We start from the raw sequence: 144,179 nt of genomic DNA, 5'->3' as shown, positions 1-144,179 counted from the left end.
CAGGGAAGCATGCCAGCACTAGTGCCTGATGAATTTCCAGATGAAGCATCATTTTCCATTTCTACTATTACACGTTAGTTCGCTGATGTCGCCAATTATCTAGTATCAGGGAAAGTACCTCAAAAATGTCGGCCTGAGAAAAACATACTATAGTACAACACAGTGATAATTTCTCTTGGATTGAGGGGGATCTATTTTATTTTAGGCTAGACTTGATTATGAGACAATGTGTGCAGGAAGATGAAATGTATGATGTGCTGAGAATCAGTCACAACAAGCCTTGTGGTGGCCATTTTGCTGATAAAATGACTGCATACAAAGTTCTTCGTACTGGATACTATTGGCCTACACTTTTTAAGGATGCCAAGAAGTTTGTTTTAAGTTGTGATGCTTGCCAATAGATGGGGAGACCCATTGCCTCCGATGAAATGCCTCTTCAATCACAATTCGCCATTGAACCTTTTGAGAAGTGAGCATTGGACTTCGTAGGGCCCATCCTCAATGTTAAGGAAGAAAAAATATATCTTGGTGTGCACTGACTACATCACCAAGTGGGTGGAGGCTAAAGCATTGTATGCTTCCATTGAAAAGGCAGTAGTAGAATTTTTGTTTAAGGACATCTTTACAAGATTCGGTGTGCCTCGTGAAATCGTCATAGACTAGGGTACACAATTTACAACAAAGTTGGTCAAGGCACTCATGGAGAAGTATCAAATTAAGCATCACAAATTGACTCATTACCATCCCCAGGCTAACGGGAAAGTGGAGTCCATGAACAAATTTTTAGAATCCATCCTCACAAAAACTATCCAATTGCATCATATGGATTGGGCGGATAAGTTACTGGAGGCAATATGAGCTTACTAGATCACTTGGAGAAATGTGACAGGACACACCTTATGAGTTATTCTATGGTAAACAAGTGCTCTTGCCCATTGAGTTCCAAGTAAAAACATTCTAGACTGCCACCCAGTTGGGCATGAATCTAAATGAAGCTCAAGAGAAGAGGCTGATGCAATTGAATGAACTTGACGAAATCTGACAAGACGCCTACCACAGAACTGCATTGGTGTAGAACCAAAGAGCTGAATGGCATGAAAAATTTATCAAGAAGAAATTCTTTCACCCATGTGACTAGGCCTTGTTATATGATAGTAAGTTTAAGCATTTTAAAGGTAAATTTTCTACCAGATGGTTAGGACCGTATGAAGTAAATGAATTTTTTTATAACGGTTCAGTTCGTATTTGTAATATCGATGATGATAAGACTTACTTTGTATTAAATGGTCATCGATTTAAATTTTATCACAAACCACTTTCACATGATCAGTTTTTGCAAGAAGTATGAAAGGATCCAGGGTTGGAGTTGATTCTTGCAAATTACCAGCACCTTGCTGGATCAGTTGATTAATTTCTTTATATATATATATATATATATATATATATATATATATAAACCAGTGGGCTATTATTTTTCATATCTACAGGTGATTCTCCCCACAGACCATGTAGAATAAGAGAAGAAATTCACCAAGAGAAATTTTATTCCTTAATAAATGCTTGGCGGATTACTTATGGAAACGGAACTTGTGGAGTCTTCTTTGGAGGCCTTCAAAGTTTCTAAACATGAAGCTCATGTGCATTGACTGATCTAGGCTTGCAAAATGATATGGACCAGTACTAGTCTATGGATTCCTTGAATATATAATTTTTCTTTTCCGGGCTAAAGGAAATGTTTACGGAAAGGAAACCATCTGGAGTCTACTATGGGAAATTCAGACTCTCTAAACATGAATGCCTTGAGCACAAACTACTTTAGGCTCGCTAAAACAATAAAGTAGTGATAGCTTAGGGATCCTTTGGGCATTGAGTTATTATTTTTTGAGCCCAAGGGAATAATTACAGAAAATAAGCCCCCTTGGAGCTCTCTTTCTGGACATTTCCAGCTCCCTAAAAAAGAAATGCCTCAGGCAATTATTATTCCAGGCTTGGTTAAAAGTCCATGGGATGATGAACAAGTTTTTCTAAAGTTACAATAATCATCATGTTATATGGAATCAAGTAAGAGGATCTCAATATTATGTATTCCATAATCTGCATTTAAGCAGTCTTTGTACCATACTCTGTAAAATTGCAAACCTAGTATCACAGTTGTGTTCTGAAAAAAGCCTTTTTGGAATCATAAAGGGATTATATTTTCCTTATGTGAGAATATTTCACAATCAGTACTCATCTCTACCATCAATTAAGGATGATTGTATCTACTAATTGATATGCACAAAGACTGATCCACAGGATCTGTAATTAACCTGTAAAAATCAAAGGTCCTATCATTTGAACTTCATTTCCATAATATTGGTTGCAGAGCACAGTTACGGCTTCAACATTATTCTTGTCAGCATCGTTTTCATTCAAATACTTGGGTGCTACATCAAAACAAGGAAATCTCCATGAAATCACTATTATCTTAAGTGGCTCAGGTATGCACTTTTATTTTCTTGAATTTGATTAATGAATAGTTAAAATGCATGTTGTGAAATGCGCCTCTAAACATAACCCTCATTCTAAATTCCGCTTATAATCCTATTCTATATCTCCCTAACATTTCCATTCCCTAATCCCACATCGACTACATTCTGGCATGCTCAGTGGGACATGAACCCATAATCACCTACATTCCTACCACGCTGTGTAATGATACGCACCCTTGTCCTCGCTTTGTCATCACCTCATGACAGCTCCCAGCAATCATGAGTATGTGTGTGTTGACTCTCGTTCAGCCATGATGTTAGCACTCTACACTAGGTACATATGGGTTGATCATCATTATGTTATCAGTATCACACTCCCAATTCATCGTGATGATTATGCGATCATTTATCTAAGTTCTGAAATATGAGGGACATATAAGACCAAGATTATAGAGTCGATAAGCGATTGAGAGGAAACAAAGAGTTGGTAGGAGAAAAATTGCAATTGAACGTAGGTGCTGAGAAAAATGGGATTTGATCACCATGAACCCACCTTCGGCCAGTTCGTGCATAGTTCAGAGTATCAGCAGTGTCGCAACGTTGTGGAAGAGAAAGGATGGACGACCTTTCTACAGAAATTCCAAGATTACAATGATCAGGTCACCTTGGCGTTTGCACGAATTTTTGATGGGGAGCATGTCCAAGTGGGCAATTTAAGTTTCGGAGTTACAAAGGAGTCAGTAAGTAGAGCCATCGGGCTACCAACAGAAGGCAAACTATTATTTAAAGGAGGGCAGTTGGACATTCCAAACTGTGCCATGTTTTTGAAGCCCTCTTACAAGTCTCTCAACTGGGTGAAAGGAGTGTTATGGAGTTGCATAGAGGAACAATGTCACTCACTACTCACAATGTTGCAACATTTTACAACTTGCGAGGGAAAGTATCCAGTCGTATTCCTTTATCACATTCGGTTGATGACTCATTTTATAGAAGAAAAACAGTTAAAAATTCCCCACTTCTTGAAAGTAAGTTTGCATAAAATGGCTTGAGGGGTGCAGTCTCAAAGTAGGAAACCTGAGACTGCGTTGTATCACCATAGCCTCATTAAAATTCTGTTGGTCACTAAGCTTCGAAAGAGAAAGATATCATGGGAATATTTCTTATTTTGGGAGTTTCCTGGGTAGGATACTCAAACAAAAGGATCACAACAAACAATGGGCTGATCACTGAAGCAAAATGACGCTACCTATGTCTAAATCCCAATCAACACCTGCCTCTCCTACCCATTCGCCCATTCCTATTCATGAAACCCCCCAGGCAGCTGATAAAACCTTGAAGGAAAGAGAAGAAGAAATTTTTTTGGAAACCTAGGTGGGCATGAAACAAAAAAGGAAAAGAGATAAGGCTGAGTTGGACCAACCTGAGTTGTGCCCCATGACAAAATACGAAGCATTAGAACCCTAGTCGGAACCATCCCAAATTCCTGAAAGTGACAAGCCCAGGCTAAAATTCAAATGAGCCCTTTTCCCCATCAATAAACCCCTAACTTCTCTAATCGAGACCTCTTCTCAGGGCCGATGACGAACTCGTAGTATGGCTCAAGCCCAGCGATCCATGGCTAAGGGCACAAGTTCTGATCGTGTCCACATTTCTTCATCTCCTGATTTTGATGCACAGAAGTTCAAATTGTCCTTTAAGAGAACCACCATGACCACATCAGAAGAAAATATCCCTACGGACATTACACGGGACTTAGAAACCTTATCTCTCATTCGGCCATCAGTAAGCAAGAGTGCTACTAAGGAAAGTCAACATCTTTCTTTGCCAAGAGGACGTAGAGGGGAATCACCTAAAGGCAGTGCATCTCAGTAGTCGACGACACCTACCAGGGCTCCCACTTTTGATGCAAAGGAAAATATGAAGATCTGACTTGTCAAACTATAGAAGACTATTATTAAACTCAGAGAGCAAGCTAATAAGTATAAGGTCTTATTTCATTATGTCAGGGAGGTCGATCACCAGTTGAGAGACTCCAATCTGAGGCTGTATGCTTACAATGATGAACTGAAGAGGAATAACAAGCAGTTTCTACGTTAGAAAGCATCAAGGTATAGGCCCATTAAAAAGTTGAGTGCACAAGGGTTAGCCCTCCAGTTCAAGAAATGTTCCCCACCGGTTAAACATGGGATATAAGTGTTGATTAAGACTATTGGTCTTTGACCACAGTTCCTTTTGTTTGGCACATTTTTCCTTTTTGGCGAATGTAATAGATGCATGAGGACATGCATCCAAATAGGTGTGGGAGGATGTTGGTGCCCAGCTTTGTCCCCAATTCCACTATTCCCCACCTCCATTTTTGTCATTTTTGTACTCCTATACCTACTCTCTTATCACTTTCATTGCCCTAAAACTGTCAAAATCCTGCCATGAGGTAAAGCATTTCATTTGTGTCATTTTACTATTTATTGGTTAAGTTTAAGTGAATTTAAGTTGTTCCTAACAAGCTAACTAATTGATATGATTGAGTGTGAGTATTGCAACAACATGAGCAGGTTAAGATCAAAAGAGTGCTTGTTCATGAGCCATGTTCCACCATTTTTTCACTTAACAACCATTTCAAGATCGGTACTCAACAATATAAAGGATGAATAGGCCACATGCTTCTAGATGATCGAGCCACCCACAACTGTGATCGAACAAGTTCAATATCTACCATGATGAAGATCTTCACCATCCTCATTGGACTAAGCCTATGCCAATATTGGGATTATTTGAGGATTTGTTATGCCAAATAGAATAAGGTCGTTCCAGCAATTTAATCTAAAAGATTGATTTAGCCAAGTCGATGGACTTGCTATGTATGGTCCAGCATTGTTTTGAACTAAGGTCAATTCCTATAAAGCCCTGATCTGTAATAACTAGGAAGTTAGTGAGCAAAAGAGAATACTATTATTGTATCTTTGAAGTATTATTTCCAGACATATTATTTTTAATTGAAGACTGTTATTATGGCCATGCATTAAGTTCAGATCAATTCACTTGATTGTTTTCTGTGAGTTCATGAATTAGATGTGTTAAGCTTTCCATTTTTCTATAAGTAAGTAAGCTTCCCCAGGTGTGGTTGGGCCCACCATCATCTGGGAATAGCTCTGTATTGATCTTTATGAATCATAATTGTGTGTTAATTATAGCTACTTTTCATTTGTTTCTGGTTTGTCTATTAAATCATTTATATGTTTCATGGAGACTTTCATTGATTTGGAATGATTTCAATGTGTTATACATTGTACGAATTTTTAGACCTCTCAATCTAGCGATCTGAATGTGTAGTTCTTGTGTGCATCATAGATATTTGTGTGCCTATCTTCGATACAGAGTCATACTCTGTTTTCCAAAGCAATGAGTTGTATTGTTCTAACTGTGTTGTAGCAGTCATATGAAAAATTGCTTCAATTGCATTATGAATCGAATGCTTGTGGCGAGATGGTCCCTTTGTTGAAAACGCAGAACAAACCCTCGAATGTTGAAGTTAATATAATTCATTGTGTAGCAAGATTGATATGGTGTTGGTTTAGTTGGGTAGAGTAAGAAGCTGGATTGGTAATATGCATTGAGTGGATTTTAGTTAATTCCGAATACAAATCGCTTGCTTGTTTCTTTTCATTATCAAATTGATTGGTTTTCCTTTAAGTTATTTTCATGAATTTGTGTTTCATAGGAGTATTTCTTTCCAGATTGTTGATTGGAATAGCTTAACTTATCATAGTTTAATCTAGTCTTGTTTCTCGATAGATTCTTAGTTTCTTAATAAAGTTTGCAGATTGATTTTTGAAGTTCAATTGAGTGATTCATCTTTTAGTGTTATTCCTTTTGCTTTGTTTTGAGTGCTTAAGTGCAGTACTAGAATTTGATAGTGTTGGTTGAAATCATATTTTCCAGCTTGAGGTAATTTTCGTTAGCATTGCCTTAGTATAATGTGTGCTTGATTAGATTTCAATTTAGTTAAGGTTGCCATTAGCTGTGTGATTTAACTTTTTCATTGAGAAGACAGACTGTTAGTTTCCCGAAATCTTAAGTAAGTTTTCTTGAGCTTAGTTTGAGATTTGATTCATGTTAAATGCAACTGTAGGATAGCCTCTCAAGTAATATTTTGTGTCTTATAGCAATTTGTAGTTGTATTATTTTATTTTCATTTTTGAAAATAGAATTAGGGTTTTATATTTGAGCTTGTTCCTAAGGTTATTACAGCTTAGGTAATATGTATGCAAATTAGTTGGGTATGAGAGATCAAGTTGTTTGGTCAAGTATATGAGACAAAGTATTCAAATTAGTTCCTAACATAAAGATCTTTTACTTGTTGTCAAGACAGTGGAATTAATGTGAAGCCTTTCTCATTTTAGGGATTGAATCAAGAACAATTATTGAGTGAAAGATTGATTGCTTAGTTCAAAATTGAATTACCATCGCAAGTAGATTAGATCTTTTAATTCTTTCAAGTGTAAATTGTAAGAGCTAGAAATTAGGATTTCGATTTCAAATGTAACTTTAAATTGTTGAGTTGATTTGTAGAGTTTGTTTAATTAGGAATTTTCTTTCATAAGATGTCAAATTGGAATATGTGGTAAAGAATTAAATCTTCACTTGAGTCCATATTTTAGTTCAAGAATAGAATATGTTAAGTTTATAGAGATTTCAAAGTCTTTAAGTTGAATTTGATTATCGAATATGCTTGTGTTAGCAAGATGGATTTATTTCTTTTTTGATTTGTGTGTTTACAAGCATTTGTGTGTTCCATTACTTAGCAGATCATTATAAAGTAAACATTAAAGCCCTGACCAAGAACAGAATGTAGAAAGCGTAGTACAACTCGTGTTTACAATCCCAGATTGACATATAGATGAAGGAGAATTAATACACCTATTAAATCTCTCAACACTCCTCAATGTTTCCCTCACTAGGTCCTATTTCTTCCTATTTGCTTGGTGACTCATCAATTATCATAGGAAACCTTGTAGGAGTTTGTGGCTTTCCTTGTCTAATTCTAGTGCTCTTCCTAGTTCTAAAATACATTTGACTTGGCTTTGATTGCTTCCTTTCTGGCTTGACAGGAGTGTCGAATGTAGCTAAGGTTGCAACCACTTCCTATTCAGTGTCTTCTATTCCTTGGGGTGGAGAAGTATTCTTGGGGATTATTCTTTATTCTCCTTTCTTTTTTGCTTCTCCTTCCCCTGTATCTTCCACCTATTTCTCTTCTACCTTTGTTTCTTCTCCTTATGTTCTTGTTGCCCCATCCTCTTCTATCTCTCTTTCTTCTCCTTTTGACCTTTCTTCCTCTTCCTCTTTTGTATTTTCCCCTTCTTCTCCCCCCCTCCCACCCCGTCGCCTTCCTCCAATACTAGAAGTTGGGGTTTCTCATGGTGTTATTGTTTGTGTTTCTATGAAAGTATCCCTATCCATTTCTACAAATTTGTTCCATAGGACATGGCCTCTCAAATGGTTCAAAGAATCTACCACTATCAATTGGATGAGGCCATGGTGGGATAAATGTTGATGTTTTCATTCCCTTATCTTCTAACTCATCTCCATGACTGAATACATAAGAAAATCAGGGACACTAAGTCTTTGAGAAAGGGGTAAGTTTGCCTTGAATCTCAACTCTTGGAGCAACCTGAAGTGGTAGACATAAACCACACTTAATCTCCCTTCATAAGATATGTATGTAAGGATATGGTAGGCTACCTCATCCCAAGGGTAAGACATAATTTCTCTCCTCATTCCATTCTTGTCTTCTACATGATTCTCTTTTGAAAGGAATAAGTTTTTCTTAACTGTGACACTTACCTGCTTGTCTTCTTTGTTCCATATCATTCCTAGAGGAAATGTTGTTATTCTACCAATATTTTATAGATTAAGAGAAATGTCCAACCCTCTGACAATAGTTTTGGCATTGTCTTTCCCTTGAGAGTGTAATGTTATGGAAAATTCATGGGCAAGATCATCATCATACCCCTTTAGTAGCTCAGCCCAACCACTGGTGGTTTATGAAAATGTCAACTACAAGAGGGTGTTAGTGAATTCTCCAAGTATCTGAGGGTTCCCTTCTGTGAAATCCTCCCCCATTTATTTTTTATTACTCGATGCTATGTAGGTATGAAATTTAAAAAGTTCAGGTAGTCTTAGTGGTGAAACAATGGCATAAATAATGGTGAAACAATGGCACAATGATTGGTGATAGTGAGGAAGAAGGATGCTCAAATCTATATTCACCAACATATTTCTTGTATCGTAACCACATCAACCTCCACAAGGATCCCCTACCGATCAATTGACTACTATATGATATTAATTTGAAGCAGAATATTCATTAAATTGGGTGTAGAAACAAAGGAGGAGGGTATCACTTACTTCTTATTAGAGAAATCCTGGGTGTGTATGAAGTTTTTGAGAGAGTATCGAGCCATTGTGACTCCTTTTTCTCCTCTCAATTCCTCATGTAGCAATTGTAGGCCTTCCTATAGCTTTCTCTTGTAACACTCTGCAGGTAGGGTTCAAAACTCCTCTGTGGCACTCTAGCTACTTGATGCACTAGCTCGTCCTTCCTCCATTGGTTTTTCAAATGATTGATGGTGTAAATGGAGTCGAGCCAATACATAATATCCTTTTTGGTTAAAATATTGGAGAGTTGTTCTGACTTGGCATTAAAACAAGTTTCTTATTTTAGACCATTGTCCCCGCTAACTGTCATCATCTCCCCCTCCTCATGATTATCAACCTACTCTTTAATAACATCAGTTTTTTTTTAGTTGAAATTTCCATGCTACATGGCTAACTTAACTCACACTTGAGTTGACTAGTCGAGGGTGGCCAAGTTCACTTTCCACCTCCAGCGTATTAAAACATATTTTCTCGCTTAAAACCACATTTTTTTCATTTTTATGCAGAGAGAGGAGGTTAGGGTCCTGATACCTGAGCCTACATGTGGACAGATCTACTGCAGAGGCTTACAACCTAGATTTGGACCATACATCACGATGAAAAATGGAGTTGATCTCTTTGACTTATTTCTTGTGCATGTCTTAATTTTTTATGTTTCATTGATTATTTTTGTTGTTGTGTGTTTGCAGGTGTTTCTTCTAATATTCAACTTGTTTCTATTAGTGGAAATATTCATTGAGAACGAGTTGTCTCTTGATGGCTACAAATTGAGCGTCATCATCCCTTTTGGTGGTGAAAAAACATAATATCATTGTTTTCTATGTGGTTGTACAAGCTGCTACAGGAGGAGTTTCTTCCCTTTAAGTATTTAGTTGGCATGAGGGAGATGAGGGGGATGATAATGAGTGATGAGGATATGGTTATAATAATGGAGGAGCAGTGTAGGCACTATAGAGATAGACAATGATAGATTCTGTGGTTTTTTTAAAGGAAGGATAGAGTCAAGAAGATTGAGCAAAATTTTAGTGAAATGAGCGGATGGATGATGGATGAGTGATGGAAACATCATAGTAGGAATCTCTTTAACTTTTCTCATAGTCAGGATGGTCTTTTGGATCACTTTCCTCCTCATATCTCCCTCCTATAGCTCCACAGACTCCTCATGTAGCATTACAGGACCTTCCTGTAGCAACATTAGTCCTTCATGTAGCAACTCAAAGAGGAGGTGAATTTCAAATTTCTTGATGATAGGATGGTGGAGGGAGATATAAATGTGAATGGAGAGGATGAATATGGGGTGTGTGGGTAGAGGAATGGGTGTCAGCCTATAGTTCTTGAACTATAACCATGAAATATGCCACTGTGTACAACTCTACAAAACAAAAGAAAGGTTAGAAAATAGGATATAAGCTTCTTCATTTTCCTCTTTTATTTTCTCTCTTTTTTTATTTTTCTTTTTTTCTTGAGACACATAGGTTGCCTCAAAGGAGGTTTACAACCTTCATGTCTATCGTAGGTTACTCAAGAGATGTTTTCACCTAGGGATCTTTTTTACTTTTTCTTCTATTTTTTTTCTCCTGGGCTGCCTTAGGGAGGTTTTCAACCCAAGAGTTGGTCTCATATGCCTCATAGAGGTTTTCATCCAGGCCTTTTATTTTTCTCTTTTTTTTTTTTAACAAAAATATCTAAAAGTGTTATGGAATGGAAGCTATGAAACTCCTAATAACATTCAATTCCTTGCTATCTAAATTAATAAATTCCTCCTTGGATAGAGGTCTTCTATATAACTTCAACCTGTAACCATTTACAAGCAAGGGGACGCCTTCTTCATCAATGGTTATGATCTGGACAGATCCATTTTCATGACATTTTTCCACTAGGTATGGGCCCAACCATCTTGTCATTAGCTTCCCTTTAAAATATTTGAACCTAGAATCAAATAATAGGGCCCAATCCCATTCTTGAAAAGTATTTTCCTTGATATTCTTGTCATGTCGAACCTTCCTTTGTAGTTTTATGACTTCAATGTGTAAGAGAACTTACATCTAAGCCATTTAGTTGAAGAAGAATTTCTTGTTGTGATGTGGTGACATCTAAGTCCAACTGAGCTACCATTCTCAAAGTGTTATATTCAAACTCAATAGAAAGAAGATCTTTCTTCACATAAACCAAATCATATGGAGTGAATCCAGAGGTGGTTTTCCAAGAGGCATTGTAGGCCCAAGTGGCCCTTATTAGTCTCTTTACCTAGTCTTTCCTACTATTGTTAACAAATTTGGTGAGGATACTCTCTAGTGCTCTATTTGTAACCTCCACTTGCACATTTTCTTGAGGATGATAGGAATTGGATGTCTTGTGCTTGATTTGGTGTTGCATCATGAGATCCTCAATCAAATTGGATGTGAACTGTGCTCCTTAATTAGTGACTACCTCCCTTTTATACTCAAACTTATAGAAGGTGTTCTCTCTTAAATTAACTGGCCCAATGAAATCCATGCCTTACTTTTCAGATGGATCTAATGCCACTTAAGTTTGTAGGGGAATTTCATCCCTAGGTGTGGGTTTTCCCATTCTTTGGCAATGATCACATCTAGTGGTATATCTCCTTGCATCTTCATGTAAGGTGGGCCAATAGTAACCAAACTGTAAAACTTTAAAGGTTGTCCTTTTTGTAGCAAAATGACCTCCACAAGGACCATCGTGAAATGCTAAGAGGATGTCAAAGACCTCCTCCTCTCTTACACATATCCTCAAGATTTTATCTGGTCTCAATATAAAAATATTGCCCCAAATGCAGGTGAAATGGGAGCTTTTCCTTACGATATTTCTTTTCTTCCTGGGTGATAGATTAGGAAGGAATCTCCTAGTAACCAAGTAGTTTTCTATATCAGAAAACCAGGGAGAAAGCACCAAGATAGAAAATAGGTGCTCATATGGAAATTTATTATCCACCATATCTTCATTACCTATAGGCAAGGTTAACCTGGAAAAAAATATGCAACCACATTTTCTTTTCTGGGTTTGTCAATGACAACCACCTAAGTATCCTAGCATTAACATCAGGATTGTTCATCAAATATTTAATAGCTGCATAATCAGTTTGAATTTTTTTTGTTACCCAGTAATATAGTACCTAAATTTGTTTAAGGAATGTACTACAATTAAGAGCTCTTTTTCAGTGAGAGTGTAATTCAGCTCGACTTTGGACAAATTCTTACTAATAAAGTAAATGACATAAGGCAACATATCCTCTAATTGTCTCAAGTCTTCCCCCATAGATTTGTATTATGCATCAATATGGATATGGAAAGGTAATGCCCAGTTGGGACCTCTTAGGATGGATGCAGTAGTCAAATCTTCTTTCAACACTTCAAGGGCCTCTTGACAACAGTTGGTCCAACATAAATCTGCATCTTTAACGAGTAAACCAAACGAAGGTGCAACCATTTTACTAAAGTCTTGGATGAATCTCCTATAATACCCATATAGTCCCAAGAAGATCCTGTCATCCCTTTTCTTTTGTGGGGTAGGGACCTTTTTGATGATAACAATTTTTTCTGGGTCCACTTGTATTCCTTCCTTGGAGATGGAATGGCCAAGGACGGTCCCCTCATTCATCAAGAATTCACATTTCTCAAGGCTTAGAGAGAGATTAATTTCAACACATTTTTCAAAACCTTGCACAGATTAAAGAGAGATTTATGGAAGTCACATCCATAAGGAGTGAAATCATCACTGTAGATTTCCACAAAATCATGAACCAATTTAGTAAATATACTCAAAAATCCCCTCTGGAAAGTAGAAGGAGCATTGCATAAACAAAATGGAAAGAATCTATAAGAAAAATTACCCCAAGGACATGTGAATGTGGTCTTGTATTGGTCCTCAGGGCTAATCTGGATTTGACTATATCCACTAAATCCATCTAGGAAAGAGAATAATTTCTTCCCTGCAAGGCCATCCAGGACTTGGTCAATGAAGGGTAAGGGAAAATGGTCCTTCTATGTGGCATTTTTGAGCTCCCTACAACCCACACAGATCATTCACTTCCCATTCTTCTTGGGAACTAACACAAGAGGTGATACCTACTCACTATCTGAAATAAGGTATATGAACCCTGAATCCAATAGTTTTTGTAGTTCTTCCTTTACAATATCCTTAAGGGATAGGTTCATCCTCCTCTAGGGTTGGTGTATAGGCTTGCATCTCTCCTTTATGTAAATATGGTGGGTACAAACCGAGGGATTCACACCTTTTAATCCCTTACATTCCCAAGCAAAAGCATCTAGGTGTTTCCTCAACAATTTGCACAATTTCTCTTCCTATTTGGCCAAGAGAGAAGTGTTGATATTTAAGGTTTTGTATGGGCCAAAATCTACAATATTGACATGGTATGAACTTGATTCAATAGGGCATAAGTCAGCTCAAGGATCACTCTTAGATCCTTTCATCAACTCATCAACGGGTATGGGAGTAGGAGGTTGATTCTAAAGGATGTGGTAAATGAGATCATCTTTATCAGGTTTCCCCCCTTCTGTAATGATGTCCAAAGCATGGAAAATTTTAGGGGCTAGTATTCACAGGTGGGCTAATTTTCCATGATTTTTACAACAAAAAAATAATTAGCCAATTTCAATTTTTTTTTTAAATTATTCGCCCAAATTTTACAATATAAAATCATTTTACCTTAAAAATATCCAACATTATATAAAGAGTATATATAAAATCATTATAAATTTGAATAATTTTATAAATACATTAATAGACATTTTGTATTTTACATACTAGGGACTAATGAGATTCGCAAATGTTTTTAAACTTCAAGATAATTTTCCATCCTTAAAATTTTCCCTAGTCCAGAGTCTATATTTGGTGAGGAGTGGTGTGATATAGTTCATATTCATCCTCCTCTTCTAAACACAAGGGTAAGTCATGCTCAAAGGATGGATGAGCAGGAGGACACAATACCAATTGTTTAAACAAATGTCCATTCTTAATGGTCATGTTCCCAGCCCTACAACTAATGTAAGCATCAACAGTGGCTAACCATGGCCTTCCCAAGATGAGAGGATAGCCATTGAAATTGGTTTTGGGCTGGAGAACCAAGAAATTAGTAGGATACTCCCAAGATTCAATTGAGACCATAACATATTCAACAACTCCCTCAAGAGCTACTATGGATCTGTCTACAAGTTGCAGCATTGTGGTGGTCTTTCTCAAAGCTCCTTGGAGGTTTAGCTTTAGCATGGTTTCCTTAGTCATCACATTGATGGCAGCCCCAAGATCAATCAGGGTGTTAGGGACTATAAGGCCACCAACGTGCACATCTACTATAGGGCTTCTAGGGTCAAGATATTTCGAGAATATCACCCTCCCAAGCATCAAACTAGATCATTTCCCAACAACATTTATGGTGGGGGTGTCTCTTTTTCTTCTCCCAGGATGTTTGAAACATTTCTCCTTGATGAGATTATTATAGATGGGAATATCTTTAATAGCTTAGAGAAGGGGTATTTTAACACACAAATTCTTCAATTCTCCCAAAATTTCAACCTTTTTGGCTTCGTGTTGGCTAGGGTGGATCGGCCTCTCAAGAAAAGGAGCTAGATTGACTTAAGGAACACTCTCTTACTTCTCTCCTTCAAGCTCTTTAGGTGGAGAAGGTGGGTGGTTATATGGAAGCATTGTCCCATACCAAAGGTTTATCTCCTGGATTTCCATAAGCAAGGTAAGATGTCTCTCCACTTTAGACTTGTTGGGTTTTCTTGTTGTTTTCGTTCATATTTGGTTGAGCATGAATTTGAGGGTTCTTAGGTGGAGTAGGATGAGTGAGTTGGGGCTAAGGTTGGGGTGGAGGTAGTAAATCACGAGGCTGGTTAACTTGAGTCCTCCACCCTTGTGATGGGTTTCCCCATTGAGAAGATTGGGGTGGATATGGCTGAAAATGATGGTTGACAAGTTGAGGAGGATGTGGAGGAGCATAAGGCCAAGAAGGGGGTGTGGACCAGGATGGGTGAGTGGAAGAGTACCAAGGTTGCAAGGGTGTAGTCTGATTTGGATTATAATAAGAGTAGTGTGCACCTTGAATGCCTTGTTGATATGGCCTAGGTCCTTTAGGTCTCCTTTTATTGATGAAAAAAATTTGCTTTGACCCCCCTTCTACTCCTTGATATTCACCTTTTAGTCCTAGCAATAAAGGGCACTTGCTTGTTGCATGATTTTCTTCATAGAATAGGAAGACCTTTATGTCACTTAAGGGGCGCTCATTCCTAAGATATCTTTTGGTGCATCTTGGGTAGAAAATAGATAGTGACCTTTCTTCTTCCTCTTGTTTTATTTTGATTTGCATGGTATCCATTAGCAGTGCAAAGGTATTCAAAATTTCTCTCTCGAAATCCTACAACATGTTTCCTATCTCATTCTTGATGGAAATTGTGGAAGGAGAGGAACTGACCAAGCCTTGATTGGCCCTACCCTTCTTTCTAGCAGCCCTAGAGTGATTATTCAACACATTTTTAATGTCATCATAGGACAACTGATAGATATCTCACTAAGACATCATGTTGAGGGTCTCCAACATGTACTCCCTAATCCCTCAGAGAAGAACTAGTTTGAGTGATTAAGGATCAAGAGTGCAGTTGGCCCTCCTACAACTAAGTTGAAATCTCTCCTCATAGTCTTCTAGGGATTAATCAAGTCCAAGAGTCATTCTAAATATTTCTTCATTGGTTTCTTTGGACCTACAGTAGTCTTTGTACTTGTTATTAAAGGTTTGTTTCATTTGATCCCAGGTAGTCATGCTACCCCCAGGAAGACCCATCAACCAGTATAAGGCTACATCCTTACAGGTAGAGGGGAACATATTTAGCTTCTGGTCATCAGAGGCATAGTCATAGATTCTATAGACAATAACAAATTCAAACATGAAGGTATCAGGATCCTCAAAGGTTAAACCATCGAAGTGTGGAAGGGAAGTAGGGCTTATATTCTTCATTACAGCCTCTCCATTAGTCTCTCTAATAGGGAAAACCTAATTGTGCCTGTTTTCAGCCATAGTTTGGGTAGGTGAAGTGGGTTCTTATTCTTCCCCAATAGGTTCTTCAAATATTTCAGCTTGCTCACCTAAAGGGTCTTCTAACACCCTTGTAGTCAGAGAGGGAAGTTGATAGTCACCAAAGAAGAGTGAAGGTTGATTTATTCAGGATGTAGGGGTTTTTGGTAAGAATTTTCCTTGAATATCTCTACTCCTATGAGGCATGAAAGAAATTTGTTCTCTTTTATTTTATGTTACTTCTTCAAAATTGTATGCAAAACATAAAACAATGCTCAAAGCAGAAACAAAATCTACCTAGACACCTCCCTAACAACGGCGCCAAAAGGTGTTGAGCCCTAGTATTGCACCAAGAATGTTGCAACTCCCAGGGGATGCTCAACTCAAATTATCAACCCGGGGTTCATACAGACTTCAAGGTGACAGTGCTATATTCACAAAAAGTAGGGTTCCACTCATGCTACCCTCAGTTATGACATTAGATCAAAAAGTGCTCAAAGACCCTTCCTTCTACTAAATTAGAATGAAATCTTGATAAAAGGAATAATTGGAAATTTCTTCTTAGTATGCGTATATAAATGCCATTGACTCAACTTGTAAAACCCTAATTACTCATTTCACGAAAAGATAAAGGCTAACCTAATTGCAAAAATGAATCTATGTTATCTTGCAGAATTCATCACACTACCTCATTTAATTGCAGAAAAGAAACTAATCTATCGTGCATAATTCATCAAATTACCAATCAGAATCACAAGTACCATCCACCTAGTTCATACTTTCTCATAAATCAATAACCTATTTGCATGATAAAGAAACTAATTGTACTCTATTTTTGCAATGAAGACAAGGAAGGTTTGGAGTGGAGTAGGAGCTTTTCCTCATCATATCATCATATTTGGACATCATTATGCATCTATGCTAGGTAAAAGTTGTAGTGTGGGTCGAAACAAATGAAGAAAAAGGCTGCTACAAGTTTTCTACATGTAATTGCTATATGCAAGCCTGTAATGCTACAGGAAGGCATCCGAGTGGCGTTTGAAGGTGGGAACGTTGACTTGAAGGTATGGAGAGGTGAACAATAGTTGCAGCAAATGAAAGAGGGTTTGTTTGAGCCCCTATCCAAGCTTAGGACCTCTTATAGGTCTATCTTGCACTAGGATGAGTGCTCTCGGTGACCTAGACAGAATAGCTTAGAAAGCATGGTTTTTGGGACAGAGCTTGGAGGTGGAAGGAGAAGGTGAAAGAGCTCATGATGGAAGTGATGAAGGTGCCCTTCCCTAAAAATCAATCAACCCTGCAATCAATCACATGCATGCATCCATTTATCATTTTCAAAATGAAATAACTTATGATGGAAAAGATGAGTTGAATTTAAATTACATCAAATTCATGCAAACCACTTATCTACTCACTGAACTAAATTCTAAACTATAGGAAGAAAATGTAAAATAGGAAAACAAATACTAATCTATTTCCAAGAAATCATAAACACAATATTTTTTAGTTGTGGTTGTGAATCCTTCCACTCATTCTCCGACAAGAGAGGTGATGTAAAGGCTGCAACCACGCGATTTTATAGCTTAACTTGTACTGAAAGTAAATAAACTATGAACCACATAAAATCAAGAAGAAACATGAGTACAAGAAGAGGGACCAAATCCTTTGGGTTGGGCCCAAACTCAAGGGTCTCAACCCTCTGAATATAACTCAGATGCAACTTAAAATCCAATTTCTCATTATCAAAAAGTGCAAGTCTAATACATCACCTAAAGTTGAAAATAACAGTGTCAATGCTTGGAGCTCAATAGCTACACCTAGCTAAACAAAAACTTTGAATCCTAATGAGCTCTTCCTCTAGCTTATTTATACAAAAGGGCAGTTGAAGCAGTGCCCTTGAAAATAGTAATGGTTCTGATCCAGGTGGATGTTGGTTGCCACCCACCTATCCCATCTGGACCCCCGCAACTGTCCCTTTCAGTTTTTCAGTTTCCTTAATTATAGCACAGTTTACTATTTTTAGCAGTTTTTCGGGTCCTAAACTTCCGGAGCCGTTTTGAGGCCCTAAATGATGTTTTTTGGGAAATCTACCGCCAACGATTTGTCTTCCAAATATTCATCTTTTTCGTTGTAGTCCTCAGAGAGATCTTTCCAACGGGCTATCATGCGCGTCAAACGGAGATAATATGACCAATTCGCGACCCCAGGATGTTGATGTACCAACTTACCCAAAAATGGGGCCCACAATTTGGCATTTCATCTTCTAGGGTTAGGTTTTGGAATGTGAAGGGCTTTACATTGTTTCTCAACAATAAATAGGCCTTCGAGCCTCATTGTAACATAGTTCATAACAGTTCAGAGGCATGTAGCCACCACATCTCTTCTCAGAGATAAGCTACCATCGCCCTAGCTAGTTTATTTACATTACTGTTTGTAACCATATTTCAGTATTTTACATTAATGAAATGAAGTATTAGTTCCGCTGCATATCTGTGTTTATGGTTATCTCTGTAATTTGTTGTGTTCCTATTTAAGTCCGGATCAGTGGTATCAGAGGCGGTTTCCTTTTTCTCTATTTTTTCTTTGCATGTCCCCAATGAGGTCGGGATATAAGGAGTTAGGGCTTGAACTGGTCGAACCTTTGCAAGACCAGCCTCGCAAATCCCGACGGCCTCCCATGGCGGATGAGAATAAAGATGAGGGAGCAGGAGATCCTATCAAAATATTTCTCGAAGAAGCCCTCGAGCGACAATGGAACGCGATGATGGACAACTTTGCCCAGATCCTTCAGCGGCTACCCAGAGGCGACACATCGACTTCCAACAGCTACTCTGGAAATGCCACACCCTTTAAGGTACAAGTTAATTTTGAAATCCCCATCTTCGAGGGTCAAATAGATGAGGATGCCATAGATAGATGGTTAAATCTGCTAGATAGGTATTTTTCTGTTCATGAATTTTCAAGTCGGGAAAAGATTGTTTTCGCTCTTCTCAAAGCAGCCCCCCACGTCAAGGACTGGTGGGAAACCTACTGCGAGCGGAAGGATGAAAGTACAAGCTCACTAATTACAGCCACACCAACTTGGAATGACTTTCGGATTCCATCAAGGAGCAGTACTACCCTGTCAAAAGCTATGAGGACAAATACATCAAATGGACCACACTGCGGCAGGGACGAGACCAAGATGTGCCAGAGTTCACAAAAATTTTCCATACCCTTTGCACACAGTTGGGTATCAAAGATTCTGAGCTGCATCTAGTACTCAAATACCGCGACTGCCTACACAGATACATCCAGGAAGAGATGGATTTCTTGAACATCTCCTCACTCGGCACAGCATACCGATACGCTGTCAAAATCGAGCAAAAGTTCAAACAGAAGAAGCGAGACTTTGGATCTGCAAATCCAAAGTCCAAAGGACAAATCCAAGGCGGGGTGACCCAAGACAACCCCTCGAAGCCACAAGAAAAGAACACCACCACGAAGCCGAAGAAGGACACAGGAAAGTGGTGTGAGTTCCACAAGAGTCCCACTCATAACACAAGTGGGTGTCGGACCAAGCAGTCACTGGTGGCCGAGTTGAAGGCTTCCGAATCAGATGCATGTTCCGACCCTAAGCTAGAACCTAACAAGGGGAATGGCAAAGGGAAGCAAATCATTGATGCGGATCCTAGTGCCACTGTTGCCACTGCCAAGATCCAGAAGAATGAGCCCGAAGACCCAGAGGAGGGGGAGCATCTTTTCCACTCATAGCTGTGGGTGAAGGGTTCGCCACTACAATTCATTGTCGACAGTGGCAGCCAAAAGAACCTTATTCCAGCAGAGGTCGTGAAGCGGTTGGGCCTACCGACTACACCACACCCACAGCCGTACAGTATCGGGTGGCTTCATGAAGGACGAGATCTGAAAGTTCTCCAGCAGTGCCACCTTCCCTACAACATCAATCCCTTCACAGATGAGGTATTGTGTGATGTTACAACTCTGGATGTTTGCGATGTACTATTAGGCCAGCCATACTTGTGGAGGCGACATGTTGTGTATGAGTCAAGGCCTCGCGCTGTCATTATTTCTTTGGATAATTCATTATACAGGATACCGGAGGTAGCCCCACCTACTGCCACCTCTTTGATCACTACCAAGAAAGGAAGAAAGCTCATCTCCTAAACTAGGAAATTCATTTTCTGTCTGGTTCACTCCCAAAGTAAGGGGAAGATCGTTGCTACATCCATGACCCCCGCAAAGGATTCCTCCACACAGCAGCAGCAGCAAGGGAATACAGTCATAATAGAACACAGGAACAACTTCTCCTCACCCACAGGGGTACCACACAAGTTTCAAGTGGGCAACAAAGTTTGGTTACATCTGCAGAAAGAACGCCTTACCAGAACCCATCAGAAACTTAGACCACTCCGACATGGTTCTTACACTAGTACCAAGGCTATGGGAAACAATGCTTGGAAGCACAGTATTCCTCCATTCCTTTGCTTGCACCGAGTGTTCAATGTGGACCATTGTCGACCATGCTTCCTACCATTTCTGGACACATCAAAGATTGCAGAATAACTCACCAGAGACCCAGCTCAGCAGAAGCTTCCTTATCTCAAGGAGGAACTCAATGCAATGGGGACCATTACTTCCTAAGGGGCGAGGAATGATCCAGGTGGATGTTGGTGGCCACCCACCTATCCCATCTGGACCCCCACAACTGTCCCTTCAAGTTTTTCAGTTTCCTTAATTATAGCGCAGTTTACTATTTTTAGCAGTTTTTCGGGTCCTAAACTTCCTTAGCTGTTTTGAGGCCCTAAACGACATTTTTTGGGAAATCTTCCGTTTTTTGTCAAAAAATCATCTTTTCCGTCGTAGTCCTCGGAGAGATCTTTCCAACAGGCTATCATGCACGTCAAACGGAGATAATACGACCAATTCGCGACCCCGAGAAGTTGATGTACCAACTTACCCAAAAACGGGGCCCATAATTTGGCGTTTCATCTTCTAGGGTTAGGTTTTGGAATGTGAAGGGTTTTACATTGTTTCTCAACAATAAATAGGCCTTCAAGCCTCATTGTAACACAGTTCAAAACAATTCAAATGCATGTAGCCACCACATCTCTTCTCAGAGATAAGCTACCATCGCCCTAGCTAGTTTATTTCCATTACTGTTTGTAAGCATATTTCAGTATTTTACATTAATGAAATGAAGTATTAGTTCCACTGCATATCTGTGTTTATGGTTATCTCTGTAATTTGTTGTGTTCCTGTTTAAGTCCGAATCAGGTTCCCTCCTTGATCTTGAAAATGGTGAATCTTGTCCTCCCTAATCTTCACTTGGTCTAGGAGTAACTTGACTACCAATGAACTCGAACTAGTAAGATAGGATATGGTGATCCCAAGTCGAGTTTAGGGAGTTAAGGAGGTGTAAAATCCCTTAGATTCTCTCCTAGTTGTCTCCATTGAGGACCTTCATAATAATATCCTTAAAAATTCCTCATTTTCCTACAAGTAAACCACATTAGGCCACATACTATGAAAAATACCTTCTACTCCTCTTACTAAGCATAATATAGAGAAAAATGTTAATTAATGCAAAATAAGGGTAGTTTTAACGCTGTAGGATGGAATATTAATCTTCAAAATGTACCTATTGATGGGACTCATCAAATACCATCACTCAAACCCCATGGCTTCCCCATGTTTCCAAAGGATTCAACCTAAGCCTTCTTCAGGATCTATTGCAATCTCTTTTTCCACGCAATTCCTTGCATCATACTACCAAAAACACACAATTGTCAATGCATAAATAAATATAACAATATACTAGTTACCTTACTTTTTATACCCAACAAGTTTACCTGCAACTGAACACATGCACATACTATCTCTCAAGGGACTCTGATTCCCTTGATGAATGCAACCATAATTGGGAACCAAATTTTATGCTTGCATCTAATCAACCATCCTCCATGTAGGTTCCTAGGCCCAAAGTGATTCCATGCACTTTAATTTCTCTATTACTCAATTATGGAGCATGAGCTTATTCTGCTATAGGATGCATTGAGGCTCTACCTAGAACTCTCCCTCTAGTTCCACCTTCCATCTTGCTAATGGGTTCCCTGTGATCTGCTTGTCAATTATCTGATGTTTCATAGATCTAGGGAATTCTCTAACCAACATCCCCAAATGTTCACGCATCCTACACACTATAGGTCTGAGGTATATCACACATCCATTATGCACTTTGATACAAAGGGTGATCCTTCCTATGATGCTATCCATCATAGGTTCAACACCACAATGATTATACATATTCTAACATCAAAATAATCCAAAATCATCTCCTCACCTCTAGTGCCTCGTACATGCTTGAAACCTTCCCACTAGATGTCTTCTTTTCCTTTGAGACAAAAGGTATCTATCTTGGCTTTCATGTACTCTACTGGAAAATATCCCTTCTGACTCCTCCTATAAGGATGTTGACGGCAATGGTGATGATTTCTTTCGAAACCTATGCTAGAATAAAATCCATAAGGACTACCCCTCTTGTCAGGTGTATCCAAAGATCTACCACCTCTAAATGTATCATCCTTGTCCAATATATATCCTGATTGAGATCATCTACCATATGCCCCACTAGTCCTTTCCTCATGTCCGTGTTTGATTCTTGGTTGTCCCTGTCTCTATAAATATTAAATGTGTTGAAGGATCACCACAATAACTTCTTCTTTCTTTTTGTGAGCTTTGGAAAGTATTTCTTGTGCCTCAAACAACCTACTATTATCTTTCTTGAAAATTTTGATATCATCCTTTAATCTTCTCAATGTGTCTATCAAACCAGGAGAATACTCTTATCCTTGTTGCTCAACTGACCTTTCCCATTCTACTGAGTTAAGATCAGGCCTGTAAGGGGATTCATGTGAAATATAGTCTACTACTCTCCTTTGCATCTCTTATCTTCTATTGTCATACAACATACCTTGTTAGATAAACCAAATATAAACATAATCAGAACCATACATTAATGTATCTCAGTGGAGGCTATCACATCTGCGTAGTTTAGTCCAGATTAGTACGACACCATATCACAAGTATATTGACTCATACATGAATATCATAACCATATCCATCTACACATGCCAATCCAGATTAGCATGATACATAATATTATCAAGTTCTTAACCACATTGACAATAATCATCATGCATATGACTGCAATGCATATAACAACACGTTAACTGACACGCATGACTAACTAATGTACATGCATATGACCACACCAATCAACTATCATATATCATGCATGTAACCACAACAACAATAGAATGACAGACATGCATATAATTGAAATGCATATAACAACCACCATCATACATGCATGCCAAACATACAAACATGTATGACGATCCACTTTTACCCCCGAGGTTCAGTGCTACAACTGTTAGGGTCCTATAATTTATAGGATCTCAAGGTAATTGAGTATTCTATCTCAAGAATTTTATTTTGTAAATACTTGTCAATCTGCCAATGATTTCCAAATAAAAAGAAACAGAATTAAAAAATTAAAAGAGGGTATAAAGAAGAAAAATAAAGAGAAAAATAAGAAAAGATTGAACCCCACCAAAAGAAAGAAAAGTAAAAAAGAATAATACTGAAAGTGTTGCAAGTCTAAATTTCACTACTCATAGATAATTTTTGCTTCAATACTGTAAAATAAAATTTGTGTGCGGCTTGTTCAAAATGCCACAATCACTAGCTTTAGCTTAATCATGTAGTGTAATCATGATTAAACTCCTTTAAATTTCTGTAAATTAAGATAGAAAATAAAGATTTACCCAACATTTTAATCTGGGTAAATCATTAGTTAGGTAGAAAATAACATTGATCCAACTATTTAATCTGGATGAACAAGAGAAATAAGGGATAAGTTAGATAGTTTTTTCATTATGCATAAAAGTAAATAAAAATGGGTTTTCCAGTCTAAGTGCACCCTAGAGACAAAAATAAAAAATTCTAGTTGAGCTAAGGGTAGGTAGATTAGGTGATTTGGTAAATATTTCCTTATGTAAATTTTATCCTAAGCTTTGAGGATGTGATGGAAAAGCCATAATATGTACATGGGATAAAATCTTTTATATGTTTCATTATTTATCCCTTATCCTAAGTTCAAAAGGGAAATGTGCACGCTATGGATAAAGTATCTCAAAATATTTCATCATTCATCCTTATGCTAAGTTCGAAAAGCAAATATTAAAAGTGCATGAGGACAGATCTTGTTTGTCACTTATGATTAAAGTTCAGCAACATTGAGTGCCTCAGGATCCACTCCCTTTCTTAATCCATGACCCTTAGCCATTTTCGACCCCCCCCTCATTGTTTTACCTTTACTGTCAGGGAAGGGATCTGGAAATCATTTTTCCTCGCGTGGCCCCATCCCTTATGTGTGACCCTTTGGTCATTTCACACCCCCCCCCACTAAAACCGTTAACCACCTACTACCCCCTCCGAAATCCTCTTTCCCTCATCCATCCTGTCGCGCCCCACCACTTTTCCTCCACCACTCTCCGCCCGCCACATCGCATGACCGTTGAACCAATTAATGTTTTCCCGGCCAAACAACCATTCTCCATTTAATTCAATTTCTCCCTGGTAACCGTTCAACCTAATGGTCTCTTGCCATTTCCAATGGGAAATTCGTTGCAGTGTTTAAATGACTTTGAGCTTGTCATTCTCACCCCTTTTCACTCTTGTTGTTTCTATTATTCACAGTTTCCCACAGTGATTTCTATTAGTGAATTTGCGTGGCCAAATTATGATATACACTGATATTTCCTCTCATTTTCACTTGAAAAAAGATCATTCTTCAGTGCTCGGTAAGCCTCGTCTGCAATTTCATCCTATGCACAAAGTTCCTACAGTCATGCCTCCTAAGACTAAAGCTCAAGATAAGCCCATTAATCCTTTAACTCCCCATTCTGTAGATTTAGATCATATACCTTCAGCTTATAGAGATTACAGGATAAATGAAACTTAGTGTGACTGTGATTTTCTGGAATTGTATTGATGGTTAGGGGATAAACACACAGACAAGACCGATGAAATTGGGCTCTCGGAGTCCAACCTCCCCCATTAAATTTTCCCCTCGTCATTCCAAGCTCCAGAATTTACCAAAATATGTCAAGCTTGTTATGTCCCTACCCAAAGAGCCATTATTTCTCCTACACGTGACATTCTTTTCACTACCGCAACCCAATCCATTGACCAAATGATGCTGGCCCCCACTATGGAAAATGCTTCCCCTTTCTCCCTAGAATCCCTCACCTAGCTTTATCAAAAGTTGGACTATGCCACCATAGCTAGAATTTTTGAGATTTTCTAGTTAGAGAATGCCCAATTACCCAAAAAGAATCCTCCATATCATTCTTCTATTTTCCGTTATCAGGCCAAGAAGATTATTTCCATGATTTCTTACATTTTACGATATCATTCTGATCAGTGGGTAGATGATCCTCTTTTAGGATTGTTGGCTTAGTGGGTCCTGACCTAGGTTCAAAGTTAAGTTTTCCAAACAAATCCCTACACTAATAGCCCTTTCGGTATCAACCCGTAGAGCGTGGACTGAAGTCTCACCCGAAGAAATATGGGGGGATGTTGGAACCAAGTTTCCACACCCAGAGATGAGTGTGATGTCATTTTATGCCCTAAACTTGCCTTCACACAGATCGATAAGCCCGAGGGCTTATCGATATAAATTCTCTTAATCAGATTCTATACCTCCACGAAGGTCTACGACTGTCTTTCGCGGACCCTAAAAAGGTGAATCAACCCTTTACGTGCCTCTGTCACTACCCTTAAGTCTATATTTTCCTAGACCACTTAAGTGTTTGATAATATTAACATGCAATAAGATATTCTTCGCATAAACAATTATTATTACTTGCATTCATATGACAATGAAAACCATGTAAAATTCCACATCAATACAATGTTAATTCATAAACCCGTCATTCATCATAGCGTAAAAGTGCATTCATTCATAGCATAAATAGATAGACAAAACACAAATATTTCCAGAATAATCTCTTTATTGATACTTTAGTTCTTCTTACAGACTCAAGACTTCCCTGCGCACTCAACTACAGGGGTCTGCGCACTTAGTTGAGGACTCTACTCTAGGCCTCTGTACACACAACTGCAAAGCCCCTTTTCTACTCTAAGACTTCTTTGCTCTTACTTCTAATGACCCATTACGTCTTCATTCTTCATTACTTCTCTCATGAACTATCTTATACTCTCTAAGACTCTCCTTTTTATACAATCCCATGGTCCGCGGACCATGGGTAGATCTACTAAATTCGACACAATTTACATAAAAGAAGGGTAAAACACTTTATGACACTTTACCATCTATGTGCTCCTGCGACCACATTTTGCGGAGACTTTACACTTTTTACAATAAAACTTGGGCTTTTTCCCCCAAAACTAACCCTAGGGGACCCTATCCCAACAGTCCCCTAACAAAAATATCATGACTCACCCCCGAATCACCCTGCTTGCATGAAGATCTTACTATGGAGAGCTCCCAGTTTGACCTATGCCACTACTACCTCAGTCGCACTCTGTGTGGATGCCTACTTGATCTGCTCTATCATTGGTCCTGCACTATCTTCCTTTACCTTATGTTGTGTCTTATGTAGGCTTTCCAGCTTCTCCTCAATGGTGGCAGAGATAACATAGGCCTCATCTAGCTAAGGCCCCAATCTGGCCTTAAGGACCACCTCTTTTCGTTACGCTGCCTCCACCTGTTCGAGAAACTGCCTTGCCTCATGTAGCTTAGCCAATCGTTGTGATATAGCAACAGTGCGCGTCATCGCTCTTGCTTCAGCATACTACTGCTGTAATTCACAGGCTTCTGTACTCAACCTCTGCATGTTAGGATCCTCTTGGAGCGCCATGACTACTTCCATGGACTTCTCAAAGAGTGCGGTGTAATTCTTAAGTCCAAAAGGCATTACGATATACTAAAAGCATCCCCACTCAGTCGTGAAGGTTGTCTTGCTCCTGTCTTCAGGCATGATATTTATCTGATGGTATCCAGAGAACCCATCAATGAATGAATATGCTTCCTATCCTCCAGCGTTATCCAATACCTCATCTATGAAAGATGTTGGGAAAGGATCATGAATGCAGGAATCGTTCAACTTCCTGAGATCTACACAAATCCTTATCTCATCCTTCTTCTTATTTTCCTAAACTACCGTAGGACTTACCCAATCAGAATCCTCCACTAATTCAATAATTCCTGCTACCAACATCTTGTCCGACTCCAAGTGGACCTTTTCCTTATACTTAGGATTAAGGCAATATGGCCTATACTTCATAGGCTTCGCATCTGGTTTCAACATTATTTCCATCACTCCTAAATCGCCTATTATCCCCTTCAAGTCCAAAAATTTTATAGGGAACCAATCCTAGTACTCACAGAGCAACTCAACAACCTTATCAACCATAGCATCATCCTACTAGTCCCTTATCTTCGCAAACTTTGGCTTCGCTTCTATGCCAATGTTCACTTGTCTAGTTTTTAGTAGCGCAGTGATATCTAGATTCTCTATCTGCGGCCCCTCAAATTCGCAATAACCTTCTGCCTCTAGGATATTAATGTTCCTTGGATCCTCCTCTTCTTCTTTAGTAGTCACATTGTAGCACTCCAACACATGGCATAGATGGGTGGTCCAAATTGGTTGAATCAAATCCAAGGGATCCTACGATATTTTGAAGATCGTTGCCTTGACCTCCTGCAATACTTCATCGATGCATTCGAATCCATCCTCAAAGCTAAATGTCATCACAAATCCCTGTCTCAAAATATCCCATTCGTCCATGTCAAGGCAGAGCTCAGTTTCCAGGTACCAATTCATTGGTATTACATCTAAAGTATGACAGAATATATGCACCCACTCTAGTTGCAGCTCTGCTCCATAAGCATTAGTCCATTTTGCTAATTGATTGCGCGGGTCACTCCTCCCATCATATTTATCTATCAATTGTACTTTTGGGCGACCAAACCACACCCTTATCATTCTTCTATATTCGCACCATCCATCAAAATTGTCTTTATGCATACCCCACCATCTTGCAGGCATACCACGGAGCACCAAATCTAGTGCTTAGAAGCGATGCTTCTCAGGCACTTCCATTTCAAATGCATCCAAAACTTTATTTACATCAATTAGACCATCATAGTAAGGAAAACTTCTTACCTCCTATGATACACAACATAGCGATTTAGTCATCATGTTAGAGCGCAGCGTAGATACTTCATGCAACCTATTCTGCTAATGTTCCAACTCTTCATCCGAATCCAATGTGCAGGAACTTTCGCAGTCCCATGAAATGCATCCATCTATTGTTAGATTCACCCAATCTTGGTATCACATTGTTATTTTGTAAATATGGTCCAAATCATCTTCACTTTCATAATCGCAGACCGGTTTAGTATAGCGTGGTCCTTCTACAGGGTCCAAAGGTACTACTACGTGGAGTGATTTCCTCTCAAATGACATTGTCTGCTTCTTCAAGTTGATCACCCCATTCATGTCACTAGACTAGTCGATCCCAAGGAGTGAGTGGTAGGGATTGTTGTCATCAACAATCTCTATCACTTTGAAATCAGCGAACGCGCTCGCGCCTTCAATATCTACTATCACTCCCTACAATCTTCCCATGGGGTGTTGATCAACCATTCTCAATTGAATCAAAGACCATTGCAGTGTAGGTCTCTCCATTCCCTCCCATGTTTGTTTAGGAAAAGCATTTGCATTTGATCCAAGATCCAAAATAACTTGGTCCATTTCATACTCTCTTATTTGTGCGGTGAGCCTCATCTCACGCCCTGTTCTTGCCTTATGTTTACCAATTTTCCTGACCAGGCGCAGTCCCTCAGGAACATTTTCTTTAACAGCACATTTATTTATCAACTCTTGTAATCCTTTCATGGCCTTGCTATCACATAGCAGCTTCATATAGGTCTCCAAAAAGGTAGTAAGCATAGATGGGTCCATTTCTCCAGACTGGTTGTCCTGGCTTCCTGAGGCAGAAGCCTCAAAGAAGCTTTTGTTCACTTCCATGAAGGTTTCTTTCACGCACTCCAAATCAAAGCCAACCTACTTCTCTGGAGCTTTACAGACCCATTCACTTTCTTCAGGTTGCTTCCCCTTATCTTCACCAGTCATCATTCCACTTTGCAACACAATATTCACATTAGGATCCTCTTCGCGGGGTTCAGTCCTCACCATCTGCAGGTTTTGGGTAGGCTACTACAGCTACGTCCCATTTTCATGCATCTTAGCTATTAATACAAAGCAGTATTCTGTCACATGGTCAAACTGAGTACAGTATCGGCACGAAAAATGCATCGGGTTCGTACACTCTCATGCGTAGTGTCCTGGCCCTCCACAATTGTAGAAAATACCTTGTCCCCGACCTCTTGCAGGTCCTCATCCACCTCGACCTTTTCTGCACCCATGATATCCTCCTCATGCTCCCCCAGCGCCTTGATCTAGAGGCCGAGTTTCTATCTGCATCCAATATGTGGGGGTTCTCTCCATCATTAACTCATAACTATGACAATTGCACTCATCGTGACCTACTGATTTGCAGAAGTTGTAGAAGAGATGTTGCGGTGTCTGTACAAATTTCTGCAATAAATGATAATTATCTGTCACATGTTTTCTAGCTACCTGACATATATCACACCATAGCGTGGGCCTCATACTTAGCCCTGCTTGAGCTTTCAGCCTCAAAGGCATCGACCCTCCTCCTGCAACATAATTCACGAAGACATGGCAGTGATCATTATCATGCCCCTAGATCTTACATTTTAGACACAAAACTTCTTCGTGAAACTCTAGCCGAGCCACTCTATCCTTCTTTAGACTTTGGAATTTTAGGCAAAGACTCTACAACTATGCTTGAATTGCTAAACTCCCAAAGTAGAATATTGAATCGGTGTCTCGTGCAGTCTCATGGAAATCTCCAGGGCTTCCACCTGGGTCCCAATTTTTTGCTATGATAAAGCAACCTTTAAATGAGGCAAGAGTGAAGCCACGAACCATTCACGGTGTTCCCCATCCATAAGATTCATGTTAGCTTCACAGATCTTGCATTTTAATCTCTAATCCAACTCCCAGGGTGTCTCACCCAGCTTCATCATGATTTCCTTGAATCCAACGATTGATTGTGCTTCAAACTTGGGCCTATTGAATTCCTTATTCAGCGCAGTTTGAATGTCTGCCAATGCAGCTATTGCATTATCGATGCAGTACTTAATGTACCACATTAGCGCACGATCCTGTAAAGCAATAACCAATGTTGCTTTCTTCATTTGATCATCTGTAATATTATAGGTTTTCCATATGGCCTTCAAAATGAACCAAAACTAGTCTAGGTCCTCATTTCCAAAGCCCTTGAAAATGGGCAACTTCACTGCATTCGCCATATTGAATGGTGGCAGAGGTGGTGGCGACGTGGGCAAAGGTGTATGATGTGGAGGTGAAGATGGAGGTGGTGTGGGCGGATGGGGTATTCATGTGAACCCTTGCCTTATTAACTGAACAGTGCTCTGCGAAGAAGCTTGTGTTGCTCCTTTGTCATCACTCAGAGGAGGCTCAATCAGCGGGCTATATTAAGGACCTGCTCTCCTTCTATCCCTGAATAGATTTCCACTTCGCATAGCTCCAAACATCAAGGTAATCGCATAACCCAATTTTAACACAAGAGAATTTTAATCGAAGTATTCAAATATCTTAAATACTCGCCTTGTGATCCCTTGAAGAAGCGTCGCTCTGATTCGCTATAGCTGACCGAGGTATCGACCGTGAACGCTATCAAAAACCCTCTAATGACATGATCAAGCTAGTGATCGACAATGTGCATGATCTTATCTTCAAAGGCTCCCAATCTCTGCACTAACTCTGGGGTCCACACTATTGGACCTTCAAGCCTCCACCTTCCCTTCCCGTCTGCTAATTTAGTGACCCACTCCTATAGATCAATTGGGAAGGAACAGAAGAAAAATTTGTGTATCTCTGTGTACATATAGATGTCCATCCACTGTTCTTTCATCAATCGCGAAGTCATGTTTTCTTGCGCCGCAAATTCGTGGAATTTTCTATCCAACCACTCCTCAATTTCTTTCTTTGTTGGATTCCAGTGATGCGGCATCACACATCTCTTTATGCTGATCCTAGTCCTAACAACGAAACCATTTGTTGGCTTAGTGAGTCCTGACCCAAGTTCAAAGTTAAGTTTTCCAAACAAATCCCTACACTACTAGCCATTTTGGCATCAACCCGCAGAGCGCGCACTGAAGTCTCACCGGAAGTAATATTGGGGGATGTTGGAACCAAGTTTCTACACCCAAAGAAGAGCATGATGATGTTTTATGCCCTAAACCTACCTTTGCATAGATCGATAAGCCCCGAGGGCTTATCGGTATAACTTCTCTGAATCAGATTCTATACCTCCGCGAAGGTCTACGACTGTCTTTTGTGGACCCTAAATAGGTGAATCAACCCTTTATGTGCCTCTGTAACTACCCTTAAGTTTTTATTTGTCTAGACTATCTTAAGTATTTGATAATATTAACATGCAATAAGATATTCTTCACATAAAAAATTATTATTACTTGCATTCATATGACAATGAAAATCATGTAAAATCACGCATTAATACAATGTTAATTCATAAACCCATCATTCATCATAGTGTAAAAGCACATTCATTCATAGCATAAATAGATAGAAAAAATACAGATAATATCTTTATTGATACTTTAGTTCTTCTTACAGACTCAAGACTTCCCTGGGCACTGAGCTGCAAGGGTGCGCGCACTTAGTCGCGAACTCTACTCTAGGCCTTTGTGCACACAACTACAGAGCCTCTCTTCTACTCTAAGACTTCTTCACTCTTACTTCTAATGACCCATTACGTATTCATTCTTCATTACTTCTCTCGTGAACTGTCTTAGACTCTCTAAGACTCTCCTTTTTATATAATCCCATGGTCTGCGAACCATGGGTAGATCTACTAAAGCTTAAACAAATTACATAAAAGAAGGGTAAAACCATTTATGACACTCTACCATCTACGCGCTCCACGACCACATTTTGTGGAGACTTTACGCTTTTTACAATAAAACTTGGTCTTTTTCCCCCAAAGCTGACCCTAGGGGACCCTGTCCCAACAAGGATTCCTTTCCATATTTTCCACAAACAACAAGCCCTCCTTGGTGTTCAACTTCAGTCAATTTTTGGCTGATAATATCCATGAACAGTTCATAAAATTTCCAACATAACAGGTGTTCAATTACACCTTTATTTTGATTTATCTGTTCCTCTATTATCAAGCAAACAATTTCAATTTTTCATTTCAGAAGCTTAATGATGTAAGGAACCAACAACCGGTAATTTTTTGGAGCTCATTGGTCATGAGTGAATAAAAAAAATTCAGTTATAAGCAGTTTATTGAAGACTTTGTTCATCCAACCATGAACATTCTGAACAATGCAACACAATACAGGATCAGTGAGGAGATGAAGATAATTTTACATTTTTTAGATCAGGAAAATACCAGTGATTGGTATCTATATCAAAATTACACAAAAATTAGGGTGTACGGATGTCTGAGCTTTACATGGTCTTATGACCCCTGTGGCATCATATCAAAGCTCAGAGTGGAGAACAAAAGCACTCCTTACATTTATATTTCAAGACCAGACATAGAACAATATGCCAATCCGTTGGAGTGGGTATAAAATATCTTGCAGGAAGCTGAATAACAACTTGTTTCTACTTCTAGTTTGCAGACTCCTATTCCTCAAGAAAAATCAATTAAAAGACAGATGGAGGAAGGATCATCTTCTACAACTGGGAGTGAAGCTAAATAATTCAAAATCAGCTATAGGAAGAGAGCAAAGGTAACCCCCAGAGTAGAATTGGACAAAGAAATAGAAGTGCATGCAACAATCATCATCATAGATTCACCACCTGCAACTACCAAATTCACAACATCTCCTTCTAAACCTTCATCTTCACAAGGTCACAAGGAAACTAAGCTAGAATCACAAACTGTCCAAACAGAAAAAGAGAAGATATTTTTTTACAGGTACAGGGATATAAAGCTCATGAATGAAATTCTAAAAAACAACACTTATAACCAATTTTGGAAGCAGACCTCCAGCTCACAGAGTAGGTTGATGTCAGTCTTTGACACAGAGCATGATAAAATGCAGAAGGCCTTTCTTGAGGCCAAGATTCCACAATCAAAATCAGCAACAAACGACAAGAGCACCACCTTTAAATTTAGCACAAAGGACATACATCCCATTGATCTAATGGAGATGCACAAGAAAACTGGTGAAGTTTTATCCTCCACTCTAACTAACACTACAATGTCACTATCTAAATTGCAGGTTTCCTTGCCAAATATCCAGGCACAACTGAAGATGGAGAAAGTGCCCTCCTTGGCCAAAGATAATAGGATCAAGTCTTTAGAAGACTTGGTGATAAGATAGGGTATGACCCTAAAGACGTCAATGCTGCTAAGGAGATTGTTAAAAAGAAGAACCTGGACATTATAACATTGAGGAAGCAACTCAAGCTTCTAGCCACAGAAGATCCAATGACCAAGGATATTGAAGAAGGTGAAACACAAAAAGAAGATATGATGAAATTGATCATAGAACAGAATATACAGATTAGGCAGATGGAGGTAGAGATGAAGGAATGGATAAAGGAAAAGGAAGACAATCTGAAGATGGCCATTGTCCCCCTGGATTCCATACCTATTTCTCAGCTTCCATCAGCAGGAGCAACCACTGCAACTACTTCTTCCATTAGAATCCAAGTGTTGAACGTGTAACATAGACACTACAAAACATGTCACTATATTCAAAGTAACTTTCTACTTTGTAGGGCCAACTCAAAGCTTTGAAAGTGCAAAAGGCAAAAACTGAAGCTGCTCGGGTTATTGAATTGGAGAAATCTTAGAAATTGTTGGAGAAGTTGAGCCAGGTAGAGAGATACACTTCAATTGGTCAAGCCTTGGCCCAAGCCAACGAAACTATTTGGATGAACATATTAGACTCTATGAATGATATTTTTCCTTCTATCCAAATCATATTTGAGAAAAAAGAGCTCACAGAGAAGGCTACATAAACTATTGTGCAAGGAAGAGAAATTTTGGGAGAGATGCCAACAAAAGCTGCTAATATAATCAAGTTAAACTCAAAGTCCAAGTATGAGTTGGAGGAAGTAGGAATCAATGATAGAACTACCACCATTAAGTAACGAAAGTATTGACAAAGAGAAATCTCATTGATCAGTTAGAAGAAAGGTGTGAAACCCTAGAGCTGCAGGTAAACAGGTTTACAATTAGAATTGAAACCTTAATCCAAAAGGGACTACCCAATATCTATGTTATAAATGAAAAGTTGATCACTTAGGAAGACTATATCTTGAAGATGAAAGAAGTGGCCAAAAGCAACATTAAGCTCAGTGGAATTAAGAGAAGTATGACAACAAAGGCATTTCTGGAAACCATGTCAAACAATTTCCATGTGTAGAATGAGGGAAAACACATTTTTACCGTAAAACCAACTTTTGCCAAATACACAAAGGTAGATGAAATTTACCCGAGGGTAACAAAATTGACAGTGCCAGATGAAAAGAGATGGGAATAATTGGTTGATTTACTAGATTGAAGGATCACTCAGGAGAAGTGAAAAGACTTGCCAACACAACAACCATCACGACGATCAGTTCAACGTCGCAACACTGTTTTAGGTTGACTCAGCAACCAAAACCATCAAAATTGGGTCACATTTCTTTTCAACAGCCTATGTGGCCTATTCTTCTTCCCAAGATTAGATGATATTGTTTATAATTAGGCTAATAATACAATGTTGGTTTGACAATGATTTTGTAAAACATTTTTTTAATTATTAGTATAAATACTTCACTGTTTGAAGTATTACAAGTTGATGTCTAAATGTAATTTCCTTCTACATATTGTAATTTTCAAAGCACTGGAGCATCAATAATATGAGGACCTTTCACAAGATTCATGTGGTGTACTTAATGGTGATGTGTCTCTTCTATCTATTTGTTTAAGCACTGTTTTTCCTTTCTCTATTATTTCATATATCTGAATTAATCAACAGAAACTATGATAAATAGGATTCGTTATTTAGAGCGCCCTATTTTAGTTGTTGTTAATTTTAATGTTTTCCATTGAATTCAGATCAAGGAATTCTTAATTTCTCCTTTATTTCTACTGAACCTTACATTTCTTTATTCCACCATTCATCTAATTTCTAAAAATATCCAGCTAGTGCTACCTAGCTTACTGTGTGAGAACTCCTATAAAAATTGATGCAAAACTCCAGTTTAGTTTATAGACTCCATATCCCAATGGAATTATTACACTCAAATCAACCAAACCTTTAAAACGAAACAAACAAGTACATTCATAACTAGCCTGAAACTTACACTAAAAAACAAATCTAAATACAGAACCTCCAAAGTGGTTTTGATGTTGTCCAATGTGTTTACTCCCTCAATCTCAAAAATACAGAACGGCAACATAGTGGTGACCATACTGGGGAAAAATAGTTTTTAATCTAAAACATTGTTATTCCCTAGTTTTCAATCAGTATTTCTATAAACAAATTGTTATATCATTATGAAATACATGATCTGAGGTTGTTATTTTGTAAATATTTAGTCTGTCATTGATTTCAATTTTTTTTTGTGTGACAATTTTTAATAGACCTCACTCCCAAAAGAATCTTCACTAGATCTCACCCTGACCCCAACCTTGCTAAAATTGTAGACAACCCTGAGAAATTGGTTGGAAAGAAAAATTTTACAGAGAGTCAAGGTATTAATAGCTCATCATCTAGATTCAATTCTCTTCTTGAGAATATTCCTTTGTCAAGGTCTAATTCTCTCCCAGAGAAGTTTGATACTATACAAGATATAGAGTTTGATTTTCCTTTCCATCATAGTTTGTTTAGATCAAAATATGAGGCTTTTGTAGATCAGATTGTCATTGATAAAGCCCTATTGCAACCATACATACCCCATACCCAGCTTCTTGAAACAGATCCTAATCTTGAATCCTTACAACAATTTGACAAATTACAAGGTCTATTTTCACTATTGGACCAAGCTATTAAATAATATTTTATTCAACAATCTATTGAATTTTCTTCTTTAACAGTTGCAACAGCCTCTTTGTCTAGTCAGTCTTCCCAGTCTGTTCATCTACAACCTCCCAATCCTACTCATTCTATAGTTTCAACTTCCTCACCTATGGTCTATCAAACTATTATCCCTACTATCCCTTTAGTTATCAAAGCTACACCTCCATTTGGTCCATCTTCAAGTTAATCTTCTAAAACAATTATGGCAAGTAGGTATGCACCTTCGGTGTTACCAGACCAACTAAATTCTATGCCTGGAGATTACCAATCTAAAATTGTGACCTTTGATAACACTGGTGCTTATATTTCTCAACAGGATGTGGATAAGATGAATGATTTGTTTGACCTCCAAGAAGTAGATGAAGCTAATGTTAAAATGAGATCTTTTGCTCAAAGTTTAGGAGGTGATGTCAAGAAATGGTTTAGGAGTTTACCTGCAGGAAGTGTAGCCAACCTTGATGCTTTCCATCAAGCATTTTTAGATAGATGGGAGATCAAGAAAGAACCACTTCAACTCCTAAATGAATATACAAGACTGAAAACAAAACCAAATGAAAGTGTTGAAGAATATTGTGAATGGTTTAATAATTTTTACAATGCCATTCCACAAGACATCAAGCCCTCCCTTGGCCTAGCTCTGATTGATTTTCGAGACAAGTAGCTGCAATGATGTGTAGACTTTTTGCTCATCCTAATACTCAAAAGTTTATTGATCAATGGAAACCATTTATTGATGGGGCTTCATAGGGTTTTATATTTTATTTGGGTAATATACTCTTAGATAAACTAGCCACCCACATCTTGTCTTTTAGGAGCAAGCACAAGTCCTCTGAGAATATAATTCCCCCCTTTTACATGAGCGCTTATATCATGGATTCCCTGTGTTTCACCATGGACTTTTCCTCTATGGGTTGGAAGTGGAATTTGGAAGACCCAACCCCTATTCACATCTACCATGATATTATTTGGGGTTCCAAATATCTGCCACATTTCTACAAAAATTTTCATGGAGTCATGCTACCCATCTACCAAATTGTCTTTGATAAAAGGACCCCACGGATATCTCCAAAAGTCGACACTGACTTTCTCTAGGTATGAATCTAGTTTGGTGAAGAATTATTTACCTATGTTCGAGTATTCTATCTCACCCTCATGTGTTACCTATATTTATTCCTAACAAGCTTATTTCCAAAGAAATAGCCTATCAGACCATAGCAAATGGTATTTCAAGATTTTTAAAGGAGTCGAATGAAAAGGTATGGCCCGTTTTTTCCTATCCAGTGTGGTATATATACTTTGGACAATTTCAAGCATGTAGGCATTGAAATTAATGTTATTCAACTACTAAGTTTCCCCATTATTCCCAATGAATAGAGTGCCCCTCATCAAATTGTTAAAAAGATTATTGTAGCATCGAGCATGAGGCAATTTTCCCATGAGAGAGATAAGTTTGATGATTTATTTGAGAGGGCTTCTACTTATTCAATGGTTGTGAAACAGGCAGAGCAACAGTTAAATCCATAAGAAATGATTCAGTTCACCCAGTACAAGGCCTCAAGGCTAGTAAATTTTCCTATGGATTCACTACAAATTCCTCAAGAAAGGACATTACTTGATGATGTTGTAGTTGTTGGTTCTACACAATTTTTTGATGTTTCTCAATCAAGAGAAACAATCACCTCTTCTTCTTCCCAAGAAGAGGGTCTTATGCCTAATTCTAGGCTAGAAGAAATATGGGCACAATATAATCAGGCTCTAAATTTTAAGGTCAATGAATGTCAAGTTTTTAAAACTCCTCTATAAGAGAAGGTCCAAGACACTTCCAAAATCCCTGAACAGACTCGAATAACAACAAAGGCCCCTAAGAAACCTTTGGAGGATGAATATATTGAAATTATATTGGATTTAACTTCATATTAGGTTGTGTTAAGAGTTGAAGAAAATCCTTCGCTTGACATCTTTTACAACCCTCAACACAAGGTTGTGGTCAAAAAGGGAGTGGAAGAAAAGGAAAAATGATCATTCTGAGGATTTGGTCCCTGGAAATGCATCTTTTGAGATGTTGTGGAAAGGCTCTTTGGAAACTCCTTCAAAGGAGCTGTGTAGGATTACCCAAATCATATGTGCCTATGCTTCGGCTACAATGGACAAAGCTACAGAAGTGCAGCAGTTGTTAAAGGAGAAAGAAGAAAGGATTGTGCTTTTAGAACAAAGTATTTAAGTTGAGAAAAAAAAGATCGTTGAACAATGGCAAGGATAGGTCACAAAACTCCAGAAAACCTTTAACTCCCTTAGAGTTCAATATGATATTAATTTACAGGCCAAAGACTCTCAATTCTAGGAGCTATAGGGAAAGATTGAATAGTTGGGTGTTAATATTAAATTAACTGAGTTTAAGAAGGAGGCAAAAGATTTGACTCTCATCTTGCTCAACAGGAAATTGTACAGAAATTGGCAGCTATTCATGATCTATGCAACACATCTAGTTCCTTTGTAGACTAGCGGTCAGATGTCAAGACTTACTTTGAGGACATAGAGGAGAAAATTGTTGATTTCCTGACATGGCAAGAAAGCACAGATGGAATATTGGCCAATCTTTCTAGAATTGAAGAATCACACAAAGAATTGTTTTTAGAGAATGGGAAGTTTGCCTCAAGAAAATGGAAGCAACAATATTTCATGCAAGGAACATTTCAAATAATCTCATTGAAGCAGTTAGTGATAACTTGTTTCAAGTGAATCTCATATCAATTTTCCCCGAAGCAGAATTTCCATATATCAAACCACTTACTAAAATGTGGCAAAAATCCTCCAAGAAACGAGTTGAAGTTATCTATCAGTTAATGAAGGTAAACTTGGAGATTCATCGGAAATTTTTGGTCAAACCACATAGCTAGTGGTTGATGCTCTGATGTTTATTCAATACCACCAAACAAATGATGCCAACATTGAGGGACACAATCTTCATCGGCCAAATGCAAATACAACCAAGGTCTCTAGCCAAGTTAAATAACATGGTAGATATCTACGAGATGCAACAACGAATCGGAGGACAATCCTCCTCCCATGCTTAGAAAAATTTTTGCAACAGATTCTATGTTGTTATTATATTTGTTATATTTGAATTTTATCATGAAGTTATAAATCCCCTCCATTTGTCATGAGAAGAGGTTCTGAATTTTGAAAGAAGGCTTATGATTGCACTATTGTAACTCAAGTTTTTTCTTAATATGTAGCTAAACCATTGCCATTTTTCTCATGAGCGGAGCAATGATATATTGGGTACTACTATCCTTTTGTTATTATTTTGTTTAGAGTTGAATAGAAATTTAATTTTCTTTGTTATATATGTGTTGTAACAATCATTCCTTGTTATTATTTTGTTTAGAGTTGAATAGAAATTTAATTTTCTTTGTTATATATGTGTTGTAACAATCATTCCTTATCACTATTTCTATGTTGGATTTGAATCATAAATTACATGTATGAATAGTGAGATCTCATATATGTGACGAATTTATAAGCTAATTTAATTAACTATTTAATTAAATTAGTTATATTTCTTTGTTTTAACTTCATAGTTACAAGATATTCTACATTTTCATGTTAATTATGAAGTCTCTATAATCACATATACAAAATTTCATTCACGGGATAGATTCTAAGTTTATTAATCTTTATTTTCTAGTTTATTATATAAGAGATTATACTTTTATTCAATCTATTTCTTATAATTTCATGTAAAAGAGAAACAGGTCCCATAATTTCAGTTGAAGCCATCATCCCAAACGGAAAAGGATTTTCTCTAAGGTCTCGACCGGGTGGTTTCCTCCAATGTTGATGCTAACATTTCAGGCCATCAAAAGAGTGTTGCACTTTAGAGGGTCAAGTTTGACTACTACAAGGCCTGTGCAGCAGTTTACTGGATTCTTTTTTGCACTTGATGAGACTCATAGTTTGGGGAGAATTCGAGTTGGGATCTGCTTGGTGATTGAGGGGAGAAATTTAGAGGAGTTAGGAAACACATGCTCTTATGTTTATATATAATGCTCTTAAGAGCATGTGTTTCCTCCTAAGAGGTCATAAGTTCAAAACCAGAAGGGGGTAGAGTATGTATGCCTTCATAGACTTAGCAGTCAAATTGTTGTGCGGAGGTGGGTCCCTTGTCCCACAAACAAGGGGGTCTCATACACCAATTTGGTGTCTAGCTTGGTTGTGACCTTAAAAATTGATATTATTATTATTATTATTAGAATTGGGCTAACTATCATTTAAGTCTTAAAGGACTCTGAATAAGGAAAGATGAATATATATTTACCTTTAAAGGCCATAATGATTTGGCTAGGTCATAAAGGACTTTGACCAAAAATGTAAATGGCCCAAGAACAATACAATTAGGGTGAGTTATAGAATACATTCACCTTTGAAGCCAAAAGGATTTGGCTAGGTCGACCAAAGATGAATGTCCCAGGAAAATTATAAGATTGGATAGATCTTCTCCTTAGAATCCAAAAGGACTTAGCTACTAGAAGGAATTGGCTATGTCGACCAAAGGAGATAGATCAAATTCACCTTCAAAAGCCAGATGGACTTGACTTCGTCATAAAGGACTTTGACTTGAAAGGTGGATGGTCCAAAAGCAAATGATATGTAAGATACTAGAAAATTTTCATACCTAGGCTAGGTCATGACCAAAAGGAGTACAGTTTCCTAAGGATCCATAATAGACTTTGGGCAACCTTAGTCATATAAGGAGTTACATTTCCCACTCCAGGATGGAGTTGTATATAGTCCCATATCTATGTAGCGTGCTCGAAAACATTTTTTATAGAGAAATTGTCAGTTAAGGAAATTATGTTGAAAACCAAGAAGAATAAATCCCTTGCTAAGAGGGGGTGTTGATTTTTGGGTAGCATCAGGAGGTATTCCCTGCATGCCAATGAGCTTCCAAAATTGGGCAAGTGAAACTGTGCAAAATAGAAAATTAAATTTATTAATTTTTGGCCTTATGTAGGCCCCAAAAGTCAAGTTGGCCCCACTAGTGAATAGGTTTGACCCTTGGTAAAAACCCACCTCATTTGACTCATATATATATAAGGAATTTAATCTCCTCGAGTTGAAAAATTCTGGTCTCTCATCATTATCTACAAATTTGTTCACATATGCAAGTTAAGAAGAAGAATTTTTGAGGTTTGACCAAGGATTGAAGCAACCTATTTACCAACATTGACCAAGTCTAATATGCCATTAATTGACAAATATTATTTTTGTTGTTTAACCAAGTTTTGACAGAGAAAAAAGACAATTTTTTACTATTGTATTAGCCACTAAAATTCAAACCTTTTTTTACCGCAGTTTTTGGCACTTTGACCAAAATTGATATTAGGAGATTTGACCATAGGTCCAAGCTAATCTCAGATTGAATTTCAGCCCTTCAACCAAATAACTTGAGGCCAAATTTCAACCTCTTTGACTAGAGTTGAATTTCATGCATTTTTTGGAGGATTTGGCCAATTTTGACTAGCTCTGACTGGTAATTTTTATTGGGGTTTTGTCACAAAAATGGACCATATTTAACTAGTGTTTTGGCACTGATTTCTAGAAAGATTTTGGACTTTAAATTATAGTTGAAGAACAATTTCTCTTTAGTAGAAAATTTTTTGGGTTTTCCCAAGGTAAACTTGTCTCCATAGTTCTTGGATGTCTCTTTGGATCCTGTTGACTTTATTGTATTATTGTTGATATTTTCTTTGTATAATTGTTCAATGATATAAGTGGCATAAATATTATTGGTTTGAAATCATTAGGAATAAATAAAAATCACTAGATCAACTTCTATATTAGAAAAATAATGTACCTTTACTTATTGAGGGTTTTATGACCAATGTTTTAGCTTGGAAAGTCATTCCCATGCCTCATGGAAGTTCCCTAGCTTATAGTATAGACACGGGCCTTCATTTAATGCATACCTTGAAGGATAATAAGCATTATTTGACCCTTTATTGGGGTTTTTTTAGGAGTCGTCCACCTTTTCCTAGTTGTTGGAGGGTCAAAAGAAGGTCAAAGAAAGTCGTTGGACCACCAACAGAGAGTTGATTTTATAAGCAAGATAGTCATGTAATTACAAGTGGAATGTTTCGCCATTAGAGTCATAGTGACCCATATTAACCTCATTCATGTAGAATTTTGCCTTGTTTTTGGGTTTATTCAATGTAAACTTTAAAAAAAATCGTTAACTTAGCCTCCAAGCATTTTGTGAATGGAAAGTTATTTTGTGGGAGATAAAGGAGGAAATTTTCAAGAGCCTCATATATAAACATATGATATCTCCTCCTTGGCAAATCATTGTGAAATTGTTGAATTATTTAATACAATGTGATTTTTTTCATTAGACAAAATGGTTTACATGTGAATTCTCTTATTTTGTTTGCTTGATTAAATATGTTTAAAAGACAATTTTTTGGAGCAACACAATGTTACTACAAGGCTAAGTTTATTGATCCAAGAAGTATTGGAAGAGGAGGTCTAGGGCTCATCTCATACTTTCTCTTAATTCATAAAAGTTATTTTTATTCTCTTTTGAGACATTATTCACTATCCACTCTAGATATAAATAACCTTATCTTCTATAATTCTTGGTTGTTTGGTTGGACGATTTATATCTTGAAAGGAAATCCTAGGAGGGTTTTAGTTCTATTACTTTTCTTGTTTTGATGTTATGGTTGCATCCTTGGTGTTCCACCTAGAATTCCAAAACCTCAAGAATTGAGATACCAAATGAATAGAGGATATAATTCCATGTCCTTGACTCTTATGGAAGAAAGATCGTATCCTTGTTCCAACCATTATAAATTTCTCTCCAAAAACTATTTCTAAAATTTTATTGTATTTTGTAAATTTGTAGTTAGCATTAAATATATAAAAATCCTAAAAAAATTATATTCCAAAAAAATCAAATTACTTCTTATAAAAAATCTTTAAAAAATCAATAGTGAATGCCTTCACTAATTGTGGTTTATATTTCATTTATTGGGTATTTTATTGAAAAATACAACAATAATTGTATTTGGGGAAGCCCTAAAGCCCTAAGGTAGTATTCCCCCAAAAATGTATTTCATATTGTTGTGCTAATATTATTTCCATGTGTTTAAAGCCTGATTACAGGTTTTGGAAACAATCTACAACAATTAGGAGTGAGTGGAGGCAAACTCTTGCCTCAGGGTACATGAAATCTAAGATAAAATATTGTGTATCCATTATAATTGATCTAAAGAGGTTATTAATTGATTATTTATTACTTTAATATTACATATTGGATGCCCATAATCATTTACAAGTCTGATCATTTTTTTGGGCTTTTAATTTTCAGCCCTCACGGTTGTAGGTTATTTTATGGGTAGTTGAGTTCCAGATTGAATATATCTCAAAATTCTTACCCAAATTTAGTGTTCTCAAGCTCATTAGAAATATATTTTATATTTCCAACATCTCCAATCAAGTCCTTTGAGTTTCAGGTCCACAAAAATCCATTTTTAGGCCTTTGAAGGGCCTTCTCCTTGTTGGCCTAATGCACTCTTCAGAAATCCAAAAGTTACATAGTTGAAAAATAAGTATATTTTGTTCTTAAAGCCATATATAATAGGTATAATAGCTCCATTTTATATTGTATGGTGGTAAGAAAATATCATACTCGATTTGTGGCATTTTCAAGCTTGTTTCATTGGCATATTGAGTATTTTCTTTTGTTGTTTTGCAATAAAAGTATGTTATTACATCACTAATCAGATCATATTTTTATTATCATATTAACTCCTACATATTCCATATAATTTTATTTAGGCACTGGTCTATGGGATTTGGCCTAAAACGAGGAATATGTTTAGGTGACATTGGGTGTATTCCTAAAAGTTCTTAATGCGTAAAAATATTGGTTTAACTTTGTCGACCCTGCTAGTTTTAGCGGTAACACACTCCACAATATGCTCTAACAACTCGTGTGGATGTTGAATGGTCAAAATGTGGCAATAATTTTCACATGACATATTTCAACATCATAAATAAGCCATTTTTTTCTCAAGTTTCTATTATAATCCCATTTCAAAATCCACACAACCATTTTGCATCTAATGGTCCTAATCTAACTTTTTTTATAACATTCTATCTCGGATAGACACTAGCCAACATCAACATATATACCATGACCACCTCAACATCCTGAAAAAATAGTCCATGTGGCATATAATGATGATGAGAAGTCCCCATCATCATCCAATACAATCATGGATCCTAATGTAGTGTTAAGAATCCCACTGTAAGAGCCATCATACTTGTAATTTTCAGAGACAATAATGTAATATCCCTTTGTAATTTATATAGATAAATTATTCAAAAATTTATTTTCAAGAAATGAACCACATATATTTTCCCAAAAATTCACAGATACATTGCACCATAGAAATTTTCCAACATTTCAATTAAATTGAAAAAAAACCCAAAAATAAGAGAATATTGCAAAACTATTACTTCTTTCATTAGTGGATTATGGAGGGATTTTACATAAAAATTTGAGATCAAGACTTTGTATTGAGCTCTTGAATTTATTACACCTGATTCCCTTGCTAATTTTCATTCTTGCAATAGAGTGATTCAATTATTATAATCAAATAATTCATCCCTCTTCTAACTATAGGATCAACTTGCAAGAACACAATAATTGGTTTGGGTGGCTTTGCAACCACCGAAACCAATGCCACTAGCTAGTTTGTATATCTCAATACAAAAATTGGGAACCAAACGAGGGTTTCCACCTCTCTCAGCAAGCTACTTGCACTCCTTAACAACTTCAATGTTAATTCTTTACATCTCTATTGAGTCTTCTTCTCCATTCAATAATATTTTCCCTCCCTGAAAACCATGGGTGGTAAACAAAAACCATGGGTCAATTTTTTTTCCCTAAAGGGACTTTTACCATCTATTTATTATTTATTTTATTCTGGTGACACCTTTATTTTTTTGTCAATAGTCCATGGGATATAGTTAAGTTATGACCCAAACACTTTCATGCTTCTATGGATTGAAAAGGATCATCGCAGTCCTCGCTTCCCGAGTTTTTTGTCCTCAAGCATTGCACCACCTACTCACCTTCCCATGTAGCATTTTCTACTAGAAATCCCTTCCATTGAATTAAATACTCCCAAATGACTCTACTCCTCAACTTATTCTCCCTCGTGTCCATGACCCCCTCTGTCATGAGGACCAATTTTCCTTCCTCATCTAGTGGTGGAAGTTATGTTGTCAGTTTAACTTATTGTCCAAGTACCTTTTTAAGAAAATATGCATAGAAAACATTGTGGATCTTATTGTCTTTCGAGAATTATAATTTGTAAGAAACCTCCCTATTGAGAACTCAATGTGGATGGAAATTATGGTTTTGATTCCTCCTTTCTTTATAATTACATGTGATTATGTGTTGGCCTTTAATTCTTTATTGTTTCTCCTTTCATCAAGAAGTTACCAATTCAAAAATGTATGAAGATCATAAGAACAGAAATCACAAGATATAAGCTCTCAATTAGGGAAAAACCCAGTAAAACTCTTCTCTAAGTAGAACCAAGTAGAAAATGAGACATCCAAGACCCCAAAACAAGGCCAAGAACTTCCACCAAGCACCAAGTCGTCCCTCCAAAGTATCCCCACCAAAATAGTCAGATTCTAGCCAAGTTAACGAGAGTCAAAGTTTCTTTCTTCTGTGACTTTCAGGGTCACAACCTATGACTTCAGCCCTAAAAGCCTCGTCCTATCATTTCAGTCTATAGCAACAACATAAAAATTAGAAATTATCGCATGTGTGAGATGAATTAGGTCAAAAACAATCTTTCTCCCTTCACTTGGGTTCTCTTCCTTCCTTCTTACCTTTGCTTGTCATTTTCTTCTAATTTGGGTGCATATTTAACTTACCTCACATTGCTAACAAAATAGGTCAAAGTATCTTCCTATGTATACCATCTTCAAGGGTCGAATGGGCCTCTTCTACCCCGACTTGATTGACAGGGCTGACTTGGTCTTGGGAGTCCAAAAAATGACACTTTAAAATTAAATTTAAATTTTATTTCTTGATACAACATGCCCATAATGGTCTTATACATATAACAAGAAATTTCTTGACTTAATAAGCCATATGAGCATGAAGAACAAACAACTTATTTTCTAGTCTCACAAGCTGCAACATATTCAACTTTAACACTACTTAAAGAAACAAAGTCTTGTTCTCGACTCATTCATGAGATCATAGCAAATCCCAAAATAAAGAAACAATCGGTAGTGCTTCTTCCATCTTTCTCACTGTCACCACATTCAAAGTCTATAAATATTTATAATATACTTTCATTTCCACCATATTTAGGCAGTGATGAATTGTCCCACGTAGGTATCTCATGATATGTTTGGCAACTACCCAACGATCATGATTTGGCTCCAATTGAAACTGACTGAGGACATTTACTGCATAACATATGTCAGGTCTAGACTTCACCGGGTACATTAGGGAGCCAACCAACTAACGATAGCTTGTGGGATAAAAAAGGCTAGAATATCAATTATTCAACTTCTTCAAATTTGTGATCTTTGGAGTTGTGATGGGCTTACTATCCATCATGCCAATCTTTTGCAAGATCTTGATCATATGTTTTCCTTGACCAAGATACATTTTGCCTAGTTTTTTCCAAATTTCCAAGCCCAAATAATAATGCATAAGTCCAAGGTCCTTTGTTTTGAACTCAACAAGCCAACATATTCTTACATTCTTGAATTTGATGTTCTACACCTGTAATAAGTAGGACATCCACATATAATAGTATGATGATAGGTTCATTCTTGACTACCTTGAGATAGAGATGTGAATCTGCAGATCTTTTGACACACTAATTCTTAATAAATATGTGTCCATTCTTGCATACCAAGCTCTAGGAGCTTGTTTCAAGCCATATAATGCCTTCTTCAATCTGCAAGTGTGAGTTTCCCTGCGATAGATCTCAAATCCTTGAGGTTTCTCAATGTGTACTTCTTTGTATATAGTCCCATTCAATAATGCTTTTTTGACATCCATCTGATGGATATTCCATCCCATAGTGGCAGCTAAAGAAAAAAAAGATCTAATAGTAGTATACCTGGTGGTAGGAACAAAAGTTTCTTCATAGTAAATACATTCCTTTTAAGAGAAGCCTCTAGCTACAAATCTTGCTTTGTATTTATCAGTGCTCCCATATACTGCATGTTTGATTTTATAAATCCATTTGGAAGTGACAATTGATTTTCCACTAAGTCTATGAACAATTTTCCAAAATCCATTCTTCATAATAGATAGGTGTGCTTCCTGCATTTCTTTCTTCCATTCTACATGTTCATTTCCTTGTTCATAGGTGGAGGGTTTTGCTTCAATAAGCTTCATCATATATGTTTCATACCCAAAATATATTTTAGGCATTTTACTTTCTCTGAAGGTCCCTTTTGTTGTGTTAGGATATTCCAATTCATAGGAAGTAGTTAAGTATAACTTGGTCTAGTGTAGAGTTAGGTAAAGTGTGTTTCTTTACTATGTACTTTTGTAACTTACAATCTGACGATCACATTATGTAGTGATCTGACGGTTCATTCTCTCCTCGGTATTACCAACACTTGATCCGTGGCTTAACACCCGATTGGTCCATGATCTCTATTTAAATAGCATGGAGGGTCATTTGTAGGGTAACCGTTCATGAGAGAAGCTTATGTAAATTTTCATTCTTTTATTAATAAATTGCCCGAAGTGGCCACATTGGCTCAGGCCGTGGATTTTTTCCCTCTTTGAGGGTTTTAACCACGTCAACAATACTGGTGTATTGATCTGTGATCTATTTGTGAGCAGTGTCCTTTGGTGTTCTATGTGAGGAACTTACCCTGTATATTCCTACATGGTATCGGATCTATTTGAGGGCCGCATCCGTTGTGATCCAAATCTAAAGCTGGTAGAACTGCATCCGGATTTCGTTTCCTATATCTATTGTCCTACTTTCGGGCCAAGAGAACTGATCTATTGTGTTAGGAGCATATGTTCCAGTGAGGAACCCCTTTCGTTTCACGCGAAAAGGTTTCTAGTAGCCCTAGCTACGTCATCTTTAAGATCTGGAGGTATACAGTGTTTATTTGCAGTTTTTAGTTATTTTCTCTCTGTTTTTATTTAGCTCTTTGTCTGTTATTATGTTGGGTCCCTATAATACTAATGATTACCCCATTACTATTGTAGTTATACCCCTTATTTATATTGATGTACCCATGTAGTGCCCATATTGTTACTATTGTGCCACATCGAAGCCCACTATTGTTATTGTTGTGCCCTACAATATTATTGTTATGTAGGCTTTGATTGTATTGGGACCACTTAGACTCCTATATATAGAAAGGAGGTATTTTCATTTGTATCATCCAAGAATTGTTCATTTATGTAATGTAAAGGAGGTTGCCCCCTCGAAGAGGCTGAATTCTAAGGCGTGGATCTCTCTTTTCTATCTTTTTGTGAGCTGGTTTCATAACATTTGGTATCAGAGCTTTGGATTCTAGGGTTTCGCTGCTCCAAACAGGTCATCGTGGCATTTTCGCTATAACTTGTTTTCTGTGACGTTTCAGAAGTCGCAAAAAAAACCCATTTGAGAAGAATTGGCGCTGAACCTTGGGTCCGAATTTCAGAGCTTTTCTCACGATATTTTCGGAGATATGATCTAAGGAAGTTGGTCTTTTTGCAGACTCCTGAATTACATTCAAAACAGGTGACCTGGGGAAAATCGTCATAACTCTCTCTCTGAGGATCGGATTGAAATTTCATAAAAAGGTACAGAAAGAGGACGGAATGTAGTTTCTTGTGCGTGTGTTTCAGATTCAAAGGTTGAAACAGTGACTCGTGGCACGTCGTACAAGTTCGCTCTACTGAACCAGTCTAAAAGCAAGTCACTGTGGGAGATTTCACATAACTCTTCCTTGGAGAATCCAATTTGGCTCAGACTTGTGGCATTGGAAAGAGGACGCAGAAGGCTACTACAGGTAGCAATTTTAGAATTGGAGGATCCGAAATTACAGAGATACATCAGATTCAATATCAGGCTTCTATAAAGTGAAAAAAGGTGTGTAGTTTTTTTTAAGTTTTGTGTAAGCTTGGTTTAACGGAATTCAAAGGGCATAGTAAAACTTTATTATCGGTAACTGATGCCCCGAGGAAAGAAAATGCAAACACCTAGTAAGGAACCTGAAAGCTCTAGCATGACTCATGAAGAAGAGGAAGAAATGCTACATGATATATCAAAATTACAAGAACAAGTGCAACAAATGTCACGCTCACAAAAGCTAACAGAAGCTAAGATAAGTGGCGTGGAATCTAAGGTAAATGGCGTGGAATCTAAGATAAAGGGAATGGAAGCTAAGATGGATGGCATGGAAGCTAAGATTGACGCTAAAATTGATGGCATGGAAGCTAAGATTGACGCTAAAATTGATGGCATGGACGCTAAAATTGATGGCATGGATGATAAGATGGATGAATTGAAGAAGTTGCTACAAGAAAGGGTCACTAATGGTGAAAAGGTAGTAAAGGAAACTCATGATGAGAACAAAAGAAATGTTAATCATGATTCCATAGACTCTAATGTTGGATCGAAGACTCACCATGTTCCAAAAATCGATATGAGGAAGTTTGATGGCAAGGATCCCGCCACATGGATATTACAGATGGAGCAATTCTTCGATCTCAATAATGTGCAAAACACACAAAAGGTACGTATTGCAACTTTATATTTGGAACCAAATCAGTTTGTATGGTATCAATGGCTTTGTTCTCGTAAACAATTTATCACTTGGGCAATTTTTACGGAAGAATTGATAGCACATTATGAGGATACAAAAAGCAACACTTTTTTTAGCCAATTGATAAGTCTCAAACAAAAGGGTTCAATAATGGAGCACATTGAGGAGTTCCAAAAATTGAACATAAGGGTAAAAGATATTCCAGAGGAGCATAGGATTGATGTGTTCATAGGGTCTTTAAAGGATAATATCCAACATGATGTGCGCCTTTGGGAACCTGATTCATTAGAGAAGGCATTCAGGTTAGCAAGAAAAATGGAAAGCAAAATTATGGCAACTAGGAAGCATACCATTCACAACTATAAAGATGGAAGTGTTGTTGCCCATAGTCTTCCACAACCTACAAGGTTGACACCACAACAATTGGAAGAAAAAAGAGCAAAAGGGCTTTGTTACAATTGTGATAGCAAATACACAAAAGGTCATAAGTGTGCTGAGAAGAAATTATTCTACATAGATTGTGAAGAGGAAGAAGAAAAGGAGCAAGAAAGGTCAAAAGAAGAGGATATATTCCAGGAACAAAGCCTAGATGAAGAACAAATAAATCCGACCATATCTTGTAATGCATTGGCAGGAATTACCACTCCTCAAACCATCAAGATAGAAGGACAAATCAAGAAGAAAAAGGTAATAGTGTTGATTGATTCAGGAAGCACCCACAATTTTATTCATTGTAGGGTAGCAAAAGAATTGAATTGCTTCCTATATCCAGCACCAGAGTGTCAAGTGATGATTGCAAATGGAGGAACAATAAATTGCTCTGGAAAGTGCCATAATATCAAGCTATCCATGGGAGAATATGTATTGACTAGCCCAATGCTTTCCATTCCAATGGGAGGTGCTGATGTTGTACTAGGAGTCCAATGGCTACAATCCTTGGGTACAATAGCTTTTAATTTTCAAGAACTTTTCATGAAATTTTCTGTGGAAGGAAAGGAAGTTGAATTAAGGGGTATTGCAGGGAAACCAGGAAAGATAATCAGCTCTAATGGTATGACAAAGCTTCTAAAAAAGGAGCAAAGGGTGTAATTGCACAATTATGTTCGCTAGATGTTTCCACATTAGAATCATCTATTTCTCCAGATCTCCAAAAAGTCCTGGACAATCATTCCAAGGTATTTGAGACTCCCAAAGGTCTCCCACCTATGCGTGATCATGATCATGCTATTCATCTGATTCCAGGAAGTGTTCCTCCAAACATCAGGCCGTACAGATATCCCTATGTCCAAAAAAGTGAAATTGAACGTATGGTTGCAGAAATGCTAGAGGCTGGTATAATTCAACCGAGTCAAAGTTCTTTCTCTGCTCCAGTAGTATTGGTGCACAAGAAGGATGGATCATGGCGCATGTGTCCGGATTATAGGGAGCTCAACAAGCTCACTATTAAAGATAAGTTCCCCATTCCTGTCATTGATGAATTACTGGATGAATTGCATGGATCAATTTACTTCACCAAGTTGGATCTTCGTTCAGGATATCATCAAATCAGAATGAAGATTGAAGACATTCCGAAAACGGCATTTAGAACTCATGAGGGTCATTATGAATTTTTGGTCATGCCTTTTGGCCTTACCAATGCACCTTCAACATTTCAAGGTTTGATGAATTCAATTTTCAAACCATTCCTTAGAAAATTTGTGTTAGTATTTTTTGATGATATACTAATCTACAGCAAGTCTTGGAAGGATCATGTTGAACATGTTGACAGGGTGCTACAACTATTGGAGGAGAAACAATTATATGCCAAAAGATCCAAATGTTTCTTTGGAGTCCAGGAGGTGGAATATTTGGGTCATATTGTATCTCATGAAGGAGTTAAGGTAGACCCTAGCAAAATTAAAGCCATTAAGGAATGGAAAATCCCCACATCCATAAAGCATTTGCGAGGATTTCTTGGGTTGACAGGGTATTATCGCAAGTTTGTTAAGAATTATGGGAGAATAGCAGCACCTCTAACAACATTATTGAAGAAAGATGCATTTTCATGGACTCCGGAAGCAACAAAGGCCTTTGAACATCTTAAAGAGGCAATGTGCCAAGCACCGGTCTTAGCTACACCGGACTTCACAAAAACCTTTATTGTGGAATGTGATGCTTCAGGAAATGGAATTGGTGCTGTTCTAATGCAAGATGAAAGACCCATTGCTTTTGAAAGTCGTCCAATCAAGGGAAAGTTTTTAAGAAAGCTATTTATGAGAAGGAAATGTTGGCAATACTCCATGCACTTAAGAAATGGCGACCCTACCTAATGGGAAGACACTTCAAGGTAAAAACAGATCATGATAGCCTTAAATACTTTTTAGAACAAAGATTATCCTCTGAAGAGCAACAAAAGTGGGTCACAAAGATGTTGGGTTATGACTTTGAAATCATCTACAAAAAGGGGAAGCAAAATGTGGTGGCAGATGCACTCTCAAGAAAGGATGAGGATGTGGAAGCATTGTTGTGCGCTATTTCTATTATCCAACCAGATTGGATAAATGAAGCAAGGGAGGAATGGAAGAATGACGAAGAAGTGTGGGCACTTATTCGAAAGCTACAACAAGATTCCAGTACGTCTGATACATTTAGCTGGAAAAATGATTCGTTATGGTACAAAGATCGCTTATACCTCTGTAAGAATTCCCAGCTAAAACAAAAGATTCTTATGGAATTGCACACTTCTCCCTTAGGAGGGCACTCAGGATTTTTAAAAACTTACCACAGGGTTAAGAAGGAATTTTTTTGGGATGGCCTTAAATCAGATATTCAAAAGTTTGTGGCAGAATGTTTGGTTTGCCAGCAAAATAAAGTTGAAACAATTAAGACACCGGGTCTATTACAACCTTTATCCATTCCAAGCCAACGTTGGGAGGAGGTTTCAATGGATTTTATCACAGGTTTACCCAAGTCTGAGGGAAAGAGTGTCATCATGGTGGTAGTTGACAGACTTACCAAGTATGCACACTTTTGTGCATTATCACATCCATTTAAAGCCAGTACAGTTTCTACTGCATTTATGGAAACAATTCAAAAGCTACATGGAAACCCAAAGATTATTGTAAGTGACAGAGATCCCATTTTCACTGGAAATTTTTGGACAGAATTATTTTCTTGTCTTGGTACTCAGTTAGCTCATAGCTCATCTTATCATCCTCAATCTGATGGGAAAACTGAGATAGTAAACAAATGTTTGGAAGGATATCTTCGTTGCTTTGTATCTGATAAACAGACACAATGGGTCAAATGGTTGCCTCTGGCTGAATGGTGGTATAACACTTCCTTTCATACAGCAACAAAAATGACCCCATTTATGGCACTTTATGGGTATCAACCACCATCCATCACATCATATTTAAGAGAAAATTCTAAGGTTCAGGCAGTGGAACATCACATCGAACATCAACAACAAGTCCTCCAACTCTTAAAGGATAACCTTGTGTTGGCACAGAATAGAATGAAACAACAGGCAGATCAACATCGCAGTGAAAGAAGTTTTGATGTAGGTGATTGGGTATTCCTACGGCTACAACCATATAAGCAAATGTCCCTCAAGCAAGCTAAGAAGGATAATAAATTATCACCAAAGTATTATGGTCCGTACAAGGTGTTGCAAAAGATTGGTACTATGGCATACAAATTGGAGCTTCCTGCAGCTTCTCGATTGCACCCAGTTTTCCATGTTTCATGCTTAAAGAAGGTTATAGGCGACAAGCTCCCAGTTCAAACAATATTGCCAGAACTTGACGAAGAAGGAAAAATTATATTGGAACCGGAAGCAGTTATAGAAACAAGAACTCGACAGCTACGAAATCGATCAATTTCAGAGTACCTTATCAAGTGGAAGAACTTATCCGCTGAAGATTCCACATGGGAGGATGAGAATTTTATGCAGAAGTATCATGAACTACTCAAGCGTTGAGGACAACACTTTTTTGAAGGAGAGGGGCATGTTGGGTCCCTATAATACTAGTGATTACCCCATTACTATTGTAGTTATACCCCTTATTTATATTGATGTACCCATGTAGTGCCCATATTGTTACTATTGTGCCACATAGAAGCCCACTATTGTTATTGTTGTGCCCTACAATATTATTGTTATGTAGGCTTTGATTGTATTGGGACCACTTAGACTCCTATATATAGAAAGGAGGTATTTTCATTTGTATCATCCAAGAATTGTTCATTTATGTAATGTAAAGGAGGTTGCCCCCTCGAAGAGGCTGAATTCTAAGGCGTGGATCTCTCTTTTCTATCTTTTTGTGAGCTGGTTTCATAACATATTACCAGATCTATACCTTTCATTTCTACATATGCACTTTTCCCCACGACTATGTGCGATCTGGGCAAATCAGAAACAAAAAGGAAGGATTTTTCTCATGCGTATGTTCTTTTCCGCCGCGCCATAGTGTGATCTCGGAAAATCATAAACATTGAGGAAAATATTTAGTTTTCGGTTAAAGATAACTTCAAGTCGTAAGGTTTGTTTTTTTTTGTATGTCCATGTTGGGTTTTGTGTTTTTTGTTTTGTAGGCAAAAAATAACTTTCTCAAGTAATCACACACCCCAAGCTTCAATGACAAAAAAAAAACACTTCCTCTTTTCCAAAAATTACTTACCTTTTAGTCTAGCTCACTTGGTCAAAAGCTACTTTATCAGAGTAGAGGTCTTGAGTTCAAGTCTTTCTCTTTGTTGAGCTAATTAGATTAAGTTTGGAAAGGGGGCGGATTTTTTTAATATAACATTATCATTCATTTCCGCACATTCTCGCACTTCGTCGACATCTTCAACAACTTTTCTTCAAAAAGCCATAACTTCTTCATCCAGAAGCCGTTTTCTGAGCCGTTTTTTTTTTAATCAGCCTAATTTTTCAAGATCTTTCCATTGGAACACTGTTATGAAACCAGCTCAAGAAAAGATAGAAAATATAGATCAACGCCTTAGAATTCACCCTCTTCAAGGGGGAAACCTCCTTTACATTACATAAATGAACAATTCTTGGATGATTCAAATGACAAAACCTCCTTTCTATATATAGGAGTCTATGGAGTCACAATATAATCCAGCCGACCTAACAATAATAATCTAAAGCCACAAAAATAAAAATAGAGGGATTCTATGGGCACATTAATAACAATATGGGGGCAATGGGGGCACAATAATATAAATAAGGGGTATAACTACAATAGTAATGGGGTAATTACTAGTATTATAGGGACCCAACATGCCCCTCTCCTTCAAAAAAGTGTTGTCCTCAACGCTTGAGTAGTTCTGGATACTTCTGCATAAAATTCTCATCCTCCCATGTGGAATCTTAAGCGGATAAGTTCTTCAACTTGATAAGGTACTCTGAAATTGATCGATTTCGTAGCTGTCGAGTTCTTGTTTCTATAACTGCTTCCGGTTCCAATATAATTTTTCCTTCCTCGTCAAGTTCTGGCAATATTTTTTGAACTGGGAGCTTGTCGCCTATAACCTTCTTTAAGCATGAAACATGGAAAACTGGGTGCAATCGAGAAGCTGCAGGAAGCTCCAATTTGTATGCCATAGTACCAATCTTTTGCAACACCTTGTATGGACCATAATACTTTGGTGATAATTTATTATCCTTCTTAGCTTGCTTGAGGGACATTTGCTTATATGGTTGTAGCCGTAGGAATACCCAATCACCTACATCAAAACTTCTTTCACTGCGATGTTGATCTGCCTGTTGTTTCATTCTATTCTGTGCCAACACGAGGTTATCCTTTAAGAGTTGGAGGACTTGTTGTTGATGTTCGATGTGATGTTCCACTGCCTGAACCTTAGAATTTTCTCTTAAATATGATGTGATGGATGGTGGTTGATACCCATAAAGTGCCATAAATGGGGTCATTTTTGTTATTGTATGAAAGGAAGTGTTATACCACCATTCAGCCAGAGGCAACCATTTGACCCATTGTGTCTGTTTATCAGATACAAAGCAACGAAGATATCCTTCCAAACATTTGTTTACTATCTCAGTTTGCCCATCAGATTGAGGATGATAAGATGAGCTATGAGCTAACTGAGTACCAAGACAAGAAAATAATTGTGTCCAAAAATTTCCAGTGAAAATGGGATCTCTGTCACTTACAATAATCTTTGGGTTTCCATGTAGCTTTTGAATTGTTTCCATAAATGCAGTAGAAACTGTACTGGCTTTAAATGGATGTGATAATGCACAAAAGTGTGCATACTTGGTAAGTCTGTCAACTACCACCATGATGACACTCTTTCCCTCAGACTTGGGTAAACCTGTGATAAAATCCATTGAAACCTCCTCCCAACGTTGGCTTGGAATGGATAAAGGTTGTAATAGACCCGGTGTCTTAATTGTTTCAACTTTATTTTGTTGGCAAACCAAACATTCTGCCACAAACTTTTGAATATCTGATTTAAGGCCATCCCAAAAAAATTCCTTCTTAACCCTGTGGTAAAAATCCTGAGTGCCCTCCTAAGGGAGAAGTGTGCAATTCCATAAGAATCTTTTGTTTTAGCTGGGAATTCTTACAGAGGTATAAGCGATCTTTGTACCATAACGAATCATATTTCCAGCTAAATGTATCAGACGTACTGGAATCTTGTTGTAGCTTTCGAATAAGTGCCCACACTTCTTCGTCATTCTTCCATTCCTCCCTTGCTTCATTTATCCAATCTGGTTGGATGATAGAAATAGCGCACAACAATGCTTCCACATCCTCATCCTTCCTTGAGAGTGCATCTGCCACCACATTTTGCTTCCCTTTTTTGTAGATGATTTCAAAGTCATAACCCAACATCTTTGTGACCCACTTTTGTTGCTCTTCAGAGGATAATCTTTGTTCTAAAAAGTATTTAAGGCTATCATGATCCGTTTTTACCTTGAAGTGTCTTCCCATTAGGTAGGGTCGCCATTTCTTAAGTGCATGGAGTATTGCCAACATTTCCTTCTCATAAATAGCTTTGCTTAAAAACTTTCCCTTGATTGGACGACTTTCAAAAGCAATGGGTCTTTCATCTTGCATTAGAACAACACCAATTCCATTTCCTGAAGCATCACATTCCACAATAAAGGTTTGTGAAGTCCGGTGTAGCTAAGACCGGTGCTTGGCACATTGCCTCTTTAAGATGTTCAAAGGCCTTTGTTGCTTCCAGAGTCCATGAAAATGTATCTTTCTTTAATAATGTTGTTAGAGGTGCTGCTATTCTCCCATAATTCTTAACAAACTTGCGATAATACCCTGTCAACCCAAGAAATCTACGCAAATGCTTTATGGATGTGGGGATTTTCCATTCCTTAATGGCTTTAATTTTGCTAGGGTCTACCTTAACTCCTTCATGAGATACAATATGACCCAAATATTCCACCTCCTGGACTCCAAAGAAACATTTGGATCTTTTGGCATATAATTGTTTCTCCTCCAATAGTTGTAGCACCCTGTCAACATGTTCAACATGATCCTTCCAAGACTTGTTGTAGATAAGTATATCATCAAAAAATACTAACACAAATTTTCTAAGGAATGGTTTGAAAATTGAATTCATCAAACCTTGAAATGTTGAAGGTGCATTGGTAAGGCCAAAAGGCATGACCAAAAATTCATAATGACCCTCATGAGTTCTAAATGTCGTTTTCGGAATGTCTTCAATCTTCATTCTGATTTGATGATATCCTGAACGAAGATCCAACTTGGTGAAGTAAATTGATCCATGCAATTCATCCAGTAATTCATCAATGACAGGAATGGGGAACTTATCTTTAATAGTGAGCTTGTTGAGCTCCCTATAATCTGGACACATGCGCCATGATCCATCCTTCTTGTGCACCAATACTACTGGAGCAGAGAAAGAACTTTGACTTGGTTGAATTATACCAGCCTCTAGCATTTCTGCAACCATACGTTCAATTTCACTTTTTTGGACATAGGGATATCTGTACGGCCTGATGTTTGGAGGAACACTTCCTGGAATCAGATGAATAGCATGATCATGATCACGCATAGGTGGGAGACCTTTGGGAGTCTCAAATACCTTGGAATGATTGTCCAGGACTTTTTGGAGATCTGGAGAAATAGATGATTCTAATGTGGAAACATCTAGCGAACATAATTGTGCAATTACACCCCTTTGTTCCTTTTTTAGAAGCTTTGTCATACCATTAGAGCTGATTATCTTTCCTGGTTTCCCTGCAATACCCCTTAATTCAACTTCCTTTCCTTCCACAGAAAATTTGATGAAAAGTTCTTGAAAATTAAAAGCTATTGTACCCAAGGATTGTAGCCATTGGACTCCTAGTACAACATCAGCACCTCCCATTGGAATGGAAAGCATTGGGCTAGTCAATACATATTCTCCCATGGATAGCTTGATATTATGGCACTTTCCAGAGCAATTTATTGTTCCTCCATTTGCAATCATCACTTGACACTCTGGTGCTGGATATAGGAAGCAATTCAATTCTTTTGCTACCCTACAATGAATAAAATTGTGGGTGCTTCCTGAATCAATCAACACTATTACCTTTTTCTTCTTGATTTGTCCTTCTATCTTGATGGTTTGAGGAGTGGTAATTCCCGCCAATGCATTACAAGATATGGTCGGATTTATTTGTTCTTCATCTAGGCTTTGTTCCTGGAGCATATCCTCTTCTTTTGACCTTTCTTGCTCCTTTTCTTCTTCCTCTTCACAATCTATGTAGAATAATTTCTTCTCAGCACACTTATGACCTTTAGTGTATTTGCTATCAAAACTATAACAAAGCCCTTTTGCTCTTTTTTCTTCCAATTGTTGTGGTGTCAACCTTATAGGTTGTGGAAGACTAAGGGCAACAACACTTCCGTCTTTATAGTTGTGAGTGGTATGCTTCCTGGTTGCCATAATTTTGCTTTCCATTTTTCTTGCTAACCTGAATGCCTTCTCTAATGAATCAGGTTCCCAAAGTCGAACATCATGTTGGATATTATCTTTTAAAGACCCTATGAACACATCAATCCTATGCTCCTCTGGAATATCTTTTACCCTTATGTTCAATTTTTGGAACTCCTCAATGTGCTCCATTATTGAACCCTTTTGTTTGAGACTTATCAATTGGCTAAAAAAAGTGTTGCTTTTTGTATCCTCATAATGTGCTATCAATTCTTCCGTAAAAATTGCCCAAGTGATAAATTGTTTACGAGAACAAAGCCATACCATACAAATTGATTTGGTTCCAAATATAAAGTTGCCATACGTACCTTTTGTGTGTTTTGCACATTATTGAGATCGAAGAACTGCTCCATCTGTAATATCCATGTGGCGGGATCCTTGCCATCAAACTTCCTCATATCGATTTTTGGAATATGGTGGGTCTTCGATCCAACATTAGAGTCTATGGAATCATGATTAACATTTCTTTTGTTCACATCATGAGTTTCCTTTACAACCTTTTCACCATTAGTAAGTATTTCTTGTAGAAAATTTGTCAAATCTGTCTTCAAATCTGCCATGTCTGTCTTCAAATCTATCCTCAAATCTGTCTTCAGATCATCCATCTTAGCTTCCATGCCCTTTATCTTAGATTCCACGCCATTTATCTTAGCATCTGTTAGCTTTTGTGAGCGTGACATTTGTTGCACTTGTTCTTGTAATTTTGATATATCATGTAGCATTTCTTCCTCTTCTTCATGAGTCATGCTAGAGCTTTCAGGTTCCTTACTAGGTGTTTTCATTTTCTTTCCTCGGGGCATCAGTTACCGATAATAATGCTTTACTATGCCTTTTGAATTCCTTCAAACCAAGCTTATGCAAAAATAAAAAATAAAAACTACACACCTTTTTTTACTTTGTAGAAGCCTGATATTGAATCTGATGTATCTCTGTAATTTCGAATCATCCAGTTCTGAAATTGTGACCTGTAGTAGCCTTCTATGTCATCTTTCCAATGCCACTAGTCTGATCCAAATTGGATTCTCCAAGAAAGAGTTATGCACAATCTCCCGCAGTGACCTGATTATAGACTAGTTCAGTAGAGCGAACTTGTATGAATTGCCACGTGTCACTGTTTCAACCTTTGACTCTGAAAAATATATAAACGAAAACTACAGTCTATCCTATTTCTATACCTTCTTACGAAATTTCAATCCGATGCTCAGAAAGAAAGTTATGACGATTTTCCCCAGGTCACCTGTTTTGAGTGTAATTCAGGAGTCTGCAAAAAGACCAACTTCCTGAGATCATATCTCCGAACATATCACGCGAAAAGCTCTGAAATTTGGACCCAAGGTTCAGTGAGATTTTTTCTCAAATGGGTTTTTTTTTCGACTTCTGAAACGCCACAGAACAAAATTTATAGCGAAAATGCCACGATGACCTGTTTGGAGCAGTGAAACCCTAGAATCCAAAGCTCTGATACCAAATGTTATGAAACTAGCTCAAGAAAAGATAAAAAAGATAGATCAACGCCTTAGAATTCAGCCTCTTCGAGGGGGTAACCTCCTTTACATTACATAAATGAACAATTCTTGGATGATTCAAATGACAAAACCTCCTTTCTATATATAGGAGTCTATGGAGTCACAATATAATCCAGCCGACCTAACAATAATAATATAAAGCCACAAAAATAACAATAGAGGGATTCTATGGGCACATTAATAACAATATGGGGCAATGGAGGCACAATAATATAAATAAGGGGTATAACTACAATAGTAATGGGGTAATTACTAGTATTATAGGGACCCAACAAACACTTAGTTTTAGCATATATAACTTCAATTTCTGTTAAAATGGAAAGTCCATTCCAAGTTATTCTTGACAACACCAACTACTTCCAATGGTGGTTCTACATTGTTGATTTACTTAGAAGTAAAGGTCTTTACAGAATAGCCTCCAGCCAAGAAACCAAACTGAAAGATGAAGATAAGGTAGCCAAATGGGACAATAGGCAAGATCAAGCATGTGGGTTGATAGGGATGTCTATTTCTCCAGACCTTAGATTCCATATCGCAGAACTTGATACTTATAATGAAGCAATGAAACAGATCACTAAAGTTTTTGGAATTAAAAATGAACTTAGAGCCCATCAACTCAAAAATGAGTTGCTTACATTGGACCCCAATAATTTCTCTTCCATTGAAGATTTTTTGTCCAAGTTCAAGACCCTTAGACTTCTCTTGGAAGGTGTTAAGGTTATGAAAGAGGATAGTAACCTTATCTATTCCATTCTTACTAAGTTGGGACTAGCCTACTCTGTGTTTGTTTCCACCTTCCATTCTACAAGAGAAGCCTTCATTTCTCAAGGACAAGACTACAAGTCCCCTTCCTTTGATGCCTTTTGTGATTCTTTAATAAGAGAACAAGAAAAACTCTTACATCTTGGTCTTCTTAATCTTGGAAACTCTTCTAAGAAAGCCTTAGCCGCTCAGCAACAACCAAATTCAAAGAATCCTAAGAAGTCGTATCTTAAAAAGAATGGTCCTAAACCAAACAAGGGTCCTAAGCAATTCCAGTCTCAAAATGAAAAATCATTTCAACAAAATGATAAGGCAAATAAAAACAAAGGGAAGAAGACTAATAGACATTGCCACTTTTGTAATCGAGATGGCCACTTAGAATCCAAATGCTTTAAGAAGATGGAAGCCTTGGAAGCAGCAATGAAGAAGCGTAACATCCATTTGGAGCACTCTTCAACTTCAACTTCATATTCAAGAATAGCACTTTCTGCATGTGGTTGTCAAGCATCTCAGTCTAGATATGCACTAAATGTATCTTATTCTTCTCATTCTCATGAGTGGCTCATTGATTATGGAGCTTCTTATCACATGGCCAAAAACAAAGCCATGTTTTCTCCTTTAACTGATTGTAACACCAAAAATATATATGTTGGTGATGATAGATCTCTTAGTGTTATAGGGACTGGAACTATTCATATAGACAATGGTCAATTTAATGATGTATTATGTGTTCCAACCTTATCCTACAACCTTCTATCTGTATATTATATAACTCATTCATGTGAAGGTAAAATCGTTGAATTTTCACCTCACAATGTTGTAATTAAGGACCTAAGAGATCCTAGATAGATTTTATCTACTGGCATTGCGGATGATTCTACAAGGTTGTATAAGTTTAACAACTTTGGGTCATAAAATCTTCCCTCTGTATTTGTTGCTCATAATGATGAAGTGAGAAAACTTTGCCATGAGCAATTTGGTCACTTAAACTATTGCTCCCTTCAGAATTTATGTAAAGAAAATATGGTGATAGGTATTCCAATGGTATCTTGCAGAGATGGTGTTTGTTCTGGATGTGTACTCGGAAAACATCATCGGGATAGTTTTGAAAAACGTGCCTCTTGGCACGCCTCAACCCCTTTACAGCTTGTGCATAGTGATTTATGTGGTCCACTTCCAGTTTTTTCATTCTCTAGCTACAAGTATTCCTTAACTTTCATTGATGATTTCTCCAGACGCACTTGGGTATACTTCTTAAAACTCAAGAGTGAAGTATTTAACATGTTCTTGGCCTTTAAGGCCTTTGTTGAAAAAAAATACGGACATCAAATTCTTAAGCTAAAATCTAATAATGGCAGAGAATATGTTAACAACAAATTGATCAACTTTTGCACTGAGAATGGAATTAAAATGCAACATACTATTCCATATACTCCACAACAAAATGGTGTAGCTGAAAGGAAGAATCACACCTTAAAGGAGATGGCTAGTTGTATGTTCAATCGAAAGGACTTAGTCTTAATTTTTGGGCAGATGCAATTAACTGTGCAACTTACATAATAAATCACACTCCTACTAAGGTTTTAAAGAATATCACTCCATAAGAAGCATGGAGCTCAATTAAACCAAATGTAAGTCACTTTCATGTTTTTGGAAGTGAAGCATGGGCCCATATTCTAGATGAGAAACATAAAACTTTAGAACCTAAGAGTGAAAAATGTATTTTTGTTGGATATTCTGAAGACGTCAAAGGATATAGACTTATTCCACTTAAGTCCAAAACTGTTATCATTAGAAGAGATGTAAATTTTGTTGAAAATATATCGACCTACGAGCCTAATTTGAAGGATGTGCCACTTCTCTCTATCTCTTCTACTTTTGAAAATATTTCTTCTTCAGATGATGAAAGCAAGGATGAAAATCCTCCCCCACATTCTCAGGATCCTCCTTCGGCTCCTCAGCTTCCAAAATGGGTTCGTGCTACTTGGGATGCGGCAAGTGATCTTGCTGGTGATCCTACAGATCAGCAACGTACATGTTCTCAGTTCAATAGCGCCTCTTCTTTACTGGTTCAAGCTTCAACGAATTATGATCCTGACACCTTTATAGAAGCTTCAGGCCATCCAGATTGGGACGCAGCTATGAATGAAGAATATTGTTCATTATTGGCAAATGATACATGAGACCTTGTTCCTCTACCAAAGGGACGAGAACTTGTTAGATGCAAATGGGTTTACAGAACCAAGTATGGACTAGATAGAAAAGTTGATAAACATAAAGCTCGTCTTGTTGCTAAGGGTTTTTCATAAGTTGAAGGCATTGAATATACTAACACCTTCTCCCCTGTTGCCAAAATGAACTCTATCCTCCTTGTTCTTTCCCTTGCTACCTCTTTTGAATGGGAAGTCCATCAGATGGATGTTAAATCTGCCTTCTTGCATGGGAACTTGCATGAAGAAATCTATATGGAAAAACCTACTAGCTTTATACAAACAAAATCCAACCTTGTATGTCGGCTTAAGAAATCCCTTTATGGTCTCAAGCAAGTTCCTCGGGCTTGGTATGCTAAAATGGATAACTTTCTTTTAGAAATTGTCTTTTTTAGGTGTCATTCTGACAATACTGTCTACACCAAGAAAGTGGGAAAGTCTCTTATCATTCTTGTTCTTTATGTTGATGATCTTATCCTTACTGGTAGTGATCCCAAACTTATAAACCATGTGAATTCTAGCCTTAAAAAGAATTTTGAAATGATAGACTTAGGACATTTGCATTATTTTCTTTGTCTTCAAGTCTTGCAATCCAAGGAAGGTATTTCCCTTTCCTAGCCCAAGTATGCATGTGATCTTCTACGCCATTTTCACATGGAAGACTGTAAGCCAACCCCTTCTCCCTTTCAGTCTGGAGCCAAAATTTCAGTCACTTGTACTTCCCCTGAAGTTGATGCTACCTTATACCGTCAACTTGTAGGAAAACTTTTGTATCTGACCCATACTCGTCCTGACCTTTCCTTTGTTGTTGGCCTTATTGCTCAATTTATGCAAAAAACACATGAAATTCATTGCAAAGTAGCTAAAAGAATACTTCATTATGTTCGAGGCACAATTTAGTTTGGGATTCATTACAGTGCAGAAGCATCTTCTCTATTGGTTGGTTTGATTGATTCTGATTGGGCTAGTAACCGTGATGATCGAAAGTCTATTGCAGGTTATGTGTTCACTCTTGGTTTAGGACCTATTACATGGGATTACAAGAAACAAAGTGCCATTTCTCTTTCTTCAGCAGAAGCAATGTATCGTGGTGTCGTAGAAGCTAGTAAGGAAGCCCTGTGGCTTCATCAGATCCTATCAAAATTTGGCTTTCAGTAGTAGCATCTGACTAGACTTTGGTGTGATAATCAAAGTGCCATTCAACTATGCAATGATCCATTCCAACATCAGCACAACAAACACATTAAAATGCACATGCACTTCATCAAAAATCTCATTCATGACCATGTTCTTGAAGTGCAATATCTTTCAATAGATGATCAAGTTGCAGACATCTTTACAAATGATCTCACAGAGGCGAAGTTTACTAAACTTCAATTTATGGTTGGAGTTCAGGAAGTTGTCACTAAGGGGGGATAGGCTCTAATGCCTCCTTCCTTCTCCTATTGTGTCATATTTGTACATCCTTCAATCCTACTCCAAGTTGTTCTTAAGGGGGGATGTTAGGATATTCCGACACATAGGAAGTAGTTAAGTATAACTTGGTCTAGTGTAGAGTTAGGTAAAGTGTGTTTCTTTACTATGTACTTTTGTAACTTACAATCCGATGGTCATGATATGTAGTGATCCTACAGTTCATTCTCTCCTCGGTATTACCGACACTTGATCTGTGGCTTAACACCTGATTGGTCCATGATCTCTATTTAAAAAGCATGGAGGGTCATTTGTAGGGTAATCGTTCATGAGAGAATCTTAGGTAAATTTTCATTCTTTTATTAATAAATTTCCTGAAGTGGTTGCATTGGCTCAGGCCGTGGATTGTTTCCCTCTTTGAGGGTTTTAACCACGTCAACAATATTGGTGTATTGATCTCTGATCTGTTTGTGAGCGGTGTCCTTTGGTGTTCTGTCTGAGGAACTTACCCTGTAAATTCCTACATGTTGCTCCATGACCTTTAGCTTCCTATAAAGTTTCTCTTAACCATGCTGTCCTTTTTATGATTTTCGGGAATGACAGTTTGTTGAATAGGTTCACTTGGTCCTTCAACTTCTTAATTGATTGTAGGTACTTAATTGTTTTCATGATATTCTTCCCATTCAAATAAGGGAACTTCTTCTTCATCATAGTCAACTAGAATGTCCTTGGAACTTTTGTATGCAATTGTTTCATCGAAAATGACATCTTTCCTAACTTCAACACAACGGTCTTCCTTAATATATATTTTTTAGGCCTTATATGATAAGATATATCTAAAAAATATTCCTTTCATTATGGTGGAGTTCCACTTCTTCCTCTTGTCTTTTGGAATGTGAATGTAAACGAGACATACAAAGATTCTAACATGATCTACATTAGGATTTCTTCCTGAAAATGATTCTTCTGGAGTCATATTTTCAAAAATTCTATGAGGACTTCTATTTTGGATGTAAATTGTTGTCATTGTTGCTTCTCCCCATAAAAATTTAGTAATATCTTAATCACGGATCATGGCTCTAACACACTATTCAATTTTTCTGTTATTTCTTTTAGCCACTCCATTTTGTTGACAGTTATAGAGAACTATGAGCTCCCTCTTAATACATGCTTCCTTGAAAAAAGATATAAGTTCCTTGGAAGTGTATTCCCCACCATTGTCAGATATTAGGGTATTTATCTTTGTTTTTTCAAGATCTCCACTTTTACCTTGAATTCTTATAATTTCTCAGAAACTTTATCCTTAGATTTGAGGACATAAATCCATATTTTCCTTAAATGATCATCAATGAATGTCACATAATATTGATGAAATTCAACATATTTTTCTACCATAGGTCCACATACATAAAAATGAATGGGGTCTAATATTTCTTTGGACCTAGTGTCACTACTTGTCAAAGGATTCTTCACATTCTTACCTAAAGCACATCCCTTGCATCCTTCTCCATGGTATTCTCTCAAATTGGGGATGCCTTTTACCATCTTACTTAAAGAGGGCAATATTTTATAGTGGAGGTGGTCATACATTCTATGCCAAAGCTCAGAAGGGGTAATATCCAAGGGTATAAGAGCTTGAGGAACATGTGTTAGTATCCTATAAAAACTCCCCTCATGAATCCCAACAACCTTAGCAGTATCAATGCTAGAATCCTTTCCCCTTACAAGAACCTTTCCATATATGAAAGCAATTATATCTCCTTTATCTTCTAGACAAGAAATAGAAAGTAAGTTTTTCTTCAAAACTTGAACAAAGAGTATGTTCTTAACAAGAATATTTCCACCATATTCTAGCTTCAAATATGTAGACCTGATGCCCTTGACTGAATAGCTCTTTTTATCTCCAAGCTCCAATGAATGAGAGGTGTTTCCCTTTGATATATTTTGTAGTTGACCACATTCTCCTACCATGTATCTTGAGGCTCCAATGTAAATTATCCATACGCATGCATCATCAAAATTACTTGTGAGAGCAGAAAAAAGTCCTTTATCCATGATACCCTTAGATAGCCTTGAGATGAACTCGACGACACAATATTTGTTAAATATCAAGAAGCTTCCAATAGTCTTGATTCCTTGCTTCATATACCTAGCCATTGTATATAATTGTTTCAAGGTATTTTTCAAAGAGGTGGCCAACAAGGTGATATTCAAAGTGTCCTTCGTTAACCTTAGATTTGAAACCATGTTGAGAAATCAATGTGGATCGAAATTAGGGTTTTGATTCGTCTTTTCTTTAAAATTACTTGCTATTATGTGTTGGCATTTAATTCTTTATTATTTCTTCTTTCATCAAGCAATTACCAATTCAAAAATGTATGAAGATCACAAGAACAAAAGACACAATATATAGGCTCTTAACTAGGGAAAAACCTCTCTCCTAGGGGAAGCCCCAGTCAAACTCTTCTATATATAGAACTAAGTTGAAAATGAGACATCCAAGACCATAAAACAAGACCAAGAACTTCCACCAAGCACCAAGCTGGACCTCCAAAGTAACTCCTCCAAAGGAGTCAAAGTCTATCCAATTCAATGAGTCAAAGTGTCTTTCTTCTATAACTTTTAAGGTATCGACCTATGAATTTAGTGCTGCAACCCTCTACCTGCAATTTTGATCTGTAGCAGCAACATAAACCCTGGAAAATATTGCATATGTGAGCCGAATTAGGTCAAAAAAATCTTTCTCTCTTTCGCTTGGGTTCTCTTCCTTCCCTTTTGCCTTTGCTTGTATTTTTCTTCTAATTTGGGTGCAAATCAAACTTACTTCAAATTGGTGACCAAATAGGTCGAAGTCTCTTCCTATGTATACCTTCTTCAAGGGTCGAATGGGCCTCTTCTAGGCCGGCTTCACTAGCAGGACCAACTTGGTATTGGGAGTCCAAAAATAAAAATTTAAAATTAAATTTAATATTTATTTCTTGATACAACATGCCCATAAGGGTCTTATACATATGACAAGGACTTTATTGACTTAATAACCTCTAGGATCATGAAGAACATGCTTGACCTAATTGACAAATAAAAGGAGAATGAAACCCATGCTTCAAAAAATAATTTTCATTTTTAGTTTTTCACTTTTACAATAAATATATAATGATACAAATAAAATAACAATTATGAAGACCAAGAATAGTTACATTTCTCAACACTCCCAAATATTCCTAATCACCTTGTAGGGACCATATAATCATGGTTTCAATTTCTCAAAACCACTCTTCTTCAAGGATGATTACCTATATAGTTGAAGTCTTAGGAAAACAATATCACCCTCCTGGAAATTGTGTTCCCTATTGTCTCCTAGTGCCATCTTTAATAATGTGGAAGTATCATACCTATACAATGCCTTGAAAGGAGTCATATCAATATACATATGGTAGGTGGTGTTATAACAGTACTCACCTAAGTGAAACCGCCTGATCCAAGTTTAATATTGACCTACCACATAGTTCCTTAAGTATCCTTCCACCCACTTATTGACTATTTTTGTCAGACCAATTTCCTGTAGGTGATAATTGGTGCTCAGGGTTAGCTCTGTGCCAGCTAATCTAAATAGTTCCTACCAAAATTCACTGAGAAATTTGTTATGTTTGTCACTAACAATGTGCTTGGGGACCCTATGCAATATGAAAACCTCCTAAAAGAAAGTCTCTACCACCTATGTTTTTGAGTAGTTGGAAAACATGGCCATGAAATGGGAAAATTGTGTTAATCTATCCACTACCACAAAGATTAAATCCTTCCCTTACACCTTTGGAAGCCCTATGATGAAATACATAGAAATTCTCTCCCTTTTTTTTATCTAGAATCAATAGTGTCCACAATAGTCTCGCTGGATGGATCTTCTTTGTTTTCTTCTGCTAGAAAATGGCACATTTAGCTACATATCTCTAAAAGTCCCTTTTCAAGAATTTCCACACAAATATCTCTCATGTATTGCCTATATGTTTTGAATAACCCTTGGTGTTCAACTAGGGAAAATTCATGGATGGCCCTCATGATCATCTCCTCAAGTTGTGACTTAGGGACCAAGAATATCCTTCCTTTGTAATAGATGATGTCATGGATGCCCTATACTTGTCATTATATATGACTCCCTCCATCAGCTTACATGCAAACTTATTCTTTGAATATTCCACTAGTAGAAGTTCCCTTCAATCATTGTTGATCTCAATGAGAGAGTAGGCCATTGGCATCCTATAGAGAACATTGTGTTAGTTTAAGTGGCTCAGATAGGTGTTCTAGTCTCAGATTATGTCTATGAGGCTAGGGAATACATCTTCTCTAATACCTAGAATAGGTTTCACAAGAAAAGGACTTGATTATAATTAATTAAGAAATTAATTCAATTCTCTAAGTTAGGAAAATGGCTTAATTAATCATTATTAATTCGGGTAAATCAAATTTTTATCTAGTGACTTCTAGGAAAGTTATGAGAAGAGGTCAAGATGATCTTAGCCATCGATTGAGATTAAATCATGGTCATTGATTCATCAACAAGAGATTATAAGAGGCAATTAATGGGAATTTGGAGAACAAATCAAGACACAATATTGTAGTGATAGAAAGGGCACCAAGGTAGAATAGGGGCATCAATAGAGAGAGATCAACAATGTTTGGATATATAATTGCTGAAGGATTTTATCACAATAATTTCTAGGAGAATTGGAGATCGATTTTTTTGCAGAAGGAGACCAATTTTCTAATGGTGTGAATTACCCTAGTAGGCAGATTGAATTTCTCTAGGAGGACGAGTTTCAAGAGAAAATAAAGATTGCAAGAGAGATCAATTTACACAGGGATATCGATTTTCCAGCTAAATTCGAATTCCAATGGAGACTAAATTAATTTCCAACTACTGTGAGTTTTCAAGGGAGGGTCGAGTTTCCATGGCCACATATGTGGCTAGATTCAACAAGTTATAGAGAGGTCGAGTTGTCTCCAGGAAACAAAATCAACTAGCAGAAGTGATCAAAATATTTTTTTTAAGTTTTTCTAAATTTTGGCAAACTATTTTGTAACTTTCTCCATCACAAATTTGCTGAAGAATAATAAAAAACTCATCTATAGAACTGTTTTTCCCCACACTTGGGTTTTTTTCAAGGAACTTTTCCCAAAAATATTGGTAATTATTTGTGTGTGTGTGTGTGTGCATAATTTTCTCAATTATTGTGGTTATTTATTTTTTTGTGAAGTTGTAGTTGTGTTTTATTTAGTGTTTTCCGCAAATAATTTGCAGGAGACAAATAATCTAAATCGATAGGAGAATAACAACTAGTAACTAAAACAATAATTAAAAATTTCACATGGCATCAAAGTGGATCTGAGGACAAAAGGAAGATTTTTGTAGAACACTGGAAGAGAAAAGTCGATGGTTTTAACCCAGTTCAAATTCATTAGTTAATTCTCTAGTTCATTTGGGTTCACTATAATTCCAAATTTGCAAAGATGGTCATAGTAGGTTTGAGAGATCCTGACAGGTTGGATGGATCCTCCAACTTTGGCATGCAGAATGCTAGAATGTCATTCCTATTGGATGAGTATGGACTGAAGAAGTATGAGGAGAATGTTATTTTCGTACCAGAAGATCCGCGACAACTAACAACCTACAAGAAATAAAATTCCAAAGAAAATAGGATTATCCTTAATGGAGTCAAGGACCATATTGTCCCGCATATCAAAAAGATGGACACAACAAAGATGATGTGGGACATTGTTATAAACCTATACCAATATCTTACAGAGAAAAAAAAAATTGATTCTCAGAGAGAAGTTGTGGACCATTAGGATGTAGCATGGTGAAGACATTACTTCATTTCTCACCATAATTTGACTTTCCATAGATGAGCTAGTTGCAGTTGGTGATGAGCCCAATGATAATGAGCTAGTGTGAATAGTACTAAATGGATTTTCCAAGGAGTGGAGTGTGTTCGTTCAAGTGAACAATGGGTGAGATACACTTATAGGATGGTATCGCCTTTGGAGAGACTTCACTTAGGAAACATTTAGGATCAACTTGATTAATGGTAGCAGTAGAAGCGACAAGACTTTGAAGGTTGAGATGAAGCAGGAAAACATGGCCTTAGCAAGGAAAGGGAAGGAAAAGAAGGGTTTCAACAAGGGATTCAGCTCAAAAGGAGAGAATAAGAAGGACCTATCAAAGGTCAAGCATTATGGCTATCACAATCTTGGCCAATATGTCCACGGTTGTATGCAAAGAAAGAAGAAGGGAAAGAAGAAAGTAATAGCTTCAACAGATGCAAATGAGCTTACTAGCAGGATGGAACAAGAATTCAATTTAATTTATTTCCCGTCTATATCAACTTCAGAGGGTGTCTGGTGTATAGAAAATAGAGCATCATTTCATGTGATAGGATTTAGAGTGTACTTATCCAGTTACAAGGAGGAGGACGTCAAATTCCATATTTAGATTGGGAAAAATTCCAAGTGCAACCCAATTGCAAGAGGAATTTTTCTATTTCAGAGGGAGAATGGCAAGACAATTCTTATCCATTATCTATTTCATGTGTCAGGATTGGGGATGAATTTGATATTCGTATCCATCCTTTAGGACAAAGTATACAATGTTACGTTTATATAGGCAAAGGTTTTGTTGAAGCACAAGGATTGGAGATCACCTATAGCAATTAAGGTGATGAGTGACCGATTCTATAGGTTGCAGATAGACACCATTAAGGAACTAGTTAACAGTAGTTTTCCAAGGGATCAGGGGGATATAAGAATATGATGGGCCATATTCATCATGGAGAACTTAGATTGCTTCAATATATGGTGATAAGTGTTCCAGAGGTGAGCATAGAGCACAATGATGTTTGTAGAGGATGTGCTTTGGGGAAGTTTCCAAAAGAAGTTCTTCCAAGAAGTGACAGTAAAATGCAGGGGATACTTAACCTTGTGCATTCAAATATTTGTGGGGCGATGTCAATGAAGTCTCTCAAGGGATACAATTACTTCTCTACTTTTATAAATTATTTCTCTAGGAAGATCTGGATCTATTTCTTAAAGACCAAGGATGAGGTCTTCAGTCGCTTTCAGGAGTTTAAGGCTCTAGTGGATAATGTGACAAGAAGAAATATCTAGACTCTTACATCATATAATGGTGGTGAGTACACCAATAAATAATTCTAGGAGTTTTGTACCAAGGCAGGAATCAGGAGAGAGTGGACAGTTCCTTACAACCCACAATAGAATGGGGTTGCTAAGAGGAAGAACTAGTCTGTTTCGTAGGTAGCGAGAGCGATGTTGTATGACTAGGATCTACCATGTTATTTATGGGTAGAGGCATGTAGTATGACAATTTATATTTAGAACAGGGTCCCACATAAAGTTCTCGGCAAGATGACACCCAAGGATGCATTCACTAAGAAGAATATAGATGTCAGTCACTTCATAATTTTTGGTTGCCTAACATATTGTTACATTCCAGGGGATACATGTTTGAAGTTGGATCAGATTACAGAGCGAGGTTACTTTTTTGGGTACAATGAAACATATAAGGCTTATAGGATCTTCATCCCAGGAGCCATGAGGATTGTAGTCAGGTAGAATGTCAAGTTCATGGAGGAAAAAGCGTATAGGAGATTCAGATAATTTCCAATAATTGATGATCAAATTAAGTAGCTAGCAGAAGCTCCTAGAGTTGAGCAGCAGGATTAGGCACAGTAAAGCACGAGTACATTCATAAGTGCGAGCACCATCTCAGGTGAAGGTGTTCCTGAGACCTTGTAGAGCATGGATCAGTAGATGCAATAAATTAGGGAGATGCATCAAGAGGATACGAAGGTGGATATTCCTAACTCCATTGTTTGAAAGAGGAACCTTGAGGTTCAAAAAACACTCAGAGATGCTCAGGATTTTTTGGGGATCCTAGGATGGGCAAGTGAGAGCAGAGACAACCAAAGTGGTACACTAGCTACATGGAGTTGTTCAATTAGTTGATAGATGGCGAGCCTTCCAATGATCAAGAAGTGACACAACAACTTGTGTGGTAGGATGTTATGGTTGATGAGTACTCCTCAATCATTCAGAACAATTTATGGAAAGTTGTACCCATATCGATAGATTGGGTGGTGGTTGGATCACATTAGATCTATAAGCTCTAGCATGGTGCAGATGGAAGAATCAAGAAATACAAAGCTAGATTCATGGCCAAGGGGTTCTCCCATAATGAGGGAATATATTATGAGGATACATTTTCTCCCATGGCCAGGTACATTTCTATATGAGTTGTCATCTCATTAGCATTACAAATGGGATGGTGTATCCATCAGACGAATGTCAAGAAGACATTACTGAATGGTGAATTGAAGGAGGAAGTGTACATTGAACAACTAGAGGGATTTTTGGCACACGACAGAGAGACCCATATGTGCAGATTGAAGAGATATTTGTATGGGCTCAAGAAATCTCCTAGGGCATGGTATGATTGCATCGATAGATGCTTGTAAGGCATGGGCTTTATGAAGAGTGAGGCGAATGCAAACCTCTACTACTTGGTGGTTGTGAGTGATGTGCTCATTATTTTCCTATATGTGGACAAATTTTTCTTGACAGGTTCACTATGGATCATAGAGGAGTGCAATAGGGATCTTGCAACTAAGTTAGAGATGAAATATATGGGGCTCATGCACTATTTTCTAGGCATGGATGTATGGCAGACAAATGGAGATATTTTCCTTGGTTAAGCGAAATACTGCATCACGATCTCGAGGAGATTCACGATGGAGGATTGAAGAGACATGTCTACTCCCATGATCACTAATTGGAGGAATATAGATGTTGATAAATCTAGGGAATGAATAGTTAAAATATTTCTCTGCTTGATAATTGCTTGTGATATACTTTTACTTCTTCGCTTATATTTTTTTCTTCGTTATGTTATTATTGTGTTCTTTTCATGAAGACAGTTACCAATATGCACAATAAAAGACAAGTGAAGCAATATGTAGGCTTCTCAGCCAGGGTGAAAACCTCTCACCTCTTAAGAGGAAAACCTGATCAAAATTCTTCTTCTAGATCTTCAATTGATGAGTACCAAGACCATGACAAAGACCGTTGACTCTAGTATCCTCTCTAGAACCTTGTCACTAACCTTGATGCTTTTCCTCTTCCCTTTCTCGACTTTCTTCTTGATCTTGAACTGCTCTCCTCGGCTCCTTCTAGAGAAACTTAGTCTCTATACTTCACACTGCTTCTTCTCAACTTATTCTAGAGAAACTCGGTATCTATGATCTCACTAGCTTCCTCTAGGGAATTTCGGTCTCTAGATCTCTATCTAGGCAATCCAGAACAAGTATCCCAAAAGAAAACTCTCCTTCGCTGCCCCAAAAGAAACCTCCTTCAATACCCTAGAAGAAACCTCCTTCGCTGCCCCAGAAGAAACCTCCTTCATTTCCCCATAAGAAACCTCCTTCGTTTCCCTAGAAGAGACCTCCTTTTCTCTTCTCTTAATAGCCTCTTCTTCGCATTTCTTCTTCAACGAATGTGTTGGGCAATAAACAGGGTCTTTTTCACCTCTATTTACCCTACATTAATTATCAATCCAAGTACGATTTGTTATCTCAAAGAGTGTACTCAGTTTGAGGTGGTCAATTGTCAAGAGTAATGCTAGTAGTATAGTGCTTTTGCAAAAGTAAATAAATGCTAGAAACAAACTCTAAATGTAATGGAAAGAACTTGGAATGCTTGTAACTAAATCATTCATCTAAGAAACTACAACACTTCATCAGTCAAGGGTGCAGTAATGATAACTCTTCCCTTTGTAAACTGATGTAATTGAAAAGCAATCAAGGAAAATATCGTCAATTTGGGAACTGGACAACAATAGTCAATGTTCACTATAGTTTTAGATCGTTATGTTCACACCAAAGCAATGATGATTCAAATAACAAGAAAAGGAACATCACTAAACATTTTAACAAGATTGAATAGCAAATCTTTGATCTACAAAAATGAATGAAGCAGTAAGTGTAATCTATAGGAATTAAGCAACAAACTTTATCTCGGAAACGATTTGGAAAGCAAACAGAAATGGAACGGCAAACTAAAGTGAAGTATGAAATATTGAACAACAACCTGAATCAAATGTAAACACACAACAAATAAATCGAATATTAGACACAACACATCTATATTGAGGGAAGCAGTAATCCGAGTTTTGGCATAACAATTATTGATTACGGTTATGAAGGAACAGCAACTGAGGTTACCATGGAACAACAATCCCAATAAACAGCAATTACTCTTAGAGGTAAACCATAGATAAATAAGCAATAGTACCGATCTATAAATACACAGCACTGTTACTCTGTCAATGAACAGTAATGGTAATCTATAAGGAACAACAATTTTATACAATAATATTAATCTGTAAAGGAACGACAATGCGATATAAATTCAGAATGAACAACATAACATTCCAGTTGCAGAGGATAACCTTACTATTCAAATATGAGTGAAATATAATAGAACCAATACATGAAATAATAAGGAACAATAGATTACTGAACAAAGCAAATAAAAGAAATAAAATCACATGCGACTTGGAATTGAAAAGTAATGATACAGGAAGCGAGTGATCCACCAGAGCCGGGCCCTTAGCCTCTAGGGACACACTGCTACAGTTACTCTAGAATCAAAGATGGAACAGAAACGAAGTTTATATATTAATCATAAAAACAGAGTATAGTAATCGCTCCTTAAAGAGATTCGATGATCAAAATTTAAGTTACAACAGTGAATTTCATAAAAACAACAATAGTCCCCCTTCGGCTAGCAACACTGTCCCTTTTTATAGCAGCCAAGCGGAGATACCAAAGATACAGATATTCTTTAGGGTATTGATCCCTCAAGATCAAAGGATCCTGAGGGATTCACCAAATCGTTATTTCTCAGTTATCTCTTCGTTCTCTTGCACCGATTTGGTATCTCCTCTTCCTTTTCCTGGCTTGTACGCTCCAATTTGGATTGCCTCGTTTGGATGCAGTTCCCTGTCAAAGGGACAACGGTTAATTTTGTCTTGTCTTTTCCTTTGGAGTGGCGATCTTCCATTTTTCTCTTTTTCTGCATAGGAAAAGGTAATTATTAGTCATTTTACGTTGCTCACAAATCTTCTAAACTTTATCATAATCTTTCACCATATACCCATTTCATAATGTAAAGAAGTTATGAATTTAAGGAAAATATGACAAAATAAGTGGCAATTTACATACCTTCTCTAATGCTCAACACACCCCTCTTCTTACCCTTTTTCATGCCCTCATGAAAACATTGTAATTGACATGCAAAGTAGTTAGGGAATAGGCTGGAGAAGGGATCTCATTGGGTGCTCTACAACCATGATGCCTAGCTAAGAATTCAAAAAGATGTCCTGTCTGACCTTCAGGCATTTCATATAAGGATTGATATCCTAGTGCAGGTTGCCCTACACGCTAGGATGTCAGTATAAAGAGAACATAAGGTATCCATTTGTTTGATGACTATGTCTAGTCTATGGGTTACTTTTTTTACTCTTTCTTTTGCCTTTCGCCATCCTTCAAAGGCCTGGCTTTCTGATGCGTTAATGTTCTTCAGTTGCTATTGTAATTTCTAGTTTTTTTATTGAGGGGCTTTGCCTGGGCAGTTGCATGCTTTGCCACAGAGGTTCTTGTTGATTTCTTCCCCATTTTCAAGACTCTTATCTGTTGTCAGAGTTGTTTAATCACGTTAAGAAATATCTGTTGTTCCTTTCGCAATCTTTTAATTTCCTCTATTTTCTTGGAAGGAACAGTCGTTTGTTTACTCAGGATTGGGCTTTATACCTTAAGTATTGTACCTTTTTCTTGGCCAATGTCCTTGCTTTCTTCTTGGGGTGTTTCTTCAGTGTTATGCTGATCAGGTTGTTCAGGGGTAGAAACCCTAGTTTGTTCTGCTATTTCCTGGGCAGCTTATTCTTCTACCTCCTCTTCATCGTGGAATTCTTCAGGTGTATTCTCTTAAGAATAGATTGTTCGTCTTCTTCATTCTCATCACTCTTCTCCCCAGATACGCTCTCGTTATGAGTGGAGTGGTCCTCTTCTCCCTCCTCCTCATCACATAGTTCCTCAGATGCACTTTTGTCATGAGCAGAGTGCTCCTGTGGTCCTTCTTCCTCATCACACAGTTCCTTGGATGCACTTTTATCATGAGCAGAGCGCTCTTGTGGTCCTTCTTCGGTGTGGGGGTTAAGTGGGCTGTGAGGTTGGACATATTCACCCGTATTGGCCATAATTTGGGCCAATTCATCTTCTTGCAGAGGGTTTTGCAATGGACTTTCACTATGTTGCTCTGCTTCCTCTTCTTCTTCCTGACCAGATTGTTCAGTCTCCTCCTCCGGTTCTCCTTCATCGTTTTCCTCCAATTATTTTTCATTCTCCCCTTCTTCCAATTGTGGGGGTTGCTCGTCTCCTGAATCATGTATTTCCACCGGTTGACTAATGTTCCCATGGGAATTTCCCAGCATTCCTCTGATCCATGCCAATCTAACAGATTTTCTTCATTTTAGTGGTCTGCTCAATGTACTGGTAACATGTTTTCGTTTTGGAGCTGGCAAAGCCAGTCCCCTGTGTATCGTGAAAATCAGTTCTTCCCAATTGCTCTATTGTTGAGCAAGACTATAGCTGACTATCAGCCGTATTAACCCGTGGTGGCTTACTACTGACTCTACATGGCGAGATTTCTTCATGCTTCGGGCAACATCGTGTAATAAAAAATTTAAAAATGTAGGTAAATTCACTGTGCATTTTTGCTTTAACACATCTAAAAGTTTAAGATGGCGTGGTCTCACCACGTCTTTCCTGCTGTCACAAGTGATGTAGCTCTGGATAATTCTCGACAACTCTGCCCACGGCTCTCCCAAGGCTGTCGGCAGAACTCCTTTTCCTTTTACAGTCAGGTTCTGCCCTTCGTCCTGGAAGATTTTCATGGCGTCTCGCAGTCTCACCTTTTTCAGAGTCCACACAGGTCCAACAACTAGCAGTCCCGAAACTTCTGCAATTATGTCATCAGTAACTGCTATCTGTCTCCCTCTCACCATAGAATGATGTTCTTGCAAATTTTGCAAAAACTCAATTGTCATTGTCTCACTAGATTGTTGTAGATGGTTAAGGTAAGTTATCCATCCTGCCCTTGCTAGGATTTCTCGTGCAGCATTGGAGACCATCAACACCTGTGGCTCACTGCGAATTGATCTTCCTCCCATCTTATTTCACACTTAGCACACACTGTAAAAAACACAGATACAATAATGGAATAGTAGGTTGTTCAAATTTTTAGTTCACTATTGGAAAACACAGAGAAGATGACAAAACAACAAGTTGTTCAAATTTCAAACTTAATGCTAATTTTTGCAGAGCAAAACACAGAAATGGCTTCAGAACAACAAGCCATGCATATTGGGAAACAAAATACTGTTAAGTCTTGTTATTCCCGAGTCATAATTCTTCTGAATGATGAGCTGACATGTATGTCAACGAATTATGAAGATCACCTGTGCCCCCCTGCAATGTGATAGGTCATCCTCAACCGTCAAATAAAGGAGCAGCATGCTGAACTGCCATAGTACGGAGTCATAAAGGAATAGTGTATAGAGAAATTCCATTTTTACAACAACGAGTGGATTACCGAAATCGAGGCATATGACAGAATCACTAATAAATCAGGAAATGTCGTGATATGATGCGAGAATTGGAGGATAGGATAGCTGACATGAATAAAAGGTCCTATGCAGTCATTAAATACTTTTGACCATCATAATTGATTTGTAAATGATTTTCATGTATCAAAGGTTCAAAATGGTTACATACATAATTTCATTTGAACCACTTATAAAGATATAATAAGAAGGGTTTTATAATTACTATTGGTGTATAAGAAATATGACTTCAATACCATCAATAGAGCTCTGTTGCCCACAAGTGTCCATAACCTTGACAAAGTTGTTTATTTCACTCTTGGAACCATAATCCTTTGTGTATTCCTAGGAAAGTGTTGTGCAATGTCAGAATGGAGGCCATTGTGCTGGCTTGGTAACCAATTGAATCACAATGGCATTCACTAGGAAGGAGTGAAAGGTGGGCAGGCCGGTTCGTGATGAGACCTCCTGTTCCAAGGACTTTTTATTTTTCTGATTTTCCTCTTGGATCATATCCCTAGTGTGGTGGCCATAATGGGAATGCCACTTCAATTTCTTCCTTATGATCATGGTAGGCTGGCTCTTGATGAGACCCCCTATCCTTCATTTGAAAAATCATGTTATCAATCATATAAACATTTTTCTTTTTCTTCTTTTTCTTTTATATAGCACTTTTCCTATTTATATACAGAGGGTGGTTCAACACTCCTTAAGAGTAGGGATGGTGGAAGAAGTCTGAACATCTCAATAGAGAAAAATATGCCCTTATTGTTATTCAATAATAATGATCAAAGAGAATTATGGGGATTTAGAAAGAACTATCATGATAAAAATAATCAATAATATTGGTATTAGTAAAATAATGACAGCAAGGTGATAAATAGTTGTGTCCTTTCATATTTTCTCTTATCAATTCAAAGCAATTTCTTCTAAAGATGACGATTTTTATGATTTGTTGATTTCAGTATCTCTATTTTTTGTATTCTTGCATAAATGTATAGTTGTGCCTTAAATGACCATCACTCAAAAAATGCTCTAAATGGTAAAACACACATAAAGAAGAAAAATGCACTCCAGAAAATGTTTTTCTTAAGATGGAACATCTGTTGTCGCTTTAGAGGGACGACAAAAGAATATGTGTGCACAAAAACCGCAAGCAAAAAGGAAGAGAACATGATCGAAACTGTTGTTCCTTCGGAGAAACAACAAAGAAAGCAAGCACAAACAAAAAATGCGAAAATGTTGTTCCTTTGGAAAGGAACAACAAAAAATAAAGTGTTGTTCCTTCGGAAAGGAACAGTAGAAAACAAAAGTGTTATTCCTTCGGAAAGGAACAACAAAAACCAAAAGTGTTGATCCTTCAGAAAGAAACAACATAAAATGCAAGTGTTGTTGCTTCGGAAAGGAACAACAAAAAACAAAAGTGTTGTTCCTTCGGAAAAGAACAACAAAAAACAAAATTGTTGTTCCTTCGGAAAGGAACAACAGAAAATGCAAGTGTTGTTCCTTCAGAAAGGAACAACAGAAACCGAAAGTGTTGTTCCTTTGGAAAGGAACAGTGAAAAGCGAAAGTGTTGTTCCTTCGGAAAGGAACAGTAGAAAACGAAAGTGTTGTTCCTTTGGAAAGAAACAGCAAAAAATGCAGATGTGTTGTTCCTTCGGAAAGGAACAGCAAAAAGGCAGAAATGATGTTCCTTCAGAAAGGAACAACAAAATGCAAAAGTGTTTTTCCTTTGAAAAGGAACAACAAACGACAAAAATGTTGTTCCTTCGGAAAGGAACATCAAAATGCAAAAGTGTTGTTCCTTTGAAAAGGAACAGCAAAGCGGTCAGAATGTTATTCCTTCCGAAAGGAACAACAAAATGCAACAATGCTGTCCCTTTGAAAAGGAACGACAAAGCAGTGAAAATGTCATTCCTTTGAAAAGGAACAATAGAATGAAAAAATTTGGAGAAATGCAGTAATCTGTAGAAAAAGCAATTTACACAAACAGAACAGAAAAAGTTATGTACAAAATTTAAAAGCAATCAAATTTCTTAGTGAAACAAATGTGAGAAAGAGTTCTCTTCCTCAACCAAAATCTGCATGTCGAAGTCTTCTCGAAGTTGCTGGTAGAAGGATTCTTGAGTAAGTGGTTTGCGATACAATCGAACTCGATGGTCATTTGCTTTGAAGGTGTGTCCAGATCCGTCAATGGTGGTTAAAGTAATGGTGCCATTATCATGCACCTTCTGGATTTCATATAGTCCCAACCAACGAGTTTGAAGTTTCCCCGGAAAATCCTGAAACCTTGAATCGTATAGGAGCACCCAATCTCCTTCGCGGAAGACTTTCTTTTTTATGAGGGCATCGTGCCATTTTTCTCTCTATTATTGGATTAATGCGGTATGTTGAAGAGCAAAGAGCTTAATTTCATCCAGCTCGTTGATTTGCTGTAGTCTATTAATCCGGGCCTCGTTTAGATCTAGACCGATTTCTTGTGTTGTTCTCAAGGTTTGTATTTCAAATTCTATTGGAAAGATAGGTTCCTTTCCAAATACTAACTGATATGGTGAATAACCGGTAGTGTTTCTCCATGTTGTTCTGTATGCCCATAAGGCTTCCGGCAATCTCGTAGCCCAATCATGTCTTTGTGACACAATGGTTTTTGTTAGTATCGCTTCTATTACTTTATTCATGCTTTCTACCTGGCCATTTTCCTGTGGGTGGTATGGAGAGGTAATTCTATGCTAAATATGATAGTTTTTTAGTTTTGCAGCAATTTTATTACCAGCAAATTGCGGTCCCCCATCCGCGATTATTTCTCTTGGGAGGCCATATCGCACAAATATCTGGAACAAGAAATGAATGACAGAATCCTTTGTAGCTCTTGGCAGTGCCTCTGCTTCAACCCATTTGGTCACATATTCTGTTGCTACCAAAATATATGTTTTCTGGTTTGATGATGGGTTGATCGGACCAACAAAATCGAGCGCCCAACGCTCAAATGGTCCAATGACTCGCTGTGGGTTCAAAGGAATTTCATCGGACTGTCCAGGGCGTCCTACTCTTCGGCAACTGTCACAAGCTTGAACAAATTTCTTTGCATCTTTGAAGATTGTGGGCCAATAATACCGTGTTTGCAGAACTTTGTGACCAGTTCTTCACTCTGCGAAATTTTCGCCACACGGTCCGTCGTGACAGGGTTTCAGAATGTCAAAAATTTCATCTTCACGAACACATCTTCTAATGTGCATATTTTCTCCTATATGAAATAGGTAGACCCCAATTCAAGAAAATTGGGTACTACGCTACACAATCTATTTTCGTTCATTAGGAGTCAGAGGTTTTGGTAATTTTCCTACTGCTAAATAATTCACAACATCAGCATACCAGGGTGTTTTGACAGTAACAGCGAACAAATGTTCATCTGGGAATTGATCTTCAACTGCTTTTGCATCCATTGGGTTTGGCATTCGTGAGAGAAAGTCAGCTACAGGATTTTCCTTCCCAAGTCGGTCTTTTATTGTGATGTCGAATTCCTACAATAAAATCAGCCATCTTGTTACTCTACCATTTGTAATTGGTTTATTTGCTAAATATTTTATGGTAGAGTGATTTGTATATAAAACAATAGGATATACAATGATATAATGCCTGAATTTATTTAGAGCATGTATTATAGCTAAAAATTATTTTTTTACTAATAGTATAGTTTAACATAGCAGGAGGAAAATTCTTGCTAATATAATAAATTACATATGGTTTTTTGTCTTCTTCCTGTCCTAGGACTGCTCCAATAGTTGTGTCTGAAGCATCTGATGAAATTTGAAATGGCAAGTCCCAATTTGGACCTCTGAGCACTGGGGCCGTTGACACAAGCTTTTTCATATTCTCAAAAGCACAATCAAATTTATCTGTCCAAACAAAATCAACATTCCCTGTTAGTGCATATAGAGGTGCAGCTATTTGAGAAAAGTGTTCTATAAATCTCCTATAATAACCAGAAAATCCAAGAACACTGCGTACATCTATCTGTGTGGTAGGAGTAGGTATTAACAAAATTATCTAAATTTTGGCCGAATCTACCTATATTCTAGCTGTTGAGATATAATGACCTAGGATGAGCCCTTCGGTCATCATCATATAGCACTTTTCATGGCTCAAGCAGAGCCTGGTAGCAATACATTGTTGCAGCACCTTTTCCAATGTGTCTAGAGCTGGGTCGAAATTATCTCCGTATGGTGTAAAATCATCCATGTATACTTCGAACCCTTCATTTATTAAGTCTGAAAAGATGTTGAGGATAGCCCTTTGAAATGTGGCAGGGGCATTGCATAGGCCAAAGGGTAAAACTCTATAGGAAAACTTTCCCCAAGGATAGGTAAAAGTTGTTTTGTCTTGGTCTTTAGGGGCAATCTGAATCTAATTGTATCCACTGAAGCCATCCAAGAAAGAAAAGAATTTATTTCCTGCTAATGTATCTAATACCTGATCAATGAATGGAAGGGGAAAGTGGTCTTTCTCGGTGGCTTTATTTAATTCTCTGTAATCTACACAAATCCTCAACTTTTCATTCTTCTTTGGCACCACTACAAGTGGAGAGACCCATTTGCTATCGGAGATAGGATAAATAAAGTTTACATCCAAAAGTTTTTGTAATTCATCTTTCACAATGTCTTTCAGGAGAGGGTTGAGTCTCCGTTGGGGTTGGCGAACAGGTCTCACATCTTTTTCTATATAAATGTGGTGTGTACGTAGCTGGGGATCGATTCTCTTCATGTCCGAATAATCCCATGAAAATGCTTCCTTGTATTTTCTCAATAGTTTGATCAGTTTCTCTTCTTGTTCAGGAGTCAGGTTATTATTAATGTTTAAAGTTTTTCCTGGCTTAATCTCTATAGTTTTGCTATTTGAAACAGAGGTAGTAGGTATTGCTTGATCATGAGTGTCTTTGAGAGGATCTTCTTCTAATTCATTATTAAATGCTGCCTCTATCTGTGGCATTGTATGTGGGATCTGGTTTCAGCTTGGTTAATAAAGTTGTTAATAACATCATCCTCTATTTGATCTTCGAAATCAATGGCATCTTCTATAGTTAATGCGGATCTAATGTTTTCGGTAAGGTATAATACAAGATGTTTGTTAGTTTTTATTATCATCACACTTGGCTAGGTGGGAGGGTATTGTTGAGTCCCAAACCTGCACTTCCCTATATACCCTTTCAGCCTTCTTTTTCCATTTACTTCATCTACCAAGCTGTCAAATCGTTGCATATTAGTCTAAAAAGAGCTTATGAAATGGTTTCCTAACTATGTTTATGACTGTTGTTTGATTTAGATTTTTGTTCAAGCAACTGCGGAAACTTGTCACTTTCCGCAGCCAGCCCAAGTTTCTGTAGCCATTTTGTTAAAGGCTATGCTACAGGTGTCCAATGGAGAAACCGGCCACATGGGTAAGCTGCAAGTGACGTGTACATGGAGTGTGTCCCCTCAGTTTAGCCAAATCATTAATAAACGATCGTGGTCAACGACGGTCAAAGGAAGGTCCAAATGAGGAGTTTTGCTGTGGCACGGATCTGTTTTGCCCATGTGAAGGTTTGCGTGGCATGATCCTTAGTTTCCGGAGGTACTGGCACACCTGTAGAGCAGCACATGAACTGAATCGAGTAGCCACCACTCCATGGATTCAACTGTCATGATGACCATCACGCTAGATCTCAAGTCAAGGAGATTTACGTGTCTCTTGGCAACATAAAAGCTAGGAATTAGTTGTAGCACCTTTACTTATAAATAACGCGTCGATATACGCTGGATATTTAGTTTTTGAAATGTAATTTTGACTGTTGTCATCAGCCCACTGTACTGTGTTTCACTTTGTTTTATTACTGCACTTTAAATACATGAGAAGACAACTTTCCTGAATCTAATTTGTGACTAAGTGATTTACTAGCCGAGGTTGCGGAGGGCCCCTGTACACCAAAGCTTTGTATAGTTTCTTACTTGCTTTCATTTACTGTTTTTTAAATCATTGCTTGTATATATATTGCGTTGTTCTGATGTTCATTGTTGTCCATATTTCCTTTATGTTTTCTTTTATAACTGTTAGCTGATCAGTGCTTCTTTTACAGGTTTTTTGTAGGTAGCCCAAGCAGATTTACATATTTTTGATAACTACTGAAATGAGATCATCTTGTCCTTTCTGCTGATTTTCATTTCCTGAGTTTAATTCCATCACTGTCATTTTTCAAGTTGTGTTTTGCTTATTTACTTTTCTGCTACTTAGACATCATATTACTCATCTGTTTATGATTTCCTTTCTATAGTCAACCGACTCTATTAGTAAGGAATTAGAATATTACTTATTGTAGTATGATTTAGTTTGCTTTCCTGCAAGTTAGAGATTGGATTACTTATGTCATTTTCAAGAGTTGAAATATGAATAAGTAGTTAAATCTTAGTTTCCTTTTTATGCAATTTAATTTCCTGCAATTTAGATATCATATTACTCAACTTGTTTATGATTACTTCCTATAGACGAAGTGAGTCGAAAGGTGAAGGGTCAGAACGGGGGTTGAAGTAGTGTGATTTAGTTTGCTTTACTTTCAGTCTTTGAGTTGCTTTAAGTACAGTTTTTTACTTTCTTTTTCATACAGCAGTAAGGATACTGGGTCATTGTCACTAGTTCACTGTTTTGATACATTTACTTCCTTTTGAGAATTGATTTCATTACAGTCAGTTTGGAACTTTCTTTTTGAAAACTTTTAAGTTTGGAAAATCACTGTAGAAATCACCCTTACCATCCATACTTAACTTTCAATTTCGCCATCACACACTAGGGAATCCATAGAAGATAAACCCAAAAAAAAACTAAAAACTCAAAAACGACAAAAGACTAAGAAAATGGTTATCTTGTACATATAGTACACCTCACTTCATCAGTTTACGAATCCCAGATTGAAATTTTAATTAGCAATTTAGGACACACTAAATTGACCAAACATTTTGGTGTCGTTGCCGTGGAAGTGAAACTAGGTAGCCAATTTCTTAAAAAAAATAATAAAAAAAAAAAATCAAGGAAGGAAAATTGATAACCTCTCAAAGTATGCTCTCCTCTTGCACTTAGCATGATCTGGAGGATCAGAAAAGAGAAAGTTATTGGTTTAATAGTTTCTTGAGTATGCTCTCTTCTTGCACCTAGAGTGACCTGGAAGATCAGAAAGAGAATTATTAGCCTGACTTAAAGAAAAATAAAAATGACATGCATAGAGCAAGAGATTCTAGGGGAAGGTTTTTAGCTAGAGCCAAGAGTTCGATTTTCACAAGTCCATCTACTTCAAGGAATAGACAAGAGACACCTCCATCATCTCCAACCCACACTCCTAGCCCTAGAATTCCTGGAATTCAAGAGGCAGTAGTTGAATTAGGAGACTCTTCCACACCATCCATCGAATCTGAATTAGGAAAAGATCCTTTCTTTTGTTCTACAGGGAGACACATTGTAATTGAAGAAGTAGAATCACCTGAGGAAGAAGAGGGAGAAATTCCTCCTCGTTCGCCATTAGTAGAGGATCCAGAGGACTCTGAAATCTCTGAGGAAGCTATCATGACAGAGGAGGTAGTTAACGGATTTGGTAGAGGTAGAGGTAGAGGAGGGGGAGGAGGAAACAATGGAGGAGGTAGAGGTAAAAATGGGGGAAATAGGGATGGAGATAACTCATTTGGATTTCCTATAGTCGATGAGGATTCTCGAGCAACAATGAAAAATATTTCACCATCTGTCATCCCAAACTTTCATGGGTTAAGAAATGAGGATCCTGAAACATTTCTATTTGAGTTTGAGGTCGTGAGTCGAACTTATGATTATCTGGACGACTCTCAAAAAATCAAACTGTTTCCTTCAACATTGAAAGGAGCTGCTTTGCAATAGTTCATGGGATTACTCACTCAATCCATTAGGACTTGGAATGATATGAAACAAACATTTTTGGATAGATACCTGGACTATTGTATGCCCACCAATCACAAGGATGAAGTATTCAAAATGGTGCAAAGAGAAGATGAAAACTTGGAGGATTTACTTGAAAGATTCCAATACAACCTGAAAAAAGCAAAAATGAGTAACTTAGATGAGGAAACCCTGAAAGCCCTTCTATTAAAAGCCATTAGAGATGAATGGATAGATATTTTGAACATGATGGGAAAAGGAGACATATCTCAACTTCCACTTCATGACATAGCAGAGCTATGTGTCCATCTCTCAAGAGATAAATCTAAAACTGGAAAAGGGCCTAGAGATCCTTCTCTCATCAGAGCAAACAAATCTGCAACTGGATCAGTAAGTAGGGTTGAGATTGGCAATATGCTTGATGAATTCAAAACTGATATCTTAGGGAGTCTTAGTGAGCAACTAGACACTCTTAAGATACACAATAAGAAGAAAGCAGAAGCTGAAGCTTTGGCCATCTTTTGCCCAAAATGTAGAAAGAAACATGCTCTAAGGGAATGTCCCTTGGATGTAACAGTTTTAGAAACATGTGTGATTTGTTCAGAGAATCATGAGACCAAGGATTGTCCTTCAATTCCTGGGCTCAAAGTTGTCTTCCAAGAAGATCCAAATACAATTGAGTCTCTCTGTTTTGTTGCAAGGAGACCTTGGCAGGGGCAACAAAACTAAGGGTTTAAAAACTCTATGAACTTTCAAACCCCACCAAATCGGAATCCTTGGCAACAACCTTGGTCCCAACCTCAAAATCCTTTTCAATCATGGGTACAAGGCATGCAAAATCCTTATGGGAGATTTGCTCAATTTTATCAATATCTTCCATCTTTTCAAAACCAACAAGCTCCACAACTTCCAAATCAAAACCCACAACTATCATTTCCATTTCAACAACAACAACAACAACCTTCTCAACGGACTTCAAATTCTCAACTCTTGCTTCCATTCCAACAGAAGTCAAATCAACTTCCTTCCCAGCCATTGCCAAACCCCAATAATAAAAGCCCTCAAAATGCTTACATGGTAGAAGGTCAACAATTTCCTACCTATATGATTGTTCCTCTCAATGATGTACAACTCAAATCTGGTAGAGTTTTAGATAAACCTTCTATAGATGCCCAAAAGAAAAGCATTTCTGAGGAAGATTCTCTTGAAGCCAATAAAGGTTCTGAAGCATCTCTTCAAAACCCAAGCACTCAGAAAGAAAAAGAAAAAGAGCTAACCCCCACAACTCCTATAATTGAGCAACCTGCATCTTCATCCACACCTCCTTTTCCTGAAAGATTACAAATTGACAAAGGGGTGGAAAAACAAATCTTGTTGCCTGACTATGATTTTCTAGATGAATTGAAGAATGTTTGTATCAAGATTCCCTTGTTACAAGCCATTAGAGAGATTCCTATTCTAGAAAAAACAATAAAGGAGTTGAGTCTTAAAAGACCAGGAAGGAAACCTAGAGATACAAGAAGAATCCACCTAGTAGGAAAAATTGCAGATATCATGATGGGAAAAATTACTATGCAGAAGTATGTAGATCCCGGTAGTCCAATTGTCAAAACACATATCAATGGGGTAGAAATTCCAAATACTTTGATTGATTTAGGGGCTGCTATCAACGTTATGAGTAGACAGACTATGGAATAGCTGAAACTTCCTAATCTTCTTTTTACACCTACTTTACTGCAACTTGTAGATCGATCAATTATCAAACCAGATGGTGTATTAGAAGACATTTCGGTCTCCTTAGACTCTTGGGAATATCCAGTAGATTTCATGATTTTAACTCCCAAGAGTAATTTAGGAGGACACCCTCTCATCTTAGGAAGACCTTGGCTAGCCACAGCTGATGCTTTCATCAGTTGTAGGTCTGGGGATATGTATATTTTTTATGGTAATTCAACAAAGAAATTCCATCTGTATCCTCCAGCAAAAGCAATTACAGAAATAGGAGATAATGAGTGGGTTGATGATAAGGATACTATACAACCTGTCTTTACCATTTCTGAAGTCAGTGAAGATAGTCAAATTCTGAACACATTAGAAAACTTTGAAACATCTTCAGAATATGACCACACACAATTTCAGTTAGATTCTGACATTGAGTATCTATCATCTAGACAAATGTCTCTTTTCTCTATGGAAGAGTTTGGTAGTTCCGCCATTGAGATCTTTCCAGGTAAAACATTGAATATCAACAAAAAGTTGGAAAGATCACAACAGGAAGAACTAACCAAAATCTTGCAAAAACATTCTACTGCATTTGCATGGGAATATACTGATATGAAAGGTATTGACCCTAAGACTTGCATTCATCACATCTACATTGAGGAAAAAAGTGGACCAATCTGACAACCTCAGAGAAAGATGAATCCAAACCTTAGGGAGATAGTGAAAGAAGAGCTCCAAAAACTACTTAATGTAAACTTCATTTATCCAATTTCAGATAGCCGATGGGTTTATCCTTTGGTTATAGTATCTAAAAAGAATGGTAAATGGAGGGTATGCATTGATTACAGGGAATTGAACAAAGCAACTTTGAAGGATCACTTTCATTTACCCTTTATCGATCAGGTATTAGATACTTTAGCAGGCAAAAAGTATTTTCCATTTTTGGATGGTTTTAGTGGCTATAATCAGATTCAAGTAGCACCTGAAGATCAGGATAAGACCACATTTACCTATCCATGGGAAACTTTTGCTTACCAAGTACTTCCTTTTAGATTATGTAATGCACCCGCAACATTTCAAATGGCAGTACTAGAAATCTTTTCTGATCTAATCCATGATTGTGTAGAGGTTTATATGGATGATTTTACAGTTTATGGTAATTCGTTTGAAGAGGCATTAGAGAATTTGAAAAAAATCCTTATAAGATGTAAAGAAACAAACCTATCATTGAGTCATGAAAAATGCTTTATGATGTTTACTGAAGGGATTGTTTTAGGACATCATATTTCAGGGGATGGGATTAAAGTTAATAGATCAAAAGTTGAAGTCATTTCCAAGTTGCCTATTCCAAATTGTCAAAAAGATGTTAGAAGTTTTCTTGGATTTACTAGATACTATAGAAGATTTATTGAAAACTTCACCAAAATAGCATCTCCACTCTTCAAATTACTTACAAAAGACTGTGAATTCAAATGGGATCCTGATTGTCAATCTGCATTTGAAACTTTGAAAACAAGAATATCTGAAGCACCCATTTTGAGAGGGCCAAATTGGAAACTTCCTTTCCAAATTTCCACAGATGCTTCAGATACAGCTCTAGGAGCTGTGTTGGGTCAAAAGGATTTAGTTCCTTATGCCATTTACTATACCAGTAAAAATTTGACTCCCACCGAGTTAAACTATACTGTGACTAAAAAAGAGTTCTTAGCTGTTGTTCATGCAATCAATAAGTTTAGACATTATATAACAGGCTATGAAACTTTTGTCCATACTGATCATTCTGCAATTAGATATCTCATGAATAAACCTATTACTAATGGCAGAGTTACAAGATGGCTCTTACTTTTACAAGAATTCAATATTATTGTGTTGGATAGACCAGGGAAACAAAATACAGTAGTTGATTTCTTGTCTAGAATCCAAAATACTAATGAAGATTCTCCTGTAGAGGATAAGTTTCCAGATGAGTATTTATTTTCAGTAACTACTAAGACTCCTTGGTATGCAGATATTGCTAACTATTTGGTTACAGGAAAGCTACCTCCACATTTATTTCCTGGTGAAAAAAAAGAATTATTCAAGAGAGTTCAAGTTATTCATGGATTTCTAATGAATTGTTTAAAACAGGGCTAGATTTTGTGATCAGAAGATGTGTTCGGGAAGATGAAATTCCTGACATCCTCAAGGCATGTCATGATGAACCATGCAGTGGAAATTTTGCTGACAAAAGGACAGCCTATAAAATCCTTTCTTTAGGATATTATTGGCCTTCCATTTTCAAAGATGCAAAATAATATGTCAGAAGGTGTGACAGCTGCCAAAGAGTTGGGAGACCGACTCTTTCAAATGAAATGCCATTACAACCACAGGTACTCATCGAACCCTTTGAAAAATGGGTTTTAGATTTCATTGGACCCATTAATCCACCATCTAAATAGAAAAAGTATATATTGGTATGCACTGATTATGTCACTAAATGGGTAGAAGACAAAGCATTACCTTCTGCCACTAAAAATTCAGTTGTTCAATTTCTTTTTGAGGATATTTTTACTCGTTTTGGTGTCCCAAGAGAAATTGTGACAGATCAGGGAAGTCAATTTACATCTAACTTGATGGATAAGCTGATGGAAGAATACAAAATCAAGCACAGAAAATCTACTCCTTACCATCCACAAGCAAATGGCCAAGTGGAGTCTACAAAAAAAGTTCTTGAGAGCATCATCACCAAAATTGTTCATCTACACAGAAAATATTGGACAGAAAGGCTTCTTAAAGCCTTATGGGCCTACAGAACTACATGGAGGAATACAACAGGACATTCTCCCTATGAACTTGTTTATGGGAAAGAAGTCCTGCTCCCCATTGAGTTTCAAGTCAAGACTTTCAAGATGGCAGTCCAGTTGGGGATGAATCTATCAGAAGCCCAAAAGCACAGAATGGAGCAGCTGAATGAGCTAGATGAGATCAGACAAGAAGCAATTTTAAGGACTGATTTAGTTCAAAATCAAAGAGCTAAGTGGCATGACAGATACATCAAAGAGAGAAAGTTTCAAGAGGGGGATTGGGCATTACTATTTGATTCCAAGTTCAAAGACTTTAAAGGTAAATTTCAAACCCATTGGCTTGGGCCATATGAAATTGACAAAGTATTTAACAATGGAGCGGTAAGAATCAAGACCAATGATGAATTCCGGATTTCTCTTATTGTGAATGGCCACCGATTGAAAATTTATCATAAGCCACTCTCAAAAGAAGAATTTATCAAGATGTTCCAAGAGAATTCTGCAATAAGGCTGGTGGAGAAGAATCCTTCTTCCCCACCAGCCTAGCCTTTGTTCTTTCAGTTTAAAAAAAAAAAAAAAAAAAATTGTATAAACCTAAAAACCAATCATAGATTGGCAGTCTTATACAGAAAATATAGAGTGAAAATCAGGGACACTTGACACTCTATATTTTCCAAAAAAAAATCCTCCTCTCCTTCTCTTTCCATCTTCACTCCACCTCATTTGCCATTCCACTCTATCTCCATCTCATTCACATTTTCTCTTTACTTCACTCCGCTTCATTTTCATTCCATTCCATTCATTTCATTTTCATTTCATCAATAAAAGTTCCTTTCAAAACTATTTTCACTAAGTTAGTTCTTTTCTAACTATATTTGTTCAGTTAAGTGGGTGCTGTCCCAGTTTCCGCAGCTGGAAGCAGTTTCCGCAGCTAGAAACAGTTTCCGCAGCCAGAAACGATTTCCGCAGCTACCACCACTCTGTTTTTCAAATTCACAGTCAAAATGTTAGTACAAAAATCATGAAAATGTAGGTGTAAGTGAGAAAATGCCATGAAGACATGGAGCATCTCCAAGACATCAAGAAAGAACAGTTGGTTAAAAGCTATGAGCAAGAAATGACAAAGTTTCCAAAGGTATGAGAATTTTTTTTTATCAAATAGCAATTAAAGTCATGATTATGCATAGTTATCAAACCATAAAAAGTTCTACTATGTGCAATGATTCGATATGATAGCTCCATTACCCACTCCTATCCCACGGTATTACTCCATACACCATGCATTCATTTCTTAATGGTCTCATGATGGGTTTTCGGGTTTAAACTCAAGTTGACTGCACTTTCATTTGCCACCTGCGCTCATAAGATGTGACCAATCCCTTTACGGCTCTTCTCCACCGTATTTCCCATAGCCATCTATCAAAACGTGTGATCTCCTGTACGCAGCCGTTAATTCAAAAAAAAAGATCTCGCCTCCACTACTGTTCACTTACCATTTCATTTAAGATCTTCCTTTTCATACACACACATTTCAATTTGTGAACTCATTCACTACTACTTATCCTCTGTTCCACCTATAATCTGAAGCATTCCCATTACCTGCTATCGATTGCAGCCATTTCATTTTACCATAAACCCTGCAACCGAGCTACTTCCCTCTGCTAAAATCCTCATATGCAATTACATCCTCATTTGAAATCTAAAACAGAGAAAGGAATGGGAAAACTACTAAGGGCAGAGCCAGAAGGACCAAAATATCTAGAAGGTTACCCTCAAGCCAAGGATTTACTGAAGAAAGCCAAATTGTTACGTTTCATTCAAAAGTTTAAAGGCTATAACAAAGAAGTAACCAAGGCTTTTTCACGGTCTTTCGATGGTCAAAAGGTGGAGATTGGAGATTTGAAGCTCACGGTAACCGAAACAACAGTAGCAGCTGCCACAGGCTTACCTCAGGAAGGTGAGAGATGGTTCAAAAATAAAAGCGTGGATGAACAGGCATGGAGAATTATGCTAAGAAACCAAAGTATGGACACCACTGTGTTTACTAAAGGAATTCTTGTTCATGCATTGAAGGAAGAATGGGCTAGTCTACTGTTAGTTATCCAAAAATTTGTCACTTGTGAAGGACGCTTTGGTTCGATGTACATGTACCATGCTAGACTGTTAATGAATTTCTTAGAGAATCAGACTCTTAATTTGCCTTATTTCTTACTTTTGAGTTTGAAGAAGATTAGTATTACAGTCCAAAAACACATAGGCAATATAGACCCTCATCTATACTATCATGGACTTATAAAAATTCTTATTGAAGACCAACTAAAGAAAAACAAAGATACATGGGAACAATTCTTGATAAGAAACTACTTCCAAGAGCCATCTGAGGCCTCTGAAAGTAGTACACCAAAGACACCAAGAAAAAGTAGGAGAAGAGAAAAGAGCACCATAGTCCAAGACTCCCCTACTACAGAAACTCAAGAAATTGGTCAAAAAGAAGAAGAAGACAGAACTAAAGACAAGAAACAGAAGAAAGAAAAAGACAAAAGGACCATCCAAGAAGTCTACCAATCACCTGAGCCATCCATAGAGTAGAATTATCAACCACTTTCAGAAAGATTAGTACATCTTCAGGCTGCTGCTATAGCAAAGAAAAAGGAAAAAGGAAAACAGAGTATACAAGAAAAGAGTACTAGTCCACCATACTTAAGGAGAAGCACAAGGTTAAGAGGAAATGGGAGTAAAACATAAACAAAACGGCCCCATTTCATTGACTTGGGTGGAGAGACACCTGAGAAAACTCCAACTGGCCGTAGTCCACCTCGTCCTCAGCAAGCATTGAAACCAGTCCTCCACATGATGAAATCCCTTCTCGGCCAGAGCTAGAGAGCGGTACTCCTCCTCCACCAGATTTTGAACTCAGTCCAAGAAAGACACCTGAAGTAGATCCCAATCAACAGGAAGTATATGACTACATGGAATCATTAGAAAAATCAGTTGCAGGTCCAAGTACCACTCTGCCACTATATGCACAAGTTCAGTCCCTAAAATAGGAGGTATTTGAATTAGAGGTCCTAAACAGGCATATCAAGCAGGAAAATGAAGTACTCAAAGAGCAGAGCAAAGTAGATAAAATTATTCATGATAACACTATGCTCCATTTAGGACTATGGCAAAAGAAAAACAAGGAACTGAAGAAAAGTGCAAAAAAGTTGAGCAGAGCATTGATCAATCTCAATTCAGATGTCTAATAAGGAAACCAAGAATGGTGGTAGCACCAAAGAAGAAGAAAAGAGGGCTAGATGTCCTAGCAGAAGCATCAGAACATATGGATTAGAGAGGAGTGACTAAATTTTGGTTGCATGAGGACATGCAACACCTTCACAGTGGGGGTATGTTGAGTCCCAAACCTGCACTTCCCTATATACCCTTTTAGCCTTATTTTTCCATTTACTTCATCCACCAAGCTGTCAAATCGTTGCATATTAGTCTAAAAAGAGCTTATGAAATGGTTTCCTAACTATGTTTATGGTTGTTGTTTGATTTAGATTTTTGTTCAAGCAGTTGCGGAAACTTGTCACTTTCCGCAGCCAGCCCAAGTTTCCGCAGCCATTTTGTTAAAGGCTATGCTACAGGTGTCCAATGAAGAAACCGGCCACATGGGTAAGCTACAAGTGACGTGTACATGGAGTGTGTCCCCTCAGTTCAGCCAAATCACTCATAAATGGTCATGGTCAACGACGGTCAAAGGAAGGGCCAAATGAGGAGTTTTGTGGTGGCACAGCTCTGTTTTGCCCACGTGAAGGTTTGTGTGGCACGATCCTTAGTTTCCGGAGGTAATGGCACACCTATAGAGCAGCCTGTGAACTGAATCGAGCAGCCAGAACTACATGGATTCAACTGTCATGATGACCATCACGCTAGATCTCAGGTCAAGGAGATTTACGTGTCTCTTGGCAGCATAAAATCTAGGAATTAGTTGCAGCACCTTTACTTATAAATAATACGTCGATATACGCTGGATAGTTAGTTTTTGAAATGTAATTTTGACTGTTGTCATCAGCCCACTGTACTGTGTTTCACTTTGTTTTATTACTGCACTTTAAATGCATGAGAAGACAGCGTTCCTAAATCTGATTTGTGACTAAGTGATTGACTGGCCGAGGTTGCAGAGCGCCCCTGTACACCAAAGCTTTGTATAGTTTCTTACTTGCTTTCATTTACTGTTCTTTAAATCATTGCTTGTATATATATTGCGTTGTTCTGATGTTCATTGCTGTCCATATTTCCTTTATGTTTTCTTTTATAACTGTTAGCTGATCAGTGCTTCTTTTACAGGTTTTTTTTAGGTAGCCCAAGCAGATTTACATATTTTTGATAACTACTGACATGAGATCATCTTGTCCTTTATGTTGATTTTCATTTCCTGAGTTTAATTCGAGCACTGTCATTTTTCAAGTTGTGTTTTTCTTATTTACTTTTCTGCTACTTAGACATCATATTACTCATTTGTTTATGATTTCCTTTCTATAGTCAACCGACTCTATTAGTAAGGAATCAGAATATTACTTATTGTAGTATGATTTAGTTTGCTTTCCTGCAAGTTAGAGATTGGATTACTTATGTCATTTTCAAGAGTTGAAATATGAATGAGTAGTTAAATCTTAGTTTCCTTTTTATGCAATTTAATTTCCTACAATTTAGATATCATATTACTCAACTTGTTTATGATTACTTCCTATAGACGAAGTGAGTCGAAAGGTGAAGGGTCAGAACGGGGGTTGAAGTAGTGTGATTTAGTTTGCTTTACTTTCAGTCTTTGAGTTGCTTTAAGTACAGTTTTTTACATTCTTTTTCATATAGCAGTAAGGATACTGGGCCATTGTCACTAGTTCACTGTTTTGATACATTTACTTCCTTTTGAGAATTGATTTCATTACAGTCAGTTTGGAACTTTCTTTTTGAAAACTTTTAAGTTTGGAAAATCACTGTAGAAATCACCCTTACTGTCCATACTTAACTTTCAATTTCGCCATCACACACTAGGGAATCCATAGAAGATAAACCCAAAAACAAACTAAAAAACTCAAAAACGAAAAAAGACTAAGAAAATGGTTATCTTGTACATATAGTACACCTCACTTCATCAGTTTACGAATCCCGGATTGACATTTTAATTAGCAATTTAGGACACACTAAATTGACCAAACAGGTATAGAGCTAGATTCTTGATATTACTCCCTCTATTTATGGTCATACTACCTTGTTGGCAGCCAATATAAGCATCAGCGATCACGAGCCAAGGTCTGTCTAAAATCAACGGGTGTCCATCAAGTCGGTTTTTGGGGTTTATTATCATAAAATCGGAAGGATATTCCTAGGAATCAACAGATACCATGACATCATGTAGTGTACCTTCTAGTCTAACTACTAATCGGTCGACCAGTTCTAATAAAGTGGAGGTTGGTTCTACTGATGTAATGCCCAATTTTTGACAAGTGGTGGTTGTTAAGATATTAATTGTAGTGCCTAAATCAACTAAGGCATTTGAAAAGGTTTGTCCATTGATTTTCACTGTAACTATTGGATTTCCTGGGTCTTCATATTTGACAGGTGCTTCTCTCCTTGATAATAGATCAGATAGGGTGCCGACTACTTGGACTGTTGGGTTATTTGTTATTCTCCTCCTTGGATTTTTTATACAGAGTTCTCTAATGGTTTTTGCATATATTGGGATATCTTGGATAGCTTGGAGGAGTGTGATTTTTATGTACAAATTTTTTAGTTCTCCCAACGTATCAAAGTCAGGATGTTCTATAGGGCGCGGTATAATTAATTGTTCTGGGAATGGGGGAGAAGATGTGGTTTTTTGGTTATGAGTCTATTGTCTAATCACATCTTCTTCTTGTAATGGTTATTCTACAGGTAACTGATTTTCAACTTGAACAGTTTTAACTCCCTCGGTTTCTAAAATATGCCCAGATCTTGATTGAAGGTCATTACACTCCCTTATATCGATTTCTAGCTCGAGTGTTTCAATAATTTGGATAGATTGGACTGGTCTGTTATTCGGGTTCGGGTTGGGTTGGGCTGAGAGTTGCGGTCTTACATTGGACTGGGGTTTTTGTTGTAGTGCTAGCAATGTAGGTTGAGGGAGTGGAATGGTTCTTGTTGGCATTATGTTTCTGGTATGGCTATATGTTACAGATGTTGTACTTGATGGCAACTCCCGTGGCAAGGCTCTCAATTTGTTGAAAATTAAGAAGTACGCAGGAAATCAGTTCAGAAGGTACCTGCAGGTACACCATGCAGGGCCCGCGTCCAGATACGCAGGCCAGTCGTTCAGGAGGTGCGTACCCCCACTGCACACATTTCAAGGCAAGGAAATTCACATGTGGGGTTTTCTTATGTGTTACTCTTGGTATTTAGCCGACGGTATTGGGTTATTATGGTGTCGGCTCGTGGTATTGTTCCACGATTTTAGGAGGAGCTTGCCTATATAAAGCAAAGGAGATCACTTGGATAAGTATCTTTTGCAATTGAATATCTTTAGATCTGAAATATTGGGTTATGGTCTTAAAAGCTTGATTTATATGAAAGGGAAGTTGAAGGCGAATCGGTGAAGGGTGATCTCTCGAGCGCATGATCAAATCTGAGCAACTGTGCCACTCTGGTGGACTGCCTATTCGGCCCTAATCAGAAGGACGCAGGTGTTTAATAGAAGAGCTGCGTGGGTACGCAGTGCAGAAGCAGGAGATCTGCGTGGGTATGCAGTGCAGAAACAGGAGATCTACGTGAGGACGCAGAGCAGAAATAGGAGACCTGCGTCGGTACGCAGAGCAGAAGAAGGAGAACTGTGTGGGTACGCAGAGCGACTAAGGTTCAGGTGTGTACGCATAGTAAAAGTACGCGGCGCAATAGCATTTCTGGGTGCGTACCTGCAGTAACAGTACGCGGCGCGATAATGTCTCTGGGTGCGTCCCTGCAGTAATAGTATGCAGTGCAGTTGAAGGAACAGTGCGTGGGCACGCAGTGCGGAAGAAGGATCTCTGCGGGTATACGCAGGGAAGCAGAAGGTGAACTGCGTAGCGACGCAGGCAACAGAAGTGAAAACTGCGTATCTGTTCTGTTGAGTGAATTTTTCTGTTGATAAGGTGTTCTGGGTTAGTTCTGTCATTGTTGATCTGATAACTGTAGTGGACTGTAACTTTTATGTACTTGATGATCATTTGATGCTTTATGAAAAGAAGTAGGGGGTTGTAGCTCCCTTCCAGGAGAGACTGGAAAACGAGAGAGAGAGAGAGAGTTGTAGCTCTCTGCAGGTTGCAGCCTGCGTATTGGTAAAGGACTACACCAGTACAACACCATTGTAAAAGAAGTTTCTAATTTGAAAGAAGATAGAGACATATTGCAGCAGGTGGTTTTCACCCACATTGTGTTTCCACCTTACATCTTGTGTTCTTTGGTGTGACTATCTGTTTTTCTTTGTTCATGCTCATTATTTTATGGTACTGACATGCAAAAATAATTCAAAGAACAAATAAGGAAGATTTATTAAAAGAATTAGATAATACTGATTCACCCCCCCCCCTCTCAGTATTATTTTCAACAGTTGGTATCAGAGCAGGTCCTTCAAAGAAGCTTGATCGCTTGAAGGTAGATCGTTCATCATGAGCAACTACGAGAGAGAAGCATCAATCAGGCCACCAGTTTTTGATGGGACAAACTTCAATTATTGGAAGGTAAGAGTTACTGCCTATCTTCAATCTCTTGGTACAGAAGTTTGGGACATCGTAGAGACAGGCTATGCTTTTCCTTCAGCTACTCCTACAGATGCAGCCGAGAAAAAGAAGTATGAAACAAATGCGAAAGCAGTCAGTACTCTATTAGGATGTATATCTCAATCAGAATTCATGAAGGTAATGCACTATAAATCCGCAAAAGAGATATGGGACAAAATTGTCACGAGCTATGAAGGAGACAAACAGGTAGAACGTGCTAAACTTCAAACTCTCAGAATTCAGTATGAGACTCTCAAAATGTATAATTATGAAAGTGTGGCTAACTATTTTTTTCGGATAGATGAGGTTGTTAATTGTATGAAAAATTTGGGTGAAGAAATAAAAGAGGCTATTGTGGTTGAAAAGGTTCTAAGATCATTGTCCCCCAAGTTTGAATCTAAAGTATCTGCAATAGAAGAAAAGGAAAATCTAAGAATTCTTACTATGTCTCAGCTACATGGAATTCTAACTGCTTATGAAATGAGAAAGGGAGGTCCATCAGACAGAAGAGAAGCTGCTTTCAAGGCATCAGGCAAAGGAGATTATTATGAAGCAAGCCACGTCCCAGAAGAAGAGGAAGAAGAATCAAATTTTGTCAGAAATCTTCAAAGGGGTTCTAGAAGGTTCAGAGGTAAGTTACCTTTTAAATGCTTTTCTTGTGGAAGAGTAGGTCATTATGCTGCAAAATGTCCTTATAAGGATAAAGGAAAGGAACCTGCTAGATGGAACAAGAAACAGAACGCAAATAAGAAAAGCTACTACACTCATGAAGATAGTGATGGTCTATCAAACAGTGATGAAGATGAACAAGGTAATGAATATAAGTTGTTAATGGCATTTGAAGATGATGATTATATGGATGCTATAGATGTGGATAACCTTTATGATGAAATTACTAGACTCAAGAGATGTATAGAAGAAAAGAACATGATCATTGATACTCTACGATTTCAAATTGATGAAAAGGAAAAACATCTTGAAAAATTAGAAGGTGAAATTGTTGGTCTTAGAAAAGAGATTGAGAAAACAAAAGCTATTAATCTCAAGTTTGTCAAAGGATCTGAAACTTTGGATGAGATTATCAATGTGCAGCGGTCTCCACTAAACAAGACAGGTCTGGGCTATAATGGAGAAACTTCTCAAGCATCCACCTCAAAAAGTTATCTTGATGCAGCAAGAAGAAATGAGCAAAAGCACAATGAAGATCATCAGGTAAAGCAGGGACGAATTACAAACAGAAACTATCAGGGGCAATCCATCTTAAGGGTGAACAAAAGCTACAACCAGCCACAGGTAAAATCTTCTCAATTTGGTTCAAGAATAGATGAAAATAGAAATTACAATCAGTTGGCTGGTAGATTCGATAACCGCAGAAGTTTCTTCAATGGACAATGCTTTTCTTGCCATAACTTTGGTCACAAAGCAGCTCAATGTGTTGCATATAAAACGATCATGACTAGGGAAGCTCAAAAACAAAGAAGTATGACAGGAATTACAAAAAGAACCTATAACAACTTTTCGGTTCTTGAAAATGAAGTTGAATGCTCTATTTGCAAAAACTTTGGTCATGAAGACTCTGAATGCAGGAGCAGGTTACAGCAGAAAAAGGAACAAGCCTCAAGCACCAAAACATGGAGAATAAAGGAACCACAAACAGAAAGATGTGGGATAGCATTTTATGCAAAAGGACAGGAAAATCTATGGTACATTGACAGTGGATGTTCGAAGCATATGACAGGTGATAAAGAAAAACTTGAGTCTTATTCTGCTCTAGAAAAGGGAAAGAAAGTCTCTTTTGGAAATGATACTCCTGCAACTATAAAAGGAAAAGGCATTGCTCAGTTAAAAGAAAAGGTCAAGGCTGGAAATGTTTTGTATGTTGATGGATTGAAGCATAATCTTCTAAGTGTTAGCCAGATGTGTGATCAAAGAACCGAGGTTATATTCAGATCAAATGGATGTCTTGTTCGTGATCTTGATACAGGTAAAACAGTGATCAAAGGCAAAAGAACTCCAAATAATCTGTACATATTTGAAGAAGGACAACAACAATGCTATCTGAGCAAGGATGATGAGCACTGGTTATGGCATCGGAGGTTGGGGCATCTAAGCTTTTCACAAATAAGGAAAGCATGCAAATATCAGGCAGTTCGCGATCTTCCAGATATCAAAATTCCTGACAACACCATATGCAAATCATGTCAGTTTGGAAAACAAACCAGAACTAACTTTCCAGAGAAGGAAGGATCAGCTAGCATGCCTCTTGAGCTAGTTCATACAGATACATGCGGTCCATTCAGAAAAAGAACACCTAGAGGAGAAGAATACTTGATATTATTCATTGACGATTTCTCCAGGTTTGTCTGGCTAGGACTTATGAAGCACAAAGATGAAGCATTTGAAAAATTCAAATCCTTCAAAGCCTTGGTGGAAAATGAATCAGGTCACAAAATTAAGTGCCTCAGATCCGACAGAGGTGGGGAGTTTACCTCAAATGAATTTTTCGATTTCTGTGAAGAACATGGGATAAGAAGAGAATTCTCTACAGCTAGAACTCCTCAGCAAAATGGAGTTGTGGAAAGAATGAACAGAACAGTCCAACAAATGGCTCGTGCTATGCTTGATGAATCAGGAACTCCCGCAACTTTCTGGGGTGAAGCTGCACATGCTGCGGTTGTTATTCTCAACAAAACAAATGTCCGGGTGAACAACACTCAAACTCCTCATGAGCTCTGGAGTGGTAAGACTCCTTCGGTAAAACACTTCAAAATCTTTGGGAGCAAATGCTATATCAAGAATACTGATGAGCAGCTTGGCAAACTTGAACCTAGAGCAGATGAAGGCATTCTTCTTGGTTACTCTCCACATAGCAAAGCATACAAATGCTACAATAAAAGACTTGGCAGAATTGTTGACAGCATTGATGTAGTGGTTGATGAGAAGGGATACATTCCTAGGCAAGTACATCATGAAAACATCGAAGAAGATGAAGGCTACCCTCAAAGACAGAATGATGAAGAGGAAGAACCTCAAGAAGAACTAGAGGAGCAGACAAGAATAGAAGAGAAAACCCCATCCAGATATGTTCAGAAGAATCATCCAGAATCTCAGATTGTGGGGCAGAAAGAAGCAGGTGTACAAACAAGAAGAACAGTTGCAGAAGCCTCAAGCTATTTGGCATTACTCTCCTCCACTGAACCACAAAATGTGAAAGAGGCATGCAAAGATGAATGTTGGGTGAAAGCAATGGATGAAGAACTTGAGCAAATCGAAAAGAACAACACTTGGGAGCTGGTTCCTAGACCAAAGGATAAGAATGTTATCGGAACAAAATGGGTCTTCAAAAACAAATTGAATGAAAATGGAGAAGTAATTAGAAACAAGGCCAGACTTGTTTGTAAAGGGTATGCGCAGCAAGAAGGAATAGACTTTGAAGAAACCTTTGCTCCTGTTGCAAGACTTGAGGCCATCCGAATGTTCCTTGCTCTCTCAAGTTTTCAAAACTTCAAAGTATTTCAAATGGACGTGAAATCAGCCTTTCTGAATCGAGATTTGGAAGAAGAAGTGTACATTGAACAGCCAGATGGGTTCATTCTTGGAAATGATCCAAATCTTGTATGCAGATTGAAAAAGGCTCTCTATGGTCTCAAACAAGCTCCAAGGGCTTGGTACTACCGTTTGGACAAATATCTTCATCAACAAGGTTTTTCAAAAGGATCGGCAGATAGCAATCTTTATATAAAATTTCAAAATGAAAAATTGCTAATACTTGTTGTGTATGTAGATGACATCATTTTTGGGAGCAATGAAGAAGCTATGAGTCAAAACTTTGCCTTGGTCATGCAGAAAGAATTTGAAATGTCCTTGCTAGGAGAACTGACATATTTCCTTGGTTTGCAAATCCAACAAAAAGAAGGAGGAATCTTTTTATCTCAAACCAAGTATCTCAAACAGATTTTGAAGAAATATGGTATGGAAGATGCAAAACCAGTATGTACTCCCATGGTCACAGGATGTAGCCTCAGTGCAAATGATGAATCTGCACCAGTACATCAACCAACCTACAGATCTATGATTGGAAGTTTACTTTATTTGACAGGTACCCGACCGGACATCATGCATGCAGTTGGAATAGTTGGAAGATTTCAGGCAAATCCGAAGGAGACTCATCTTCAAGCAGTGAAGAGAATTTTCAAATATCTTCAAGGGACTCAAAATTATGGCTTATGGTATCCTAGAGATACAGATCTTACACTTCATGCTTATACAGATGCAGATTGGGCCGGAAGCGTGGATGACAGGAAAAGCACAAGTGGTGGTGCGTTCTTTATGGGTTCCAGACTGGTATCTTGGTTCAACAAGAAACAGAGTTCAATTGCCTTGTCTACAGCTGAAGCGGAATATGTTGCTGTTGCATCTTATTGCACCCAACTCCTTTGGATGATGCAAACTTTGCAGGATTTTCAAATCACTTGTAAACCACCAATCCCCATCTTATGTGATAACACAAGTGCAATCAGCATCTCAAAGAATCCTGTTATGCATTCAAAAACCAAGCACATACCAATCAAGTACCATTTTCTCCGGGAACAAGTACTTGAACAGAAGGTCAAGTTGGAGTATGTTCCTTCTAAGGAACAAGTTGCTGATATTCTCACCAAACCATTGCCCAGGGACACTTTTGAATACCTCAGGCAAAAGCTGGGGGTTGTTGATGCATCATCTTATTGTTGAACCTTTTCTGATTGATGGTACAGGTTCAGGGGGAGCATATAATGCATTGTTGGCATTATGGAGGATGGTCAGAAGGAGATCTTGGAAATAGTTGCAATATGTCTCTATCTCTTTCATGGTGGATTATGGTTCTTTGTTGCAGATCTGGTTCATTTTCAGCGGGAGCATGATCTTAGGGGGAGCATACCCCTTTGCCCTTGATGTCAAAGGGGGAGAATGAAGCTGAAGTTTGTGAGGTTGCCATCAAGTCCAAAGGGGGAGATTGTTGGCATTATGTTTCTGGTATGGCTATATGTTACAGATGTTGTACTTGATGGAAACTCCCGTGGCAAGGCTCTCAATTTGTTGAAAATTAAGAAGTACGCAGGAAATCAGTTCAGAAGGTGTGTACCCACAGGTACACCATGCAGGGCCCGCGTCCAGATACGCAGGCCAGCCGTTCAGGAGGTGCGTACCCCCACTGCACACATTTCAAGGCAAAGAAATTCACATGTGGGGTTTTCTTATGTGTTACTCTTGGTATTTAGCCGACGGTATTGGGTTATTATGGTGTCGGCTCGTGGTATTGTTCCATGATTTTAGGAGGAGCTTGCCTATATAAAGCAAAGGAGATCACTTGGCTAAGTATCTTTTGCAATTGAATATCTTTAGATCTGAAATATTGGGTTATGGTCTTAAAAGCTTGATCTATATGAAAGGGAAGTTGAAGGCGAATCAGTGAAGGGTGATCTCTCGAGCGCATGATCAGATCTGAGCAACTGTGCCACTCTGGTGGACTGCCTATTCGGCCCTAATCAGAAGGACGCAGGTGTTTAACAGAAGAGCTGCGTGGGTACGCAGTGCAGAAGCAGGAGATCTGCGTGGGTACGCAGTGCAGAAACAGGAGATCTGCGTGGGGACGCAGAGCAGAAACAGGAGACCTGCGTCGGTACGCAGAGCAGAAGAAGGAGAACTGTGTGGGTACGCAGAGCGACTAAGGTTCAGGTGCGTACGCATAGTAAAAGTACGCGGCGCGATAGTATTTCTGGGTGCGTACCTGCAGTAACAGTACGCGGCGCGATAATGTCTCTGGGTGCGTCCCTGCAGTAATAGTACGCAGTGCGGTTGAAGGAACAGTGCGTGGGCACGCAGTGCGGCAGAAGGATCTCTGCGGGTATACGCAGGGAAGCAGAAGGTGAACTGCGTAGCGACGCAGGCCACAGAAGTGAAAACTGCGTATCTGTTCTGTTGAGTGAATTTTTCTGTTGATAAGGTGTTCTGGGTTAGTTCTGTCATTGCTGATCTGATAACTGTAGTGGACTGTAACTTTTATGTACTTGATGATCATTTGATGCTTTATGAAAAGAAGTAGGGGGTTGTAGCTCCCTTCCAGGAGAGACTGGAAAACGAGAGAGAGAGAGAGAGTTGTAGCTCTCTACAGGTTGCAGCCTGCGTACTGGTAAAGGACTGCACCAGTACAAAACCATTGTAAAAGAAGTTTCTAATTTGAAAGAAGATAGAGACATATTGCAGCAGGTGGTTTTCACCCACATTGGGTTTCCACCTTACATCTTGTGTTCTTTGGTGTGACTATCTGTTTTTCTTTGTTCATGCTCATTATTTTATGGTACTGACATGCAAAAATAATTCAAAGAACAAATAAGGAAGATTTATTAAAAGAATTAGATAATATTGATTCACCCCCCCCCCTCTCAGTATTATTTTCAACAGTTCCTACTAGCTGATTCATTGGTCTTTGCCAGTTTGTCTTTGCCTGTCTGCTGGATATGCATTGTTTTGCCAATATGGTGGAGCGTAGGGAAAATTTGGCCAATTAGATTGACTTGCTTGATTCGACCATGGTGATGATGAAGGAAATGGTTGTTGTGACCAATTTGAGAAGGGAGGTTGATTTTTCCACATTGTATTATATTGTTGAGCATGATATTGTGGAGGCTGGAAAGAAGAAGTTGGGTCAGGAACATACCTGATTGTCACGGCTACCATTGACAACACTGATTAAGTAGGTACACCAGTTCTGGTTCTTCTTCCGCTTCTTTGTATACTACTTTCAAACCAGGAAGTGAGGGACAACTTTCTGTTGAGTGGTATTTTGTACAAATGGCACAAACTTGAACTGCATCTAATGGGCACTCTTTGTGGCTGTGTTCCTTTCTACATCTAGGATAGAATATTGCCAGATTTTTTTCTACTTCTACTTGTTTCTGCTTCGCTTGCATAATATCGAGTTGCGTTGTCAGAGTCCCCAATATATAAGTTTTGAAATTCTCCAATAAATTTCCAATTTCTACACGAGTTACTCCTTCTCTAGAGATCTTGTTGTCCCTTGTAAACCTGTCATGTTCTGCTGGTTTTAGCCTTGTGCTTCCTTGTGAGCTCCTGATACATAAATCAATGATGCTAGCAAAATATTCTTGATAAATGTCTCCTCTCCCATAATATTCATTGTTTCAATCCATTGTTCCTTCATACCTTTAATTAATGTTGTTTTTAATACATTATCAGGTAAGGGTAATGATGCATAAGGATATCTTTGAAGATTATACTGAAAACGTTCAACATATTCTTCTAGTGTTTCATTATGTCTAGCTACCATCTGAAATATTTCATCTTTTAATTCTCTGGATCTACAATAATCTTGATATTTCTTCAGGAAAGCACCTTTCATCTGATCCCAGTCATTGATGACACCCCCACCCGAACCCATAAACCATTGTAAAGTAGCCCTTTTTAAGGTAGAGGTAAATAGTTTCAGCTTTTGGGGGTCAGTGGTATAGTCATATCCTCTGCACAACACATCGAATTCAAACAAAAATGCATCTGGGTCTTCCGATGTTAGGCCATGAAATGTAGGGATATGCTGGAGAGGAATTGCCTTCATAGGTGCATTGACTACAATATCTACAATGGGATATTGCAGTGTGGAGGTTTGGGTGTTTGGTTGGTTCTGGGCCATTTGGTCAAATATATGCCAATAACCTTCCGGGATTTCTAGGAGGGTATTCTTAGGTTGGCTAGACAGAGCAGGGATGGCTTTAACAGGAATGGCCTTAACAACACTTCCTTTGTCTGGGATGATGAGAGTTCCTAATGTCTGGGGGGATTTTAGCTCTTGAGGTTCTTCAACTTCGTTCTGGATGCTTTTTGTAGCACTTCCCTTATCTGGGCTACTTAATGGCTGAATTATTCCAAGAAGAGATCTTGGTTCTTCAGTTTCCCCTGTTTCTCCTCTCCCTTCGCAGAAATTACTAAGGTTCCCTTCTTGCAATGATTTTGGGCTAGAATTCTCAATTTCTTGAAACTATTGCTCCTCAGTTTGGATATGCACCTCAGCAAAGGCTACAGATGGTGATCCTGTGGCGTGAAGGGAACTAGTAGATTGTCTAGAAGCAACTTTTCTAGATCCTACTGAAGGCTGAGATTTTGCTTTTTTTTAGGATTTCGTCTATAAAGGTCGATCAAGCAAGGGTCACTGGCCCCTTAGCTCTGTCAGGCTTGGGTGGTGATTTCGAATTCTTTTCAGGCTTTTTCTACTTAGTCATGCACACAAATCAAATACTGATTTCTACCCAAAACAACAGCAAATCTGCAGGAAAGCGGGTAGGGGAGTAGGGCTGTTACATGCTCCTTATGTAAGTTCTTACCTTTCGTTTTTAAAACCAAACTCTCTTGTGGTAAGTACTTACACTACTCTCGAAAGAAACAAATGGCTACACTCTTCCCCGACAACGACGCCAAAATGTTGGGCAGTGAACAGGTTCTTTTTCACCTTTATTTACTCTACATTAATTATCAATCCAGGTACGATTTTTTATCTCAAAGAGTGTACTTAGTTTGAGGCGGTCAATTGTCAAGAGTAATGCTAGTAGTATAGTGCTTTTGCAAAAGTAAATAAATGTTGGAAACAAACTCTAAATGTAATGGCAAGAAATTGGAATGCTTATAACTAAATCATTCATCTAAGAAACTACAGCACTTCATCAGTCAAGGGTGCAGTAATGATAACTCTTCCCTTTGTAAATTGATGTAATTGAAAAGCAATCAAGGAAAAGATCATCAATCTGGGAATTGGACAACAATAGTCAATATTCACTACAGTTTCAGATCATTCTGTTCACACCAAAGCAATGATGATTCAAATAACAGGAAAAGGAACAACACTAATCTATTTAACAAGATTGAACAACAAATCTTTGATCTACAGAAATGAATGAAGCAGTAAGTGTAATCTATAGGAATTAAGCAACAATATTTATCTCAGAAACGATTTGGAAAGCAAACAAAAATGGAACAACAAACTAAATTGAAGTATGAAATATTGAACATCAACCTGAATCAAATGTAAACGCATAGCAACTAAATCAAATATTACACACAGCACATCTATATTGAGGGAAGTAGTAATCCGAGTTTCGAAATAAGAATTACTGATTACGGTTATGAAGGAACAAAAATTGAGGTTACCATGGAACAACAATCCCAATAAAGAACAATTACTCTTAGAGGTAAACTGTAGATAAATAAGCAATAGTACTGATCTATAAATACATAGAATTGTTACTCTATCAATGAATAGTAATGGTAATTTGTAAGGAACAACAATGTTATACAATAATATCAATCTGTAAAGGAACGACAATGCAATATAAATTTAGAATGAATAGCATAACATTCCAGTTGCAGAGGATAACCTTACTATTCAAATATGAGTGAAATATAACAGAACCAATACATGAAATAATAAGGAACAACAGATTACTGAACAAAGCAAATAAAAGAAATAAAATCACACACGACTTGGAATTGAAAATTAATGATATAGGAAGTGAGTGATCCACTAGGGTCGGGCCCTTAGCCTCCAGGGACGCACTACTGCGGTTACTCCAGAATCAAAGACGGAACAACAACGAAGTTTATATATTAATCATCAAAACAAAGTACAGTAATTGCTCCTTAAATAGAGTCGATGATCAAAGTTTATGTTACAACAATGAATTTCATAAAAACAACAATATTCCCCCTTAGGTTAGCAATGTTGTCCCTTTTTATAGCATCCAAGCGGATATACCACAGATACAGATATTCTTTAGGGTAGTGATCCCTCAATATCAAAGGATCCTGAGGGATTCGCCAAATCGTTATTTCTCAGTTATCTCTTCATTCTCTTACACCGATTTGGTATCTCCTCTTCCTTTTCCTAGCTTGTATGCTCCAATATGGATTGCCTTGTTTGGATGTGGTTCCCTGTCAAAGGGACATCAGTTGATTTTGTCTTGTTTTTTCCTTTGGAGTGGCGATCTTTCGTTTTCCTCTTTTTCTGCATAGGAAAAGGTAATTATTATTCATTTTACATTGCTCACGAATCTGCTAAACTTTATCATAATCTTTCACCATATACCCATTTCATAATGTAAAGAAATTATGAATTTAAAGAAAAGATGACAAAATAAGTGGCAATTTACATACCTTCTCTAATGCTCAATAGAATGCTTGTCGAGTTACTTTCCTTCAAGTGAGGCCCAGTGAGGCTACTTATACACATCAACTCATGACCATTAGGCCGACATGATGACAAGTAGTGAGGCCGAATTCTTCTAGCATGTTCTTCCATCGCTATAGGCTGACTTGAAGAGGATAAATGACAAGGTCTTGGAGGATACTTACATAGACAATATTAACCATTTACGAAGTGTAACATGACTTCATTACATGACAATGACTCAATCATTTTATGACTAGATGAAAAATAATTACTAAAGACTCACAATGTGAGTCTTAACTCAAAAGTAAAATCTCTTGCTCATGAAACCCATGAAGCAAGCAAAAAAATAAATTTATTTTCTTCTTTACATCTCATTACACAAAATCATAATTACATGTCATTATGAAGACCGAATCTAGTTACACTTTTCAACAATAGATGCATCTAGGGAGAAGGATGTGGAACCCACCTTGTATAGATAGTCAATAGGATCTCTCATGTATTTTTCAACACCATACAAGATATATCCTATGTATTAAACTCTATTATTTATTTCATGACGGAGTTGAAGAAAGTGCATTAGACTGAAAAACATGTGTTGAGATATTTGTACAACACTATCGAGTATGGGATCAGATATGCTCCAGGTGATGGTGTAAGTTCAATTGGACATATTGATGCAGACAAGGTAGGTAACACAATGGATCAGAGAATCACTTCAAGGTGTTCTTCAACATGGGATCAATATTTTTTTCTTGGTACAACAAGAAGAAGAAAAAAATTGGCACTAAGTTCTACAGAGGCAGAATACATAGTAGCGAGCATGGCTACATGCAAGGCTATATGGCTTCGTAAGCTCCTTGTAGCCTTGTTTGGATAGAGACAACTGTGATATACTGCGACAATCAAAGTTGCATTAGGTTGTTATCGAGTCGAGTGTTTCATGACGTGTCCAAACATATATACATTAGATACCACTTCATCAAGGATTGTGTGTAGCGTAGGGGTTTTCAGCTACAATACATATCGTCAAATGAGTAGGTAGAATATATGCTGACAAAGGCTTTGGGGAAGGAAAGATTCATCTTCTTCAGAGACAATTTGGGTGTCATGCATAACACCTTCCTCTCTAAGAGGGAGTGTTAATTTATGTACCTCAAATAGGTGTTCTAGTCTCAAATTGTGTCTATGAGGCTAGGGAACACATCTCCAATACCCATAAAAGGTTTCACACGAAAAGGCCTTGATTAAAATTAATTAAGAAGTTAATTAATTTTCCTAATTTTAACTTAGGGAAATGGCTTAATTTATCAGTATTAATTGGGGTAAATAATTTCTTTCTCTAGTGACTTCTAGAAAAGTCATGAGAAGAGGTGAAGATGATCTTATACATCAATGGATATTAAATCATGGTCATTGATTCATCAGTGATAGATTATAAGAGGAGGTCGATGGGAATTTGGAGAACACATCGAGACACAATATTGTAGTGATAGCAAGGGCGGAGAGGAAATGAAAGTGCATCAGCAAAGAGAGATCAACAATGTTTGGAGACAATATTGCCAAAGGATTTTATCACAACAATTTCTAGGAGAGTTGGAGATTTATTTTTCTGCAGGAGGCCAATTTTCCAGTGGTTTGAATTGCTCGAGACAGGGGTGTGAATTACCCTATAAGGTAGAGAGAATTTCTCCAAGAAGAGGAGTTGTGGGAGAAAGGAGAGATTGCATGAGAGATCAATTTTCATAAGGAGATCAATATTCCAGCTAAAGCCGAATACAAATGGAGGCCAAATTACTTTCTAGCCAGTGCAAGTTTTCCAAGAAGGGTCGTGTTTCCAGCTCCGCATGCATTTTTAGGAGGGATAAGTTGTCTCCATGATGCCAAAATGACTAGCGAAAGTGATCAAAATATTTTTCTAGAGGTTTGCTAAATTTTGACAACCAATTTTGTAACTTTTTCCATTACAGATTTGTTGAAGAATAATAAAATAACTCATCTGCATAATTGGTTTTCCCCACACAAGTTCTTTTCAGGGAAATTTGTTCAAAAATATTGTTGTCCATTATTTGTGTGTGTGTGCATAATTTTCTAAGTTCTTGTGGTTCTATATTTTTCTGTGAAGTTGTAGTTGGTTTTTATTCATATTTTCCGCAAATGTAGAAGACAAATAATTTAAATTGATAGGAGAATAACAACTAGTAACTACAATATTAATTAAAAATTTCACACATCGACAACCACATTATTGTTTCCCTTCACATATTGGATGTCGAAATCATTCTCCTAAATTGTACTAACCCACTTTTGTTGCCTCTTATTGAGCTTTTTTTTGCTCCATAAAGTATCTCAGACTATTCTCATCCATCTTGACCATGAAGCTTCCTCCCACCAAGTACTTCCTGAACTTTTCGAGTGCATACATTACGGCCAACATCACCTTGTAATATATAGAGTAGATCCTCTTTGTATCCATTATCTTATTCCTTTCCAAATCTATTGAATTCCCATCCTACATCAACATTTCTCATATTCCTTCCCCTGAGGCATCACACTCTGAAACAAAGGGTCGTGACAAACCTAAAAGTGAGAGAATGAGACAAAAACTCATTACCTCCTTGCATCTTGCAAAAGTTCGATGTATTTATTTTGTCCTACAGAAATTATGATGTAGATTTGAAATTTCTCATGATATTTTAATCAAAATCACAATACACAAACCTACTCTACTGCTTTGTGGAATTCAATTCACAATTTAGAACAACATTCACAAGCATGCAATGAGAAATAACACACATGAACATAATATTTTTTCCGGGGAAATAAATCTGTCAAAAACCCCAATGTCTACTTGCATAATCCGGTGAATATAGATGTATTAAAACTGTTTTTCTCAACTTAAAACAACCTGCAAGTGAATAACCTTTCTCTCTACTCACTGAGAAGCTCTACCCAGACATAAACAATTTATGCCCCTACTTGATCCCCTATTTCCTTTCACAACTCCTTGAGAAATTAGGCCCTTATTATTTAGGAATTTCTCCAAAATTGATTGCACAATTCCCAAGGTTGATCATCTGACTGCATGCGACACCTGTACACTCAAGGTTAGTCTACAACTAATGTTACACTGCCTTGGAATATCCACCACAGCTGGGGCACCCAAATTCTCTGCATGCACTAGCTATTTTGGGTCAATTGATCAGTTCATTGGATGATCACTGAGTTATACTGAAGCCCCATTGCATAACTAACCTTCCACTAGTTCCTCCAATTATTAGAACTAGTTTAATTGAAAACAACTTGAAATAACTGATCTTGATTACTAGAAATTAGAAATCACACATGCTTAACTGAAATCTAACTCGTCTAACTCAAATATATTGAGCTAATTGAGTGACAAGGGCCATGTCACCTCAATTAACTGCATCCAAGTTGTCTGCTGATGTGGAAGTTCAATTTTTCTCAATTTAATCAACGAAAAATCAAATTGATAATTTCTTTCTGCATTTTTCAACACTCCCTCTTAGTAAAAAATGGATTATCAACCACCTCTATTCCACACATGTGGAACTCAAACTTATTTCTTGACAAGGCCTTTGTCAAAATGTGAGCATCTTGTTCCTCTGTCAAAATGTAGTGTAGCAACATTATCTGCATCTACACAATCCCGTAAATGGCGACACCAGATATCTATATGCTTGGATCAATCGTGAAAAACAAGATTCTCAGAGAACTTGATGCAACTATGATTATCATAGTAGATCACAGTTGGGTCCATCATCTAACCATATAGTCCCACAAGTATCTTTCTCATCAAAATCGCCTCACATGCTACTTAGCTTGTAGCCATGTATTATGCTTCTACCAATCTGAGAACCAAAAATCTTTGCTTCCTACTGTACCAAGAAACAATTGTGGACCCAACACTGAAAATTACAATTGATGTACTCTTTTGGTTTAATGGAATCCCTACCCAATATGCACCTGTGAAGCCACACAGCTTCACTCCCTCTGTCCATCTATACCATAGTCCAAACTAGGTGGTGCCTCTGAGGTACTGCGAAACATGCTTAGTTGCCTTCCAATATAATTTGGTTGGCCTAACCATAGCTTGGCTAAGTTGGTTGATTGCATAGCACATATCTAGTCATGTGTTCACAAGATACATCAATGAACCCAATAACTGTCAATAAATGGTAGCATCCACTTCCTCATCTAAGGTGGCATCCTCCTTCCTCTAGTTGGTCCCTAGATGTGTCTCCATGGGTTTACAACTCTCCATGCAGAATCTATGTAGTATCTCATTTTGCATACTTGCCTTAAGAAACAAGCAATTCCCCATCACCTTGCCATACTTCCAACCCAAGGAACTAGTGCATGACACCCATGTCCTTCATTTCAAATTCTCTTGCAATGTCCTCCTTGAAAGATCTGATTAGCTGCTCATCACCAATTAAAATCAAATCATCAACATATAAGACAATAATGACAAATTTAACCTCTACCAAGATATGATAGAGGTTTGCATCCACTTCACTTTTGGTGAAGTCCAAACCAGTGAGATAGTTTACAGTCCTATGTACCAAGCATAGGGTGCTTGTTTCATACCGCACAACACTCGCTTGAATCTACACACATGAGACTCCTGATCAAATGTCTCAAAACCTTATGGTTGTTCGATGTAAACCTCCTCCTCAATAATCCCATTGAGAAATGTTTTTTTTACATCCACATTAGAGGAATTTTGAGGTATAAATTGGGGCTCCTAAGGAAATTAAAAAATAATAGTGAAAATAATAAAATAAGATTAGATTACATCATTAAATTTTAGAGGGAAAAAAGAAAAAACTATTTTTTCAACTTATCTCCCTATGGGTTTACTCAATTTTTGAATGGAAACACTCATTGGATGCAAAATTTGATTCCTCATCCAAAGAGTACCCATGTTTCATACTTTCAATGGACCCTACTACTCGAAAAATGAGAAATACACTAAAAATGTGATTGCAATCACGCTTTTTCATGTATTTCTCACTTTTTTATAGCAGGGTCCATCAAAAGTATGCAACATGGATAATCCTTAGATGGGGAATTAAATTTTGCATCTAACGAGTACTCCCGCTCAAAATTTAAGTAAAACCTTAGGGAGATAAGTTGAAAATATGAGTTGAAAAATTAGTTTTATTATTTTAGTATTTTTAAGTCTTTTTACTCTTTTACTCCAAAAGTGGTGACTCATCCCCCAATGGCTAATATCCTTATATTGAATCCTATTGTTTCTTATAAAGTTTACTTTAGTTGTGCATTTTTCTTCAGAGGCCAATTTTAGACCTCAAAATTCCCCTAATTTCTGGTGGATCTTCCACCCCGTCTGCAAATCCAGAGCAAGAATTGATCTAATGGATGAGTACCTTGCTACAAGAGAAAAGGTCTCCTCATAGTCAGTTCCATCAACTTGAGAGCACCCCTTGGCCACAAACCTGTCCTTATATTTCTTTATGCTTCCATCTGCTTCCTTCTTAACCTTGAAGATCCATCTCAAACCCACAACTGATTTATCTACCGAGCTTGGGGCCACTTCCCAAACTCTGTTCTTTACAGTGGATTTGTATTCCTCCACCATTGCATCAACCCATACAAGTTTCTATACTACTTCCTCGAAATATGATTGATCAATCTCTACAATCTCATTCATTAGATCCATGTAGCCAATGTATCGATAAGGAGACCTTCTCTACCTCCACAAATTTGAAGGATCTCCCACATTCTCCCTCGCATCTTGCACTAGTCTATCAACTTCTCTAGTTCTTTTTTGGCCTTCTCTAGATGGTTCTTCTTGAGTGGTTGTCTCCATTCCCTTCTCTTGAATTTTTGGTTGCTCCATAACTTCTTGAGGCTCCTCCTTTGGAGCTTAAAGCTCCTCTTTTGGTGGGATCTGAAGCTCTCTCTCAAGAGAGCACCGCATCAGTTTACCCTCATCAAATTTTACATTCTTTCGCACAAATTTCAATTTGAGGGATGGAAAGTACACACGATAGTTGTGGAGAGTTTTTGTGTAACCCAAAAATACCCCAATTCTGTTGTTGGCTCAAACTTCTTCCTTGATTCTTAAGAGACATGGCAGTAAATGGAGGATCCAAAAATCCTGAAGTGTGACAAATCCGTCTTTCTCCTGGAGAAAACCTCCACCAGTGTAATCATGCCTAGAATCCAATGAGGAATCTTGTTTTGCAAATAGATTGTTGTGTTGCATGTCTCTACCCACAAATGTAGTGGTAGGCCTTCATCAAGCAACATAGCCCTCGTAGCTCCCACAATGTTATGGTTCTTTCTCTCAGCCACCCCATTTGTTGTGGGGTGTGGGGTGTTGTCAACTCTCGTCGAATGCCTTCTTTCACATAGAAATTTTTTGAATTCATTCGACATGTACTCACCTCCATTATCGCTCATGAGATCCTTCACCTTGTTATCGGTTTATTTTTCAACCAGTGCCTTGAACTCTATGAACTTGGAGAATGTCTCCTCCTTTTGCATGAAGAAGACGTGGGACTTCTTTGATAAGTCATGAATAAAAATGACAAAATATTTGTGTCTAGTAGTGGAGGTTGTCAAGAAAGTTCCACAGACATTAGAGTGGATCCTTTCCAAGACAATATTTTCTTTGTTGTCCCGATCATGGAATGTGGATTTTGTGTTCCTTCCCAAGGTACATCCTTTTCATACATCTTACTACTCAAGTGCTCCTTTAGGGAGACCAGTGGTTATTTGTGTTAGTGTCAGCCTTTGAAGCCTTCCACCAGTGATCAAACATGCTCTTACAAAATGGTTTTAGGGTGTCAAAGTCAAAATTTGTCATTTCAATGAGTCTTCAAGTAAAATTTGGTCACTGGGTATTAGGTCTAGGATTTGTTTTCACTCCTTCCAAAAGTATTCCAAGTATTGGTCCATGTCACCATTCAAATGAGTGTACCATCATTAAAAGAGTTGTAATCATTATTTCATGTTCCCAATGGGTCATTTTGCACCTTCTTTGTGCTTCAGTTGTGCTCAGATAAGGCTCATTCCCCTCTCCTAGGGTTTTTGTTTCTGAGCAAGACAAAATGAATTTGGAAAAAGTGAGAGAGGTTTTTGTCCACAATAGGCCAAGGAAGAAAAAAATTCTTCACTTTTACATAGGTTTCATGGTTTTAGAGAAAAGACAAAAATACAGTTGCCTCAGGAGAGTTAATGCACCTCTGGAGTGACCTTGGGAAAATCAAGATTTCTCCTAGCCTAGTTGGCTAAATGACTTTCTTGATGAGTAAAATGGTAACGAGATACAAAGATCTTTACAATGAGCTATTATGAGCTAAATTTGGAATTGAGGAAGACCTTCAAAAGTTGACTGCAACAACACTCTACATTTAGGCAGCCTCATTCTGCACATTTTGACCAGTCTTGAGAGATTTGACTTTTGATAGGGAAAATGAACTCCAAATTGAAAAATTCATGTTTTGGAAAGTAGACTCGACAATATTTCCAACAACCTATCACACACCCAATTTGGACACCAGGAAGGCCTTCAAAATTTGTCTTCAAAAAGGCGTTGTGCATGAGGAGGTTGGCGCTGCGCATCAGAGCAGTTTTCCCTTTAGAAATTTGAACTAGCGCTATGCATTGGACTGGCACTGTGCATTGGGCTAGTGGCGGTGCGCATTGGTCTGTGAGGCTTCGAAACCCTTAAAACTCGTATTCACTCATTTCCATTGCTTCATTCACCTCCGTTCAAGTAAGTATACCCTCTCCTTCAGTTTAAGCTAGGGTTTTCATGCATGTTTAATGGTTTATGCCTCTTAAATATCAAACCCTAATTTGTCTCTAAACTACCTCATACACTACAAACTATAGTTGCTTATTCCCTATTTCCTAATTTCATTTTCCCTAAACCTACCCCTTAATCCCATCTTCCCTAAGTCCTATTCCCTTCCCCCATTTTCCCAAAAACCTAATCCCTTTATAAAACCCTAACCTTCATATTACAAACCCTACTCATTCCCTTACCTCACACCCTCACTATTTTGTCTTTTTGTAAATCTCTTCATACTCATCTTTCCATCACTCATTAACCCACCACTCATCAATTATCACAAGAGAGACAACCTTAAACATGGAGAGGGACAGTGAGTATGATTATGAGGAGGACACCCTTAGTGACAGTTCTAGGGAAAGGAATTTGCAGCAGGTAGACAAAGGGAAAGGAAAGGTCCCAGGAGAAAAGCTTGATGATGATGTTGAAAGGGAGTTTCAGCTTGAGGAGCATGATGATGATGTGCCACCTCATCACACTCAGGTAATTGATCTTGAAAGCCCATCATTAGATCAAAGCATGCTTTTGAAAGAGAAAGAGGCTCATATTCACATGTTAAATGATAAGTTGGCTAGAGCTAGATATATTATCAATTATCTAGAGCAAGAGAACAAGAAATTGGAAGATAAGCAAGTCCTCATGGAACTACAAATGATAAAGGAAGGCAGGAAAAAGATCACAGAGGCCAATGTTCCATTAACTCTTGTTGAACAAGAAATATGCTTTGGCTTATGGCCCACCGTTATATAACCCAGAACAAGATATGAAACATGAGGATAAAGAAACTTAAGGCAATATTAAGGAGGGTTTTGAAGAGAAAAAAGAGGGATGATAAGCTTAACATATTGGTTGATGTCACACTAGCCCAACAAAGCAACCAATGAGGGACCCTTGTGCCAAATCCGGGCAAGTTTTGAGCAAATTTTATCATTTTCAATTTTTGAATTTTTATGACACAAGAAATTGTGGTATAGTGGTGCTTCTATTTTGATTGGGGCATATTTTGGAGAAATGGCTTATATATTTGGATTCAACATCAATATTACATAAATCCCTGAACGTTTCATCAAATTTGGAGCAAATCTGGGTCACCTAAAGGGCAAAAAACACTCAAAAAATGCCCTCTCTGCCACTTTTTGGACACATAGGAAGAAGTCTTAGGAGAATCCATTTTTGAGGGGGAAAATGACCTCCAAATCAGGAAATTCAAGATGTTCCAGAAACTAGACAGGCATACCTTTCCCACAAGCTATCTTGGGCCTGATTTGGTTAAGTGGAAGAACTCCAAAAGTGGGCTAGAAGTGGCGCTATGCATAGAGGAGATGGCATTGCGCATATAGCTGATTTTGCCAGTTTTGCTCAGAATTCTGAATTTTTCCTAGTTTGACTACCTTTTTCCTTATCCTTGGTTAATTTATGATTGTAAATGATGTAATTCAATGTAAATATGAATGTAAAATGACTTGAGGGGGTAGATACATCAGTTAAAAGTGGTTTGGAAGTGGATGTATCAGTTTCCATGGTTTTAGAGGCAAGTTGTTTCATTGCCTATTTTCTTGTTCCTAGTTTAGATATGGTTGAAACAGTCCCTTATCTCCTGGATTTGACCCTTGATGGATATCACAGGTGGTTTGGATGTCTATATCATGTGTTTTTTCAGTCATTAGTAGAGGTTGGACTCTTGTGGATGCTCTGAGCTTCATTGTACACTCTTTACAGCAGTTTGGCAAGGAAATAAACCAGGTTTTGCAGCTATTTTTGTGGGATTCTTGTGGTAATGTGCCCTTGGCATTTTTTCTCCTTCTGTCATTAGTTTTTCTTATGTGTATATGTTCCAAAATCTATTTCATTCTTCTTAACTAAATGAATCAAGATAGATAGGTAGAATACATTGGAAACAATGCTCTGCCTTAGGAATACATTTAGTTTTTTTTTTAGCTGTTTGAAGAGGATTCATGACCTTTGCATGCCCTCCTCAACTCCTCACCAGTCTTAGATCTACCATTTCACTTAATTCTAAGTGTTGAAACAGTTACCTACCTTGCCCTACAAAACAACCTGCATTCCTGATTGCATTTCCCGGACCCAAAACTGCCTACTCCATCAGATCCAGCAACCAACCATTAAAAGAAATGAAAACCCTAGAGCTACTATACCTAGACTAAAATCTATACTCAATTCGGTCATCTCAAATTGTAATTGCAGTCATCCTAACTGAGATTGATAAGGAGAGAGCCCTCTCCCGACATGGTAGGGCTAACTACCAGGTTAAGCGTGGTTTGTGGTTATCCTAGGATTGCCTCCCTTCAGCCTGAGGTCGATCTAGGCTCTAACAATTTGTTGCATAATCTTCAAGGCACCGTGATGCAAATGGCCAAGTCTTTTGTGCCAAAGTTCACGGACATCACAGCTTTGCACTTTCTCCACCTTAGTGCGTAATGCACCACAATCTTCCACATATGGCTTATACAGGTTCTTCACATGAACCCAGATCACTTCACCTATCACGTGGCTATATGTCTCATGAATTAATGTCCTTTGTTGAAGATCACATCATAACCATGATCTTCCAAAACTCTAACAGGGATGGGATTTTTCTTTAGGCCCGAAACAAACATGAAATCCTTGAGTCTGAGAGGGGATCCCGACTCCCTCTAAAAGGTGATTGTACCAACCTTGGTTGCATTGTACCTTCCATCATCTCCCAGCTCGATGTGCATCAGCAAATATTTCTCCTCTAGGTCACTAAAAAAGTCTCTACACCCTATAATGTGGAATGATGCACTTAAGTCAAAGTACCACACATTCTCCATCACTGTGCTGGCCATGCATGCGATAAGGGTAAAATAAAGCTCGAAATGTGAAACCAACTTTTCACTTGCTACTCCTCCTAAGGTCTTCTTGGTCAAATTTTTGTGTGTACACCTTATGGCATAGTTCCCAAATTCATGACAATTCAAGAATTTAATTTTGGACAATTTTTTCTTCTTTCCCCTTTGGTTGGACTTTGGTTTGGATTGAGATTTCTTCCCTTTTCCCTTCTTTCCCTTTCCAACTAATGCAAGGTTTTCTTCATCCTCTCCCTTTGATGAAGTCAAATCTTTGGTATTCCACCTTATTTCCTCTTGTACCAAATTGGACCATAAGCGTTCCCAATTTGGTAGTTTCTCCCTCTCGTTCACCAAATCTTGGTAGATATCCTAGCTCTTGGGAAGGCCTAGAAGGATTAGGCTTAAAAAGTCATATTCTACAACATTAACACCAACCCCACCAAGTTCATCACAAACTTGTGTGAACCTACTTAGATACTGTGGAATAGCGTCATTATTCTGCATCTTGATATTTCAAAGTTTATACTTGATCGCGAACTTACTGTGGTAACTACTATTCTTGAATAATTATGTTAGTGCTTTCCACATTGTGAACAAAATTTCTTTTCCTTGGAGATTTGAGACAATGTGATCTTGTACTCCCTCCATTCTCCTCTCCTTGGCTACATATTTCTTCCAATGAGTAAGGTTTTGGGCATCAGATGCATGTGGTTTTGCAACATCTGTCTTGATGTATTCTAGCAATCCATTGTCATCCAAAACCACCTCCATGCGATCCTTCCATGCAATGAAATTAGATCTGACTTCCAAGGCATACTCTAGCCTCAACCTGTTGAAGGACATATTCTTAGCTCTGAAGAGATCCTGCTACGCTAAACTACAAATTCGAGCCTTCTGATAATCAAATTCGAAATTCTTGCTCTAATGTGAATCCTGCTCTGATACCATGTATAAATTATGATGTAGATTTTCAACTACTCATGAAATTTTAATCAAAATCACAATACGTAAACCTACTCTACTACCCTACAAAATTTAATTCACAATTTAGAACATCAATCACAAACATGCAATGAGAAATAACACCCCTGCACACAATATTTTTTCCGGGGAAAACAATCTTCCAAAAACCCCAATGTTTGCTTGCATTAATACGATGAATAGAGATTTATTACAATTTCTTTTCTCAATTGAGCACAAACTGCAAGTGAATAACCTTTCTCTTTACTCACTAAGAAGCTTTGACCCAGACTTAATCAATTTTTGCCTCTGCTTGAGCCCCTATTTCCTTGGGAAATTCCTTGAGAAATTAGTCCCTTATTATTTAGGAATTTCTCCAAAAGGGATTGTGTGATTACCAAGGTTGATCATTTGACTACATGCAACACCTGTACACTCAAGGCTAGTCTACAGTTGATATTACACTGCCTTGTAATCTCAACCACAACTGGGGAACTTGAATTCGCTACATGCACTAGCTATTTTGGGATGATTGATCAATTCAATGGATAATCACTGAGTTAGAATGAAGTCCCACTGCATAACTGACCTTCCACTAGTTCCTCCAATAGTTAGAACTAGTTTAACTGAAAACAACTTGAAATAACTAGCCTTGATTGCTACAAATTTGTAATGACACATGCTTAACTGAACTTTAAATCCTCTAAATTTAATTTACTGAGCTAATTGAGTGACAAGAGCCATGTCACCTCAACTAACTGCATCCAAGTTGTTTGTAGATGTGGAAATTCGAATTTTCTCAATTTAATCAAGGCAAAATCAAATTGAGAATTTATTGCTGCATTTTTCATCATGTCCATCTGAAAGCCCCTTTCTTCATGAAATATGTCATAGGTGCCACCATCTAAAAATACCCCCTTAACAAATCATCGATAATAGTTTCATATCCCCATGAATCTTCTCAATTGCACTAGGTTCTTGGGTATTAGACATTCAATGATAGCCTGAACCTTTCCCTAATGGACTTGCACTCCTACACTAATGATGTTCCAAAGGTATAAAAGCTCGTCATTCCAAATTCGCATTTGGACTCCTTGGAAAAGAGTGGTTTCTCCTCTAATATGCTCAATACCTCAGTTAGGTTCCTTAAGCACACCCCCATGTTTTTTTGTAAATGATAAGATTTTCATAGTAAACCAACATAAACTTTCGTAACTTCCCCCTAAATATATGATTCATACATGACTAGAAGTTAATTGGTGCATTCTTCAACCCTGTTGTACTCTCTTTTTTCTTTTCCTAAGTTTTACATCCCAAAGCAGTGGTGTATAAAATGTAGCAGTGATTGGACCTATTTCTAGAAAAAAAGGATGAGCACGTAAAAGTCGAAAACTCGAAACCATGAAATCCTGCTTCCTATTATGAAACTAATTATAAAAGGCTCTATGTATGAGAGATCAGAAATCTATCAATTGTTGGAGTCAGGGGCGTTTATTGACAGAACCCTGTAACGGAAAATGGAGGCCCAAACTCTGCAACACCAGATCCCCGTAACACTTTGCTAATTTAATTCTCAAAGAAGTCAGGATTGTACCATTCATAGTTAGGGAGCAAATCATAAAGCAATATCACTCAAAAAATAGTTCCAGTAGGCGGACATGCCTGGTTGTTAAGCCATCACTACCACTCGAAAGGTCAGAGTCAACAAAACATTATTTGAAAACCAATGGTCGATATTGATTTTGGGGGCATGAGCCTTCACTCCAACCCCACCTAGGCACCTCGCCAGGAAGATTAAAGGGGGTTGCCACCTATCGGGTTGGCGCGTGGATCACGTCAATAGAGCAGACCATTATCAATCTAGCATGTCAAGTGAGCGCGAAAATAAGGTTATGTATCTCCTTTACTCCCTTGTCCTTCACCTAATCCAGTTATGCCACATCTCTTCCTCACGCCATCTCAATGTGCTCCCTGCCTAAAATCCTCGTGAATTAATCGTTACACCCCACATGTCGAACGTTTCACTTTAAAACTTTCCTTTATAAATTGTCTTGAGTGCAATCCATTTCATATGTTATCACCCATATGTGTGAAGCTACCTGTGTCTGACCACTCACAATCTAAGGACTTCTGAATACCAACAGCTTCAAGGTTCCTCCACTCATCAGTTATCTCTCAACCCTTTCGTCCCTATATAATTCATCACCATGCTCAAATTAAAGAATGAATCATCAAAAACCCCTAAGAAACAACAACCAAAACCCTCAAGCCATACTGAACCCCTCATGGACACCAAAGGGGGAATTTGTGACCCCTTCTGCCTGCTAAACTTGTCCGACCTACGTTTTGACTTTTATGACTAGTATTTGAACAAGAAACACCCCTTCTGTGTCGTCGACTCAAGGTTTTACTATCTTGTTACCCCCATGGTGCACCATTTTCTTGAATTCATATCTTGGCTCACGACTACATTTGTTAAAGAGAAAAACGTTTCAGTTTCCTCCACCATAAGGAAAATTCTCAAGGTCGCCATTGAATTGATACACAACACCTTCCCTTACCCCAAAAACCCCAAAATTGGAGAAATTTACAGAAAATACATTGTTATATGAATACGTTGGGCTCTCAACCAGAGAGAAATAGGTTTGTCATCAATTAATTATGGCCCTAAATTCCCAATTTCCCACTAGCTCAGATTCCCTCCCTATTTCCCTGTTCTCAGAATTCGTGTAACCCATCCTCTCTGTTATATTATGGTTGTTGGGCGATGACGAGACAACAAATGTCTGCAAAGCGACCTTTAGGTTTTTACATAGAATGATGAAATCAGATATTTTCCTTTACATTCCCTCTTTCCAGGCTGAGGCTATCAAATTCTAATGCTAACAACTCTCCTTAGCTTCTGCCTTCAATTATTATTCTATATTCATTTACCCAATCCTTTATACTCATATGGGATAATTCAAGTACCTAGTCCTAAGAATTTTAGACTCCCATAACCAAAGGAAATATGTGGTGGACAGGGACAGCTCTTGGAAAAAGAAACCTAATAATGTGGGGTTTATTCATTTTATCTCTACTTTCATGGCCACTGCATACAAGATTATCAATGGAGTCTTCCCTAGTAGAGTCTTACCCCAGCAGAAAAGGATCCTTCAACTTAGCAAAGACACTAGGGTGGGAAACTGGTATTTGTTTGAAGATTATACCAAGATCTGAGTATATGGATCTGAATTGCCTCCCTATAAGCTTCCCATATTCATGAGTATGAGATTTTTCGCCTTGGAATTCATCAAGAAATCTTAAATCCAAATCAGTCCCATCCAAAAAATGCTTTATGTTAAAGCTTCCCATGACAGTGATCCCCTTCATAGTGAACTCTAGGCAGCCTCTCTAGCAGGTGGAAATCATGTTGAAGGAATGAAACTTTGAACTTGGAGAAGTGTGGCACTATGATCCTCATGGTTTTATTTCTAATTGGAGGAAAGACATCAATGATTTTTCTTATGAACATGAATCTAGGCCTAAATTAAAATTGAAGGTTAATAATGACTCTTGGCCTATTAACACAAAGATGGAGATTGTGACATCGAGCATAAAAGAAAGGGCTTAAAAGGAGCATTGATGAGTTTAGGGACACTAAAATGGAGGATGCAACCTCAAATATGAAGGAAAAAACTAAGGAGCAGAGAGAAGAAGAGATTGAAACAAAATTAAATAAAAAGAGGTTGGATTAGCCTGACTTCTAGGTTAGATAGAGGACTTGCAACAAGGTACTACCTCTAGCTCAACTGAGGTGGTCATTATGAGCTTCATGGGGAATGTATCAGTAGTAGACCCTAAATGGGAAGAAAGGCAGTTAATAGATGAGAGAAACAAGGAATTCAGGGATGACATTGCGTCACAATTGGCATCCCTCTCAGTGCTATATTAGACCAAGCTTTTGGTTGTTATGGACCTGGAAAGAAGCTAGATGAAGCTCTCCTTATATCATCCTGTTGTAGTTTCTACAACAACCCTCCAAAATTCCCGACCCTTCAAAAGTTTGGAGCCCTTATACCATCCCTGTGATTGTTTCCTGTTCTTGAAACCTCTTCGGTTGACCTAAACCCTTTTCATCCTAGCACAAGCCTAACTCTCGAAGACCTTCAAAGGCTTGTCGCATTAAAGCAACCCTTGTAAGCCTAAAAATCGTGACAGTGCAAACTACCCAAATTTGTGATTTAATTCAATTCACTAGGTCACTTGGAAAATTTCGTGACCTATCACACCCATGCGACTTTGCGATTGTGCAACCTCTCTATGTCGCAAGGTCATAGGTTGCAACATTACATATTGAAGAACCTTACGACCGGTACGACTTTGTGACTCTGCGACCACCTGAGATCACTAGGTTGTGAGGTTGCATAAGGTCTGAAATCACACCTACTGTGACCGTGTGACCCCTGCGACCCTGCGTGTGAGACCAAAAATTATAAATAGTCGGTCTTTTCAATCATTTGGATAATTCTTCTTGGTCACGCGAGGGAGAAAGAGGCTCACCGAATTGAAGGAGATGTGTGACCATATCAGGTAGGTGACTCTTCCCCTTCCCTATTAATCATTGCTTCTTTCCATTTTTCCTCCTTTTCCGCCATGACCTTGCGTATTTCAAGTCAGGGGGGCAATTTATCCAAGTCCTACCTCATTTTTTCACCAAAAACCCTTGGCCACTTGATATTTTCTTTCTTGAGCCCCTCTGATAAGTCAATCTCTCCATACGCATCCCAAAATGGCTTGCATTCCCTGAGGACCAAGTCATATAGTCCTAGGAGTCCCCAAGAGCCCATCGTGAGCCTCATTCCCCTTGTCAAAGTGCCTTTAGAAGTAAGTCGCACGGCTAAAAGTTGCGATAGGCCACTGGATGCAACCTCACAACCCTTGCAACTGTGCGACCCCTGCAACCCATCACCAGCCGTGACCCATGTGACCCACGACTTGTGTGACCTAACCTTGTTTGCTAGCCAACTAGTTACCAAGTCGCACACCTATCTTTGTGACCTCAACGACCCCTTGATCCATGCGACCTTGCGACCTGCTAAGCACTTCTTCAAGGATTTTTCAAAGAGTCTGAAAGCTATAATTTATGCTTGCTACTAGCACTGTTATTATTAATACCATCATGGGACTATTTTTTTGACATGTCAGGTGACGTTGATATTGATAGCATCTAGATTTCTTCCTTCGCTGGTGAGATGGCACCTCCAGTAGTGAAGTCCTCCCATAAAAGCTCAGAAAGAAGTGTATAGGAGGTTCACCAGGCCCCTCCACCCCCCATCTACAGAGACACCGCTTCCAACATTAACAAGAATACCAAGCTCTAATGGTGGGATGTCTATGTGGATTTTTCTAAATAAGACATCCCTAAAGACCAGGAATATTTCCAAGTATACATCAACATCAAGAGGTCTAGAGTCCATAAGGTGGCCTCACACCCCCCAATATTTCCATGCGTTGAGACCATTCAATGGATAATACATAAATCTGATATTGATCGATGGGTGGTAAGGGACCACGCATGTGCAACATACGCAGCAATATTTTTAGCAAACATCACTACTTATTACAGGTTTCCCGAGAAGGAGGAAGCATTCAATACCTGAAGGCTCTTGAGTTTTAAAATTCCAACCAAGGATATCCTGAGGGAGTGGTGGTAGGACCCGTCCAAGTTCTGAGTCAAGAGTGACCAGATATACAGGACAAATGGGATGTATAACGTTTATCAACTTATTGTCGCTATGATGAACCATTTGCATGACAGGGATGATATTAACATTTTCTGTGGGACATGGGTCCCCATCATGTATGTTGTCACCACCAGGGGTACAATTTTCAACTGGGCTAGCATCTTAGTTTCCGCATTAAGGAAAAATATAGTAGCAGCTAAGAAACCTGAGCAAGACCAACCATCTGAGTTTTATATGGCCTCATACCTCCTAGATGTGATTTGCGCAAGATGTTGTTTGACCACTGGAGTTACAACTAGACCATAGCTGCAGCAGAACTGGTACATCAGCATTACAAGGTTTTCTGGAACACCAACTAAAAAGGTATGCTCAACACCATCTCTAAGTTTTTTATCGCCCCATTATATCAAGTGCTTTTCGAGGAAGAGCCCCCTTTCATGTCGAAAAGAGCCACAGGTACTATCACCAAGGTGGCGCACTCATTCCCAATCCAGGAGGGGACATTTATCATATTCTTTGGTTCTTATAAGACCCCTCACTCACTTCCATGATACACTACAGATAGAGTACTCATGTAGGAAGTGTGACATTAGATGACCCAAGGCTTTTCGAAGACACTAAGCAAAGGAAAGAAGAATCCTTGGCCCAAATTCCCTCTCATTATCGGGTCTTACACAGTTGAAAACTTTAAGGAGGTGGTGATAGAAGCCGAAGAGGTAAAGGGGTATCATTTTGTGACTCTGAAACACCGCACCTATGAGCCCAAAATGGTAGTAGCAACTCACTACAAAAGGGAAAACTTCAATTGGTTGTATCCACATTCCAAGCATGAGCACAAATACAAGATCAGGAATTGGTACAATGCTACTAGAGAACTCAGCCCCAATGAGCAACAAGAAAGAGACGATGAGAAACCTAAACATTCCCTGGAAAACGTGAGCCTTCGAGAGAGATCAAATTCCCTAAAGCGGAAGAAGAAGCGACAAAAGGTGACAACAAAGCTCAAGCAACAAAAGGAAAAAGAGATAGAAGATCCCCTAAGCGACTAAGATGAAGGGGAAGATGATGAGACATTGGAATAGAGGAATGTGACAATGGCAAGGAAGAAGCAAGAGATTGAAAGGAAGAGTGAAGAGGAGCTCAAATGGTAGCAGGATTCAAGTGACAAACAACTCGACGACTAGCTTGAGAAAAGGAAGTAGCTAGAGGAAGAAGAAAGGAAGAAGCAACTAGAACAGGAACGTTAAAAAAAACAAGAAGAACAAAAATCCAAGGAAGAGGAACAGAGAAAGAGTTTGGAGCGAGAACGGAATGAGCAAGGAGATATGCGCAAGTAGGATGAGGAGCTCAGGAAGAAGCAGGAGTAGGAGGAACAAGAAAAGAAGAAACTACAAGAGGAATAAAGGAGGATGGCAGAGGAAGAAAAGAGCAGAGAAGAAGAAGAGAGATTAAAGAAGCAACTGGAATATGCGTACAAGGAAGCTCAATTGGAATCTAAATAGTAATAGCATCACAATGAAAAAGTTGAACTACCTTTGTTGGATGTTTCTCATCTACTCCCATCATCGAGGGACATATTCCTCTCAAGGAACTAGGAATTCCTAAGGAGGCCAAAGACAAAGTGTTAGACCTGATCAAACTCACTTTTGACCTGGTCAATTTCAAGATCATGCAGGAAAGGAGAAAGTGTTATGCCAGGAAACCTACAGAGCCTCTATTTGTGACCACAGAAAAGGAAATTGTCCTAGACACAACATTTAATCCTGAAATGATCGCCCCCATTAGGACTGCTTTTGTGACGCAACTGAGGTGAACGGTTGTAGGATGAGCAAGCAAATCGCGGAACTCCAAAAAAAATATATATGCATCTAAGCAGAGGCCCGCAAAAGCATAAGAAGATAAGAGGAGAATGGAAGAAGAAAACGTAACGATCCATTTGATTCATTCCAACACGAAGGAGTTATAGGTTGTGATCAAAGATGGATTTGAAACCCTTGGGGAAGCCATAGCGATGGTTTATGAGGAGATGTCAAAACTTCATCACATTGTGGCTCTCATTCTATCCATACAAACTAATACAAAAGAAAGGTTTTCCATGTTAAAGGAGGTCATCACAGCTTTGGATAACCTTAATGAGTGGACCACCAAGTATCCAGAGGCACCGGTGGTACTCCCAAAGGAAGATTGGATCACCACATAGAATGACAAAGTCCAACTCCGCATCAAAATCCAATCGCGGGAAAAACTAGCCAGAGATGTAGACAAAGTTATGCCTTCCTACAGGCATATTTTGAGTGGTTTGGAGTCAGTGATCGAGAACGAAGGGGTTCCTTCTATTGGGGAACTTGGCAAAGTAAGGAAGCAAGAGGACATCTCATTGGAGGTTCAGGCATTTTTTGATACCTACAAGAAAGTTGTTGACTCAAATGACTTGCAAGTTACAAAGTAGAACATCACACGATACGTGGTGGAACCAGTGAGAATGTACACAAACTTGATGACCTTATCCAATCAGGTTAATGGAAAAAGAAGCACTCTCATCCCGGACACCCTTGAGTGTTTGCATAGGAATGATGAGGAACAACCGAAGATAACCCCCATAGTTGTTGAATACAAGCTCTGGCACACTTACCTTATGGAGGAACTACATTTAGACATTCCAGAATTGTTTATTGTTAATTTGGTAGGATATGATATGCCTATTTTGTTAAAAATAGCAAGATAGAATAGAGTAGGACAAATTAGGGACCCGAAGAGTCACAAGGAAGTCTAAAAGTCATGAGGAAATAAAAAGGTGATCAGGAAGGCCAAGGGTCAAGGATAGACCAAAAGTCACCCCCTTTTATATAAATACACCCTCATGGCATATTGTAAAGGGACTTTTAGCTTGGGACTTATTTTGGGACATATTGTTTGAGAATTTGTGCTCTTCTAATAAATGCCAGTAATAGTTTATTTCCACTATTGGATTAGATGAATACTTTATATTGTGATGCCATGGATATTATTAGCTTAATGAATCGAAGGTTCCTGTGAGATTTTGATGTGCATTTTCCTCGTGTATCTTCTTGTGCTATGAATCTTATTTGCAACACATGGATGGTATATGATGTGCTAACTCTATGCTTATGTTAATGAATTGTTTTATTGATATTAGCATAATCTTATTTTTAGGTTGCGCACTCACTTGTGTTTGTTGATGCTTAGCCATTTTGAACTTGTTCATAGTTGTTAAGTGTATTCTTTAGATAAGCTTGATCCTATTTGAAGTTTTGCTGACAATGTTTTACTTAAGGTTCATGTTGTGAAGTTATAATATTGTTATTTATGGTATTCGTGTTATGGAATATTCATTAGTTTCTCCCTTGTGTTTGTTGAATTTTATGTGATCTTCCAAGTTAGTATTCCACCTTTTGTCTAAAGCAAACTTCAACCACCGGTATGGTATTTGGGCCTACATAACAGAGGGGGTCCCTAAACCAAACGGTGTATAGTCTAGTTGGGATTTTGCACCGAGGAGATCCCCTTGTTGTTGGCAGATAATTCTAGCCTGTAAACACATCTTTCAATGTAGTCTCTTCCCTCTGGACCGCAGTTCAGGACGATAGATCTATATTTAGACATGACAAGTGTTCCTTTGCAAGACAAGATTAATTTACATAAGCAGGGAGATGAGATGTTATATAGCTAGTTAAGCAAGGGAGCCTTAACTGTTAGCAAGGATGAGAAGTTTCTGGAGAAAGAAACTACCAAGGTAAAACAAAAAAGAGAAAAATCGAGAGCCCTTCATCTCCAAAATGAAAGCTACAAAGGACTAATCATAAATATGGGGGTGGATCCAAGTGATAAGGCCATTGTGGAGGCCATCATCAAGGGATCACATTCAAAAATATAGTCACTAAGACAACAACTTAAGATGTATGTTACGGATCATATGCAGACTAAGGAACTAGCTCGGGTGGAAAATGAAAAAGAAATCCTCGCTAGAGAGCTAATTGAGAGAAATGATGAGGTCATGGCTCTTAAAATGCGGGTGACAGAGTTGCAACAACAGATAGAGTCACATATTTGTGTCATGATTGTGCTAGACAACCCGCAAAACACAACTAAGATACTAACCAGAGCTCTCATAGAACTGCATTTGTCATAAAATGAGCTGAAGAAGGTACAAATCGACTTGGACAACACCAAACACACACTTGAAAATAAGGAGAAGCAACTCTATTCGACTCAGCAAAATATAGATCAAATTAACAACAAATATCAGGTAGCACAAGATGAAATTGAGGCGCTAAAGGGGAAATTGAGAGGAAACATGTCACTTGTTGAATCTAGAAACATAATTTGGGAAGACATCATCTCGAAGATGAAGAAAAGTTGGTAACATCTGAAATTGATTACAGAACAAAAGGAAGCAATAAAAACCATCAAGTTCTTTGTCTTGTCAATGAAAGAGGAGAATGTTAAGAAGGAAAGTATTGCTGAGAGATGTATCAAACTCCTTAATGAAAAATCAACTTATGAGTTAACGATAATAGACATCATTGACAGGATTGACGCAGTCATGGAGATCGCCAAAGTAATTCAAAAGGAAGAAGCAAGAGATAGGGTTGAAGCATGGGTGAGATGGCAAGGGTGTTTGCAACCTTCAACTCTAATTTTTACCAAAGGTTCAGAGCAAGGTTAACTAGTTGTTTGTGTCTCCAAGGTAAGCTACTACCCTGGGTGTAATATGAACAATTATTAATAGAGGCCAAAAACAAGGTGGATTTCTCACATGAGAAAATTGTCACTCTCAAGGGGAGTACCATAGTAAATTATTGTCAAAGGGACTTCCAATTGTTGTGGCTAGTAAAAACCTTGTTCATTGATAAGTCAAACTACACAGAGCTCACAAACTTGAGGATTTCCTATACTACCCTTATTCATGCTCCTATACCAAACCTAGTTATATGGAAAAGCTGTGACCAACTAGTCAGCCCATTGTGAATCAGGGTGGTGGAACCCGGGCCCACTTCTAAGGATCAAGCAAGCCAGAATTGATCAAGATCTCTCCTAATTTTAAAACCATAGCATATCTCTTCCATTTTGGAAATTTGTATTATTTTATTTACAAGAAGGTATCCAGTTGTTATGTAATCATTAAAATAGATAAGCCTCTAGCATGCAAGAACAACTAATTAGTTTAGCCAGCCATCGCATTAGAAGATATTTTTGTAACCGTTTTTGGCATGGCTCTCCCTATAAGAGGGAAGAGGGAACTCATTTCAAGGGTTTTCTTTTCTATTCAAGAGACCATTATTTCTACAAATTTGGTAGTTTTCTGAAACAAGAAAACATGTATGTTGTTCTAAAAGTCTAATGAAGAAATTTTTGGTGATTCCAAGCATTGTTATGTAGAGTATGTGTTCTGTTATATGTGTGTCATTTACATATGTGTTATTTTTCTCTTAGAAATCGTGTAATTGTAGTTGTTGGAAATAAAACTTGTATGTCAGATTTATCTATGTCATGTTTTGGAGGATGGCACTTGTAAATGTAAGATTGAAAGCCTTAATTGTGCTCCATGATTTCTAATCTCATTCTCCTTGTTTATACATTACTCTGCTAAAGTTGAATGCACAAGATTCTTTTCATTAGCCCTCTATAGCAGAATTTTTTCTTTATTTCTTCACTCACCTACACTACGAAAACTTAGTAAGCTCCACTACCTATGTGTAGGCCACCATGGTTGAATGTTACTACTTTGGAACATTATATTGTCAATGTGTGTAATATGTTTGGTCCTTGGATGCGATTATTGAGCCAATTTCAAGTTCTCTAATACATTTAAACCTTTGACTGATAAGTATTTATCTAAAAGGGATTTAAGATGTCATAGGAACTGACCCCTATTATGAACCTGAGGGTTCTCTCTAGGAACCACAACAAGCCCAAACAGCATGACGAGAAACTCATAATGTCCATAGTGGCATCTAAAAGTTGTCTTATGTATGTCCTAATCTCAAACCTTGTTCTGATGTTACCCTAACCTCAAAACGATTTTGGAGAATTTCATTGCTCCATGTAGTTCATCCAAGAGCTCATCAATTCATGGTATTGGGTACACCTATTCTTAATAGTCTTCTTGTTAAGGACTATGTAGTCTATGCACATCCTCATCGCCCCATCTTTCTTTTTTACTAGTACCACGAAGCCTCTATTGATATGGTTCAATGTGAATATTATTGGCATGTACAAGAATAACATGGCCCCTCCAACATAGACAACCATTTTCACAACAATTTTTCTCCTCAACTATTAGAAGATCGACCTATATAATTTGGATAGAATTTACAAATTCAGCCCCCAATAATTCAAGCAATTTGCACCAGCAATTCGAGCTATAGGATGATTTTCTCCTTTAAGTGGTGGTTTGATGCACATGAATTTGATAGATATACACCTCTGAGATCCCACCTATGTGCACTAATACAATCAACCTCAATAAACCCTTGTTGACTCGACCCCTGGACATGATTCAACTACCAATTTGACTATTTTAGCCTCAGGGATCTGCCTGATAATTCACATTGGCTCCTTGACTTCAACGGGAGATTATTTCATCCCTTCTTCCTCAAGTTAATTCAATTTGAAATCTTGACCTTCAAACCTTAAACATGCACAACAACTTGACCTCTCCCACAACCCAACTTGGCCCTTCTGATATGAGCAATTCAGACTCTAAGGCCTGTTAACTTGGCCTCCTTCGATTTGCTTGACACTGAATTTCGACCAACTCCTTATGCTGCCAAATCAACCCTTGTGGGATCAACACGCAGGAATGCAATAATTGTCTATGATGGCTTTATAACCATTGGAACCAATGCCACCATAGGGAGTGTATATTTCAACACTGGAACTGGGAACTAAATGAGGGTTTCCACCTCTCTTAACAAGCTACTTGAGCTCCTTAACAAATTCGACAATAATTATTTCCATGCCTTCCCTTGAGTCTCCTTCTCCTTTTAATAATATTTTATTTCTCTCAAAACCATGGGTGATAAACAATAACCATGGGTCACATTATTTTACCTAAAGTGACTTTTACCACCTTTATTTATTTATTATTTTATTCTAGTTACCCCTTTATTTTATATGAATATCCCATGGGATGTAGTTAGGCTATGGCTCCAACCCTTTCATGCTTCTATGAATTGGAAAGGGATATCAAAAAGAATCTCATTTATTTACACACATAAATCCTTAACTGAGAGTTTTTTTTCCTTGGAAAAAAAGGAAAACTGAGAGTTTAGTTTAGAGTTAACACTTCGAAATTTTGGTTTACTACCCCACTTTATATTTTTCTTTGATTTCATAGTCCTTTTTTTACATATACAAATTTTTCGTATAAGACATAGGAGTAAGGGATTTTAATGAGGTGGTATAGGTTTAGTATTATTATTTTGACTTTCATCCCCTTGACCTCTAAAATTTTTTGTTTTATTTGACTTAGGCTTATAATAATCTTTAGTTTGTTTAATTAGACCTTGTTGAATAACATATGATAGGGAAAACATGAGTGGTAGTAAAAAAAAATTATGAATGGCATAAAAGTGAAAAAGAAAACATAGAAGGCGGAAACGTGGGAAATCAAAATCGTGAGCACGATACAGGGATACAAAGGAATGCGCAGGTCACTTCAGATGGAGTGCAGCAGAGGAGGGAGCTCCACTCCCTCCTACAAGGAAGCAACTACCAGTAAAGGCAAGGCATCAGTGGGTAAAGTTGGAGGCTCTGGAGAAGAAGGGAAAAGAAATAATGAGGAGGAGTCAGATGGGGCCAGGTCAAAGGAAAATAGTAGCACAAAGGACAAAGAGGAAGAAGATAAAAGCCAAGGAACAAGGGACAAAAACCAAAAGGGACAGTGTAGACCTAAAACGGAGACTATTCTGAGGGTTGTGTTGAATGATCCTGCTCTGCAGGAGCACAGGGACCATATGGGGACGTACGCCATAATCTACAAATTCATGGGGATTTGGCCCTCTCAAAAGGCCTTACAGACATGGATCAAATACCACTGGAAACCCAAAGGCAGTATTGAACTCCATCTAGGGTCAAAGTGGTTTTTTACTGTGGTATTTACTAACATTGAGGATAAAGATAGAATATTCAAAGGAGGACCCTACTTCTTTACAGCAGCAGGCCTCTATATGAGGCCATGGAAAATGAACTTTGTTCCAGAAAGGGAGACATTCTCCTCGGTCCCTGTATGGGTAAGGCTCTATTCCCTACCTCTCGATTATTGGCAACATGGGTTGCTTGTTGCCATTGGCAATAAGCTAGGGCGCTTTGTGAAAGCTTCGAAAGCCACTAAAAGGGGAAAATATACTTCCTATGCTAGGATTTGTGTAGAAATGGATCTATCAGGCACTCTCCTGGATGAATTAATCTTGGAAGTTTTTGATGAGGAATGGGTCCAAATGGTGGATTATGAGCACATCTTGTTCAGATGTCGTAGATGCCATGAACATGGGCACCTGATTAGAGACTGCCCTCTTAGTAAAGAAGACAATAAAGGAGAACCTAGAACTGTGAAGGATACTGAAAGCTTTCAAAGAGTGGTTAATAAAGGAAAAGGGGGCAGAAAAGGATCAAGGCAACAGCGCAACGATGGGCAGAAGAACAACACGAACAGGTTTCAAATACTGGAAGAAAAGGAAGAAACAACAAGTGAAGACCAAGCAATGGAGGATGGACCTAAGGAAAAAGAGATGGAGGAAAAATACAATACAACACAAGAGACTAGTAATAGGAAAGAAACTATGAACAGTGAGGCTGAAGCAGAAATGGATTTGGAAATGACCCAAAGTGAAACAGATCTGGAAGAGCATGAACTACAAGAAATTCTAGAAAAGGAACATCTAGATCTGGAAGGGTTCTTGATGCAGGGAACCACGGGAGGGTTGGATTCACTACCCCAAGAGGACTGCAACAGAATACAACAGTTGTTTTTATGGAAGACTCAAGAAGGAGAGTTAGAAACAGGAACAACCACTGACAAACTGGAGAACAAAGGAGTGAAAACAATGAAACCATCCCTGGGAGTAGCTCCTAGAAACACGGGTAAGAAGAGAGGCCGGAAAAAGCAGAAGGAACTGCTGATGGAATGCAGAAAGCTAATGATAGATTCAGGTAAGATGAAAGACCTAACCAGTTACTCCTTTACAAGTCTTTAATAATGAAATTTACATCTTGGAATATCAGAGGTCTAGGAAGTAGAAGAAAACAAAGAATGCTTAGTCATAGGATGAAACAAGAAATGTCGGACATGATTTTCATACAGGAAACAAAATGTTCCATTCAGAAGATAAGACTCATACACAGTAAATGGCTCATTAGATACGAGTTTCTAGAGGTGAAAGCGGAGAACACAGCGGGGGGTATTCTTACTCTTTGGAATCCCCAAAGGATTAGCATCATGGATGCAGAGGCATCAAGAAACTATCTATCAGTGGTCATTCAACCTGTCGGGGTTTCAGAAACCTTTCTGGTAACAAATGTTTATGGTCCTCAAAAATTAGAGGACAAACTCAAATTATTAGAAGCCCTTAGTGATCTCAGGAGCAGACAGAATGGAATGCCTTGGATCTTGGGCGGAGATTTTAACATGATCAAATCTCTCTCAGAAAAAAAGAAGAAGGAGGTACCAGAGTGCTTAATAAAGACTCCTTAGCATTTCAATCATTTTCAGACAATATGAATTTGGTTGAGTCAGATTCAAGCAAAGGCCTTTTTACATGGAACAATAAAAGAGGGGGAGAGGCGCTAGTAGCGTCTAAGTTAGACAGGTTCATGATATCGGAGGAATTAATGATGCTAAATAATGAACTCACAGCCAGAGTGCTTCCTTTTGGAGGTTCAGACCATTGGCCGGTTCAGTTAGAAATCAAGGGTATTGATGCTCCCAGGAATAGACCCTTCAGATTTGAAAACATCTGGCTCTCCCACCCAGAATTCATCAGCAACATTGAGAAATGGTGGACGGAAGACTTGCAAATACAAGGATCTAGAATGTACATTCTTCATAAAAGATTAAGGCATATTAAATTTAGACTAAAGGATTGGAACCAAAAGGATTTTGGTAACATTTTTGAGGAAAAGCAACTAGTGGAAATTAAAATCCAAGAACTCAACAAGGCTCTGATTAACAATGGATTTGACAAAGCCAAAAGTGAGCAGGCTGATAAATACCATCTTGTTTGGGAAAATTTATGCAAACAAGAGGAAATATTTTGGAGACAGAAATCCAGAATTCAATGGCTCAAGGAAGGAGAACGGAACACCAGATTTTTTCACAGATCCACTATGGCCAACAGAGCTCACAACAGAATCTCCATGATTAAAAATGAGAGAGGGGAAATTCAAACCACTCATAAAGACATTGAAGTCGTGCTGGTCCAACATTTCAGGAATATCACTAAGGAAAACACTCCAGATAGAGATCAGCCCATAAGGGGAATCACAGAGCATATCCCCAAACTGGTATCCAGAGAGGACAATTTTAACCTCAATAAACCAGTTGAGGAGGAGGTAAGCAAGGTTCTCAAGGAAATGCAAAATAGAAAAGCACCAGGTCCCGATGGTTTCAATGTGAATTTTTTTAAAGCATGTTGGCATATTGTTAAAGAGGAAATTGTGGCTGTTGTTGAGGATTCCAGGAGAAGCAAGACTATCCTGAAAGCTCTCAACACCTCCTTTCTTTCCCTTATTCCCAAAAAAGACAGGGCTCAAGCCACAGATAAGTACAGGCACATTACCTTATGTAATGTGGTCTACAAGATAATATATAAAGTAGTGGCTAATAGACTCAAACCTCTCCTACCCTCGCTTGTGTCTGAGGAACAGTCAGGTTATGTGGAGGGAAGACAGATTCTAGACAACATTATTCAAGCTCATGAGGTGGTGCACACGCTTACCAGCAAAAAACAGGCAGGGATGTTAATGCAACTAGACATTGCCAAGGTGTATGACAAGGTGAATTGGAATTATATCAAGAAGGTTCTCCACGCCTTTAGGTTTGACCACAACTGGGTCAGATGGGTTATGGCGTTGGTTTCCTCCTCCAGCTTTTCCATTCTGGTCAATGGATCCCCCTCATAAATCTTCAGTCCCTCTAGAGGCCTCAGGCAGGGAGACCCTCTTTCTCCCTTCCTCTTTATTCTTATGATGGAAGGGCTCGGGCGATCCATTAAGCATGCCAAAGATATGGGTAAAATTAGGGGTCTTCAAATTTCCGAGAACGGTTCTGTGCTGACTCATCAACAATTTGTGGATGATACCTTACTGCAAGGCATTCCAACAGTCAAAGAAGCTTTGGCCTACAAACAAATTCTTAATGATTTTGCCCTAGCGTCAGGTATGGAAGTCAACCTCTCTAAATAAAAAATCTTCTTCTTTAGCACTAACATTGCTATCCAAAGAAATATTTCAAGAATTCTTGGATTCCAACGTGATTCCCTCCCCTCTAAATATTTAGGAATTCCTCTTACTGCCAGACCCATGCATAAGAGTATTTGGGAACCGGTCCTTAATAAGATGCAAGATAAAGTAAAAAATTGGGCCTTCCAGGCCTTGAACCTGGCCGGAAGGTTAGTTCTAACTAAGGTTGTTCTCCAATCCATCCCAGTTTATATGTTATCAGCTCTCCCAGCCCCAAAAGGTATCTTAGAGCAAATCAGAAACATTCAGAGAGACTTCCTGTGGGGAAAGGAGGAAACTAGAAAGAAATGGGCCCTGGTTTCCTGGGATAAGGTATGCAAGCCCAAAAGTCAGGGGGGCCTTGGCCTGGATGATCAAGAGATTCTTAGTAAAGCTCTAGGAGCCAAAATCTGGTGGAGATGGGTGCAGGAGCCAAAAGCACAGTGGGCCAGGATATGGAAAGAGAAATATGCCAGCTTGTGGCACAATAATGACCTCATAAGAATGTCTGGAATTATAAAAGGTTCTTACATTTGGAATAGAGCCTGGGAGAACAGAAGTCTTGTTCAAAATAATAGTTTCTGGGAAATTAGAGCAGGAGATCTTGCTCTTTTCTGGGAGGACAAATGGCAACAGGAACCAACATTGTTAACAGAGAATTTTGTATGCCTCAAGCAGGAAACAGATGCCCAAGGATTAATCAGAGTTAAGGATTTTTGGGATCCCACGCATACCTCTGAAAAATGGAGAAGCTGGAGAAACATTGATTGTGGAGAGGATAACCCCCTAAAAATAAAAGTAGCGGCTCTTGGGGACTTGCTCAAGCAAAGGATGATCTTAAAAACGGAAGGGCATGATCAATTGAGATGGGGTAACAACAAGCGCAGAGCCTTTGACCTCAAGGAAGCTAAGGGTTATCTTCAAGGGCAGGATTACAGTGTTCCAGACAAGGCCTGGAAGCATCTTTGGAAGCAGCAAGGATGGATGAAGATCAAGATTTTTATGTGGCTGGTTCACCACAAGAAAATATTGACTTGGGAAAATATTAGAAAAAGAGGAATTATGGGGCCCTCCAAATGTCAGCTCTGTGAGGAACAAGAGGAAATGATGGATCATATTCTCAACAGCTGCTCTTACACTTCTTGGCTGTGGGAGTCGTTCTCTTCATTTTTCCAGCAGACTGATAGAGATAGAGGAAGTATCACAAATACCCTAAATCACTGGAGAAAAAATTTCAAGGAGAACGAAGCCCTCAATTTGGCCTGGGCCTTAACTCCCAGTTTTATTATCTGGAACGTTTGGAAAGAAAGAAATAAATGAATTTTCAAGCATGGTAAGTCCTCAGCACAACACCTTCTTGACCTTATCCTAAAACAAATCAGAGAAACAGTCAGATCTACTGTAAGCAATATCCCCTCGAACCCCCCCACAGACGAAGAGCAGAGAATTCTCAGGCAACTGGGAATGCTAGAGATAACTCCTCAAGGTAGAAACAAAAAGGATAAAACCATGGTTATGGAGAAGGACTACTGGCAACCCCCTCCGAAAGGCTTTCTAAAATACAACATTGATGGTGCCTCAAAAGGCAATCTGGGAAATGCGGGCTATGGAGGAGTTTTAAGGGATGACGAGGGCAATATTATATTTATCTTCCACTACCATTTAGGCAGAGCTACTAATAACATGGCGGAAGTGATGGCTTTGGAGCAGGGTCTAGAGTCTCTATCTCAAAATCATCACTCAAATGTCATTGTGGAAGCAGACTCTGAGATCACCATCAACGCAGCAAAAAGAATCAGTGGTGGTTCCAAGCCAGACAGAGTTTCGAATCATTGGAAACTTATCCAGGTTTATCAAAGAATACAAATGCATCTAAGGGGCCTATGAACCATCAGTTTCAACCACGTTTGACGTGATGCCAATAAAATGGCCGACTTACTGGCCAATCAAGGTGTGGACAGTGCTGAAAGTGGAATGGCCAAGAAGTGGCATGAAATTCCTCCAAGTCGTGCAAAGGCTATCTGGGAAGAACAAGCTAAGGAGGACAGGGAGGTCGCCCGATATCGTGCCGGGTGGAATCCCACGATGGGATGACGATGGGGGGTTCCCTCTCAGTCCAGCAGGTAGATCCTGTGAAGCAGACAGTCATGTACATTTTCATCTCCTCCTGGATCTTCTCGACCAGGTCCCCCTGGTTTTTGGTGGCCCCCTGGCTGATTTATTTCCTAATCAAACACGGAACCAGACTCAGGTTCGATGGTACGCCTCTAAACTTTTCGAGGTTCCAGGTTTAGGAGACGGAGATTATCAGGCGCAAGAAGAACCCTGTTTCATCTACCAGCCGGTTTGTTCTGAATTTGAGGGCCCAGTACAGGAAACCACCTCCCAGGCGGTTTTATGTTGATCGCACCGCTTTTATGTGGAGAGCGGTTTCAGAAATTTCGCAGCGATTCCAGTCAAGCTTCAACACGTGGCAGAGGGAGTGTACCGAAAACCACCCCTTATCGCACATTAACACCTGTTCTAGTTGACCAGTGCGATTTCACTCTCACCCGTAGATTTGGGTCAACAGCGATCAACGGTTGGATTTGATCGTGCTTCTTGGTGGGCCATTGTCACTTTTCTCTGGGGCTTTTTAAGCTTTGCGATTTCCCCTCAGCCGTTGATCCACTTGCTTTTTTTGGACGGCCCTGATTGCCAAGAACTTTCGCGTTTTAGGCAGCGGGAAGTTCGCGGGTTTTTCCTTGCATTTGAATTTATTTTCTTTGTTGTAATGCTTAAAGGTTTTGCCCTTGATGTTCAGGGCTTTATTTCTTTTCTCTGTCCTTGACGTCAGGTAGACGTGTGTAAAAAATGTACACTAGTTGTTGCTTATTGAAATAGAAGGATCCACACTTGCTTTAGCAAAAAAAAGAAAAAGAAAACATAGAAAATATTAAATGTGATGAGGATATGAAGTACACTACCTTAACCACATTAAGTCATACAACTTGACCCAAGTCTTGACAATGCTTATCTAAGGATAATTACACCCCCATGGTACAATGAGACAAATAATAAAATTGTTATGTTAAGTAGTGTAATTAGAACACATCCAATGTTTGCCATATTCACGACTAGGTAAGAAACCATCACACAATGTCTAGGCAAAAAATTCACCCATGAAAGCATAACACATTAACTATAATACTCATCACTTATATGAATGCATGAAGTACCATTTGTGATAACATGTAATATATAAGGTTTGAGGCATAGGACTTGATCTACCATGGAAAATTCTTTTGATAGAACTTATGAGTGATGGGAGACTAGATCATAAGGTATCAAATGGAAGAACTAGAAGAATAAGTCTATATCAGAAAATACAAGCAGAAGAGCTCATCCAAGCAGCACAACACCCATGAGAGGGTGGATTTAGAAGCAATTTAGCATGATGGGGTAAGACTTCTCTAATTCCACCATTATTTCTTCTTTTATATGCCCAACAAGTTAAGTGTACATCAATTTGAAGTATCGCATATGCTTAATTTGCTCAATAAGTATACTCACATCCCCATGATTAATTCATGTCAATATGAGGAGGTTTTTAATACCAACTAGTCATGGGATTGTGTAATTACACTATGTGGCCATTCTATCGCATATGTTTTGGAATAGTGAGGATTGTTGTAACCCCTCTCCCCCGACCTCCCCACCCACGCCCCATGCCATTTCTTTCATTTCAAGTATTTTCTTGAGATTGTATAGGGATTCATTTGCAAAAGATACTTGGGCAATGGATAGTTTCCCCAGCTACCCTACCTGCAACCCCCACTCCATCACCATTTTATTTTATCTTTGATAATATTGTGAAAGATTTATTTAATTAGGGTTCTAAAAACAAAGATTCTAGTAGTACTACTCTCAATGATTTTGTTTATCAAATACCTTTGTGCATATACTTTGAGCTTCTTGGATTCATCTCTACCCAAATTGGTTTTATGTTCAAAATTGACAGCCGTGAGAATCAAATCTTCATAATCCCTCATAATTACAAATCCATCTTTTTAAATTCCTCTTCAGCCACCCAAGGTTTTATTTTTTGTGCAAAATGAGATGAAAGAGTCCAATATGACTTAAGTTTAATTAGATTGCTTAATTTTATGAAATTGTATGCTTGATTGTTTCTTGATACAACTAAACTCAAAATTTAAATCTCTTATATATTTCCCTTTCCTTTTTGAAGCTACAACAATGTGTTCAGAATAAACCTTGGATAATTGTTAATATAATCTATGATTTACAGTGGGTTGAGCCCCTCCAATCTGAGGACCAACTCCAAATTTAAAGTAGGAAGGAAAATTTTGGAGGAAAATAGTGTACTTTTCACATGTTCATAATTTGTGTGGATAATTGTGTTTTTGATATCTTTATGTTGTATTTCAATAATGTGTTGATGTGTTGAAATTAGGTATTTGCAAGACGTTAAAGACATACAAGAGTTGGAATGCATATGGAATTGAGTGTTATTCTCATATTATTTGGGCTATTTCCATTAAAGTTGCATGTTTAGATTCCCAAATTGGCAGAGAATTATAATTATTTTTGGTTATTTATAAAACTATTTCACATAACAGCATCAAAGTTTCTTAAAGCTTGACTTTTGAGCTTACATGGTGCAATTAAGCAATTAGTTCCTCATCCTCCAAAGTAAGGAAATCAGGTACATGACAAGTAACCCAAGTCAATATTGGACATATTGTTAGTGAATTTTTTCAATACAATTAATTTATATTTACATTATTCTATGCTACTGAATCTGCTAATTGCCAAGCATGAGTCAATACATATTTGATAACTGTATTCATAGAAACCAATGATTTTTCCAACAACAGGGCTCATTTTTCTCAAGACTAGATGCATTTAATAATAATTGGTTCCTCTTTAGGTAGTCATATTCTTGTGCATGCCTTTACCTAATTTTCCATATGATTTACACAATTTAATTTTTATATTTAATCAATTGAATTATCCTTCCATGTTCCTGATATTGAAAATGTAACTAGGTTCGGTCTTGATAATGACTTTTGTATTTGTATCAATGTGTATTTCGTGTAATCAGAGTTGACTCAACTCCCGATTTAACCAAGATCTTTTGTTTACGTGATGTGATTAGAATTTCATTAAAAATAGCATAAGAGAACATATATGCATGCTGTAATGAAAAAGGAACATGACAAGGATCAACAACATAGAACACAAGGCGTTGATAATGTAGTTCGTCCAGGAGGGACTATGTCTGCGGGCCCCGGTGTTTATATGGTGTAGGCCACTGCATTAAGTGTTGAAAGAGTGATGATGTACATGCATGTTTTTTCTCTATCATACAAGGAATATGCCCTCACACAGGAGTGGCTCTAAGAGATGTTCCGTTGCAGGAAATTTCATTCAAAAAGGACTCTTATCAGTATGGCACAAGTTCACATATGACAATAATGAGCATCTCGCCAACATGGCATCAAAGGGATCTCAATTTAGACACATGACTACAACATGAGTATCCCGTTAACATGACAAGAAATGGATCTCAATAACAACATGATAAGAAGTACATCTCGGTGATGATTCCCTGTCACATCAAGCGGGAATCATGAAAACAAGTAAGAAAACAAGATCCCACATCAAACATCAAACATCAAACAAGGATCTATGCAGCACAATGCATCTCATAGAAAAAAGAAGTACATGAACACATTGCATATACCTCACATCCTGGGGCCATCTGAAGAAAGGAAGTCAAAATATTGAAGCTTTCCATACCATCAATCTTGCGGCGTCGAATATCATGGAAATGACTTCTTGCACATTGAATGCTAACACCTGCACTCCACTTTGAAAAGTGACCAAAAAATGAAATGATCAAATGGAAAATCTGATTGCACCATCAGATTCATGGCATCCAATAGTATAAAATCGACTGTCAAATTTCTGAATTCTGACAAAGTGAAAATCTGGGGCTTAATGAATCTTTTAGACCCCCCTAGATTCCTCAAAGATTCCCTCATTTGGGTCATCTGAAGATCTGTTGTTCAGATCAAAATTCTGATTGTGCCATCAGGTTCATGTCGTTGGAGGTGTAGGGTTGACATAAGATTTGTCCAATTTGGACACTGGAAAAATTTCGCCCTTCTGAGAATTTGGATTAATCATGGTTCTGCCTACTCTTTTCCCAGGTTCATGGTTCCACCTGCAAAACAATTAAAAAATGTGCCTTGGTTTCTGTGTCACGTTCTCCCTCCTGGA

This window comes from Pinus tabuliformis, chromosome X (genome assembly GCF_031772625.1).
Source record: "Pinus tabuliformis cultivar Carrire ecotype Pingquan chromosome X, CPIR1, whole genome shotgun sequence".
Taxonomy (NCBI): Eukaryota; Viridiplantae; Streptophyta; class Pinopsida; order Pinales; family Pinaceae; genus Pinus; species Pinus tabuliformis.
This window is presented reverse-complemented; position numbering follows the sequence as displayed.